This window comes from Oncorhynchus clarkii, chromosome 5 (genome assembly GCF_045791955.1).
Source record: "Oncorhynchus clarkii lewisi isolate Uvic-CL-2024 chromosome 5, UVic_Ocla_1.0, whole genome shotgun sequence".
Lineage (NCBI taxonomy): Eukaryota > Metazoa > Chordata > Actinopteri > Salmoniformes > Salmonidae > Oncorhynchus > Oncorhynchus clarkii.
In genome coordinates, this window is record NC_092151.1 from 32,668,580 (window position 1) to 32,773,579 (window position 105,000).

General features: G+C 42.1%; 2 protein-coding genes and 1 pseudogene across 3 annotated transcripts; 1 reads left to right on the plus strand and 2 right to left on the minus strand.

Annotated features, from left to right (window-relative positions):
* Nucleotides 1–8,042: 8,042 nt before the first annotated feature.
* LOC139409614 (general transcription factor 3C polypeptide 5-like) lies at nucleotides 8,043–15,309 on the minus strand (annotated as a pseudogene).
* Nucleotides 15,310–23,470: 8,161 nt separating this feature from the next.
* Nucleotides 23,471–29,874, minus strand: LOC139409957 (zinc finger protein Gfi-1b-like). Of its 2 annotated transcripts, XM_071155368.1 has the most exons (7): nucleotides 29,681–29,874; nucleotides 28,945–29,051; nucleotides 28,141–28,332; nucleotides 27,725–27,954; nucleotides 27,326–27,463; nucleotides 26,271–26,436; nucleotides 23,471–24,294 (listed from the first exon to the last, which is right to left on the minus strand). In XM_071155368.1, exons 2-7 carry the CDS (start codon nucleotides 29,042–29,044, stop codon nucleotides 24,116–24,118), a joined length of 1,005 nt encoding a protein of 334 aa, XP_071011469.1. In that variant the 5' UTR covers nucleotides 29,045–29,051; nucleotides 29,681–29,874; the 3' UTR covers nucleotides 23,471–24,115. The 2 variants fall into 2 exon arrangements, with proteins under 2 accessions (XP_071011469.1, XP_071011470.1); XM_071155369.1 differs by lacking the exon at nucleotides 26,271–26,436 and having other exon boundaries at nucleotides 23,896–24,294; nucleotides 29,681–29,855.
* Nucleotides 29,875–51,214: 21,340 nt separating this feature from the next.
* LOC139408659 (hamartin-like) lies at nucleotides 51,215–82,354 on the plus strand. Its single transcript, XM_071152834.1, has 22 exons — nucleotides 51,215–51,290; nucleotides 65,378–65,624; nucleotides 65,782–65,885; nucleotides 66,050–66,202; nucleotides 66,389–66,533; nucleotides 67,960–68,114; nucleotides 68,284–68,357; nucleotides 68,509–68,687; nucleotides 68,992–69,110; nucleotides 70,237–70,402; nucleotides 71,798–71,913; nucleotides 72,029–72,122; nucleotides 72,274–72,381; nucleotides 72,566–73,193; nucleotides 73,882–73,925; nucleotides 77,457–77,623; nucleotides 77,971–78,153; nucleotides 78,280–78,390; nucleotides 78,593–78,715; nucleotides 79,763–79,950; nucleotides 80,169–80,342; nucleotides 80,697–82,354. The coding sequence occupies exons 2-22, from the start codon at nucleotides 65,516–65,518 to the stop codon at nucleotides 81,370–81,372; spliced, it is 3,816 nt and encodes a 1,271-aa protein (XP_071008935.1). The 5' UTR covers nucleotides 51,215–51,290; nucleotides 65,378–65,515; the 3' UTR covers nucleotides 81,373–82,354.
* The last annotated feature ends 22,646 nt before the right edge of the window (nucleotides 82,355–105,000 follow it).

Sequence of the window (105,000 nt, forward strand, 5' to 3'; positions counted from 1 at the left end):
AACAAATCAAAAACTGAAAAATGGGGCGTGCAAAATTATTCAGCCCCTTTACTTTCAGTGCAGCAAACTCTCTCCAGAAGTTCAGTGAGGATCTCTGAATGATCCAATGTTGACCTAAATGACTAATGATGATAAATACAATCCACCTGTGTGTAATCAAGTCTCCGTATAAATGCACCTGCACTGTGATAGTCTCAGAGGTCCGTTAAAAGCGCAGAGAGCATCATGAAGAACAAGGAACACACCAGGCAGGTCCGAGATACTGTTGTGAAGAAGTGTAAAGCCGGATTTGGATACAAAAATATTTCCCAAGCTTTAAACATCCCAAGGAGCACTGTGCAAGCGATAATATTGAAATGGAAGGAGTATCAGACCACTGCAAATCTACCAAGACCTGGCCGTCCCTCTAAACTTTCAGCTCATACAAGGAGAAGACTGATCAGAGATGCAGCCAAGAGGCCCATGATCACTCTGGATGAACTGCAGAGATCTACAGCTGAGGTGGGAGACTCTGTCCATAGGACAACAATCAGTCGTATATTGCACAAATCTGGCCTTTATGGAAGAGTGGCAAGAAGAAAGCCATTTCTTAAAGATATCCATAAAAAGTGTCGGTTAAAGTTTGCCACAAGCCACCTGGGAGACACACCAAACATGTGGAAGAAGGTGCTCTGGTCAGATGAAACCAAAATTGAACTTTTTGGCAACAATGCAAAACGTTTTGTTTGGCGTAAAAGCAACACAGCTGAACACACCATCCCCACCGTCAAACATGGTGGTGGCAGCATCATGGTTTGGGCCTGCTTTTCTTCAGCAGGGACAGGGAAGATGGTTCAAATTGATGGGAAGATGGATGGAGCCAAATACAGGACCATTCTGGAAGAAAACCGGATGGAGTCTGCAAAAGACCTGAGACTGGGACGGAGATTTGTCTTCCAACAAGACAATGATACAAAACATAAAGCAAAATCTACAATGGAATGGTTCAAAAATAAACATATCCAGGTGTTAGAATGGCCAAGTCAAAGTCCAGACCTGAATCCAATCGAGAATCTGTGGAAAGAACTGAAAACTGCTGTTCACAAATGCTCTCCATCCAACCTCACTGAGCTCGAGCTGTTTTGCAAGGAGGAATGGGAAAAAATGTCAGTCTCTCGATGTGCAAAACTGATAGAGACATACCCCAAGCGACTTGCAGCTGTAATCGCAGCAAAAGGTGGCGCTACAAAGTATTAACTTAAGGGGGCTGAATAATTTTGCACGCCCAATTTTTCAGTTTTTGATTTGTTAAAAAAGTTTGAAATATCCAATAAATGTCGTTCCACTTCATGATTGTGTCCCACTTGTTGTTGATTCTTCACAAAAAAATACAGTTTTATATCTTTATGTTTGAAGCCTGAAATGTGGAAAAAGGTCGCAAAGTTCAAGGGGGCCGAATACTTTCGCAAGGCACTGTATCTATCTATCTATCTATCTATCTATCTATCTAGACAGACAGACACATAAACACAGCAAAAAAAGAAACATCCCTTTCTCAAGACCCTGTCTTTCAAAGATAATTAGTAAAAATCCAAATAACTTCAGATCTTCATTGTAAAGTGTTTAAACACTGTTTCCCATGCTTGTTCAATGAACCATAAGCAATGCATGAATATGCACCTGTGGAACGGTCGTTAAGACACTAACAGCTTACAGACGGGAGGCAATTAAGGTCTCAGTTATGAAAACTTAGGACACTAGAAGCCTTTCTACGGACTCTGAAAAACACCAAAAGAAAGATACCCAGGGTCCCTGCTCATCTGCATGAATGTGCCTTAGGCATGCTGCAAGGAGGCATGAGTACTGCAGATGTGGTCAGGGCAATAAATTGCAATGTCCGTACAGGCAGGTCCTCACCGGCAACAACGTCGCCTATGGGCACAAACCCACCGTCGCTGGACCAGACAGGACTGGCAAAAAGTGCTCTTCACTGACGAGTCAGGGTTTTGTCTCACCAGGGGTGATGGTTGGATTCGCGTTTATCGTCGAAGGAATGAGCATTACACCAAGGCCTGTACTCTGGAGCGGGATCGATTTGGAGGTGGAGGGTCCGTCATGGTCTGGGGCGATGTGGCACAGCATCATCGGACTGAGCTTGTTGTCATTGCAGGCAATCTCAACGCTGTGCGTTACAGGGAAGACATCCTCCTCCCTCATGTGGTACCCTTCCTTCAGGCTCATTCTGACATGACCCTCCAGTATGACAATGCCACCAGCCATACAGCTCGTTCTGTGTGTGATTTCCTGCAAGACAGGAATGTCAGTGTTCTGCCATGGCCAGCGAAAAGCCTGGATCTCAATCCCATTGAGCATGTCTGGGACCTGTTGGATCGGATGGTGAGGGCTAGGGCCATCCCCCCTTCCTGCAGGCTATTTCTGACACGACCCTCCAGCATGACAATGTCCGGGAACTTGCAGGTGCCTTGGTGGAAGAGTGGGGTAACATCTCACAGCAAGAACTGGCAAATCTGATGCAGTCCACGAGGAGATGCACTGCCGTACTTAATGTAGCTGGTGGCCACACCAGATACTGATTGTTACCTTTGATTTTGACCCCCCCTTTATTCAGGGCCACATTATTCCATTTCTGTTAGTCACATGTCTGTGGAACTTGTTCAGTTTATGTCTCAGTTGTTGAATCTTATGTTCATACAAATATTTATACATGTTAAGTTTGCTGAAAATAGTTTATGTAACGGTTTTAAAATCACCATCATATATCCGGCAACACAGTTCTGAAAGACGTGCATCTTTGTAGTGACTTTGTGTGTTGATACACTACCCAAAGCCTAATTAACAGCAAATGATATTCAGTGTCAGTTTTTACCAATCAGTGCCATTCTTTGTGAGGCATTGGAAAACTTCCTTGGTCTTTGTGGTTGAATCTCTATTTGAAATTCCCTACACGACTGAGGAACCGTACAGATAATTGTATGTGTGGGGTACAGAGATGAGGTAGTCATTCATAAAAATCATGTTAACCCCTATTATTGCACACACAGTGAGTCCATGCAACTTATTATGTGATTTGTTAAGCAAATGTTTACTCCTGAACTTATTTAGGCTTGCCATAAATTGGGTTGAATACTTGACACAAGACATTTCAACTTTTCATTTTTTATTAATTTGTCTAAAAACAAAATTCCACTTTGACATTATGGTGTTTTAGGTGTCAATTAATGATACAATCTCAATGTAATAACTTTTATATTCAGGCTGTCAGAAAACAAAAATGTGGGTGGGAATACTTTTTGAAGGCAATGTATGTGACCTTGTGCATGGACTGAAATATCCATGGTGACCGAGTTAGATAAGATTTTTGGAGCTGTGTTTCGTGTAGCTTTTCCATTGGTTATGGTTATGTGCACAGCCAGATAAGCTACCAAACTGATAGTTTATTGATAACTGATACACTTCTCCTCAATTGATCTTTCCATTGTGGACAATAAAGGGAAAGATCACTGCTCAACGTAAACGGGAAACTTCCCAATTTTTCAACTTCATATTCATCTCCAGCACCACCCCAACATCATGTGAAAACAGCCCATTTCTATGGTAAAAAAATGAGAAAGATAAGTGTTTCCAATGACAACCAATTAGTAGGCAATGCCTACTCACAATTGGTCAAAAATCACATGATGCACACCGCTGATGTCATTGGAAACACAGTTGAAGTCAGAAGTTTACATACACCTTAGCCAAATACATTTAAACTCAGTTTTTCAAATCCCTGTCTTAGGTCAGTTAGGACTTGTTTTACTGTGGATATAGATACTTTTGTGCCTGTTTCCTCTAGCATCTTCACAAGGTTCTTTGCTGTTGTTCTGGGATTGATTTGCACTTTTCGCACCAAAGTACGTTCATCTCTAGGAGACAGAACGCGTCTCCTTCCTGAGCGGTATGACGGCTGCGTGGTCCCATGGTGTTAATACTTGCGTATTATTGTTTGTAAAGATGAACGTGGTACCTGCAGGCATTTGGAAATTGCTCCCAAGGATGAACCAGACTTGTGGAGGTCTACAATGTTTTTTTCTGAGGTCTTGGCTGATTTCTTTTGATTTTCCCATGATGAGTTTGAAGGTAGGCCTGAAATACATACACAGGTACAACTCCAATTGACTCAAATTATGTCAATTAGCCTATCAGAAGCTTCTAAAGCCATGACATCATTATCTGGAATTTTCTAAGCTGTTTAAAGGCACAGTCAACTTAGTGTATGTAAACTTCTGACCCACTGGAATTATGATACAGTGAATTACAAGTGAAATAATCTGTCTGTAAACAATTGTTGGAAAAATTATGATAACTCTATAGGCTTTGGAAAATTGGTTGTATAATTCGAACTTTGATTAATACGATATATATGCGCAGACGCATTACTGGGGAGCTAGGTAGAAGCCGCTGTGTTCCATGATGCACTCCTGTTTACACGTGAATGAAGTTGTATTTATCATGCATGAGGGTTTAAGTTAACCCCCGATGCCTCCACCACATCGTGCTTTAATACCCAACTGTTGAACTTTTGGGGACAGTTTTTCCAGCGGACCAGCACCCATTTTCTACCCCTTTCTCTCTTTTGATCTAGAATTACCTCCATGTGAAAGACTGTCTTTACCCAACTGTACCTTCTGTAATTCCTTCTCATAAAAAGATCCCTCTATAAGCTCCCCGTCATAACAGAAATTCACTTGTAGACAGGGGGTATGCGCGGTAGACATTCGGTAATTGTGAGCACCTCATCGCTGTAACCTTGCTCATATTTTTTGTTGAAAACACCCCTCAACTTGGATATACAGTGCCTTGCGAAAGTATTCGGCCCCCTTGAACTTTGCGACCTTTTGCCACATTTCAGGCTTCAAACATAAAGATATAAAACTGTATTTTTTTGTGAAGAATCAACAACAGGTGGGACACAATCATGAAGTGGAACGACATTTATTGGATATTTCAAACTTTTTTAACAAATCAAACACTGAATAATTGGGCGTGCAAAATTATTCAGCCCCCTTAAGTTAATACTTTGTAGCGCCACCTTTTGCTGCGATTACAGCTGTAAGTCGCTTGGGTATGTCTCTATCAGTTTTGCACATCGAGAGACTGACATTTTTTCCCATTCCTCCTTGTAAAACAGCTCGAGCTCAGTGAGGTTGGATGGAGAGCATTTGTGAACAGCAGTTTTCAGTTCTTTCCACAGATTCTCGATTGGATTCAGGTCTGGACTTTGACTTGGCCATTCTAACACCTGGATATGTTTATTTTTGAACCATTCCATTGTAGATTTTGCTTTATGTTTTGGATCATTGTCTTGTTGGAAGACAAATCTCCGTCCCAGTCTCAGGTCTTTTGCAGACTCCATCAGGTTTTCTTCCAGAATGGTCCTGTATTTGGCTCCATCCATCTTCCCATCAATTTGAACCATCTTCCCTGTCCCTGCTGAAGAAAAGCAGGCCCAAACCATGATGCTGCCACCACCATGTTTGACAGTGGGGATGGTGTGTTCAGGGTGATGAGCTGTGTTGCTTTTACGCCAAACAAAACGTTTTGCATTGTTGCCAAAAAGTTCAATTTTGGTTTCATCTGACCAGAGCACCTTCTTTCACATGTTTGGTGTGTCTCCCAGGTGGCTTGTGGCAAACTTTAACCGACACTTTTTATGGATATCTTTAAGAAATGGCTTTCTTCTTGCCACTCTTCCATAAAGGCCAGATTTGTGCAATATACAACTGATTGTTGTCCTATGGACAGAGTCTCCCACCTCAGCTGTAGATCTCTGCAGTTCATCCAGAGTGATCATGGGCCTCTTGGCTGCATCTCTGATCAGTCTTCTCCTTGTATGAGCTGAAAGTTTAGAGGGACGGCCAGGTCTTGGTAGATTTGCAGTGGTCTGATACTCCTTCCATGTCAATATTATCGCTTGCACAGTGCTCCTTGGGATATTTAAAGCTTGGGAAATCTGTTTGTATCCAAATCCGGCTTTAAACTTCTTCACAACAGTATCTCGGACCTGCCTGGTGTGTTCCTTGTTCTTCATGATGCTCTCTGCGCTTTTGACTGACCTCTGAGACTATCACAGTGCAGGTGCATTTATACGGAGACTTGATTACACACAGGTGGATTGTATTTATCATCATTAGTCATTTAGGTCAACATTGGATCATTCAGAGATCCTCACTGAACTTCTGGAGAGAGTTTGCTGCACTGAAAGTAAAGGGGCTGAATAATTTTGCACGCCCAATTTTTCAGTTTTTGATTTGTTAAAAAAGTTTGAAATATCCAATAAATGTCGTTCCACTTCATGATTGTGTCCCACTTGTTGTTGATTCTTCACAAAAAAATACAGTTTTATATCTTTATGTTTGAAGCCTGAAATGTGGCAAAAGGTCGCAAAGTTCAAGGGGGCCGAATACTTTCGCAAGGCACTGTAAGTCAACTGTAACGAGGCCACTCAAGAACATTCAATGTCGTATTGGTAAGCAAGTCCAGTGTATATTTGTCCTTATTATTGTTCTGCTGAAAGGTGAATTTGTCACTTTGTATTGAGGACATGAAGTTTGTTTCTTAGTCACATTTTTTGCAGTTTTACTTTAGTCCCTTATTGAAAGCAGGATGCACGTTTTGGAATATTTTTTTATTCTGTTTAGGTGTCCTTTTTTTCACTCGGTCAATTAGGTTAGTATTTGAGTAACTACAATGTTGTTGATCCATCCAGTTCTCTCCCATCGCAGCCTTTAAACTCAAACTGTTTTAAAGTCACCACTGGCCTCATGGTGAAATCCCTGAGCAGTTTCCTTTCTCTCCGGCAACTGAGTTAGGAAGGACGCCTGTATCTTTGTAGTGACTGGGTGTATTGATACACCATCCAAAGAGTAATGAATAACTTGCTCAAAGGGATATTCAATGTCTGCTTTAAAAAAAGACTTGAATCAACTGAGGGACCTTACAGATGATTGTATGTGTGGGGTACAGAGATGAGGTAGTCATTCAAAAATGTTAAGCACTATTAATCCACACAGAGTGAGTCCATGCAACTTATGTGAGACTTGTTAAGCACATTTTTACTCCTGAACTTATTTAGGCTTGCCATAACAAAGGGGTTGAATACTTATTGACTCAAGACATTTTAGCTTTCCATTTGTAAATTAATTTCACTTTGACATTATGGGGTAGTGTGTGTATGGCTGTGGTGGTCACAAAATTGTCAGCTGGTGATTGTCAAGCAAATAACTGTTGGTCTCAAGGTAATTGACCGTTAATTAACAAAAAACACATTTAGCATCTCCTGGCTTCCTACAAGCCACTGATGCAGACCTTTGGAAGATCTACATTTAAAAAAGTATAATAAATCAATGTAATATAGCATACATCTTCACAATAAATCCATTATTTATTTTAGACAGATCTAAAGAAGCATGATATGAAGAAAATGTAGTCTATTTCAGAAGAAAATAATAGCATACTCTGAGTCACCCTTATGTTAGGTCCTTTTGTTAAGCTATGCCAAATGGTGGTGGGCTACATTAGTTCATTTAGCAGACAAGATTAGCTTAGAATTCTGAGGCATTACTTTATAGTATGAAGAATATAATTGAACAAAAATATAAAAATATCAATATTTTGTCCAAACTATGAGGGAGAGCCCACATGCGGCTATTCTGTGTGAAGTGGTTAACAAAGAAATAGGTACTCGAATATGCTTAATTTAGAGTTATTAATAGAACTTTAGTTCTTCAAATGTTGGGCTATATGTTTTGATTTTTAATACATTGTAAAACTGCATGATGAGACTAATGATGATTTGAAAAAAAAGTCACTTGAAAAGGCATGAGCTCTGCTTTGTTTTTGCACAGGCTGTATACATTCCAATAGTCTCTCATTCACAATTTGACAAGCACTTGATAATGCCTCAAATTTCACGGCAGCATTTATGGCCTGGAGTGCTGCGTTGTGCCCTTCTCCCTGAGTGCTGCATAATGCGAAGCGCCTCTCACTCACATGGCTCTCCGTCACATGATCGGGTCTTTCTCACAGGCTACAAGTGAAGACAGACACATCGGGGACGCATCCTTATCCAATTCCGAGGTACATATTGAAGATACTACAAAAACTGTCCAAATGTACTTTTCATCAGCCAACAAGATGAGTAGGCCTAACGAACTGCAAAAACACTAGCCTATGTCAATCTACTATTGTGCAATAAATAAATATTCCAAACATAGTTGTGGGGTGCAATAAATGGAAAATTAATACAACCACAAGCATAAAAATAAAATATTTAAGCAATGACTGAAGCAACAGATCAGAATGTTTAGCTTAAAATGTTCATAAACTATTAGGCTATTTCTTCACATTATAAGCGCAGCAATGTGCACATGGCAGTAGGCTATAAGCGCGAATATTCCATTCGCGGGAAAACACGCTTATCAAAAGGGACCGCAAATGCGATTATGCTTTTATTATAAAAGGTGCATTTTTATGGTGATAATTATCTTCCCCAAACTTGAAAGTCACACGCTGCTTATGTATGCAAGTTAGGCTCTAAGCCTTTGTAAAGCTGATTAATGTACTTAATTTTAAGAAGTTATTTGGCCACTTTAGTTGTGATACAAACCTTATCAAAACATATAGGCCTATGGGTTAGGCTACATGAGTGTGACTATGATTCGAAAAAGTCGCAAAAAAACGTAGTTTCTTATGCTGGGCATCATTCACAAGTGATAGGATAATATTGTCTCCCATCAGAGTATTCTTGAATAAATCTCGTCTTTACATATACTAAATAATATATGTGTGTAACGTGTTTTGATTTAGAATGGTATCATTCACCGGTCTCGAAACAGGGGCAGCGGAAAAAAATAAATGTAATCTATGCACTTAAATAGCGAATGGAGGATGCTTTTCCTGTGGTTCATTTTCATGCCAGCCAGGTAGGCTATACTCTTGTTGTAACGATAAACAATGTGCTTAATATTAGGAAAGTTGAAAAATATGTATATATTATATATTATATATATATACATATACAGATTTTTCAATTTGCATTGATGTCTGGGTGATTAGAGGGACAATAGAGTGCTGAGTACCAGGCAGTTAGCAAGTTTGTTAGGCTACTAATGACCATCAGCAGCAGCAGAGTTTGGAGAAGACTAAACGGTCACGTGGAATTTGACTGCTTTACATGACTCGTGACCGCCAGTGTGGCGGTAATACGGTCACCGCAACAGCACTAATTGTGTGCAGGCCAGTGACAAACAATCTACATTTCATCAATTCGAAATTCATGCTGTAACACACAACAAAATGTGGAAAAAGTCAAGGGGTATGAATACTTTCTGAAGGCACTGTATATTTTTAATACAGATGAACGCAAAAATAAGTGACATTTGACAAATTATCATAATTTGCTGGTAAAAAAGTGGAGGTTCAAAAACATACGTTTGCAGACCCGATTTATATTGCCTGAGTAGAGGACGAACTGTGCAGGTGTTTCTGATTAATAAACAATGACATTCTGGTGGGTGGTAATATTAAAATAAAACCAGCCCTGAAAAGAAACGCAGGGAGAAAACTATTAGCACCTCATAGCATAGGGAAAACGCACAGCACTGGCAATGAATATATCAGAAGTTAACACTTCAACACCAGATACAGTGCATTTGGAAAGTATTCCGACCCCTTGACTTTTTCCACATTTTGCTACAGTACAGCCTTGTTCTAAAATTGATTAAATAAAAAAATCCTCAATCTACACACAATACCCCATAATGACAAAGCGAAAACAGGTTGTTAGTAACAGTTTTATCCCAGTCTATGAAATTCTCCTGCACTTCAACCCACACTCAAAAACACCTGTTTTAAATAACTATTCCCCATGGACTGGTTTCTGACCAACTCCCTGGTTTATTCCAGGCCAGGTTGGCCATAGGAGTGCTACGTCGGTGTTACAGAGAGAGGTCTTACCTGGCCTCTTAGCGCGGATGACCTGTTTGATCATGGAGGACATGATATCTCGGAGGTCATCAGAGGTGTGGGACAGACACCAGCCGTCCCTCTCGTCACACTCCTCCTCCTGGCCATCGTTCCTAAAAACCATGTTTCTTATGCTGAGCCAGGAACAAGGAGCCAGGAGCATTAGACACAAACAGACAACAAAATGCAGAGATCTTTTCCACTTCTACTCTATGGGCAATTCCAAACAAGAAAGGCCCAAAGATATTTCTTATGTTTTGGATCTTTCCATAGAAAGGTTATTTGGGGGAAGGATGTTAGGCATATCTTTGAAGTCTGTATCCACAATTAATATTGAGAAATAATTGACCAAAGTTGGGAAATGCATGACATTTTGGCCTTACCCATGAAGAAAAATATAAACGCAACATGTAAAGTGTTGGTCCCATGTTCATGAGCTGAAATAAAAGATCCCAGAAATGTTCCATACCCACAAAAAGCTTATTTCTCTCAAATTGTGGCCACTAATGTGTTTACATCCCTGTTAGTGAGTATTTCTCCTTTGCCAAGATAATCCATCCAGCTGAGAGGTGTGGCATACAAGAAGCCGATTAAACAGCCTGATCATTACACAGGTGCACCTTGTGCTGGGGACAATAAAAGGCCACTAAAATGTGCAGTTGTCACAACACAATGCCTCAAGTTTGAGTGAGCTTACAATTTTCACACTGACTGCAGGAATGTCCACCAGAGCTGTTGCCAGAGAATTTAATTTTCAGAATTTGGCAGTATGTCCAACCGGCCTCAAAACCGCAGACCACGTGTAACCATGCCAGCCCAGGTTTCTTCAGCTGCGGAATCGTCCGAGACCAGCTACCCGGACAGCTGATGAAACTGAGGAGTATTTCTGGCTGTAATAAAGCCCTTATGTGGGGAAAAACACATTCTGAGTGGCTGGGCCTATGCCTTCCCAGGCCCACTCATGGCTGTATCTCTGCCCAGTCATGTGAAATCCATAGATTAGAGCCTATTGAATTTATTTAAATTGACTGATATCCTTATATGAACTGTACCTCAGTAAAACCATTGAAATTGTTGCATGTTGCATTTATATTTTTGTTCACTAGACATAGCCATTATTGGTGTCATTTGAAACATTTTCTTAACATCAAAAATGTTAAGGTGTCTTAAGATGAATGCACTAACTGTAAGTCGCTCTGGATAAGAGCTGCTAAATTACTAAAATGTAAATAAATTTCTTATGGAATCGCCCTTATTCCATGTTGGATCCTACCTCTGCACGTCCAAATCACAGAGATGATAGAACATCTGCCTGTGGGGGGGCAGGGTCCCATCTCGAAATAAGTACGACGACTCCTGGACAAACAGGAGACAGGGTAGACGGCAGTTAGCATGTGAGGTTTTATTACTGTGTCATTATTCTTACAAGTACAGTGTAACATGTAGAGCGTGTGAGTAAGTTGTGGGGAAGGCTTTGGTCCAATACCTTGAGCTGGTACCTGGTTATATTAGCGTTATGTCCCCCGGAAGGGCCCTCGGGTGGCTTAATCTGTAACATTAGCAGCCTGGGGAACTGTACAACAAAGAGGGACATTAGCGAGACAATCATCACTAAGACACACACAGTCTCACACACACACACACACACACTTGCTTTGTTGAGTGTGATTGGCAGGGTATAGTTGAACGTGCTCCTCTTGGCCTTCACTGGCATGTCATTTATAGTATATACTAAAGACAGTCACAAGGGGGAAACAGACAGGGTCTCATAAAACAAAGCATGAGAACTGTATTAACAAAGACTGTGGGATTAAATTATATAGAGTCCCTTACGATTAGTTTGAACCAAACCTCCACCCTGCCCCCACTCCTCACCGTGCTTGGTACTGCAGCGGATCCTGAAGTCCAGCACCTGGTGTTTCTTGGCCTCTGTTGTCTTGCGAGGGTCGTAGCCAAACCTCACCCAGAGGCTCCTCCAGGGGCCTGTCACCTTAGGGGAAACACACATGTCAGGTTTGGATGGAATTTGAGTTTATTATGAGGAATTTGCTTTCATTTCATATCCTATTGACTAAATAAGTCACTTTTTGTTTCTCTTCACTTTTTCCTTCTCCCCGTCAACCACTTCACAAGAGCTTCAATTTAAGTGAATTCTGGAATTGAACAGGACATGGCATGTAAATTGAGAGATGTCGGGGACCCAATTTGTTTTGGCCAGAATTTATGCCGGCACCGCCCCGAATCTCATGACACAACCTTAAGTCAAAATCAGTATGTTTCAATTTTAACATCAACAAATAACCTTCAATTCATTCAAATTTAATTTATTTCATCAAAAGTGAGGGAAGTAATAAATACCTTTACTCAAATTGTCTTTTTCAAATGATCTAAAAAAAAGTTTGTATAGTCCCATACTCTTAATTATTATCCAACTTGTTGTTTACAAGGTGACACCATTGCAATTCCCAATAACCCGACTTTGAATACCACTGGCGGTCTACATCTCCTCACCATGTAGTAGGCCACGATAGGGAGCAGCAGCTTCAGTTTATCAGGGTGGATGTCCAGGTTGGCCTTGACCGAGTTCCGGGACCAGATGGGCCGGCTCTCAAACATCTACACACAGTGTGGTTTGGGAAAAGATAACACAGAGGGGACATCAAAGCAATGTACGCAACATTATTAAATAACACTTTATATGTGTACATTTTCCATGGGCATATACTGTAGGAACATCATCTGTATATGGAGATGTAAAGAGTATAGGCTAAATCATAGAGATAAAATACAAACTAGCCTATGGGCTCAAGTAAAGGCCTCGGTCTTGAAATAGCATTAGGAGAAAAAAGAAAGGCTCAAACTGAAAACAAAGTTATGTTCCTTTGCATCTGTGATTAAAGCATCAGTGTTAAACCTTTTAAGGATCGTACCCTTTTTGTCAATTTTCCCCTAAAATGACATACACAAATCTAACTGCCTGTAGCTCAGGACCTGAAGCAAGGATATGCATATTCTTGATATAATTTGAAAAGGAAACACTTTGAAGTTTGTGGAAATGTGAACTTAATGTAGGAGAATATGACACATTAGATCTGGTAAAAGAAAATACAAAACATGTGTTTTCTATTTTTTGGGGTTTGTTCCATTATCTTTGAAATGCAAGAGAAAGGCCATACTTTCAGATTGGAATCTATGTGTAATTTAGATTTTGGCCACCAGATAGCAGCAGAGTGTGTGAAAAGTTTCAGACTGATCCAGGGAAAAATTATATTACCGCACAATATTTTGTATAAAGTCTGCCAGGAGTTTGCCCAAATGTGCTGAATTGGTCAATTAATACATTTTGAAGTACATAACTATAGAGAACATACAGAAATGCTATGATGATTTAAAAAAAAGTAGGTTTACACACTCCCAGGAATGTCACACATGATCGATCGATCATTAGCTTATACACTAACTGTCATAGATGGCCGGGAGGGGTGGGTATGGAGCCATAGACAGCAGAGGAGTCAAACTGTAGAGCCCAGTTCCTACATTTGAACATAGAAATTTACTTGATCAAACAAACCTACACTAGAATTTATCTCTGGGACCCTCAGGATGACAATTCAGAGCAAGATTACTGAATGTAAGTACATTATTTACCTTCAGAGGTGAATGTATGCAGACTTCACATCGGCTTGTAAAAAAAGTAACAGAGTAACAACCTCAGAAGCCGAATGCAAAGTATATTGACCTTATTAATTTGTTCCTTTGCCTTTATGTTACTGGGGTGAACACACACCCTCTTCCAGTTGAACTTGGCAGCCTCCAGGGGCTCCGTGGGACATTCTTGTCGTCAAAGTTGGGGAAGATGGCGTTGTGAGGCCGACGGGCTCGACTCAAACCAATCAGATTATTCCTGGATACTGTCGGGGGACAATAGCCTTCTCTGCACGGGAGACAAGTTCACAATGATTTAGCTAAAATTCATCAATACAGACAGATATTTGCATGGCACCCCTATGGGTTGACCAATGGCCATATCTATGAGCACATGCATCTTTATAACAGGCTTCCTGTCTTGCTCCTGTTGTTGAACACGTCGTTGTGTAACGTTATTGGGGGGGAATTCTAATGCATTACTGCTGACACACTACATAACATGTTGATGTCCTTTGGCATATTTATATTTATACTTAACACACTACCTGTGATGAGGGTGAAACTGTGTGTAGTGTTGCTCACACACCTGCCCCAGTGCCCCTGCTTACTTGTGTTGGATTTCAGGTTGGTAACTGTAGTCCACAGCACTGTCCAGGCGAGAGAAGATGGGTGGAGGAATGAAGAGGGGCACAGGCTGCTCAAAGAACTCATTATTCTCTGGTTTACGCAAGAGTATCTTATTGTAGAGGGATGTATGCGAGCCGTCCTTTGCTGAATGCACCGCAAGATACTGGAAGTCAGCCATCCCTGCAACAATAAACAATGTACAACATACATCAACAAATACACAATGAAGAGTTATAACAGCACAGATCAAAGTAGGGAGGCAATGGAAAGGAATCATACAGTGATATAATGGGGTCAAGTGTTTGTGTTTAGGAAGTTGAACCTTGGAATTTGTAAGTTGTCCCAATGACATCCAGGATGTCCATGTTGATTGGAGATTCCTTGGGGTTTTGCCTTTGCGCAAAATCATTTTCACGTGCAGCAGCAGGTTGGTGGATGGGAAACGATTTCCAAAGGCAGGGTGGCAGAACGGGTCCTTGGAACGAAAGCGAAAGCGCAGCTCCAACCGCCTGCTGGGGTCAGCATAGGTCTGTAGAGAAACATTTCATTTTTAGTTCATCATAGTCAGCAGAACAATACAAATGGTGGTGGTGAGAATGGGAACAACAATATATAATGTGAGCAGGTTTGCATAGCTGCACTAGCACCTCAGTTAGTACAGTAAACGAATACGGTGTGAATTATAACATAGCCAATCAGGACTAGCTAGCTATACATCCATAAACATTGCAAGCTGAGTAACAGCTATCAAGTGATTGACTAGTCGCGCATGCGTTGATAGACGTGTGTAGGTTGCTCACCTTGGACACCCCTTGTATACCCCCAATAGTTTCCAACATATTGTCCACATTGGAGATAATCCCTGGATATTCCACACAAACTAGTCTATTGTCCTCTGATAGGGAAAGAGTCGCCGAGCTCCCAGGCACCCCACCCACAGTGGTAAGCTTCATCGCCTGCGCTGCCGGAGCGCGTGCCGGTTATCGCTTTCATTGTAAAATTCAAATCGTCCAGCCCGGATGCTGCCATCTCACTTTTGGAGAAATAAGTTTCACCTTTTGAGCTGAGTATGTTATTTGAATGCCCTCATGCTGGCTAATTAGCAACACAATTCACAGATAGAATTGTGGTTTTCTGGTTTGTATACAATTCAAACATTTCTACCAATTAACTCCTACGGGTGGAAACAATTGGACGTGTTTAAAGTTCCAACCAAATATTGAGAATTGTTAGACAATTGGAGCTGTAGGCCTATCAGTATGATTGATGTCAGACCATAGTTTATTTTGTTAAAATACAACCCCAGGGGTAATCGAAAAATTGTGTTAAATTTTGTGCTAGAACTCAACTCAACCTCGACTAGACCTAAAGTGTGTAAAGCAATTTTAAGCCAAAAGGGGCCAGTAGAGAGCCAGACTAGCTTCACGGATAAACCACATTGAACAATGAGCCCGATATGTAACCGGATGTATAAATGTTAAGCATACGGTTGGCGTTTCCACTCACTGTCAAATATGGTGACGAGAGGAAATCCAGTTGCCGGGAGTGGGAATAGATGAACCATATGGATTTTTGCCGACATTCTGCTAATTCTCTAATCTTTGAAACATTTTATCTCCGTGGACTTTTTTGTTACCAAAACTAGAATCAGTTAAAAAACAGAGTGCACTGCGTTTGGTAGACTTTACACTTTGCCATAAAAAAAAAATTGTGCATTGTTTAGAAAGAGTGCAAGGGTAAATTAAATTATTGCACATAGTGTATGAATTGTAATACATAATTTATCATACGAATTACAATTTGTAACATATCATACAAAGTGGATGAAGGATTAATACATACTATACAAAATGTAGTGTCTCGGATTTACGTACAGAATAATACGAAATGCTCTGAGACCACGTTGTCTGTGACATCCAAGGTTCTAAAATGGTATAGTCCTCAGATTTCCCTTTGATTTATTAGTTTTTAAAAAACAGACTAGGGGAGTATTGGTGTAGTGGTGCCTGGAGAAGTGGGTATACTATAATTCTGTCCAGAATTTCCCAATCAACCTGCCCGGTGAAGGAAAGGCGCCCTGTTTGAAAGATTTTGTGAGAAACATTGACATACACTCTGGATTACCTAAAATTATAAATCCAATAAGTGGTCTTTCACAGTCAAGCCAATCCAAGCTGTACTGTGCAAGTAGGCTAACAGCAGGCCTACTATTGAAACAGAGGCTGTCAACAGAGTCAGAAAATCACAGGTTTCAGATTTTTTCAAAATGTTCAGGTTTTTGCTCTCAAAGTCACACTTTTTTATATAAAACAACCAAATTGGATGTTCTAAGTCCATAACAATGCTTAAAACGCATTACGAGCTCTGTGAAAAATCTAAGAAATTTAGATTTTTAAATGCAGTTCAAATCAAAATGTATTTGTTGCATGCTTTGTGAACAACATGTGTAGACTAACAGTGAAATGCTTACTTACAGGCCCTTCCCAAAAATACAGAGAGAGAAAAAAATGTATAATAGGAAAATAATAACCCAAGGAATAAATGCACAATGAGTAACGATAACTTCGCTGTACAGGGTACCAGTACCGAGTCGATGTGCAGGGGTACGAGGTAATTGAGGTAGATATGTACATATAGTCGGGATAAAGTGACTAGGCAACAGGATAGATAATAAACAGTAACAGCAGCATACAGTGCCTTCAGTAAGTATTCAGACCCCTTGACTGTTTCAAAATGTTGTTACTTTACAGCCTTAATCTAAAATGGATTAAATGTAATGTTTTTCCTCATCAATCTACACACAATACCCCATAATGACAAAGCGAAAACAGGTATTAGAATTTTTCCCAAATTTACTAAAAATAAAAAACAGAAATACCTTTATTAACATAAGTATTCAGACCCTTTGATATGAGACTCGAAATTGAGCTCTTGTTTCCATTGATCATCCTTAAGATGTTTCTATAACTTGATTGGAGTCCACCTGTGGTAAATTCAATTGATTGGACATGATTTGGAAAGGCACACACCTGTCTATATAAGGTCCCACAGTTGACAGTACATGTCAGAGCATAAACTAAGCCATAAGGTCGAAGGAATTGTCCGTAGAGCTCCGACACAGGATTGTGTCAAGGCACAGATCTGGGGAAGGGTACCAAAACATTTCTGCGGCATTGAAGGTCCCCAAGAACACAGTGGCCTCCATTCTTAAATGGAAGAAGTTTGGAACCACCAAGACTCTTCCTAGAGCTGGGTGCATGCCCAAACTTAGCAATCGGGGGAGAAGGGCCTTGGTCAGAGAGGTGACCAAGAACCCAATGGTCACTCTGACAGAGCTCCAGAGTTCCTCTGTGGAGATGGTTGTCCTTCTAGAAGGTTCTCCCATCTCTGCAGCACTCCACCAATCAGGCCTTTATGGTAGAGTGGCCAGACGGAAGCCACTCCTCAGTAAAAGGTACATGACAGCCCGCTTGGAGTTTGCCAAAAGGCACCTAATGGACTCTGACCATGAGAAACAAGATTCTCTGGTCTGATGAAACCAAGATTGAACTCTTTGGCCTGAATGCCAAGCGTCATGTCTGGAGAACCTGGCACCATCCCTACTGTAAATCATGGTGGTGGCTGCATCATGCTGTGGGGATGTTTTTCAGTGGCAGGGACTTGGAGACTAGTCGGGATCGAGGGAAAGATGAACTGAGCAAAGTACAGAGGGAGATCCTTGCTGAAAACCTGCTCCAGAGTACTCAGGACTTCAGACTGGGGTGAAGGTTCACCTTCCAACAGGACAACAACCCTAAGCACACAGCCAAGACAACACAGGAGTGGCTTTGGGACAAGTCCTTGAGTGGCCCAGCCTGAGCTCGGACTTGTACCCGATCTAACATCTCTGGAGAGACCTGAAAATAGCTGTGCAGCAAAGCTCTCCATCCATCCTGACAGAGCTTGAGAGGATCTGCAGAGAAGAATGGGAGAAACTCCAAATATAGGTGTGCCAAGCTTGTAGCGTTATACCCAAGAAGACTCAATGCTGTAATCGCTACCAAAGCTTTAACCTTTATTTATCTAGGCAAGCCAGTTAAGAACAAATTCTTATTTTACAATGACGGCCTACCCCAGCCAAACCCTCCCCTAGCCCGGACGACGCTGGGTCAATTGTGCTTCGGCCTATGGGACTGAGCAAATGTGTTATTTCAGTTGTTTATTTTTAATACATTTGATACAACAAAAAAATCCCAAACTATTTTTGCTTTGTCATTATACGGTATTGTGTGTAGATTGATGAAGGGAAAAAACAATTGAATACATTTTATAATAAATCCTTAACATAACAAAATGTGGAAAAAGTCAAGGGGTCTGACTACTTTCCGAATGCACTGTATAGTGTACATAGCTGGGCCAGAAAGTTTACAAATAGGCCGATAATTATTTAGGTCACAAGGGTCACCACCTTTGTGGAGTGGATACCTTCCAAACGTTGGGGATAGTACCAGATATAATCATCAGGTTAAAATATGGGTTAAAGATTCAGCAATCGGGGGCAGAGAGCTGCAGCAAAAACGGATCAAGCATATCAGCCACAGTGTATTATTCTACATCTATTTCACACCCATCTTAATTAAGGCGTCTAGCACATCAGAGATAGTGAACTGAGAGAAATGAAAATAAAGTTTCACTAGAAGTTGATGGGTTAACCGTTGAGTCCGCTAGAGGCTGGCAGAGGGAAGAGCTGTCGATTGACTGACCAGGGTCAACTACACCACCGTTTCTCTCAAATAAAAAGACTTGCAGAGATAAAATTATTATTAAAAGTGTCACTTATCCCATTCTTGTGATGCCAGAGTCAGACAGGACTTGCTTAGGCAGGGAAGAAGCAGAATTTAGTGATAGACATTTCTGTTTACTTTTTAAATTCCCACTTCTGTGCCTTTAGGGCATTATATAAGCTAATATGGTGTGACTCAAGATAAACAGTATATGTTTTTCATCGGCTTCTTGTTTTTTTCTTCTTGTTTTTTTTTGTAGTCTTGATGATGGCTGGTGTCCCTCAGATAGGCAGTCTTTTCTTTTGACCTCCTGTTTCAGTTCAACCACTTTATATTCATTCCAACTCAGTCAAAGTGTATGTTACAAATAACTACATTTCCCACCATCCCTGAAATGGAGAGGATATTGGTGTGACAGCTGTTTGAATAAGAATCCTAGTGCCATGCTTTTCTAAAGGAGAGTCAGATAAGACGTTTGTGCTTCCTGCGTCAGGCCATATTATGAAGTTCTGTGCTTTGTGGGAGATGATGAGGCAGCGGAATAGGGTATGCTGGGAGTGACAATCTGTCGTGTGGTGTGGTGGAGCTGGGGTGTCACACACAGTGAGATCTAGAAACTCTCTGTCTCTGGGTGCGTGCTGCCGAGCCCTGTGTCTCACAGATTATGCCTGTGTTGGGTGCTATCTCTGTCAAGGGACAGTTCACTCCTCCCTGTCTTGCCTCTGGCGTGTTCCGACTGTTACAGTGTGGGGCAGCCATGATAGTCTTATCACACACCCACCACACCCGGCTTGCCCTTCAATGCCTGCTGCATGGCCCCAGATTTCACCCTCTCTCTTTCCACCTCTTTCTCGTTCTCTTTTTAATTTTCACTCTCTTTCTTGTTGATCCGGCTCAGTCATTCTCCCTCCCTTTTCATATTGTCTCCCTTCTCTCTCTCCCTCTCTCCTTGTCTCTCTTTCAATGCATCATGTACAGTCAGAAACCCATGTCTTGCAGCTGATTGTGTGGCGGTTGGAGAGACAACGCCATATTTGGATGACAAAGTGCCTACGTGCTGTGGCTATGATGGCTGTTGTCACTATTTTCATTCTGATCCACCACACTCTTCCCCCTGCTAACTGTCAATCAACTGGTATCACCACCCTGTCACTCTTATACATGATCAGAGACCTACTTCCTGTGTCCAGGCAAAATTAAGAAAGCTGCTGACAGCTGTCAGTTTCACTTCTCCTTTAGTTCACTGGTCTAATAGCATTGAGATTCAAGGCAAAACATGTAAAGGCCAAACTAAAGGAAGATATGAATGTAATATTAGTAAAGTAGACAACATCCAGCTTCAATGTTTTTCCACTTCAGCCTTCCTAGCTGGGTCTTGGAGAAGAGCATGGCTTTACCTCCAATTGGATGCTTTACACAAACAAATAATCCACTCCCTGGATTTAAATACTGATTGTCCTTTATCTTGTCTTCTTCGGTAATCTGTGTGTGTTAGGCTCGGCCTGGTCACACCACTCCCTCTCTATGTCTCCAGCTCTATTTCCTACCATCCAGCTCCTGCCTCTGATGACGTAAACATGGATGAAAGGCACTTTACTTTAGCTGATTGAGAGTGGGGAAGTTCATATTGTTTGTTTTTTAAATGATGGCGTCAATTCATACTTTCTATGGGCTTGTTTATGTCAAGCATTGCTAACTGTATATGATATTAAGATATGGCTGCACATGGATGTAATGGCTTCCATTGATTGAGACCTAGTAAATACTCAGTGTCTGCTAACTTAAGTGTCCTCAGTGGAGGGTTCCCATGAAATAGACCAGCCCATGGGAGACCTCCGCTCTTCAGTATGTCTCCCCTAACATTTAGCCTCAGGTTGAAACACACTTTACCAGAGCACAGACCAGGGATATTTTGCATACTCATTTGCAAGTCAAATTCAACTCTGTGCCCCATCTTCTGGCCTCTCTATCTACGTGTGTGTGTGTGCGCGTGTGTGTGAGCTTGAGTTTGGTGTGGTTAGGTTTGACACTGTGTGCAGATGATTGTTTTCCTGTATTACATGTTCTTGGCTGGGTAGAACAGATTTAGAGTTTTTTTTTCTTTATTTCTGTTAATGTGTTGAGTCGGTTTCTGTTATCTGATTCCTCCATAAGCTCGCTGGCAAGGCAGCGGACATGGGCCTTTAGACTAAATAGTGCTGCACGATTGCTTTGTTGATTTCACCTTTTGTTTCATTATCTGATAGTTTTAACATACATTTGACTTTTTATTAGCCTTTTTTATTTTCTGTGGATGCATCAAGTTCAAATGAGGGATAAAATAATTTGTCTTGATTTAGTTTAAGATTTTTGTTGAGCTGGAAGTGTTTATACATTTTCAGATTTTAGCTTAACTTTGAGTGGACAGTTTAACATTAAAGTTCAAGAGAAACTTATAGTTTAGTACTTTGCAGGATTACCACGGTGCCTTAGGTCACAGGAGATGCAAATAAAGAGGGGGAGGCAACAGACAGAGAGAGAGAGAGAATCCCAGCCGAAGGTACCTGAGAAAGAAAAGGAGATAATAGAACCATCAAATACTGAATATATAATTACTATTGAGAAGTTACTATATTGTGTTGTTTTAAAACCCTGCATTTTGTTGTACTGAATGATAAAAAGCACACATTCACACGCCTGTATGTGAATGTTAAAAAGGGAAGTGCATCTCAGGTGCGTGTGTGGACCTAGTCCCCAAATATCCCCCTTTTTTACCCCCAGGCTACGGTCTGGGTCACGCCCCTCCTCTGCAGGACACATGTCCTGTTTGTTTAGGCCCGCCTATCCTGCTCCTATCTCTGCCATTGGCTACCTGTGGAGGATTTTGATTTGCTCTGTATCCTCACACCAGGATGCAGCCCTAACTGTTCCTCCTGAGCACAACGGACCCCGTTGCCTAGGTAATATAAATACTAATTTGCATGGCACCACAGATTTGTTTACCAACTGTACCAGACAGTGGACAGGCTGCCTGTTTCATTCCTCACCAAGACACTGATTTCTGTGACAACTCATCAACATAAACTCATACTGCTGTTGTGACCATGTCCATGTGTATGTGTGTTGTATTTCTTACCTTCAGTAAGTATTCTTCATCACCTGAAATATCTTTCTTGGTCATTCTTCTGTGTATGGTTGCGTGGTTGTTAAACTCAGGTTTAAATTTGTTTTTGAGGCATAGCGACAGTGGGACTTGAATACATATTAGTAATACTTGGTCAGCTACTTCTATAGTATAAGACATATTTAACTAAGCAATGATCTGATTTGCCTGTAACAGCTTAAATGGCCTAACTGGATCTGTTGTTTGAGGAAGGTGGTGTCCTCATGAGAAGTGCAATGTGTTTGTCAAAGCAAACCCGTCAGAATGGATGGGTGTGGTAAGGTATGGGTAGAGGGTGTTTGAGTACTCTATCCTCTGTCTGTCTGTTGTTATACAGTATATCCCAAATCACAACACAGAGGGAATACACTTCTTCGCACTTGAAGACCAACCGTGTGACTGACTAGAGATTAAAATGAATGTGCAGACCTTTGCTTATGGGTGTGAAGAACATGCATCATACATGAGGAAGGCCTACACAGTTTGTACATTAGTGACTGAGATTTTGGAAGAATTGGGGGGGGTTGATCAATAATGAGGAAAAACAAATTAATTTTCTCCCTCGCCTCTCTTTAGTGAGCATGGTGGCATGCATGGGAAGTCCATTACTTTGGCTGTGTGACATTTGAGAACCTGGTGGACTTGAGATTTGCATGTTGTTCCAGGTATAGATTTGAATGAAGCCTTACTCTATCTCTCACTGGTCATACTAGAGATTTCTGCCCCAGGCAACATGAGCTCAGCCTTGCAAAGGACTGCTACAGAGCCAGTTGGAAGACTGTCTACATGCAACCTGCCCTATGGCAAAACGGTTACGCATAAAGACTAGGTTTACAGATGTAGGATCTTCATTTGATCCAGTTTGCTATACATCAGGAAACTAATTCTGCAGCATCAGGAAATGTTATTTAATCTGTCTATTATAATAAATGGCAATTTTTTGTAGAGGCTGATACATTTTTCATTAGGGCAAATCAACTGACACTTATAAGTGGAAATTACAAACTTTAGAATCTTTTTTAAACCCTGAATACACTACAGGTTATAATTTCTTGCTATGCAGGGAAATTCTCAGCAACAAAAGAGTGATCAAATTAAGATCCTACATCTGTACCATGAGCCATCTCATCTTACTAAGCTAACACAATGCGTGTTTTTTACCGTTTGCCAGTTTTTTTCTTCTTCAGAATGTTTGTCTATTTGTCACATGAGATTGAATGTATGATTATTAACTCACGCTCCGCCCATATTTTTCTTTTCTCCACAGCTCACAATGATGACACGGTTTATAATAACATCTCACAGTTTATTTGGAGAGCATTTGTTCATTCATACATACCATTGCTTCATTTTATTTGACATAAGATTAATATATAAATATGAATGGCACACACACTGTTTGTGAACATATAATGCTTTTTCTTAAATACATTCTGCAACAAAATCATGAGACCTGTCTCTCTTCACAACTGACTTCAAAGGCCTCTGTGATGAGTCTACAACCTCATAATGCACCCAAAGGATGCATATCAGTTGAATTCCATTTTTATTCCAAAGGACTGTTCCTCTAGTCTGGCTGACACCAGCTTTCAAAGTCCTTTTCCTCGTTGTGTAGTCACATGGGTCGTGTCAGTCAGGCTACTGTTTCTCCTTAAGTGATAGCAAATACTTAAGTACCTTCATAATTTGCGTTGTCTTATTTCTACTGGTTAGCTGCCAGATCTCATTTACTTAAAAATGCATTTTCACAAGAAGGATAATATTCAATACTATACAATTCTTGTGTCCGTAGGGGCCATTTTTGTGTCATGATGCCCACCACGAAGGGACATCGTTTGGTCTTTCTTTTTCTTTCTTTTCTATATTGCTTTGCTAAGGGCATAAGGCACGTTTTCCTCCTCCTCTTCTCCATCCATTGTTTTCAACCGCTTCACTTCAGGCCATGTTGGCTCTCATGGTGTCTGCGGAGGTCCACCTTGCGTTGGAAGCCCTTGGCACAGATCTCACAGCCGAAGGGCTTGAAGCCTGTGTGTTTACGACTGTGTGTGATGAGGTTAGAGCTCTGGCTGAACGCCTTGCCACACACCTGGCATTTGTGGGGCTTCTCACCTAAATAGGCACATACAAAAACATGTTTAAACTGTGGCATCAAATCAATCATAATCAAATATCACAGTTTCATTTTGTATTGATGCCCCTACATGTGAGCGATATTTTGCATTCCCCATCTAGTATTAAAACAGATAACATGTAACGCATGAGGTACAGTATATAAACTCAGCAAAAAAATGTCCCTTTTTTAGGACCCTTTCAAAGATAATTTGTAAAAATCCAAATGACTTCACAGATCTTCATTGTAAAGGGTTTAAACACTGTTTCCCATGTTTGTTCAATGAACCATAAACAATTAATGAATATGCACCTGTGGAACGGTCATTAAGACACTAACAGCTTACAGACGGTATGCAGTTACGGTCACAGTTATGAGAACTTAGAACACTAAAGAAGCCTTTCTACTGACTCTGAAAAACACCAAAAGAAAGATGCCCAGGGTTCCTGCTCATCTGCGTGAACGTGCCTTAGGCATGCTGCAATGAGCCATGAGGACTGCAGATGTGGCCAGGGCAATAAATTGCGATGTCCGTACTGTGAGACGCCTACGACAGCGCTACAGGGAGACAGGACGGACAGCTGATTGTCCTCGCAGTGGCAGCAGACCACGTGTAACAACACATGCACGGGATCGGTACATCCGAACATCACACCTGTGGGACAGGTACACGATGGCAACAACAACTGCCCGAGTTACACCAGGAACGCAAATCCCTTCATCAGTGCTCAGACTGTCCACAATAGGCTGAGAGAGGCTGGACTGAGGGCTTGTAGGCCTGTTGTAAAGGCAGGTCCTCACCAGACATCACCGGCAACAACGTCGCCTATGGGCACAAACCTACTGTTGCTGGACCAGACAGGACTGGCAAAAAGTGCTCTTCACTGACGAGTCAGGGTTTTGTCTCACCAGGGGTGATGGTCGGATTCACATTTATCGTCGAAGGAATGAGCGTTACACCGATGCCTGTACTCTGGAGCGGGATCGATTTGGAGGTGGAGGGTCCGTCATGGTCTGGGGCGGTATGTCACAGCATCATCGGACTGAGCTTGTTGTCATTGCAGGCAATCTCAACGCTGTGCGTTACAGGGAAGACATCCTCTTCCCTCATGTGTTACCCTTCTTGCAGGCTCATCTTGACATGACCCTCCAGCATGACAATACCACCAGCCATACTGCTCGTTCTGTGTGTGATTTCCTGCAAGACAGGAATGTCAGTGTTCTGCCACGGCAAGCGAAGAGCCTGGATCTCAATCCCATTGAGCACGTCTGGGACCTGCTAGATCAGATGGTGAGGGCTAGGGCCATTCCCTCCAGAAATGTCCAGGAACTTGCAGGTGCCTTGGTGGAAGAGTGGGTAAGGAGGAGGAATTGCACTGCAGTACTTAATGCAGCTGTTGGCCACACCAGGTACTGACTGTTACTTTTGATTTTGACCCCCCCTTTGTTCAGGGACACATTATTCCATTTCTGTTAGTCACATGTCTGTGGAACTTGTTCAGTTTATGTCTGTTGTTGAATCTTGTTATGTTCATACAAATATTTACACATGTTAAGTTTGCTGAAAACAAACGCAGTTGACAGTGAGAGGACGTTTCTTTTTTTGCTGAGTGTTTGTGCTGTAGAGCTGAAGTCAGTATCAATGACTGGGAGGAAAGAATCGTGCCATTGTTCAGATTTGTCGAACATTCATTTGAGACATATTCTGCCTGCACAGAGTTCCTTTCACAGAGGCCTCGGCAAAGTAGGATAACCAGATATGCAAATCAGATGGACATTTGTTTAAGTTTCTTTTTTTGATTTATCAGTAGTTATTACTCTTGGAAACAATTCATGTTACAGCACCTAGAAAGCAGAGAACTATAGAGTGAGCCAATTGCTAAAGTTGTATTTTAGTTTTCTGAGAAATTACAATACACTCATAAGTAATTGGATCCCTAACTTTGGTGCTATGTGGATGCTCTTCTCTCCTCACCTGTGTGGATGTAGGTGTGTTTCTTCATGTCTGACTTCTGGTGGAATCTCTTTCCACAGTACTGACAGGGGTAGGGCCTGGTGTCTGAGTGGATGAGTAGATGGGTGGAGAGTGTGGAGGAGCGCTTGAATGTCTTTCCACACATCTTGCATTCAAAACTTCTTTCCTTTGTTTAAAGAAACAGGTACAGATGTAGGATCTTAATTTGAGCCAGTTTGTTACAGCAGGAAAATAATCCTGCAGCAACAGGAAATTAGAATTATTATGTGGATCATTTTTAATGGATATTTGTTGTAGGGGTTGATACATTTTCATTATTGCAAATCAAGTCAGTTTTTAAGTGGAAATTACAGACTTTAGATACCTTTTTTAACCCATTTTCCTCCCCAATTTCATGATATCCAATTGGCAGTTAGTCTTGTCCCATCGCTGCAACTCCCCTACGGACTTGGGAGAGGCGAAGGTCGAGAGCCATGCGTGCTTCAAAACATGACCCTGCCAAGCCGCACTGCTCGCTTAATCCGGAACCCAGCGGCACCAGTGTGTAGCAGGAAACACCGTACAATGGGCGACCGTGTTAGCGCTCATGCGCCCGGCCCGCCACAGGAGTCGCTAGAGCGCGATTGGACAAGGACATCCCAGCCAGCCAAACCCTCCCCTAACCCAGAAGACGCTGGGCTAATTGTGCGCCGCCTCATATGTCTCCCGGGCGCGGGCCGCTGCAACACAGCCTGCTGCAATACAGCCTTGAATCGAACCTGGGTCTGTAGTGACGCCTCAAGCACGGCGATTCAGTGCCTTAGACTGCTGCACCACTCGGGAGGCTAGATGCCTTTTTAAACCTTGAATACACTACAAGTTTGCATTTCCTGCTGTGCAACAAGAGTGATTTTATCATCACATTTCAAATATTATAATTTTCATGAAAGTACCTTGGGCTACTTTTCCATGGAAGTACACAAAGAACTTAGGCAATTTGGGCACTGTGCCAGATTCCACATATCTGTTTGTCCGTCTTGTTTCCTTAACCATCTCCAACAGTGCATTGTGTGTACCTGTGAGTGGACGTTCATGTGTTGCTCCAGACTGACGCCATGGCCAAAGGTTTTCCTGCAGATGTTGCAGCCAAATGGTCTGGTTCCGCTGTGGGAGCGTCTGACATGAACCTCGAGACCATGAGGGGTTGAGAACACCTGCCGTGGCAGAGGAGGACAGGGGAGTTATCAACCTGCTAGTCACAATGTTGATGTCAATTTAAAGACTGATGAATTTAAAAGACTACATGTGATGTTTTGAATAGGGATATGTGACCACATGCACAACTTTCCCTCTGGTGGCTTTGTGAAATCTCTGTATGCTGTGTGTTGTGGCAGTTTAATTTTGTATAGGCCCATTAGCTATTGTCAGTCTCACAGCGTAAAGATAAAGCTGTGACTCCACTCCTGCATACGTACCTTGTCACAGGTGATGCAGTGATAAGTGTCAGAGGTGAGGGAGTAGTGTGTGCTGCAGTCTAGAGGTTGCTGTGGCTCAGGGCTGTGGTTGACTTGAGCCCCGTACAGGCTGCTGGCGTGCTGCAGGAGGTAGGGGGGGGAGCCCATCTGACGGAGGTCATAGGGTGCAGGTAAAGAGTCCCAGGCATAGGAGGGTTTGTAGAAGGGAGGGAACTCTGCCATGTGAGCCTCTGAGGTTAAACGGAGTAAGATGATTGAGTCAATGAACACTTCCTCTGAAAAACCTTCTAAATCATATGTTGTCCCATTTAGGACCAATATGGTTCTACTCTTTTCTATTCTATTCCCAATAATTTTTGGGGTGGACATCATGTCATCCCTTCACAACATCCCAGCCCAGTTGGAGGGTCTCCCACCTGATAAGTAGTATGGTCGTGGAGCAGGGGCAACCGGCTGTCCTGTTGGCTTAAGGTAAGAGGGGACTGGGCGTTCAGGCTCCTGCTCATGTTTGATATAAGAATAGGGGTCTGGTTCAGGAAGGGATGGCTGACCCACTGACTGAGGCCTGACTGGAGACTCTGGACTCTGTGGTTCTGAAGAGATCACACCTGTCAAGTCACAATTGCAAATAGGATTAATTGAGTGTCAACATAAAGTCCAAATATTTTGTCTGTAAATAAGTACAGAAATGTACAGTGTAGATTGAAGGCTTAGAATCCTTCAGAATAATGTCTTTTTTGTATATCCGTGAAACCCGCCCTAACCACTTAATTTCAATAACTCCATGAATGCACTGACAAATCCAAGCATCAATAACAGTCCAAGCATATTGCTTTTGAGATACAACACCTAGTGGACTAGAAAAAGTATCTGTCCTCAAATGTAATGAATTTTCTATGATGTTTAACGTAACATTATAAAAGTCCCACTGTATGCTGCAACGCATCATTATGGATTAACTTTTCTCAAGTCAAATATTTATACATTATTATTTATTTTTAGCAATAGCTTTCATTTAATCAGATAATAAAAAAAATACTAGTCTATGGTGGTCAGGGAAGTGAAAAAATAACCAGGAAATCTAAACATGGCATTGTCACTGTGTCAATTGATTAATTATAAACTACAATTGATGAAATAACTGGCAAATCATTATACACGTTTCGTTATACAATTGTGAAAGTCTTCATGTGTCGCCATGATAATCTTGACATTCTTACTTGTAAATTCAGGTTCCCTCGGTTCGACTTCGACATCATGAGAGCGGTGCACATTGTAAGATGCGCACCTCTTGTTTTTCACCAAAAAGGATCGTGGCATGACAACGCTGTTGAAAAAAAATATTATGATAAATGCTTATAGACAACTTAAAATGTTTTAGGCTAGGCCTAACATTTTATAATATACAGTTTATTAGTCTGTGAACTTTCAAGATTTTTTAATTTGGCTGGTATAACATATTTGATGGAGCGTTTCTGAGCGAGGGAAACAAAAATGTAATTACCATTACATAATTCTTAGACACATTGTGTCATATGTGTTAATTCAGTTAAGGTAGGTTGTTTAACTGTATGTTAACACTCATGTTTTAAATGTAAATATTTGAAACATAAAATAGCCAAATACTTTCACACTTGTCCAGTCATTCATTTCCATAATATGCTGTGAAGTCCAATGATCTATCAGTAGGTCTTTTTCAGTTTTCGTTTTAACTATGTATGTATCTTGAAATATAATGCTGTAAAATACAGAACTTTAAAAAGTTTCGTTCCAAAAGCATATGATAGGCTAATTACGTTTGAAGATTCACTGACTTGGATAAGCTAATTGTAAAATGTATTAATTCCATTATGGCCTACATGAATCCATTTTCATTCTTCGAATTATCAATATTTCTAATAATTGGCTACAGGGAATATTCGTTATAATATTATGCACCTGCTGTAGCCTACTTACCGTTTGTTTTTAAGAAGTAGTGAGGATAGTGCTCTTATTAAATAAGCTAGGTAAATTATTTCCCCAGTCTTAAAACATCCAATCTGTCGAAGAATAAATATTTCCTAAAAATCCTTTCGCAAAAGTCCGAATCCAAACCACTGTAAGACATCACACTTGCTGCTCTCTTCCTTTTGCTCCCCTCCCTGATTTTCAATCAGATAATGTTGTGCAGGAATCTGACTGTGGTTTCAACCAATGAGAGAGCCAACTCGCAGGTGGAAATTTGCGTAGAAAAACATTGGCTCTGGACACAGTCCCTCGAACTGTTACAAACGATTTCAAGTTTCAAACAGTTCACAAATAAATTGAAATAATGTTAGAACATCATGTCTTCCTCATGATTGTATTTTGTTTGGCCACATATAGGGCTAATGGTTTTCAAATTGGAATGACATTTTTTAATTTGACCAATTAGTGACAGAATATTTTACAAACTTTAACATGGATTAGAGAAACAAAAATAAACAAAATCCAAATGTTTCACTCCTTAGCCTACAATTTGCAATATTTGATTTACGGGATTTACAGTAGTAGTTTCATTCTCACTGTTGTGTAAATGAAATTGCCAATACATATTGGGTGGCTAAGATTTAAATAAGCAAAACTGGGCCCCAGCACCTCCATAGATACACACACCAAACCAGTCTCCTGCGATGATTCATGTTTACACAGTCTTGTTTGCACTGTACTGTATTTTGTGTATAGCTGTTCATCAGTTAGCCTACCGACATAGATTTGTTTCTATCCAAACTCTGTCATAACTTTTGTCAGTTGGTCTACTCTATCCAAACTGTCATAAAGAAGGCTATTTCTCTTGAGGGCAGGGATACTCTTAACGAAAATACTATTTTGAAAAAGATATATAATACAATGAAGTATAGATATATAAATATATATACAATAACCGTATGTATAAAGCAATTAACGTCACTTTTGTAAGCTACACTAATTATATCTTGCCAAGACAAGAATTCATTTTCAGTGCATGAACTCACGATGTCATGAAGTGCAGAGGCATACTTGCGACATCATGTGGCTGTTTTACGTCAATATATTATTCTCATACGGGCGTCTCGACTACTGTAGAGCAGGGGTATTCAACCTGGGGCCTGCGGAGATACTGCAAGGGGTCCCCTAAAATATTAATATTTTTTAAATATATTGTATAAAAGTAGAAAATATATTTTCAAAGTTTTTCTGAATATCGATAGCAACAACAGAATAAATGCATTTTGAATTAGATACATGCTGTATAACATGAGAATATCTTCTCTCTAATGATGTCAGCTTTATTTCTCAACTCCTAATATTGAGCAAATTAAACTCATTGCAGCCAATTACACTCATTGTAGTATCTGCTTTCTTAACTTGGACATAGGTTAGCCATGTGTTGGCAAAAATATTTGTTTAACCAGCTTAACAGCTGCTATTAGCGAAAAATGTTTGGAGTTACCTTTCTAGCTAATAGGATATGTTAGAGTTTATACTTCCTATTCCAATTATGTTGGGAGCAGGGGGCGTAGCGCGAAATTCAGTGGTGGGTGGGCCTGCAGATATGTGGGTGCCCCCCCCTTTGCCGTGGGGCAAAGTGACAAATGTACAGTTGTATATCTCATCTCATGCTATTTGTTACAGGGAACGCAACACCGTGCTACAACTCAACTCCCCATGGAGTGAAAGAGGTATGGGATTGTAGGTGCGAGTAAGGATGACAAAAGGCAGAGGATTTACCGTTTATTCCTTCACACGGTAAATTTGGGGAAAAGGGTCTGGACGGAACCAAAGCAAAGAAAGTAAATGTCAAAGCCCCCTCTCCTACCTCACCTGCCTACCCACTACTTACCTAACCTACCCTCTCCTACCTCACCTGCCTACCCACTACTTATCTAACCTACCCTCTCCTACCTCACCTGCCTACCCACTACTTACCTAACCTACCCTCTCCTACATCACCTGCCTACCCACTACTTACCTAACCTACCCTCTCCTACATCACCTGCCTACCCACTACTTACCTAACCTACCCTCTCCTACCTCACCTGCCTACCCACTACTTACCTAACCTACCCTCTCCTACCTCACCTGCCTACCCACTACTTACCTAACCTACCCTCTCCTACCTCACCTGCCTACCCACTACTTACCTAACCTACCCTCTCCTACCTCACCTGCCTACCCACTACTTACCTAACTTTTAGCACCACCTGGTGCGCTAACCAAAATACAGGGGGTAGTCCTCCCAGGTCTTACCTAGTGTGCATAAACAGACTCAATACTACGGCTTATGTATGCCCGCAGGCTTCTTGACTAAGTACTCCCTAGGTGCCCTGCCCTTCCCCCCTGGGAACAAATGAAACGGAATAATACAAACTGTCAATAATCCCCCACAAAATGCATCCTATTGACACACAGGACATACTAATCAGCTCTATCTCAGCAACATACGACATACCAAATCCCCTCTCTATCTGAGAAACACCCACCACAGGATATAACCCCCCTGCTCTATCTGCTCTCTCCTAACAAAGGAACACTGGCTTTTCTAGCTTCTGAAGGAGTCTGTAATTACAGACAGCTGTATACTTTGACGAGAGGGCGGGGTCAGCTCCAATTAGCAATGGGGCCGACCAATCAGCTGCTTGGGGGAATTTCAGGAAGCCATCCTGAAACACACACATACAAACAAAACCACAACACAGAAACTGGGAACGTAACACGCCCACCACAAAACATGCAAACATACAGTTTGCAATAAGAAAACCTAACACATCCCCAGTTACTAAACCCGTGATAGAGCGTCGGCAAACACATTCGCTGAGCCCTTAACTTACTTTATCTGTACATTGTATCCTTGTACAATCAGAGCCCACAGCATAAGGCGGCGGTTCTGATTGTGCATTTGCTTCAAAAACACCAAAGGATTATGGTCTGTGAAGACCAGTATGTATAGGCAAGGCACTGGAGCCCACATATACGTCAAAGAACTGTAAGGCTAGCAATAAAGCCAGCGTCTCTTGTTCATTGGTGGAGTACCTTGACTGACACGAGTTGAATTTACAGGAGAAGAAACTGACGGGCCGATCCACTCCCTCTTCATCTTCCTGCAAGAGAACCGCACCCACCCCCACTATGCTAGCTAGCGTCTACCTCCAATTTAAAAGGTTTGTCAAAGTTGGGGGCGGCAAGCACTGGGGCACTACAAAGTAGCGCTTTAGCGGACTCAAAAGCACAGTTACAGTCCTGGGACCACTTAAATGGTACCTTGGGACTAAGCAGAGACGTAAGGGGAACTACTACCGTCAAGAAGTTCTTACCGAATGTACGATAGTACCCTACCGTCCCCAGGAATCTGTGCAACTGGCGGAGAGTCGTGGGAGCTGGAAAAGCAACAATTGCTTCCATTTGCCAGTTACTGGGTGCACTTGACCTCGTCCCACTTGTTTCCCTAAGTAAGTCACTGTAGCCTTCCCAAACTCACACGTAGCCACACTTTTCAAAGTGGCGAGATGATCAGACCAAGTAGACGAATGAATTATCACATCGTCAAGGTAAGCAGTACAATTTGGCACATTCAAGAACACAATGTTAACTCGGCGCTGAAAAGTAGCAGGTGCATTACACATTCCAAAGGGCATCACAGTGGATTGTAAGAAGTTATCAGGCGTAACGAAAGCCGAGATGTCAGAAGCTCGAGAGGTCAGAGACACCTGCCAATAACTTTTAGCAAATCTAACTTACTAACGTAAGCAGCAGAGTCAATTATATCAGTGCAGTCATCCAAGCGAGGTAGAGGAAAATAATCAGACTAACTGTATTTACACGACGATAGTCCGTACATAAGCGGGACGTACCGTCTGGCATAGGAACGAGAATACACGGGGAACTCCAGGAGCTGTTACTGGGTTTTGCCATGTAATTCTATAATAAATAAGCTACCTCACTTTTCATTACCTCCCTTTTCTTAGTGTTAGCCCGCTACGGATGCTGGCGTATAGGAGCAGCGTTCCCCACATCCACGTCATGTTCCAAGATGGCCTTGCGACTTGGAACGTCCTGAAACACATTGAGAACTATTTATCAATAGGATAAGATCATTAGTTTGATCGTTATCCAAATGATCCATTTGAGAGGTTAACTTTTTCAGCATCTCCGAATTACATAAGCGTTCACACTGCTGTAGCGTATGGCGTAACTCCAACCTGTCCTACTTATCATCCTCCTCTAGGTCCCATCCAGGCTTCAGCACCACCGCAGCTACACTGGAGATGGCGGGCTGGGCCAGCTTACCTGAGCAGCTGTCTGGAGTATCACGCACATATGCTTTCAGCATGTTAACATGACACACATGGAAAGAACACCTATGATCGGGGGTCTTTATCACATAATTGGTGTCACCGAGTTTCTTTTCCACAAGATATGGCCCATAAAAACGTGCCGACAGAGATGAGCCAGGGATTGGCAACAAAACTAAAACTTGATCCCCTGGTGCAAAAGAACAGCCAACAGCTTTTTTGTCATAATGCAACTTCATACGTGTTTGAGACGAGGAGAGAGACTTTTGTGCTAACTCACATGCGGCGTGCAGTCTCTCCCGCATCTTACTGACATAATCCAACACATTTATAGGGGCGCTACTGGGTGTAGGAGATAGGATATGCTCCTTCAAAACTTTTAATGGACCCCGTGGGGTGTGTCCAAACACAAGGTCAGCAGGGCTGAATCCTAAGGACTCTTGTATAGTTTCCCTGATAGCAAATAGGACAAAAAAAAGTACAACAGAACTGATATTGCAGGTGAAATCCTGAGAAAAATCCAATCAGGAAGTGACTCTTATTTTGAAACCCCTGTCTTTCCATGCATCCCTATTGCCCATTGAAAGGGATATCAACCAGATTCCTTTTTCTGTGGCTTCCCTAAGGTGTCTTCAGCCTTTAGACATAGTTTCAGGCCTTTATTTTGAAGAATGAGTGTAAACGTCCACATTGCGTAAGTGGTCAGTTGTTGGCTCTCAACAACGCTAAACGCTAAACAGAGAGGTAGCCATTTTTCCTCCCGGTCCTAGTGAAAAGCCAACTGTCCAGGTTGATATATTATCGAATAGATATTTGAAAAACACCTTGAGGATTGATTATAAAAAACGTTTGCCATGTTTCTGTCGATATTATGGATATAATTTGGAATTTTTGTCTGCCTTGTCGTGACCGCTATTTCCGGTGGATTCCTAGGCATAATGCATCAAACTAACGGAAGTATTTGGATATAAAAAATATTTATCGCTGCTTTATCCGGGGTTACAGCACCCTGGCCTCCCTGTCTGCACTCACCTCGAAAACACCTAGTGTGTTTTAGTACACCACTGCACCTATCCTGGTTCATCCTGTGTTTTACTTGCTATATTGTATTTACTTCGCCAGCATGGCCTTTTTTTGCCTTTACCCCCCTTATCTCACCTCACTTGCTCACATTGTATTTAGACTTATTTTTCTACTGTGTTATTGACTGTATGTTTGTTTTACTCCATGTGTAACTGTGTTGTTGTGTGTCGAACTGCTTTGCTTTATCATGGCCAGGTCGCAATTGTAGATGAGAACTTGTTCTCAACTTGCCTACCTGGTTTAAATAAAAAAAATCCTGACCCTTCCCATCAGTTTGTGGTGGAGGCCGATGCTTCGGATGTCGGAGTGGGGGCTGTTCTGTCCCAACGTTCTGCCCAGGAATGGAGGGACTGGCTAGGAGGGGCGGAACATCCGTTCATTGTGTGGACCAATCACAAAAACCTGGAGTATCTCCGCTCCACCAAGCGCCTCAACTCCAGGCAAGCGAGATGGGCCCTGCTGTTTACCCAGTTCAACTTTTCCGTCTCCTTCCGGCCGGGGTCCAAGAACGTCAAGCCGGATGCCCTGTCTTGCCGCTATAACCCCACGGTTACCACCCCGGAGCCTGAGACCATCCTTCCCACCTCGTGCCTGGCGACTGCACTCAGCTGGGGTATAGGGAAACGCGTCCGGGAGGCACAGCGGTCCCAGCCAAACCCTGGGGGGTCCGAGATAACCAGATGTTTGTACCTGACGCTGTCGGCACCGCGGTCCTGGAGTGGGCCATTCGTCCCTGGTCCCATATATCCCTGGATTTCGTCATGGGTCTCCCCCGTGTAAGGGTAACACTGCCATCCTGACTGTGGTCGACTGGTTTTCCAAAGCCGCCCACTTCATTCCTCTCCCCAAACTACCCTCGGCCACGGAGATGGCCCAGCTCATGGTGCAGCAGGTCCTCCGGATCCACAGACTCCCGGCGGACATGGTCTCCGACTGGGGTCCACAGTTCTCATCCCAGTTCTGGAAGGCATGCTGCACGCTCATTGGGTCATTGGCTAGCCTGTCCTCCAGATTCCACCTCCAGGCCAGCGGCCAGTCGGAGAAAGCCAACCAGGACTTAAGAGACGACTCTTCGCTGCCTAGTCTCCGCCAACCCTACCACCTGGAGTCATTAACTGGTATGGGTTGAGTACGCTTGAAACACCCACACGGGTCTCTCGCCCTCTGAGTGTTCCTTAGGATTTCAGCCTCTGCTCTTCCCCGAGCAAGAGGAGCAGGTCAGCAATCCCTCTGCCCAGATGTTCATCCCCGCTGTTGTTGTAAGTGGAAGAGAGCCCGTTCTGTTGATGACCACTTCCAGGTATTGGCGACAAGCGGTTCACCACCAGACCCCTGAGCCACGCTATCGGCTCGGGCAGAGGGTATGGCTCTCCACCTGGGACCTGCCCCTCCAGGTGGAGTCCCGGAAATGTTTCCCCCGTTTCATAGGCCCGTTCCCCATCTCTGGACTTATTAGCCCCGCTGCTGTTCGTCTTTTGTTACCCCGTAACAATAGAGATCCTACTTTCTATGTGTCTAGGATTACGCGTGTGTCTCACAGCCCTTTGTCTTCTGTTTCCAGTCCCACCCCTCCTCCCTGTGTCATCGATGGCCATCCGGCATACACGGTGAGATGCCTCCTGAGTGTTCGACCATGGGGCAGGGCTTTCCAGTACCTGGTTGACTGGGAGGGTTATGGCCCGGAAGAGAGGTGCTGGGTCTCCGCTATAGACATCCTGGACCCAGCCCTCTTCACCAAATTCCACCGCCAGCACCCTGGTCAACCAGGTATGCGCCCAGGTAGAACGCCAGGCGTACCTGGGGGGGTGGTAATTTCACACCCTGATCTGTTTCAGCTGTCTTTGATTGTCTCCACCCCGCTCCAAGTGACGCCCATCTTCCACATTATCCCCTATGTATTTATGCCTGTGTTCTCTGTTTGTTGCCAGTTCATCTTGTTTGTCAAGTCAACCAGCGTTTTTGTGTCTCAGCTCCTGCTTTTCCCAGTCTTTCTTTTTCTCGCCCTTCTGGTTTTGACCCTTGCCTGTTCTGAGCCTGAATGCCTGACAACTCTGCCTGAACATGAGCCTGCCTGCCGACCTATACCTTTGCCCCACCTCTGGATTATTAACCTGTGCCTACCCTGAACCTGAGCCTGCCTGCGCTCCAGTACCTTTGCCCCATGTCTGGTTTACTCACCCCTGTCTGCCTTGATCTGTCTATTGTCTGCTCCTGTTGGATTATTAAACCATTGTTAATTCGACATTGTCTGCATCTGGGTCTTACCTTCTTACCTGATAGATTTGTGTGTATTGTTGTGAATTGTTAGATACTACTGCACTGTTGGAGCTAGGAACACAAGCATTTCGCTACACCTGCAATAACATATGTTAAATATGTGTATGTGACCAATAACATTTTATTTGGATTTAATATAGATGTTACCATTTTAGTAATCAACTTTGCTAGCTAGCAAAAGTAACTTTTTGTTTTGTCTTTCTGATGGGTGGACCGGAAAGCCAGTGACAGCACTTGGGTCTGCAGCTGCCATTTTCCGGTGGTTAAGAGAAATGGCCTTGTACTTACCAGAAACAGTACAGTAGCTCATCCACCATGGCAGAAGAGGAAGATCCAGAACGTTGATTGGGAAACAAGAACAAACAATGAGGCATGAGGATTGGGTGTTGAGGGACCACTTGTCACATTGTCCAAGGTGGGTTTGTGTTATGATAAACAATGCATTTTCTGTGCAGGTAAAGATGTAGATATGGCATTGAAAAAGACCCATCACTGACAAAATGTCTCTTTGTTTTCAAGTCCAACAGGAGTGCATCCCTCAGGCTATCCGGTGCAGGAACATCCTTTGCCAGTGGGATCCGAGGGTGATCGTCCAGTTGTGGAGACTACAGCACATCGAGCCTGTGGATGGACAGGTCAATAACTCATCAAATATGATACAATATTGTGTAAAACATTGAATTTGTAGATGCATCGAAATTTTGACTTTTTGTCTGATGTTTATTCATTGTTCACTTGTTTTTCAACAATGTCAGGTACATGCAGGGATGACTGGGGCCTTCAGCAAGTAAGACACGGGGTAAGAAATCATTTGTGACTCGTTTCAGGAAGCTAGACTCAAAAAGAGAACACAGAAGGGTGTTGTATAAAACACCTGTCTCCGGATACCGGATACAAACTAAGGGCAACCATGGCATCCGTGATAGAGGGTGAGAAGCGTTCATTCATGTACAGTTACTTGCGAAAATATTCACCCCCCTTGGCATTTTTCCTATTTTGTTGCCTTAAAACCTGGAATTAAAATAGATTTTGGGGGGGTTTGTATCATTTGATTTACACAACATGCCAACCACTTTGAAGATGCAAAATATTTTTATTGTGAAACATACAAAAAGTAAGACAAAAAAATGGTAAGATTCCTTGCACCGTAGGGACACTTTACCTTCACTGCTGTGGTGCTGCTCCAGTGAGGCACCCAGGATCCCAGACCCTATGACCCAAAGCCCTGACTCCTGCACATACTTCCCTGTAGCCATTTTGAATACCTTGATGCCCTCCTCTTCGTTATCTGTGCCCCACTTTACAGACAACACCTAATCCAACGACTGTGATCTGAGGAGCCTTTTAAGCAGTGAACGAGTAGCGCGCTTGCCCCTAACCACTCCTCCATAATTGGTGCCGTCAACCTCCCTCTCCTCATGGTGTGCCAGTTGGGTTTGGTACGCTGTCCAACTTTTTCCTACCCTATAGCCTCCTGCTGCTCCACTGACAGCGCCATGCCAGCCAGGATGCCTGTATGCCCCAGGTGCCCTTGTTTTTTTAACAATGTCCGATACCCTCCCTGTCATTCCTGTCTGTATCGGTTGTTCTGGCTCAGGTTCAAGGAGACCTGCCATTCCACTGAACCTGCCAGTGACACATCTTTCAATTCATGACTTTGAACACCTTGAAATGCATTTGTTGAAAGGAATGTGCTATATTGATGACTGACATTACTGCTATAGAGGACATGTGCAGTTTTTCAATAAACTCAATTGATAACTTGGGATTTTATCACTTGACATATCAATCATATAGTGGGAAGGATCCTATAAATCAAAGCTGTGTGAATGGATTTACCAGTCCAAATAAATAAATACTGTGCTTTTGAAGATTTCACTCTGGTCATTTAACTACAATACAGACTAGATGTCTAAACAAAGTCAATTCTGAATGTCATTAGATTTTTAGATTCATTCTCATCAATGACAACATTCTAGAACTGTTATCACTCAAGTCTGGTATCCGGGGTAATCTGGTTATTGATTATATAATTGATCTCTTGTAGAATGTTGACAGCTGTATAGAACGCTTTGTATTGCTAAGATGCTCAAACTTAACTTAATAGCTACACTCACCGACACAGAATAAACGTTATCTCTCACGATGGCCCTGATCAAACTGGTAAATTGCCACTAAACTATAGCTGTACTTATCCAGAATCCAAGACTTATAGTGGTCTTCTCCCCTTTTAAACCTCTTATGCTCATCCTTAAAAAAAATCTGGAAGGTCTGAAATAGACACCAAAGTCGACATACTTTACAAACAATTACTAGGTTAAGTAATCCCAAATTATTTTTTGATCTGCTGCTCTGCTAACTAGCTAGCTATAGTGTAGTTAGTGACTATCTAAGCCAGAGAAAGGAGATGGAAGATGTTCAACACTTTATTCACTTCATTTCAATGCAGCACATGGATTCATTATGTATTCGGCACAGCTCTCTGATCGCACTGGTGAACGGTAGCTGACAGTGCTGGCTAGAGATGACATGCAGGAGCATCCTGCAGAAATGTGTGGTCTTGCAGAGGTCTTCTCTGTTGCTAATTAGCATTTAACATTTAGTGTAAATTGGGGCTAATATATTAATAAAACTCACCTTGTCTGAGAGAGAATAACACGGTTATCATGACATCACACCAAGGTAAGCCTACACCAAACACATACTTAATTTGAAGTGTCGTAAAATTCACTATGTGGAAAAATGAATGGTGGAAAGATGATTGGAACGATTTCCGTGTTTGACCGCTAGGTTTTATGGGTATTATGACATGTTCACTGTGGAGCTCTTATAGAGCTGTTCTGATCTCTGAACGTCTTCTAAACAGATTTAGTGTCACCAGTGAATTGCGCGATGATGATGTGATATGTTTATTTATATACAGTAACTTCACTCAAATTTAGGCAAATTGTAAATTATTTTATTCACACTTTTTAGTTTTGGTTTGGGTAGCAACACGCATCACATGCGGAAGCACATGCCTCCCAGGCAGTAGTTTGGTTAGACCCGATTCAGTGATTAAGATTCCACATAACTATGATTGCATTTAGATCTCATGATATATGTTAGAAATACAGTCTAGAAGCAAAGAAACATCTAAGCACTTTATAAAGGCACAGATCTGATTAAAAGCAGAATCTGATTAATAAAGCCATGATTGGACTTTTGTTATTATCATGACCTATTGTCAAATATGATCATGTATAAGATCTGATTGGTCTAGATTTTAATTGAAGAGCTGATTCAAATAGATTGCCAATACAAGTAATTACTTGATTAGTTTAGTCTTAATATACAGTATATATCCCATATTGTAGACTCAATTAAAGTTTAACATACTGTTTCAAATATGTACCATTATTGAACATACACATACGTATGTAATAATTAAGCAATAAGGCCCGAGGGGCTGTGGTATATGGCCAATACATCACGGCTGAGGACTGTTCTTAGGCATGACGGGGCTCAAAGTGCCTGGATACTGCCCTTAGCCGTGGCGTTTTGACCATACACTGAATCACAAACCCCCAGGGGTGCCTTCTTGCTATTATAAACGGGTTACCAACATGTACTGAACAAAAATATAAATGCAACAATTTCAAAGATTTGACTGAGTTACAGTTCATACAGTATACGGAAATCAGTCAATTTAAATAACTTAATTAGGCCCTAAATCTATGGATTTCACAAGGCTGGGAATACAGATATGCATCTGTTGGTCACAGATACCTTAACGAATTTGCCCTATGCTGCGCAACACATCTCCTTCGCAAAGAATTGATCAGGCTGTTGATTGTGGCCTGTGTAATGTTGTCCCCACTCATCTTCAGTGGCTGGATATTGGTGGGAACTGAAACACGCTGTCTTTCACGTTGCTCCAGAGCATTCCAAAAATACTTAATGGGTGACATTTCTGTTGAGGATGCAGACCATGAAAGAACTGAGACATTTTCAGCTTCCAGGAATTGTGTACAGATCCTTGTGACATGGGACCGTGCATCATCATGCTGAAATATGAGGTGATGGCAGCAGATAAATGGCACAACAATGGGCCTCGGGATCTTGTCACGTTATCTCTGTGCATTCAAATTGCCATAGAATATTTTTTAATTGTGTTTTCTAGCTTATTCCTGCTCATACCATAACCCAAATGCCAGCATGGGGCACTCTGTTCACAACGTTGACATGAGCAAACCATTCGCCTACACGATGCCATACACTTGGTCTGCGGTTGTGAGGCCGGTTGGAAGTACTGCCAAATTCACTGAAACGGCGTGGCTTATAGTAGAGAAATGAACATTCACTTATCTGGCAACAGCTCTGGTGGACCTTCCTACAGTCTACATGCCAATTGCACACTCCGTCAAAACTTGAGACATCTGAGGCAGTGTGTTGTGTGACAAAAACGTAACATTTTATAGTAACCTTTAATTGTCCCCAGCACAAGGTGCATGTGTGTAATGATGCTGCTGTTTAATCAGCTCCTTGATATGCCACACCTGTCAGGTGGATGGATTATCTTGGCAAATGATAAATGCTCACGAACAGGGATGTAAACAAATCTGTACACAACATTTTGAAGAAATAAAGCTTTTTGTGCATATGGAACATTTTATTTTATTTATTTAAGCTCATGAAACACTTTGCATGTTGTGTTTTTATATTTTTGTTCAGTGTAAATAGAACAGTAAACAACTATTTTTGTGTCATACCCAAGGTATATTGTCTGACATACCACTGCTTTCAGCCAATCATCATCCAGGACCCAAACTACATTGTTTATAATCGCATTTATCCCATGTTGGAGACTCAATTAAAACAGTTTCAAATATGTAGTCGGAAAATTGATTAATAGTAGTTGTTCTCTATGATTAATAGAGAACAACTACTCATTTATCTATGTTATGGACTAGAAGTATTTTTACTGTACCATTTAGAAAGTAAGTACTGACAGCTACCTTTGGACTGCTTGGATGTGTGAACTGTTAACACACCAACCACCTATCATCATTACCCATACTGTGAATCATTACCTGACTCCTGATCAATGGCTTCAATGTTCTGAGTATCCTACTGCCACTGGAAGGAAGGATGTTTCTAGGTCCTTGACAGTTATTTGTTTTATGTTCACAATGCTGGTCTGGCAGGATTATTATTTGTATTGTTAAATTAATACAAATTTAAAAAAATGTTTGGACGGACTGATGAACCTTAATGATACGTTGACATCCTTCTGCCACACACACACACACAAACTCAAGCACATTCCCTGGTCATTACACTGCAGGACAACTTGCATCTCATGATAGGGCTCTGAATGGTGGTTTAGCTTACCTGGTACACAGATGTTTGCAGTTTTGTAATAGTGTAAAATGATTTTCAAATATTTTTCTGAGGTACTTATGTCACTCAAATTTAGCAATGTTTTTATCATTGGGATAAGTCTGTTGCAATACTTGTCATAAAAGTGTACTAATACTTTCTTTCTTGTGTTATAGAAACTCTTTAGAAAACAAACTTCTCCTCAGGGAAAACAAAGTTCAGCTCATCTCATCTTTTCATGAATAGTGCCTTCGGAAAGTATTCAGACCCTTTGACTTTTTCCACATTTTGTTACTTTACAGCCTTTTTCTAAAATGGGTTAAATAAAATCCTCAACAATCTACACACAATACCCCCTAATGACAAAGCAAAAACAGATTTTTTTAACATTTTAATACTGTTCTGAATACTTATGTAAATGTGATATTTCAGTTTTTTATTTTAATAAATTAGCAACAATTAAAAAAAAAAAAAAACTGTTTTTGATTTGTCATTATGGGGTATTGTGTGTAGATTGATGGTTGTTGTCAGTTCTTCTGGTGAAGGTATAGAATAGCAAGGATTTAATCTCTGATTTATCTCAACAATCACTACATGAAATCACGTGATAAGAACAAGCTTCAATAAAACAGCATAATATTTGAAACTGACTTTGAATTGTGTCTTGAGTCTTTGAACTTTTGAATAATCGATTGAGTTTGCTGAGTACATATTTGTAACGGCACTTTAATTTAGCATTTACACTGAACAAAAATATAAACGCAACCTGTAAAGTGTTGGTCCCATGTTTCATGAGCTTCAATGAGTCGGACGGGAGGGATATAATACAAACTCCCGACCAGGCCCAGATCCCCGTTAGGCGATGAGCTGAAATAAAAAATCCCCAAAATGTTCTATAGACACAGAAAGCTTATTTCTCCCAAATGTTGTGCACAAATTTGTTTACATCACTATTAGGGATATTTGTCCTTTGACAAGATAATCCATCCTCTTTATAGGTGTAGCATATCAAGAAGCTGATTAAACAGCATGATGATTGGGCTCCTGATTGGCACAGGGGTTATAAGGCACTGTATCTCAGTGCTAGAGGTGTTACTATAGACACCCTGGTTCGAATCCAGGCTGTATCCCAACTGGCCATGATTGGGAGTCCCATAGGGCGGTGCACAATTGGGTTTGGTCGGGGTAGGCCATCATTGTAAATAAGAATTAGTTCTTAACTGAATAAATAAATAATAATATTACACAGGTGTGCCTTGTACTGGGGACAATAAAATGCCACTTTAAAATATGTAGTTTTGTCACACAACACAATACCACATATGTCTAAAAATGCTTCTAGTCCATAACATAGAGAGTAGAGTAGTTGTTCTACATGAATCCATTGAGTTTGCTGTCAAAGTATTAGAAAGGGCCCTTTAATTGTGTCTCCAATATAGGATAAATGCCATTATCGCATATGCAATGTAAATAGGTTTGGAGGGGTGCATTTCCAAAATGTTAAAGTAAAAATGCTTCTAGTGCATAACATAGATAGTGGAGTACTTGGAACCCTGACTTGTTCACCGGATCTGCAGTTTTGACCCTCTCTCTCGCTCTCTTTCTCTCACTCTCTGTTTTTCAGCTGTCTCAGCTTCTGAATGCTTGGCTATGAAAAGCCAACTTACATTTGCACCCTCTTTAACCACTGTGATTATTATTTGACTCTGCAGGTCATCTATGAATGTTTGAACATCTTGAAGAACGATCTGGCCTTAATGACCATGTACTCTTATAATTTCCTCCTGGCACAGTCAGAAGAGGACTGGCCACCCCTCAGAGCCTGGTTCCTCTCTAGGTTTCTTCTTAGGTTCCTTAGGTTCCTTATTTTCTAGGGAGTTTTTCCTAGCCACTCCTAGCCACTGCTTCTACATCTGCATTGCTTGCTCTTTGGAGTTTTAGGCTGGGTATGGTTATAAGCACTTAGTGACAACTGCTGATGTAAAAAGGGCTTTATAAAATAAATGTGATTAATTGAGTTGTTGCTGACTAAGTATTTGAAAATGTCCTTTAATTAAGTCTCCATTATGAGATAAACTCCATTATTACCTATGTGATGTATGTGTATTTTCAAAATAGTACATATTTGAAAAAGTATGCTAAACGTTCATAGAGTTTTCAATATGTGATACATACGAGATTAAACTAACCCAGTAATTACTTATATTGGTATATTTGAATATTGAACTCTTCAATTAAAATCATAACCATTCAAATAGTATACAGTATCATATTTGACAATAGTTTATAATCACTATAACAATCTAATCATGGCTTTATTAATCAGAATATGATTTGTATCAGATCTGTGCCTTTATAAAGTGCTTAGATATTTATTTGTTGCTAGACTGTTTTTCTGACCTATTTCATGATTTCCAAATGCAGTCATAGTTATGTGCAATCTCAATCACTAAATAGGGACTATCCGAACTACCTCCTGGGAGGCATGTGCTTCCTACCGTTTGGGAGGCATGCAGACTCAGAACGATTCAATTGGATGGGCCTTTGATTTCCATAGGCGGGCTCATTTTTCCACGCGACCTCCTATGTGTGCACGTGTTTTTGAAATGGATATAATAGTACTGTCACGCCCTGACCTTAGTTATCTCTGTTTTCGTTATTATTTTGGTTAGGTCAGGGTGTGACGAGGGTGGGTATGCTTGTTTTGTATGTCTAGGGTTTTTAGGGGTTTTGTAAGTCTAGGTAATTGTATGTCTATGGTGGCCTGAATTGGTTCCCAATCAGAGGCAGCTGTTTATCGTTGTCTCTGATTGGGGATCCTATTTAGGTTGCCATTTTTCCTTTTGGTTTTATGGGTTCTTGTCTATGTGTAGTTGCCTGTCAGCACTCGTTTAGATAGTGTCACGTGTCGTTTGGTTTTGTTTGTCCTGTGTTCATTCGTTAAATAAATAGAATGTACGCTTACCACGCTGCGCCTTGGTCTCCTCCATACAATGACCGTGACAAGTACAAGACAATAGGCAGCTCATGAGTTTCAAGTTTGGGGATTTGATTTATCCTACCATTTCTACCATGCATGCTAGGTATGATTATTTTTATATGCACATTTTTGTGGAACAGTTGCATTTCAATAATAGGGCCTAACATTTTTGTTTCTCAAAATCATTGTCACGTGGTTAATCTTACAGATCTGAAGTCAAATCTAAAGTAAAAATGCAACTATGGTGAGAGCACTAGACCCTGCCATATGGATGCATTAATCCTCTGTGATCCATTGGCGGCTAAAGAAATGAGAGCATAGAACCCAGAGAGCCTATAGGCCAATGCAGCAGTAGGCTCGTAACTTCCATCAACGAACTAAAATGCATAGGTCTAAAGCTGACAAATAAAAACAGTAGAAAATATCCTGATGAAAGAACCAGAATTTTCAATCACATGCATCTTCTCCGCCTCCCTTTCTATCTGTCTTGACTTGAGCTATTGCTAGTGAAGTTCAACATTGCATCAAATCATCACAGGGTCCATCCAGCCAGAAGCTGTTGCTAATGAACTTGCAACATTGTATCAACTAGCCTATTCAGGGCTCTCAAAGTTTCCTGCACCAGTGAGCTTGGGACGGAAAGCTTTTTTTTGTTTCCAATGAGTGGTGAACGTGGTGAGTTAAGACTATCAGAAATGAGACTGCCAAATGGGCATCTTCCGTCATATACATTCTGGAGAGAGATGCACCATATATTTGCCCCCCCCCCCACACACCTTCTTCTTGATGCAACATTTTAAATTATACTCAAGCCACATGATCTTGACACATTTTAGATGTTTTTCACTGACAGACGCAACTCAATACTACCCAATTTGCGGGCTTCCCAAACATTTGATACAATCCACAGCTATTTTTTGGGGTGAAATAGGCTAATGAACCTCTGTGGCTAAGTCATGCTCCCTGGTGAACTATTTTGAATGATTTTATTTAGACAGGAGTAATCATATAATTTTGGTGAAACAATTTACTTTAGGGCATTCCAGCATCCTAACAGGGCACACTGTGCACCCGGCAACTTTCCTTTCTAATTCGCAAGAGGCTGAAACCAGAGATTTTTGTATATAATGAAGAGACGCTCATGTCTCGTTGTCCCAAAGGTGGGAAGGCAGGCGACCTGCTTAAGTCTCCATATTAGTCCTATAAAAATGCATTGGGCTTATACTGGACAGATTTTAGCGAGAGCCTCTTTGTCTCTTCCTCTCTGCTGAAACTATATCACCGGAGAAAGCATCCCAGCGACCGAAACAGCGCCCCTCTATATGTAGCCCATTTATCTGATGCTGTCTGGTCAGAAATGGTATGACATGCCATGATATTTTGGTCCAGACTATAAGATACAAGGTCTACACATACTGAGACAGGGGCACTTTCGCTTGTTCGGATGATTGAACTGAGATTGATGAGTCTTTGTCTGCGCACGTCTTGGTCAAATAAATTATCAACATTTTATTTGGATGGGCAAGGAGGTACGGTAGGGCGGGCCAGGCACCCTAAAGCCCACTCTTAACTCCGACACTGGAGGCATGTGCTTCCAGGGATGATGCATGATACTACCAAACTGAAACCAAAAGAGTTTGAATTAAGTCAATACAATTTGCCTCACTTTTTGAATGAAGTTACTGAGTATAAACATCACATCATCATCCCACAATTCACTGCTGTCAATTATAAATGACTCCTGTCAAGCTTATTCCCCGTGATACCATAATGTGCAGTGCATGCGCACACTAATTCTACAGTGCGGATGGCTTGATCGATCATTTTCGTTTGCAGGATTGGTTGACCGCTGTTGGCTATTGAGTGTAAAAAAATATATATATTTGCTTGCAAACATTTGAGTCTGCTTTATTGCTCTGTGTATAGACTATTGAATTGGTTACAGAGCAGTAGGCCTATAAAGTGAACTCATAGGTTTAAGAGGCTTGATGACTAGTAGCCTACAATTCTGAGTTAGTTGCAGGATGGTTTGACTGACACAATGTCTGAAGAATGTTGGAAGGAAGGATTGTGAGATTAGGCCTTCATCAAGAGATATAGGCCCAGCCTACATGATGTCTTATGTGCCTTCTATTTCTATTCCCCAGTTAGGACATGCCGTGAGAGCACCAATTATCCTGGGTGGTTGATTGTAAAGGTGACCAAGTCCCAAGGGGAAGTGTACGCTATCACAGTATATTACTGCTTAATGTAGGGTTCTACTTAATTGAAGCATAGGGTAATTGTGGATGTGTAACCTTATTTTTTAAATTAAGATTCCATGCTTAAACCAGAATTATTGATTGGTTAATAATGGTATGGTCCTATTGATTGAGTGTTCCAGCTATGCTATTAACCCCAGGTCATTCCCTTTCTGATGAGACAGGGGTAACGTTGCCACACTCAGGGTATGTTTCAGGCATGATTGAAGCCTGTTTGATTTATTGACTGGTGAACTTGTTTTTTAGTTTATCTTGAGTGTACTTTCATAGTCCTGTTTGTTATTTTTGTTTTAAGTGTGTAGTTTGTCGCCTTTAATTCTTCACTAATAAAAGCCTTCACATTGGGCATTTCACTGGATCCATCCATTTGTATGCCTCCACTGAAACCTCCACCGCCTAGAGCGCCTCTGTCACAGAGTCAATGTTTTTATTGACAATATCTTGATCATCTCGGGATATTTTCTGGTCCCAGAAGATGGCAGTGCAAGCATATTGAATGGTTTGATTTGGTTTATCAAGGGGCATTTTGGGGCAGTAGCGCCTTATGTGCAAGCCAATAATGTACTATTGGGTTTTGGTATCTTCTGTATTATTTGAAGCTTCTTTTTAAATATACAAATTCATAAACAATATTAACAACATTATGCTGCCATTGTTTGTTCACTAATACATGTAGCCCTTGCCTACTGTGCACTTTTCAAGACAACATTTAGTTAATCAAATGTAATGTCCATAGAAAGCTACTAATAGGCTAGAAAGAAGGGAGGCATTGTTTTATAGGGAGGCAACATCTGATGGAACAGTTCAACAATGCCTCCCATAAAACCATATCTCCCCTCCAGCAAAACCTGGGCTCTCCTACATTGGATTTATGTTCACAAATCTGTATCTAAACTAATAGCTGTGGTCAAGGAAATCATATTGATAAACTGCTTTGAGTGGTAAATAAGTTAAGAGATGCTTAGTTTGTATAATGTAGTAACACCATCAGCTAACATTTAGAAAATATTTCTGTGTTGCACATTTCAATTTGTGAGCACAAGAATCGGCTATGATTCATTGATTGGATATGGATATGTTTTAAAAAGAAAGTTTGCCCTGCCTACTATTATGATTATGGTCTTTCCGGTATCCTTGGGATAGCACCATACCCTAACCATAACTTTAACCATTTTACATTTCTACTTCAATGGGAGTCGGAACTAGGAAACTCGTACATTTCCGACTTGCTAACTGCTTGTAATTATACACGTGTGGCGTTCAATCAGTTATCAAGTCTGGAATTTCCGAGTTTCGACTAGCTCGTGAACCCGGCATTACTGAGGGGATTATTTTAATCTAGCCCGGGAGTGTTTTGCAACGGGTGAACGTTGATTGTATTTATTTTGAAACCGGGCTGCCTCCCGGGCGTGAACCAGGTGCCCCGTTCAAATCCCATGGCGAAATTGACTCAAACAAATATGGCGTAGTTAAGAACCTGGAATAGCCTAATTAGTAGGATTCTGTGTTTTCACATGCATGTGATTGCTTTTTATAAAAACGCGTTATCTGCCTTCCTAACGAAAATTAAGTTGAAAATTCAAAGATGTATTTTATGGAAAAGAGATGTTTCAGGACGATGCGGCATGCTCCCCTTTTGACGGAGATATGCAGATTAGGCTACTGTTAGATTTGAGATCGGTGCTCCTCCTTCACCGCTTTGCCTGTACACGTCACCGGCCATTGAACGGGGCCACGAAGGATTGGGTTTTGATGTTGTATATGGAATAATGGGGACATATTGTATACAAATACTTCTTCGTTTTTAGAATATTGGTTCCGAAATAATATCCTATTGGTGAGCCAACTTGTAAATGCAGAGGGTCTTTTACTTCATTATAAGGCATTCTTATCACTTTACAAGATCCTTGCAACACCTAATGATGTTGCAATTGTTTTAGATACCATTCCCTCCTGTTGACTCATCAGTAGGAAAAATGTGTTTTTCTTTAAGTCCATTCAACAACAATAGAGCTATACGAGCCTTGTTTCAACAGGGTGTTGTATCTATCTATACCATATGCTATGCCTTATTGGAATGGTTTTATTGATAATATATGTTGGGGAAAAGTGTGGATGTTGCCACACACATACCTACTTTTTTAAACAACTGAAGGAGGTTTCCTTTAAAATTATTCATAAATATTATCCTGCCAACCACTAAAAACACATAAATTGAAATTGTACCTTTTGTAATGACCACACAGAAATAGTTGCATCTTTTTTTTAACATTGTATTATTGTAAGGAATCTGTGGCATGACATCAGTAGATTTATAATTTAATACATTTATGAAGATTTTACACTATTATGGAGAGATGTACTGATTGTTTCAATTTATTTCTATCATAAGTAGGCGGCAGAGTAGCCTAGTGGTTAGAGCGTTAGACTAGTAACCGGAAGGTTGCAAGTTCACACCCTTGAGCTGACAAGCTACAAATATGTCGTTTTGCCCCTGAACAGGCAGTTAACCCACTGTTCCTAGGCCGTCATTGAAAATAAGAATTTGTACTTAACTGACTTGCCTAGTTAAATAAAAAGGTAAAATAAATAGTCAAGAATCTTATGTAATTAATTTCATTATTCTTTTGGCCAAATTTCATATTCACTAGAAACTAAACACCACATTTTGTTATCTTGCAAAAATAAATTGAACTATATTTTAAGACAATTAAATACTCTGCCAACAAAAATCTGTTAGAATTATAAATGTGTGTATGTCCCTTAAGGTCCTTGTGTATTGGGATATTGTACCCCCTAGCAGATGTCCTTTGCCTATTCTTTATACATACGTGTGTTCCCCATGTACGTTTTGTATTGATTTGTTGTTAATAAAAAAAAAAAAGGATTGGGATCTATTTCAAAATGGGAAGATTTTTAAATGACACTGTGTTTTAGCATAATCGAATCCGGCCATTGTTAGAAAGTTGCCATTATATTCAGCGCATGCGCTCACTACCTGACTCATGCCCGTCACGCGAAAACCGCAGTACAGATAAATTCATCCCTCCACCTATGAGAAAAACAATGCCAAGTTTCTTGTGGATTGAGGACATGAGTGCGGTGCACTGAAATATGACTGAAGCAGAATGGAAGTATTTAAATGAGCCTAGCTGTAGCATTATTTAGGTAAATAGACTAGTCAGTGTCAGATTCTGAATGGCTCGCTAATAAGGGATTACTTTGCGTGCGAGTCAGCGGAGGTTGATTAAAGAGGGATGGGCTGTGATGTGTTCAAGATGGCGGCGCCCTGTGGAGTGTAGAGACTCTAACAGGTAAACAGGTCCATTTTATTGATATATAGAAATATATACTGGTGAATTTCAAACGGGAAAAAAATCGTTCGTGTAAGGTGTGTGCATTATTAGGAATTTCTGATGCGCTTTCATGACTGTCAAATATCTATTTTTTTTCTCTAGGTAGTTGTCGGTAATGACTTGTTTTTCTGAATGACAGCTACCGTTAGCTATATGACGTATTTTATTTCTACAGACACTGACAATAATGGTTTGAGTCATCGCTACTTTCACGAACATGCATATGTTGAAATCGTTTTCAGCTTACCAATAATAATTCCTGTAAAACAATCGGCTAAAACAACAAAAACCCTGGCCATTGTTCCCCTGAGTTGTTTACGACAGTCAGTGGTCACTCCAGATAGCTGGCGACACAGCCAGCTAGCTAGCATTTGACAGTCATAGTGAGCTTAGTTATAGTGAATGATGTTACTAACCATTTTGTATTCAGCTGCAACTTCTTGAAATGTTGCAGCTGCTTTCTGCGTCACCTCCTGAGCAAATATTGAGGCGTAACGTAGCTACATCTCATGTCAAGCTAGCTAGCTAGGCTAAAGCTAACCCATTCATAGACGCTAGCTAACTACCTTCAGCGCCCATTGAAGATAACTTCTCCGGCCAGAAGATACTTTAAGAGCCGGATGTTCGTTCTGAACGTCAAAACGCATTGAATTGGTACAGTTTTGGAAACATAAGGAACCTATTTTTCATCATCAGCTATACTTTTTTATCTCGTAACTGTGCTAATTGGCTATCTGCGTCTTCGAACACCTGTGTGTTAACGAGGACGGATGCCGACTTGTCCCTGAAAAATACTGTGTTAAAACGGCACAGTGGTTTGCTGAGGGGACGATTGCTCATATTAGTGGCTGGAATGGAATTGTATCAACCAAATGGAAACCATGTTAATGTATTGGATACCGTTCCATTATTCCGGTCATTACTATGAGCCCGTATTCACCAATTAAGGTGTCGCCAACCGTGGCTGTACAATAAGTGTATATTTTGTATTTGTGAAATTATTTTTATGTGATATGGTAGTAGAGTGCTTTGTTTTTAGGACAGTACCGCAATTGACAGTCGATTCACGTTTAGATGGAGTATTAGCCTGTTTTGGCTGTCAGCCAATTCACCTCTAAACAGAACATGCAAGGTCCTTGGACTATAAAGAGTAATGTTAGGCTCCTTTAGTCCATTATTAGGCTAAAGCTACTGCAATCCTAATTTTACTAAGCATCTTCTGTTACCATACCAAAATTCTGACTTCGATACCAGGTTTAGCACTAGGATACTTGATACCACAGCAAAAAAAGAAGGCATATTAGCCGAAGTCACACAATATTAGTTCAATATCATTACATTCTAATTTTTTTATGTCAACATTTCAGAGGCATGTATGCGTTAATGAATCAATTCAACAACCAATTTGACTTTGTTTTTACTAATCTAACTACAGAACACCCAATGGTAATTTATTTGAATGGTAAATCTTGTTTTGGCTTATTTCATGGGGCTACAGATGACAATCTGTTTCCCTTCCTTTTGGGTCTTTTATTGTACTGATCAACAACCTTTGCATAGATTTATATAAAAGTGTATGCTGTCTCTTTAACCAGTAATGATGTCATTCACGAGGTAAGAAGGGGTGGCCCATCTGAGACCTATTCTCTTTTCACTCTCTCTCTCACACACACAGTCTTGTACAGCTAAACTTGTGGGGACACACAATTCCGTCTCATTTAAAATCCTATTTTCCTTAACCATAAACCTAACCCGTACTCTTACTCTAGCTCCTAACCCTAAAACCAACCCTAGCTCCTAACCCCAAAACCTAACCCTAATTGTAACCTTAACCCTTTAGAAATAGCATTTGACCTTGTGGGGACAAACAAAATGTCCCCAGTTGATACAATTTCAGTTTGTTTACTTTTCTTGTGAGGACTTCTGGTCCCCACAAGAATAGTTAAACACGTCCACACGCAGCAATCATATTGCATACTCTTCTCTTCTCGCCTCCTTAAAACCCATTGGAGGTGGTCAGAGGAGAGGGACCTCTGACTTTCTCAAACAATGGGTTTTGAGGAGGGGAGAGGAGTTGAATGCAATTGAGATTCTCTGTCAGTTCGCTGAGACAATAGATCATCTTTGGAAGAGACGTGAGCGAGCAACTGCAAATTAATATGGTTTTGGTGGCATTTTGCGTTATGGTATCCCAAAGTACTAGGATAGTGAATAGTTTTTTTTAGCTTCAGCTGTGAGCTAGCAAGGAAAGTTACCAGTAGCTTCCAGCTTTGTAGGCTGGATTCTTGCATTGTAAAGTAACATTCTAGTACCAAACAGTTTTTTATGTTCTAGTATTGAAAAAGTACTGAAATGTCAGCATACTGTGCAATACTAACTACAGTAGATGACCATAGCTAATTAATTCATTGCATTCAACTATAAATAAAAAAGGCTTAGCTAGCTACCATAACATAATCATTATTTATTTTATTTGTGTATTTGGGATTGACAGTGCCTTCAGAAAGTATTCATAACCCTTGACTTATTCCACATTTTGTTGTTACAGCCTCAATTTCAAAATTGATAAGTACATTTTTTTTTCACCCATCTACTCACAAAATACCCTATAATGAAAAAATGAAAACATTTTTATAGAAATTCTAGTGAATTTATGGAAAAATCTAATTTACAGATCTAAATTACATATGTATTAACACTACTGAGTCAATACTTTGTAGAAGCACCTTTGGTGCCTGGATTGTGCAATATTTTCCCATTATTCTTGAGAGAATTCTTGTAACTCTGTCAAATCAATTGTTGATCATTGCTAGACAACCATTTTCAGGGCTTGCCATAGATTTAAGTAGATTTAAGTCAAAACTGTAACTCGACCACTCAGGAACATTCACTGCCTTTTTGGTAAGCAACTCCGGTGTAGATTTGACCTTGTTTTAAGTTATTGTTCTGCTGTAAGAGGAATTAATCTCCCAGTGTCTGGTGCAAAGCAGGCTGAACCATTGTTTTTGCTTGTGCTTAGCACCATTACGTGTCTATTTTTTTATCCTGAAAAACTCCTCTGTCCTTAATGATTACAAGCATACCCATAACATGATGCAGCCACTGCTGTGCTTGAAAATATGGAGAGTGGTACGGTAATGTGTGTCATTGGATTTGCCCCAAACATAATACTTTGTATTCAGGACAAAAAGGGAATTGCTTTGCCAGATTTCTTTTTTACAGTATTACTTTAGTGCCTTGTTGCAAACAGGATGCATGTTTTGGAATCATTTTATTCTATGTAGGCTTTCTTTTCACTCTGTCAATTAGGTTAGTATTGTGGAGTAACTACAATGTTGATTCATCCTCAGTTTTCTCCAAATTTGTTATTTGTCACATGTGCCAAATACAATGCCAGCTGATGAACAGTGACTCACAGTGCTGGATTTTATTTGTTTATTTTTTTCCCATTTGTTTATCAGTTGACATCACTGACATCACTGTACTCATGCCTTATGCCACCACCGCTTCCCTTTGACACAGACACACGCCGTCTCACGACGGTCTAAACTGATGGTCTAAACCCAGCTCACGTTCCCTATTAGTGGGTGAACCATCCAACGCTTGGTGAATTCTGCTTCACAATGATAGGAAAAGCCGACATCGAAGGATCAAAAACAGACCTTACAGTGAAATGCTTACAAGCCCTTAACCAACAATGCAGTTTTACAAAAAAAATTAAGTAAAAAAAATAACAGTAGCAAATAATTAAAGAGCAGCAGTAAATAACAATAGCGAGGCTATATACAGGGGGTACCGGTACAGTGTCAATGTGCGGGGGCACTGGTTAGTTGAGGGAGGATGAGGCAATGCAAATAGTCTGGGTAGCCATTTGATTAGATGTTCAAGAGTCTTATGGCTTGGGGGTAGAAACTGTCTAGAAGCCTCTTGGACCTAGACTTGGTGCTCCGGTACCGTTTGCCATGCGGTAGATGGAGAGAACAGTCTATGACTAGGGTGGCTGGAGTGCTAGCGCTAGCGTCCCACCTGGCCAAAAGCCAGTGAAAATGCAGAGCGCCAAATTCAAATAAATTACTATAAAAATCAAACTTTCTTGAAATCACACATGCAAGATACCAAATTAAAGCTACACTTGTTGTGAATCCAGCCAACATGTCAGATTGCAAATAGGCTTTTCGGCGAAAGGAAACAATGCTATTATCTGAGGATAGCACCATAGTAAACAAAGAAGCATATTTAAACTCTGCAGGCGCGACACAAAACGCAGAAATAAAAATATAATTCTTGCCTTACCTTTGACGAGCTTCTTTTGTTGGCACTCCAATATGTCCCATAGACATCACAAATGGTCCTTTTTGTTTGATTAATTCCGTCAATATATCCAAAATGTCCATTTATTTGGCGCGTTTAATCCAGAAAAACAGTTTCCAACTAGCGCAACGTGACTACAAAATATCTCAAGTTACCTGTTACTTTGCCAAAACATTTCAAACTACTTTTGTAACACAACTTTAGGTATTTTTTAACGTAAATAATCGATCAAATTGAAGACGGGATGATCTGTGTTAAATATAGGAGGAAAACAAACTGTAGCTAGCTTTCTGTTCACGTGCCTCTAACAGTACACTTCAAGTTACCCTCGTTCTGGATGGCCGTACTTCTTCATTACACAAAGGAAAAACCTCAACCAATTTCTAAAGACTGTTGACATCCAGTCGAAGCGGTAGGAACTGCAAGAAGGTCCCTTAGAAATCTGGATTCCCAATGAAAACCCGTTTGAAAAGTAACAGGTATCTGTAGCAATGGTTTGTCCTCGGGGTTTCGCCTGCTAAGTAAGTTCTGTTATTCTCAGACATGATTCAAAACAGTTATAGAAACTAAAGAGTGTTTTCTATCCAAATCTACTAATAATATGCCTATCTGCTGGGGATGAGTAGCAGGCAGTTTAATTTGGGCATGCTTTTCACCCAAAATTCAGAATGCTGCCCCCTACCCTAGAGAAGTTAACGAAAGCATGAAGATGCTATTATTAGTTACATTGTTTAAGTTTGAACGTGCAGACTGGCACTAAGAGCGGGAACGTTTCCTTATTCAGCGCCATTATCAGTGCAATGCCCCTTAAAGTGTTGCCAGTGTGGCGGGGTGGGGGTCGACCAAGTACATTTAAACTCAGTTTTTCACAATTCCTGACATTTAATCCTAGTAAAAATTCCCTGTTTTAGGTCAGTTACGACCACTTATTTTAAGAATGTGAAATGTCAGAATAATAGTAGAGTGATTTATTTCAGCTTTAATTTTTTTCAACATATTTCCAGCGGGTCAGAAGTTTACATACACTCAACTAGTATTTGGTAGCATTGCCTTTAAATTTAAATTAAATTTTAAATTAAACTTGGGTTAAAAGTTTCGGGTAGCCTTCCACAAGCTTCCCACAATAAGTTGGGTGAATGTTGGCCCATTCCTCGAGACAGAGTTGGTGTAACTGAGTCAGATTTGTATGCCTCCTTGCTCGCACACGGTTTTTCAGTTCTGCCAACACATTTTCTATGGGCTTGAGGTCAGGGCTTTGTGATGGCCGCTCCAATAGCTTGACTTGTCCTTAAGCCATTTTGCCACAACTTAGGAAGTACGCTTAGGGTCATTGTCCATTTGGAAGACCCATTTGCGACCAAGCTTTAACTTCCTGACTGATGTCTTGATGTTGCTTCAATGTATCCACCTAATTTTTCTTTCTCACGATGCTGTCTATTTTGTGAAGTGCACCAGTCCCTCCTGCAGCAAAGCACTCCCACAACATGATGCTGCCACCCCCATGCTTCACGGTTGGGATGGTGTTCTTCGGCTTGCACGCCTCCCCCTTTTTCCTCCAAGCATAACGATGGTCATTATGGCCAAACAGTTCTATTTTTGTTTCATCAGACCAGAGGACATTTCTCCAAAAAGTACGGTGTTATGGTGGTTTTGGAGCAGTTTCTTCTTCCTTGCTGAGCGGCCTTCCAGTTTGTCTATCGGACTTGTTTTACTGTGGATATAGATACTTTTGCACCTGTTTCCTCCAGCATCTTCACAAGGTCCTTTGCTGTTGTTCTGGGATTGATTTGCACTTTTTGCAGTTTGGTGTGAAACAGCAAAAACCGCTTAGAACGCGCCCTTGTAGGGCCCCAGTGTGGAGGATCAGCGGGGTGGAGATATTTCCTACTTTCAGGACCCAGTTGCACAGGGCAGGGTCGAGACCCAGGGTCTTGAGCTTAATGACGTGTTTGGAGGATACTATGGTGTTAAATGCTGAGCTGTAGTCAATTAACTGCATTCTTACATGGGTATTCCTCTTGTCCAGATGGGATAGGGCAGTGTGATGGCAATTGTGTCGTCTGTGGACCTATTGTAGTGGGTCTAGGGTATCAGATAGGGTGGAGGTCATATGATCTTTGACTAGTCTCTCAAAGCACTTCATGATGACAGAAGTGAGTGCTACGGGATGATGGCACAGCAGATAGGGATTGATTGAATATGTCCGTAAACACACCAGCCAGCTGGTCTGCGCATGCTCTGATGACGTGGCTAGGGATGCCGCCTGGGCCAGCAGCCTTGCGAGGGTTTTACTCACGTTGGCCACGGAGGAGGTTTGAGCCGCTGAATTGTGACTCTACTTTGTGACACTGCTTGTTTGATTGCCTTACGGAGGGAATAGCTACACTGTTTGTATTCGGTCATGTTTCCAGTCGCCTTGCCATGATTAAAAGCGGTGGTTCGCGTTTTGCGTGAATACTGCCATCAATCTACGGTTTCTGGTTAGGGCAGGTTTTAATAGTCACAGTTGGTACAACACCGATGCACTTGCTAATAAACTCCCTTACCGAGTCAGCGTATACGTCAATGTTATTGTCTGAGGCTACCCAGAACATATCCCAGTCCACGTGATCGAAGCAATCTTGAAGCGTGGAATCCGATTGGTCAGTCCAGCGTTGGATAGACCTGAGCACGGGTGTTTCCTGTTTTAGTTTCTGTCTATAGGCTGGTAGCAACAAAATGTAGTTATGGTCAGATTTGCCGAAGCGAGGGCTTTGTGTGCATCGCGGAATTTCGAGTAGCAATGGTCCGCAATTCTACCAGCTCATGTCACGCATTTGATATGCTGATAGAATTTAGGAAGCCTTGTTCTCAGATTAGCTTTGTTAAAATCCCCAGCTACAATAAATGCAGCCTCAGGATATATGGTTGGGGGGGGGGGGATATACATGGCTGTGACGAATCGAAGAGAATTCTCTTGGTAGATAATGCGGTCGGCATTTGATTGTAAGGAATTCTAGGTCAGGTGAACAAAAGGACTTGAGTTCCTGTATGTTATTATTACACCATGAGTCGTTAATCACAAGACATTCACCCCCACCCTTCCTTTTACCAGAGAGATGATTCTTTCTGTTGGCGCAATGCATGAAGAAACCGGGTGGCTATACTGACTCTGACAACATATCCCTAGTGAGCCATGTTTCTGTGAAACAGAGAATGTTACAATCTCTGTCTCTCTGGAAGGCAACTTGTGCCCTAATTTCGTCCACCTTGTTGTCTAGGGATTGGATATTGGCGAGTAATATGTTCGGAAACGGTGGATGGTGTGCTCGCCTTCTAAGTCTGACCAGTAGGCCGCTCCGTCTGCCTCTCCTGCGGCGACCGCGCTGTTTTGGGTCGGCCTCAGGGATAAGGTCCCATGTCCAGGGTGGAGGTCCGAACAAAGGATCTGCTTCGGGGAAAATCGTATTCCTGGTCGTAATGTTGGTAAATTGATGTCGCTTTTATATCCAATGGTTCTTCCCGGCCGTATGTAATAGCACTTGAGATTTTCTGGGCTAACAATGTAAGAAATAATACATAAGAAACTATGCATTCATTTGTTTTTTTAAGGACCTGAAGCGAGGTGACCATCACATATATTTTTTTATGTAGCTATTTTGTATTGTCAATTATTTATTTGTTTACTCTATTTAAATGCCACTTTAAATGTGTACATGATACTGCAACATTTCCCCACGGTGACAGTGAAGTACTTAGTGCTACAGAGTTCAGACGCTAGCTTAGTAGCTAGCTCAAGCTGGCAAATGTTAGCCACTAGCCATGCTAGCATGTAATTGCATTTCAGACCAAGTGTTTGTGGTGAGTTACAATCCACCAATCACGAGGAAGTGTGATGTGTCCCATCTGCTCCTTGTGTACGTGCGGCCATGCAGCATGCTCTTCACAGACCTTATGGTTGTGTTGTCTATGCCATGGGCTCACAACGGAGAAAATCATACCTGCTTGCTTTAAATGTGTAGTACCTAGTCGGTTCTCCTTTTTTGTTTTGTCTGCTTTTTGACATGTTCTCTGTGAAGTAGGCTATGGGAGTTTTGTAACTTTTTCCACCATGGACATCTGGAATCTATCTATTTTGGATTTCCCTTACTCTTTCAGCCCGGTGGGGTGCCCACCCCCCTGCAGCGGTAGCTAAATCAACCTGCGCTCCTTTAACCTCTCTGGGATATATGGGACGGTAACGTCCCACCTCGCCAACAGCCAGTGAAAGTGAAGGGCGCCAAATTCAAAACAACAAATATCTCATAATTAAAATTCCTCAAGCATACAAGTATTTTACACCATTTTGTTAGGTTGTTAGGTCACCACCAAGTCACAGAAAAACACAGACATTTTTCCAGCCAAAGAGAGGAGTCAAAATAAAGCACAAATAGAGAAAATGAATCACTAACCTTTGATCTTCATCAGATGACACTCGTAGGACTTCATGTTACACAATACATGCATGTTTTGTTCGCTAAAGTGCATATTTATATCAAATCTCATTTTACATTGGCGCATTACGTTCAGTAGTTATAAAACATGCGGTGACTGTGCAGAGACACATCAATTTACAGAAATACTCATAAATGTTGATGAAAATACTAGTGTTATACATGGAATTAGAGATACTTCTCCTTAATGCAACCACTGTCAGATTTCACGTTAAGGAAAAAGCAAACCATGCAATCTGAGTACAGCGTTCAGACTACAAAGCAGCCAAAAAGATATCTGCCATATTGTGTAGTCAACATTAGTCAGAAATAGCATTATAAATATTCACTTACCTTTGATCTTCATCAGAATGCACTCACAGGAATCCCAGTTCCACAAATGTTTGATCTGTTCGATAAAGTTAATTGTTTATGTCCAAATAGCTTCTTTTGTTAGGGCGTTTGTTAAACAAATCCAAATGCGCGTTCAGGTCCAGCCGAACGTAGGACAAAAAGTTATTACAGGTCGTAGAAACTTGTCAAACTAAGTATAGAATCAATCTTTAGAATGTTTATATCATAAATCTTCAATAATGTTCCAACCGGAGAATTCCATTGTCTGTAGAAAAGCAATGGAACGAGAGCTAACTCTCTCGTGACCACGCCTCACGAGCCTGTGGCACTCTGCCAGACACCTGGCTCATTCCCCTCTCATTCGCCCCCACTTCATAGTAGAAGCCTGAAACAAAGTTCTTAAGACTGTTGACATCTAGTGGAAGCCTTAGGAAGTGCAATATGACCCCATTTACACTGTATATTGGAATGGCAAAGAGTTGAGAAACTAAACCTCAGATTTCCCACTTCCTGGTTGGATTTTTCTCAGGTTTTACCTGCCATATGAGTTCTGTTATACTCACAGACATCATTCAAACAGTTTTAGAAACTTCAGTGTTTTCTATCCAATACTACTAATAATATGCATGTATTCGCATCTGGGACAGAGTAGCAGGCAGTTTACTCTGGGCACCTTATTCATCCAAGTTACTCAATACTGTCCCCCTGTCACCAAGAAGTTAAACGTTTTGCCATGGGATAGGCCCCAGCCATTAATCTGTAAGTCTCTGTTCTCTCTTTGCTTTTAATCTGCGGTTATGTTTTTGTTGTGTTCTAGCTGGTCTCCTGTAGTTAGGCTCTAGATTGCTGACCATAACTGTGGTGGTTGGCTAGGCTAAGATGCTGGCTAAGATAACTGCATATAGATAACACTCTTTGATAACTGGTATGATGGAGTTATGCATTTCCAAAACATTGGTTTACTTTAATGTAGCTGTAAGCTAGGGGTTGATAGCAACTGTCTGACTCATGCACTGCTAACATATCGTTAGTAGGCTAGTTGGCTAGCGACTTTGCAAGTTGTAACAATAAATTCATAATTTAATTTATTGAAACCAGTAGTCATGAGTGAAGTTACATATTTGAAGTTATTTCTATTGGAGTTTATATTATAGGGAATAAGCTTCTGACATTTTCCGACATGACTTTGGCGTTCAGATCAGTTTTATGTAGTAACTTGAAAAATAGAGAACTTGAAAAATCCAAATGTTACATGTGGTTGTTTGTGCTACCTACCCTTTAACAGCTTGTACACAGCCAAATGTAATTTCCGGTGTTTATATGGAAGTTCATGGGGCTGCAAAAAGGCTCTTCCTGAGTTTCCCGGAGCCACTGCTGCTGCTTGAGGTCACTGAGGGTTGTTCCTGTTTGTGCCACTGATTGTGGCCCTGGTCCTGCAAGACGTTAAACATTGAAAACACTCAAATTTAATTCAACACACCCAGCCCAACACTAAGACTAAGGAGCTAATTGACCCCTTGGAGACTAGTGGGGGAGTGCCCCAGAACAGTGATGTCTAACAGTTGTGGCTGCCTGTCAACCTTCTCAGCAGGTGCACACACTGACTCACAGTAAAGAATCAAACAGGAGAGTAGCCTAGTTACAGGATGGAGGGTAAGACATAGGCTTAATGTTATAATGTCACTGGAGTGGGAATACGAGTTAATAATAATGCTTGCCGTTTTGTCCAAAATATTGAGACCAGGGGTGTGGCCCGATTTGAGAATAAAGCTTCAATGAACGTATTATGCACTACTGATTTTTAGGTTCTTTCTGCTCCTGTTGGTTGTGTTGTGGCTTGCCTTCATTACTGTGTAGGCTAAATGTTGAGGGGTGAGCGGTGTTAAGACCTCCCCTGGTGATAATGACCTGTCTATTATGATTATTTATGGCCTCTTTTCCTTTGAAAGGTTGAGTCACTGGGAGGAGAAGTTCTGTGAAAACACTCACAGAATATTATGGCAAACCGTTGTGGTAGATGGTGGGTGCAGATATCATAGAGATCATTAATATTATGTTTTTGTCTGTTCCAGTGGGCCAAATGTGGTCAGAGTGATGAATTTCTTAGAATTTGTCACTGCTTTAGAACTAGTGTGGTAGATTTCACATGGCGTTATCAAAACTACCATTGGTACCTACCGGTTTCCTTATTTATACCCTTTGCACATAGGAACTGCATTGTAACAAGCCTAATAATACCAATATGTATGTAGCTAGTCTAAAGGCCATTTAGAACATTGCTCATGTCCTACATTTTGTCAGTACACTATGACTTTTTAGATTAGGCTATGTGAGGGTCATAATCATGTGGTATTGGGCTGCAATTGATGCTTTTCTAGAATGTTTTATCTAATAGCCTACATGCACTACATGGCCAAGAGGATGTGGACAACCCTTCAAATAAGTGGATTTGGCTATTTCAGCCATACCCGTTGCTGACAGGTGTATAAAATTGAGCACACAGCCATGCAATCTCCATAGTTAGACATTGGCAGTACAATGGCCTTACTGAAGAGCTCAGTGACTTTCAACGCAGCACTGTCATAGGATGCCACCCAACAAGTCAGTCACATTTCTGCCCCGCTAGAGCTGCCCCAGTCAACTGTAAGTGCTGTTATTATGAAATTAAAATGTCTACGAGCAACAGTGGCTCAGCCGCGAATTGTAGGCCACACAAGCTCACAGAACGGGACGCTGAAGCGCGTATCGATGTAAAAATCTTCAGTCCTCGGTTGCAACACATACTAATGAGTTCCATACTGCCTCTGGAAGCAACGTCGGCACAAGGACTGTTCGTTGGATGCTACATGAAATGGGTTTCCATGGCTGAGCAGCCGCACACAAACTTAAGATCTCCATGTGCAATGCCAAGTGTCGGCTGGAGTGGTGTAAAGCTCGCCGCTATTGGAAATGCATTCTCTGGAGTGATGAATCACACTTCACCAACTGGCAGTCCAACAGACAAATCTGGGTTTGGTGGATGCCAGGAGAACGCTACCTGCCAGAATTCATAGTGCCAATTAAAGTTTGGTGGAGGTGGAATAATGGTCTGGGGCTATTTTTCATAGTACGGTCTAGGCCCCTTAGTTCCAGTGAAGGTACTAGAGGTTGACCGTTTCTGATTTTTCAACGCCGATACTGATTATTGGAGATTTAAATAAATAAAAATTATTTGTAATACTGACAATTACAACAATACTGACTGAACACTTAACTTAATGTAATACATCAAGAAAATAAATTTAGCCTCAAATAAATAATGAAACATGTTCAATTTGGTTTAAATAATGCAAAAACAAAGTGTTGGAGAAGAAAGTAAAAGTGCAATATGTGCCATGTAAGAAAGCTAATGTTTCAGTTCCTTGCTCAGAACATGAGAACATATGAAAGCTGGTGGTTCCTTTTAATATTCCCAGGTAAGTAGTTTTAGGTTGTAGTTATTATAGGACTATTTCCCTCTATACCATTTTGTATTTCATTAACCTTTGACTATTGGATGTTCTTATAGGCACTTCAGTATTGCTAGTGTAACAGTATAGCTTCCATCCCTCTTCTCGCTCCTACCTGGGCTCGAACCAGGAACACACCGACAACAGCCACTCTCGAAGCAGCGTTACCCATGCAGAGCAAGGGAAACAACCACTCCAAGGCTCAGAGCGAGTGAAGTTTGAAACGCTATTAGCGCACGCTAACTAGCTAGCCATTTTACTTCGATGACACCAGCCTCATCTCGGGAGTTGATAGGCTTGAAATCAAAAACAGCGCAATGCTTGACGAACAACGAAGAGCTGATGGTAAAACGCAAAGAAAGTGCTGTTTGAATGAATGTTTACGCGCCTGCTTCTGCCTACCACCACTCAGTCAGATGCTTGTATGCTCAGTCAGATTATATACAACACAGGACACGCTAGATAATATCTAGTAATCTCATCAACCATGTGTAGTTAACTAGTGATTATGATTGATTGATTTTATAAGTTTAATGCTAGCTAGCAACTTACCTTGGCTTACTGCAATTGCGTAACAGGCAGTCTCCTTGTGGAGTGCAACGAGAGGCAGGTCGTTATAGCGTTGGACTAGTTAACTGTAAGATTGCAAGATTGGATCCCCCGAACTGACAAGGTGAAAATCTGTCGTTCTGCCTCTAAACGAGGCAGTTAACCCACCGTTCCTAGGCCCTCATTGAAAATAAGAATGTGTTCTTAATTGACTTGCCTAGTTAAATGAAGATTAAATAAAGATGTAAAAATATATAATTTTTAAATCAGTGCCCTAAAATACTGATTTCCGATAGGTATGAAAACTTGAAACTTTTAATCGGCCATTCCGATTAATCGGTCGTCCTCTAGAAGGGACATCTTAACGCTACAGCATACAATGACGTGCTAGAAAATTCTGTGCTTCTAACTTTGTGGCAACAGTTTGGGGAAGGCCCTTTCCTCTTTCAGCATGACAATGCCCCTGTGCACAAAGCGAGGTCCATACAGAAATGGTTTGTCGAGATCGGTGTGAAAGAACTTGACTTGCCTGCACAAAGCCTTGACCTTAACCCCATCAAACACCTTTGGGATGAGTTGGAACATCGACTACGAGTCAGGCCTAATCGCTCAACATCAGTGCCGATCTTGCTAATGTGCTTGTGGCTGAATAGAAGCAAGTCCTCGCAGCAATGTTCCAACATCTAGTGGAAAGCCTTCCCAGAAGAGTGGAGGCTGTTTTAGCAGCAAAGAGGGGGACCAACTCCATAGTAATGCCCATGATTTTGGAATGAGATGTTCGACTAGCAGCTGTCCACATACACTACATGACCAAAAGTATCACTGAAGTTCTCTGACTTGTGCTGAGTCAGGTTTGACCCTTTACTGTCTTGTTGCTTGCCCTGTCCTGTAGTGGTGCCTGGAGACTGTATTGGCCGGAGGCCCAGGGAGCCCTCCAGGCAGGACGCTGTGAGAGAGACGACTGGGACACCCCCTGCCCTCCAGGCCTTGACGGAGACTGTCTGCCACCACCTCACCCTCCGCTGTCAACATGGCCAGAGAGCAGCCCAACGTTGGGGACCTCCTCCCTCTCCTGGAGTCCTCTGACATACGCCAACTGGAGGAGATCAAAGGCCTTATCAATGAGCACCTCAGCACTGGTGAGAACTCTGCTTTTAATATGGTGTTTTTGGACTTGAACAGTCATCCTTTTAACCTGTACTCTGTAATATAGGGCTATGGCAAATGCTATTTTGTAGCCATATTGTGGGCCTTAATGTGGATGTTGGAACTATGTTAATTCTCCTCTCTGTGCAGAGCGAGGGTCAATGCTGCTGAATGGACTGGTGGACTACTTCTTGGAGACTAACTCGGCCCAGGCCATGCATATCCTCTCGTCAGTCAGAGAGCCACATGATAAGGTGAGACCTGCCTTACACCCCCATCCCCTTAATGTACTCCCATTTTTCATCCGTTGTTAATTAAATAACTTTAACTCTCCATAATTGATCAAAATAAAACATTAAGTAACAATGAATAGAATTAGTCTTAAAGCCCAATTATGTTTCTAATTTGCCCACCACAGCACCTGCTGGACAAGATGAACGAGTGTATGACCAAACAGGCCTGCCGGCTGCCCACCCTCACTCTGCTTGGCCACGTAGTCCGCAAGCAGCCGTCCTGGATCCATAAGATCGCCCGCTACCCGCTGCTGCTCTCGCTGCTCAAATGCCTCAAGGTATAAAAAAAAAGAAAAATACTGAATGTTTTATTCTAGGTAGGAGGGAAAGATAGCCACAGAGGTCTCTTTTAATATATGTTTTTTGTTCTAGGAATACAAAGAAGCACAGGCGTATTATATCAAGTGTCTTGGACCTCTTTTAATTTGTATCATGTTAAATGTTTCTCTTTCCTTGGTGTCCAGACGGATTCAGACGTTGTGGTCCTCATAACTGGAGTCCTGGTGTTGATCACTCTGCTACCCATGATCCCCCAGGCTGGCAAACAACACCTGTATGAGTTCTTTGACATCTTTGGACGCCTGGCTTCCTGGAACCTGAAGAACCCAGGTAATAAAAAAAGACTGAGGAGCTGTTTTATGAAGTCTTAGCCAGGGGCAGTACTAAGCTATATGGAATTGTTTTAAGAAGATCATACCAAGGATAATTTTGCTATTTGATTTTAAAGTTATTTGATAAATAGTTTTTGACCTTACTGCTATTGGACCATACAAACTCATTGAATAACAGATTCACTATATGGAACAACAGTCCCCCCCCCCCCCCCCAAAAAAAAAGATCTAAAGGAAGTTTGTTCTGAATTGTCTATCCTATATCTGAGCGATATAAGACAGATCGGGGAACATTTTTTGTATTTAACCCCTTATATTTTTCACTAAACGGTCACCATATATACTGTACTTCCATAAATGTTTTCAACTGGTTCCGGGGGACCTTCAGACAAGTCATATTTCCATAAAGGGGTCATAATAGTTTGTAGGTCAAACTGTTCGGAGGCTACCGACGATTTTGTGAGAAGACTGATTTTCGGGATGTCTCAGAGCAGTGTATGTCAGACTATCTCTGACACCTTTCACCGCAGATGCAGAAATGTTACATTGACAGATGTAGTGGTTTGAGACGCCTCCAATGCCAAAAAAACAACACCTCTAGCTTAAAGCGCCAGATTTTTGTATTATGTGAATTAATTCTCTCATAAGAGAATTTTTCTCACTATGAGAATATTGGAAATGGTAGAGTGTTAGGGTTTCATTCCTTACGTCCGTCCTTGTCAATCATTGGTGAAATTAGCATTATGACATTATCTTTAATTAAATCGTTCAAAACCTTAATTAATGCAATTGCAGACAGAAGTTGACAAACAGGAACATAGCACAAATGTTTCCGAGTAAGTTCTGCATCCAACAAAAGGTCTCCAGTGGTTTTATTAAACCCTGAGTCACACCCTGGTGATGTCACTGCCTATATCATCATCCTCTACTCCTGGGACCAAAACCATGCCTAGAAAGCTGTATAAACAGGGCCTTTACTGTTAGCTAAACACTTAGCAGTAAATGTCCCCTTGCCCCAAAGTTAATTTATTGTGGCATGTTTACCTAGTCTTATCTCCTTCACTCCCCTGCAGAGTTCTGTCTAAGTGCCTCTTTATAATGAGGCAGAAAAAGAAAGAGAGAACTAAAATACAAATGTAGAACAATACTAAACTTCTACAATGAATATATCTATTATTAATCAGTAGTCTAAAACCCTATAAATGTAAGGAGGGAGGGGTCTTTTAACCCCTCCCCTTCTATTAATAAAACATAAGCATAATAATATTTTTTTCTAATACATCAAACATTTTGGTACAACCCTTTTCATGACCCCTAGGTGAACCCGACAAGAGCCAGGTGTGGTTTTGGATGGACTGTTTTTGTTCACGTTGCTGCCCCTGACCTGACATCATGTTCTCTCCTGTTCTTCTTGCCTACACCAGGCCACGTCTCCGAGGTATACCTCATCCACCTGCACGCCAGCGTCTACTCGCTCTTCCACCGCCTCTACGGCATGTACCCCTGCAACTTTGTGTCCTACCTGCGCTCCCACTACAGCATGAAGGAGAACATGGACACCTTTGAGGAAGTGGTGAAGGTGACAGATCACAGCTGTTTCAATTGATCACAGCTGTTTCAATTGATCAATCTTCAATTTATTATGTTGATTTGTCTTCAGGAAGAGATTCTACCCATAGAAATATAATATGAATGTGTATCTAAATGGTTCTGTAATTATTTTTTGTTCTTTCCCATTTTCTTTGCAGCCAATGCTGGAACACGTCCGTATACACCCGGAACTAGTGACTGGAACTAAGGACCATGAGCTTGATCCCACCAGGTCAGTCAATCACAGCTCTCAATCTTCACTCTTGTTTATATACCTTTTTTTTGTTGTCAACCAAATCAAGAGATTATCTGCTGTATGAACAAATGAGAAATTATTATTACATTGTTTTCTCAATTGGATTGACGGTTCTGTCCCTCTGCAGATGGAAGAGATTTGAGATCCATGACATCGTCATTGAATGCGCCAAAGTGTCTCTGGACCCCAAGGAAGCGTCGTGTGAGGAGGGCTATGCGACCATGCCCGAGAACCTCTACCCCCAGATGCAGCTTTGTCCACAAGACTCAGCCTCTAGCCCCTACACAGACTTCCACAGCAGCTTTGGTGAGATCACCCGCCCCCCCACCTCTCACCTCCCTTTGGTGGATAGGAATGACATATATTTGTTTGGTGTTCTCACTGAGTATTGTTGATGTTCAGAATTTGTTTCAATTTTTTTTCACTTAGTCGTGTGAATTCTAACTAGCAGTCATCTGAAAAAATGTGTTTCTAGCATTGTTTGGCTGCCGGATGGCATAGTTGGTTTGTAATGAGGAGATTATGGTTTTGTTGATAAGTGGAGAATGAATGGAGATTTATTTAACACATCAATGTAAGAGTGAGTCAGACTGTTCCTCTTCTCCCACAGGAAGCTCCTCTTTGACCCCCTTATCTGCCCCACGCCAGCCCCAACCACCACCCCTGTCCCTGCCCCCTCTGTCAGGGACTCAGTCCTCCTATCGCAGCCCCCAGACCTCCAGACGTCAGGTAACACAGACATACACAGCATTTCTGTTGCACATATTTTCACGGCACTGACCCATAGCAAATGTGTCCAGATTAGTTCCTAGATAGAACGTGTTTGTTGGAGGCCAGTGTCAGCCAGAGTGAGCAGCCGCTGATTGCTGCTGCTGTTGCTTCTTCTCTATGCATTTCTTGTTGTTTTGCAGAGGGTGTTAACACTTGATATATTGGCTGTGTCAGATGTTCTTAGTCAATCGCTTGTCCCTGAACCCACTGGCCTCCCCCTCTCCCCTCCGAGCCTATGAATCGCCCCCTTGTTTTTGGAGAGGGAGTGCTTTAGCAAGGAGAGCTGAGGGAGGAGCGGCTTTGAGTCATCAGAGTGGGCAAGACTGGCGGGCGGTGGTGTCAGGCCTTAGAAAACAGAAAACATGCCCTTACGCCCCCGTCCTGCCATCCCAATATGGTCTGTCACATGGGCTGGTTGCCCTGGCGACGCTGTCTGTCCCTCTCTATTTGTGTGCGGCCCACGCAGGGGGTCCTGGTGTTGTTCAGCACTCTGAGTCTGTCTGTCTGGCTGAGGATTTGTCTGTAGAAACCTGAAATCCGGTAAAAAATAATGTAGCCAAATTTCCAGTTACAATTAATAGTATACCACATCATCAACAATTTGTGGAATTAATTCTTAAAGCCCTGTGCAGTCAAAAACATGATTTTCTTGCGTTTTTGAGGTTGGAATAATACTGTGAAATTAAATTTTGATAATGCCATTTTAGTGTAAGAACTGTTTGAAAAGACCACCTGAAATGTCAGCCTGTTTTGGTGGGATGGAGTTTTGGCCTGCCTGGTGGCGTCACCAAATTAGTTAACAGACCAATAGAAAGAGTTCCAAACCTCTATGCCAATAACAGCTAGTTTTCAGTTTTCACTCAGACCACTTTGACAGTCCTAGTAAAATTCTTGCATGAGAAAATGCTCTTTGCCAAGAAGCTATTGGGATTGTTATTTTTTTAAGCTATTGTTATTTTTGACAATTTTAATTGAAAGCAATCCCAGTAAGGTGCTTAATTGTTACCCAGACATGATTTGATATTGGGATAAAAATGGCTGCATTGGAACTTTAACTGGTAACATTGTGAATGTCTTCCTTCAGAACTCTAGCTGTGAACTCAACTCGGCCTGTGGGGGAAAAGAACTGTGGAGCCCCTCCTCCCAGTGTGGAATGGCCACACCCCCTTCCTCCAGGGGCATGTCACCTAACCCAGAGCTCTCCCATAGTGCCTCTTACCTCTCAGGCCACCGCGTCCACAGCACATCAGGTGAAAAGGGATAATTAATCTATACAACATACTGAACAAAAATATAAACGCAACATGCAATAATTTCAACTATTTTAGAGTTACAGTTCATATAAGGAATTCGGTCAATTGAAATAAATTCATTAGGCTCTAATCTAATGGGTTTTTGACTGGGCAAGGGCACAGCCATGGGTGGGCTTGGGAGGGAATAGGCCCAGCCAATAAAAATGAGTTTTTCCCCACAAAAGGGTTTTATTACAGACAGAAATACTCAGTTTCATCTGCTGTCCGAGTGACTGGTCTGACGATCCCGCAGGTGAAGAAGCCGGTTGTGGATGTCCTGAGCTGGCGTGGTTACATGTGGTCTGCGGTTGTGGGGCTTGTCTAAAATTACGTTGGAGGCAGCTTATGGTAGAGAAATGAACCTTAAATTCTCTGGCAACAGCTCTGGTGTACATTCCTACAGTCAGCATGCCAATTGGACATCTGTGGCATTGTCTTGTGACACAACTTCACATTTTAAAGTAGCCTTTTATTGCCCCCAGCACAAGGTGCACCTGTGTAATGATCATACTGTTTAATCAGCTTCTTGATATGCCACACCTTTCAGGTGGATGGATTACCTTGGCAAAGGAGAAATCCTCACTAGCAAGAATGTAACCACATTTGTGCACAACATTTGAGAGAAATAAGCTTTTTGTGCATATGGAACATTTCTGGGGTCTTTAATTTCAGCTCATGAAACATGGGACCAACATGTTACGTTTTTGTTCAGTATAGATTTCATAAACAATATTGACTTTTATGATATAACCAACATGCTTTTAGAAACCTTTAAAATATGTTAAGCACTATTTGTCTTCAACATCAGATTTTAAATATAACTTTTTGCACTCCTTACATAGCTTCATGTGCCTGCACCATAGAAATAGAATGGTGTCGGAAAGCCATTGTCTTTACACTATACCACTCAGAGGGGTTATGTGGTGTAGAAGTGTGTCCCCCAAACTACGTCCAGATGTGGCTTGGGGAAGTCAGATTGGAAACCAGATCTTTACACTGTAAAAATATGGCGGTGTTTAACTGTGGGTTGTCTGTGTAATCTTTTTTTAACAAATTGGTCTTTTGACAAATCAGATCAGCTCTTTTGCCAATAATTGGGCATAAGTCACAGTTGGACTGCCTGTGTATATGTAGCATATGTGTCATGAAACCGGTTTCAAACCGGTGTAGTGTAAAAAGGCCTATTACAATATCTTGTGTTTTTAATATGGATTTGATAAACAATATTTATTCATATAACGATCATGCTTTAGAAACTGATCCCTGCATGTATATGTGAGGTTTTGCCATGTGATTAATCCTACAAGACATTTCCGTTGGTATTTGTTCCTAATTGCTGTTTTCTGTAAGCAGGAGGGAAAGGAACACCTGCCTCAAGTACTCCTGCCACCACCTCCCCGCCCCCCACCCTCTCTGATGAGTTCCCCACCATCCCCCTGACATCCAACACCGCTAGTCCACCACGGAAGGTAGAGTATGACATCCATGCCCACGATGAGCATTATTGGCCTTTGTAGTGTAGTAAGAAGAGAACTTGGTTAAATAAAGGTTTAATACAAATTACAATAAACTGTTCACTTTCAGCATGGCTGCCCTGTAGAAGCATCCAAACCTAGCCTGGTGAGGCAAGAACCAATCCGAGATCCTGAGAAAGATGAAGAGGTCATCAACAACAGAGGTCAGTCATCATCAAAAAATGTGGAGTTGGATATTACATTTGTATGCTTTTTATCAAGTCGTTGGTTCTTAACCGTTGTCGGTCCATGTTCTCTGGTGGAAGATTGTTTTATGTAAAACTGTATGTTTATTGGCTGTCTTCTGTTTACTAGATGCAAGTGGTGGTGGGACCATTTCCATGACGCTGACAGAACTTTCAGTCTTTATGCAGGAGCAGGAGCTGGAGCTTCAGCTGAGGACAGAGAAGGAGAGGGAAGAAGGTGAGTACACTGTCTGAGAATAGGAGTGTGCTGGTCTAAATGAGACTGACATAAAATGTCAGTTGAATGAGAGGGAACCATATACATTTCATAGCAATAGTCTTAATGCACCAATGACTCCAAAAGCCTGTTTCACTACAAGCGTCCTTATGTCCCCTGTTTTACCTCTCCAAAAACACACCAGCTGCCATCACAGAGGAGCTCCTGGAGATCACAGAGGACAAGCGAGACTTGGCTGCCCTGAGGGGCTTTGACTCCCCGTTCTACCGCACCACTGAGACCCTGACAGGTACCCAGGAGAAGGCCCTGCCCAACCACCCACTGGGTGGCCTCATGCTGCCCCGGGACCCCCACCATGCGGTGTCCACCCCAGACAAGGCACTGGAGAATGCCCAGGGCGCTAATGGTGGTGGGGACAATAGTAGGGGCTCGGCCCTAGAGCAGTCCTGGTCTTTCCAACCCATGTGTCCCTTCAGCCCCATCGAACACCCACTCCACCGGAGCCCCTCTGCCCCGGAGTATGAGATGGCCAAGTTCGGTGGCCTGTTCTCCCCCAGCCCCTCCATCAAGAACCACTCCCTGCCCTATGAGGCCCTGTTTGATCTGGCTCTGCCCCGGGCTGCGTCCCTCTTCGTGGGGAGGAGGACATCAGAGGCCCTGGGCAGGGCTGCTCTCGAGAGGCTGTGCCAGCGGCAGGAGGTGCTGGAGGACAGGGAGGAGGAGGGTCAGGGGAGGGTGTCGGCTTCCCCCCTGGAGGTGCTGGATCGTCTCGTTCAGCAGGGAAGCGACGCACACGACAAGGTGCTCAACAGGTGAGGGGTCCAGCTTTTAGTATCTGTGTGAAATCACAACTGTCTGACCAACTTTATGCTTAGCAGTCTCCATCAAAACCATCTGATTATGGGTCGTCTTAGTACCTAGTCCAAGAACATGGCTGTCAGTGAGCTGTAAGTGTTGAAGGCAAAGGAAAGCCAGAGTATGTGATGTGAGCTCACTGTAGAACTGGGCTGGGTCCTTTCCACTCCATTGCCCTGGCCCACGGGTAAAACTCAGTTGAACAACTACAGGCACTGTCTGACCCCCCCCCCCCCCCACACACACACACACACACACACACACACACACACACACACACACACACACTGTCCTCGCTCCTAAGCCAATAATACAACAACAGAAGGGACCAGTGTCAGCAGAGTTGGAGCTCTGCACAGAACAATCTGGCTCTGCTCATTTCATCCCCCGCCGCCCCCACCTCTTTAGTATCTTCCCCAAAGCTCAATAGCAGGCCATACCCTGCTTGAGGGATATAATTGACTGGGACAGAGGCCCCGTACACAGAAAGGTGTGTCTCCAAGCCCAGATAGGTCCAGAAGACTGGGATCAACCATTCAGATTTTTCTATGGTGGTGTCTGAGTCTGATATACTGTCCCAATGCTGACTCTGTTGAACTGACCCAGTTTTTTAAATAGTCATGACTCTCCCTCTCTCTCTTACAGATTACCTTTGCCAAGCAAGTCAGCTGACTGGACGCATTTTGGAGGTAAACAACCACCACCAGAGTACAGCAGCAGCACTGTACTTTCAGCTAGTGCAACAGTGGAACACTGATAAAACTTTCAGGACATTTAGGCCTCATGATGTGTTTACCCTACATCAGGCATAAACTGAGGCTATTTGACAGTGTTCTCCCACTCATAAGTGCCTTTGGAGGTAGAATTAGTGATGCACCGATATGACATTTTTGGTCGATACTGATCTAATATTTTCCTAACCCCCAAAAAAACGATACTGATATTTTACATTTTAGCAGCATTTTAAGCATTCTAGTACAGTTAAATAGTTAACACACATGGACGCAGCGGTCTAAGGCACTGCATCTCAGTGTAAGAGGCGTCACTACAGTCCCTGGTTCGAATCCAGGTTGTATCACATCGGGCCGTGATTGGGAGTCCCATAGGGTGGTGCACAATTGGCCCAGCGTCGTCGGGGCTAGGCGGGTCATTGTAAATAAAATTAAATTCTTAACTGACTTGCCTAGTTAAATTAAAGGTTACACACCACACTGACCAAAAAGTTATTTTGTTGGCATTTACGTATTACCAGTAAAACATAATCAAAACCTTTTTCTTTCACTTACTTGCTGTGCTGTTTCGTTGTTCTGTCGTTTCATTCTCAACCAGGATTTCTCTTACTATGGAACGCCGTTTGGGTCTTGAGTGTCAATAACACTATTTGACGTGTCAAATAAGCTGTTGACCAATCAGGACCTGAATATGACTGCACGTCACATAATTTAACTCGTTCATTCATTTGATGTAGTTATTACACATTGATTACACCATCACTCGTATGTCACAACGATTCATCAATACGTATGCTGTGATGCTGGTAAAGTTGTCTCGCGAACCTACAGTGCTGGTCATAAAAAAAAGAAAGCTAGCTAGCTCATGGATGCAAACAATGTTCTTCCCCAAAAACATGGCAAAAAGACCATATTTCAGTAGCTATAGTTAGCTAGCTAACTATATAGCTCAGTGTCATCTAAAATAAACCCTAATTTATAAGACAGTTCTTATTTGATTAATGGTGGGCGAACTCATCTATGTGACGCTAGCCACAATAGTGGACTTTGCAGTTAGCCTTCAAAATAAAAATGTGACAGTGATGCAAATTAATACAAATAGTAGAATTATGCTATAATTGAATAGATAATGCTAAACGAGGTTGGAAGACAAAAGACAATTTGTTAATTTTACATCTGTTGAAATCATACTTAAGTATGCCCCCAATGCAATTCTAATTTCACTGTACAGCCTTACCTATGGATTATGGATCAATAACATTGGGTATCAGTCTACTCAGTGACACCCATAGAACATTAGCGTTGTAGGTCTTATTGCGGGACTCTGAAACAATTGTGAATTGAGCCACATTTATTGTCAACCAATGTGTGCTGAACACTGATAACTCTGAGGAGGACATTGGGAAAAAATATCTTGGGTGTTGAGTTGACTGATACCCCATTTGATCCCAATCCTTAGGTAAAGCTGTACAGTGCAATATGAATGTCACTACACACAATAGGCTGACTGGGGAGGTGATTTCACAGTCACAGTCCCGCGATAAGAGCTACAACGCTAATATCTGCGTACATTTTTCACAGTTGTGTTCTGTGGGTGTCACGAGTAGACTTATACCCATTTCATTGCTACACATTCCAATCTTGGTTAACATTACCTAGTCTAAATATGGCATGTTTCCACCAATTGTAACCTTCTGCAGCACTTTCAAAGAGGTACTTTTATTTTGAAGGCAAACCCCAAATTCCCCTAGTGCCTAATCCATATTGTGGCTAGCTGCACAACACAACTTGGTCTGGTCGAGCCTCACTAGCCAGATGAAGCTAGCTGGCTGCTTATAACGTTAGCTTTGGGCAACAGGGTTAAGTAGCTGGCTAGCTATTTTCATGAACTGAAGTTCAATTTCAATAGGCGAACCGCAAGTGACAACCTAGCTAACACTTACTCACAAGGATTCCTAAATCGTTGCTCATAATCAAAATGACTGCAGTTTCTACTGGGCATTGTTTTCACGCAGGTTGTATTGGTGCTAGCTTGGTACCAAGCTAAAGATAGCTACCCCAGAAGTTGCGGTCAAACAAATAATGCTTTATTACCAACACTGTATTGTAAACACATAGTTTGTGGCCGGTGTTTGCAGACTTTTTGTACAGCTTTGACAGTGCTACTTATAGTAGTGGTGGCACCTGGCTTGCACGTGCAAATTCAGCCCACACAACATTCTATGATAAAACTGTAATTTGACATGTCAAATTAAAAGCTTATTTAATGCCTCAAATAGTGTTATTTGACCAAAGACCCAAACGGCGTTCCATAGTGTGTATGTCGTGAAGCTAATAGCAGTGACGCTATTACTGTATAACTCCAGTAGGGCAACGTGTACTGGTGCCCATCCAGTCGGCGAAAGCCAACATCACCCACGACAGAGAACGGTTGATTGTCAAGGGCCATGAATTCCTTTAACTTGGCTTTAATGGATTTTGCCCTTTGAGTTGTCTGAATGAAATGTTCTTACTCTTTCAAATGACTGCTCGACTTGTTGACTGCTCAATCCAAACAGCAGACATTGTGGGCTAGGTTAGGAATGCTGTGTTGCACATGTAGCTTTGACATCGGCTTTGCACATCGGTGTTAAACTAGACATCGGGCCGATACCAATGTTGGCATTTTTAGCTAATATGGTCTGATTCCGATATCATGTATTCCTAGGTAGAATAGTATTAAAACGGTACAGAAGCAGTTGAGAGAATCCTAGCTGCTATGTGACGTCTTCCCTGGATGGGAACAAAAGTCTCTGTCTTAACCATCTCCAGCTGCTGATCACTGTATGCCTTGTGTATGGGCCAAACCTCCCTCTCTCCCTGCCAAGTTAGAGCATTGGAATTGAATAAGTTTATATAAGTCATGTATTTTTGATTGTGTGTGTGTGTGAAACCAACTCCACAAAGAGCTTGTGGTTAACTTATGTAAGTTCCCTCATGACTCTGAGGCCTTTGTGTAAAGTTCTCAGATTTTATCTGCCGGTTTTATTTTATATACACCTACTCAGTTCCCTTTTTTCTGTGTTAGTGTGACTACATACAGTGAACTAGTCATACCACTTTCATACATAACTAAAGGATTATGAATAATCAATGTTCAAGATATTACTTTATGTAGGTGTTATGTACTGTGTATGTGGGCCTGATGAAATTAGTGCTAATGAACCATAGAAGCAAAGCTATATCTACATATTGAACAGTACTACTGTTTGAGCCCAGAATAGCATTAGGAGAGGGTTAGAAATACAATCAATCCATCATAAACTTCACATCTACCCAGTGAAAAAACCCACAACTTGTACAATGTGGAGTTAACAGTTAACTCCTGCAAACAATGTGCTCAAAGTTCCTTGTTGACATTGCATGAGAAGAACCAAATTAATTCAGTATTATCATTTTATGACTGTCATCATTTTCCTGGTTGTTGCTTTGTGCCTGTCCCCCCCCCAGGCACGGCGCCGCTGGACGAGCTGCACACGTTGCGTAGCCAGCTGCTCCTGCTGCACAGCCAGCTGCTGTACGAACGCTACAAGCGAGAGCAGCACGCCGTCCGCAACCGACGCCTACTGCGACGCGTCATCAACGCCACCGCACTGGAGGAACAGAACAACGCCATGGTAATAAATGCACCAGATCCTCCCCTCCTGGATTTGTCCTGTAGCTTCTCAGAACTAGTGTGAATTGGTTGGGAGGTAGTGGTGTTGGAATCGTGGCTTTCTAAGACGGTTATCTTTGAAAGTATCACGGAGTAGATGTTTTGATAAGTATCACAAAACAGGAGCCTGCTCTTGATCCATTTCACTCACCGACTTTGTTGCTTGTAGTGGCTCAGTAGAGTAGGTTTTCCTCTGTTGCATATGGTGAAAAAAGGTTCCCAAATGAGCTGTTTTATTAAATCCTATGCCGTTGTAGATTTCATCAAACGGTGAGCGGTCTGTCATCCTCTCACTGTATCTGCCTGCAGAAGGACCAGCTGAACCTCCAGAGTGTGGACATCGTGTCTCTGAAGGAGAGTCTGCAGGTGGAGCAGCAGCGCTGCAGACAGCTGTGGGATGACCGAGAGACCGTGGTCACCAGACTACACAGCCAGGTCCGCCAGCTACAACAGGGCCGGGACGACTACTACACCAAGAACCAGGAACTACAGGTAGACAGACGCATGACTACATTTACACATATGCATGCACGCATGCGCGCACACACAAACGCATAGAATTATGTATATCAAATCTTCCATACACTGTATTGTACCCTCTCTGATAATCCTTTCCAGAGTCAGTTGAATGAGTATCAGAAGAAGATGAACGAGCTGGAGGCAGATCTGCAGAGGTCCAACAACAAGGTGTGTCACACGGGGCACCTTCTCAACCAGATGACTACCAAGGTGAGGCACCTCATCTAGTTCTACTTGCTCTGCTGCTGTAAAATCAATCAACATGGATAAACTGCTTGCCACTTGTAGTAAATCAGATGCTGTATGTGCAAAGATAAAAGGACTAAGAACATAGTGTATCCATAAATAAACCAAACCGAGGGCTTTGTTGGGTTTGTCTCCATTCTGATTGGTTGTCCCATGTGTCCTACAGCTGAGCACCAGTGAGCGCACCCAGCAGCAGATGAGCTTCCTGAACAAGCAGCTGCTGCTCCTGGGGGAGGCCCACAAGCTGGCTGAACAGCGGCAGCAGCACACAGGCTCAGACAATGCCATGGTAAGGGACCAAGGGCCACTGAGAACATATAGGAGGAACTTAGGGTGAAAAAAGGAACAGAATCAGTACTACTGCATGGGTAAAAGCTGTATTAATCAAAGTTGCTATCGATGTCTCCGCCATGACAGAACACCTGTCTTCCATATTGTGTTCCATTGCATTCTGGTAAAAGTTGTCAGGGACGTATGTATTTGGAGAGGAACAACAACCTATAGAGAGAGGCCCACAGTGGATGTGTCATAGTATGTGTGGTAATAAAACCTAGCAGTCAAACAGGGAAATGGTTCCAATAGTTTTTCCACCTTTAATTTTTCCGTTGGATTTTTGATAACCGTGTAAATCTCAAGACAAGATGGCTGTAAAAAAAATAAATATATATATATATATATATATATATTTATTTATTTATTTATTTATTCTCTCGGGTTTGAAAATGCTCATTAGCATCAAAGTAGACATCATGCAAGACTACAAATCCCTACAAGCTCCTGCATGTCATCTTTAGCTGACACCTTTGCTAAACAGGTATTGTGTAATTTTAAAACCTACCCAAGACAGTTCACAGAATTGTACATTTTATAGAAGTTGCCAATTTATTCATTACTAAATTTAGTTAACATTAGATAGTTAACCCAGAGATTCTTACCTTTGCTTCGATTTGGCAGTCTCATCCAGACATGGCATTTGTAGTTCTGTATGATGGCCACATTAGCAGCTAATTAGCATTAAAACATTTTTGGGGGGTGTAAATGCAGGCAAATATATTGACACAAGTCACCTTGTCGGAGAGAGATTTACACGGTTATCAAAACGCCACGCCAGGGAAAGCCTACACGAAACACAGCCCTTATTTTAAGTGTTTATAAAATCCGCTACGGAAAAATGAATGGTGGACAATTGGAACTATTTCCCTGTTTGACCGCTAGGTTTTATGGGTACTATGACTCTATGCATACCAGATGATACCTCTCATGGAGGCCACTGGCCAAACCCTGGCCAGACTAGTTTAACAGTTCCCACACCAACACCCTCTCTTTCTCACTGTAGGAGGCCCAGATGGTACAGGTGTCCTGGGGGAAGGAGGTGGAGAGGCTGAGGCAGAGCCTGCTGCAGCAGGGCCAGAAGCTGGAGGCAGCGCAGCAGAGGGTGGGCGAGCTGGAGACACAGCTCACCAAGAAGGAACACCTCATCGTGGAGCAGAAGAAATTTCTGGAGGACGTCAAGGGCCGGGCCAAGTATGAGAATTCTGGGTTTAGAGGTGGAAAAGGCCTCTAGACTTATTTAGAAGCTCCTTTAGAATGGTGATTTAGGTTCATTGTGTTTTAAGGTGTCGACCTTTGGATCAACGCAGTTGGTTTGTGGGTTTTTATGCACAACTGTGTGTTCGCACAGCAGCTAGCTCTGTTTTTGTCTCAAGTGTGTAATATGATCATGTCCAACTGTCTCTGTGCAGGGGTGAGCTGCAGGCGTCAGACAGCAGGTACCAGGCCCAGAGGAGAGTGACCCAGCTCCTGCAGACGGAGCTGCTGCAGCTCTACAGTAGACTGGAAATGGAGGGTCATGCCACCCTGACCACACCCTCCGCAGGGGGCAGCAGTACTGATCCTGGCCCTCCTATAGACTCTAGGTGAGATGGCAGTCGAACTGTTGACGTTTATGGAATGCACATGCAGAATGGTGTATGTGCCATTAGAAGCTAAATGTATATTTAAGCAATAGGCCCAAGGAGGTGTGGTATGTGGCCAATATACCACGACTAAGGGCTGTTTTGCATGCCGCAAGTGCCTGGATACAGCCCTTAGCCTTGGTATATTGGTCATATACCTCAAACCCTGAGGTGCCTTATTGCTATTATAAACTGGTTACCAATGTAATTAGAGCTTCTGATATGCCACCAGTATTCAGGGCTTGAACCACCCAGTTTATAATTGAAAGTAATCCCCTTCCATATTTTCCTCCCTTGTCTCCATGGTAATGGCAGTATCATGGAGCCAGATGGACCCGTCACATCAGGAACCAATGAGTGGTCAGATAACGGCAGACCACCTCAGTCCCCACGACGCAACGGCAGCACTTTATCTCCAGGGCAACCTATGGTGAACAACCCCCCTAAGAAGCTCCCTGTCAACTCGGTCAACGGCACCCAGGAAGTCCCCAAGCCTCTCCTTGTGGAGCCTTCCTGTACCCATGCCCCCCCACTGCCCCCCGACGCCACCCCCCTCACTGTTGGCTCCTACCCCAGCGCCAAGAGCTTCCTGGGCATGCGGGCGCGAGAGCTGTTCCGGAACAAGAGCGAGAGCCAGTGTGACGAGGAGCCGCCACCCCCCCGCCTGGCTGGCCTTTCACAGGGCCTGAAGACTGAGCTGTGTGTGGAGCCCTCATTTCCCCCACTGGGGAATTCTCTGACGTGTCCTGTCTCTAACCCTGTCCTTAACCTTACCTTTTCCCCTGCCCTTGCCTCTATACTGGGTGCCCCTCTCACTGTGCCCGTGAAGGAGCACCTGCCTGAAACCAAGCAGAGAGCTACCAAGCAGGAGAGTGCCAGACGGAAGATGGGAGGAGCAAGGGGAGGGGGAGTGGTGGCGGCCAGTTCAGCACGACCTAGACAGCAACTAAGGATCATGGACTACAACGAAACGCATCACAAGCACAGTTAAAATACAAGAACTGAGAGAGGATGGAGAGGAGAGTAGAACAAGTGCTTGGCCGGAGCAAGAGGTTTGAGACGAAGCTCTTTTTTAAATTCAGTGTTATTTATCCCATTCCCTCAAGTGGACAACAGGATTTGAACCAATGATTTGATTTACTCCCTTATCAAATGCAAAGTTGGGAAGGAAGGTTTAAATAAGGACGTAATGTTACAATATACCAGCAGAGACCACTATCTTCATCTGCTTCGATTTCACTTATACATTTGGGAGTTTTTCAAACTATTTCATATAGAGACACCATATTTCCAAATCCGTTACTTGACGTTATAAAAAACCACATCAAAACAAATTAGTCTTGTAGGGTGTGTCAGAAAGGATGTTTCTGAAAGCCTGGTTTTGGTTAACTAATGTCCCTCTTGAGCACCTGTACTGATGTTGTGTGAGGAGGGGGGTGGGGTGATCCTCAAGGCTTGGAGAGTAGATGTACCAAGCATGGGATTGTTGTCTGTAATTCCAACTCCTCTGCTGTTCTTGGGGAGGAATCAGGGATTTTGACTGTTGCTACAGTATAGTTTATATACAATGCAAGAGGATTGCTTTTCCATGCTAATTTCATTAGGCCTGCATTCCTGACAGAAATGTCCTTTAGTGTGTGGGTCGTTCCACCAATTCGGTGTAACCATGCCAAAAAAACTTTGAATTTCACCTAATTTTAACATTATGTCATAAAGAGCACATGTTAAATTAAAGAGATAAAATAATTACTATAGTAAGTGCCAAATAAAGTAACAGGGTTGACTATTTCATCTTAAATCAGCCATAAATCCCCTTGTGACAGGAGGAATGGAAGCTTGTTGTGTGCAACAGAGTAGTAATTGAATACAAGCTTCACATTTGTACTTTTTGTTAAAACATTTCTAGCCTGTCTATCTAAGGGTGACAGGGTTGATGTGTTATGCTTGACCCACTCAATTTTCCACCACAAAAACTGAAAATGACAAAAGAGTAGAACCAATTCAACTGCTTTTACACTGTATTGACTTAAATGTTCAATGTTTCTATTGAAAAAAAAAAGGAAAGTTTCATATTAAAACGAGAGTTCAGTTCACGTAACAGGGCTGACCTTAAAATGCGGGACAGATGTAAATTAATCACCAATCACATTAAATACACTGCTCAAAAAAATAAAGGGAACACTAACATAACACATCCTAGATCTGAATGAATTCAATATTCTTTACATAGTTGAAAGTGCTGACAACAAAATCACACAAAAATTATCAATGGAAATTAAATTTATCAACCCATGGAGGTCTGGATTTGGAGTCTTACTCAAAATTAAAGTGGAAAACCACACTACAGGCTGATCCAGCTTTGATGTAATGTCCTTAAAACAAGTCAAAATGAGGCTCAGTAGTGTGTGTGTGTGTGTGTGTGTGTGTGTGGCCTCCACGTGCCTGTATGACCTCCCTACAACGCCTGGGCATGCTCCTGATGAGGTGGCGGATGGTCTCCTGAGGGATCTCCTCCCAGACCTGGACTAAAGCATCCGCCAACTCCTGGACAGTCTGTGGCATTGGTGGATGGAGCGAGACATGATGTCCCAGATGTGCTCAATTGGATTCAGGTCTGGGGAACGGGCGGGCCAGTCCATAGCATCAATGCCTTCCTCTTGCTGGAACTGCTGACACACTCCAGCCACATGAGGTCTAGCATTGTCTTGCATTAGGAGGAACCCAGGGCCAGCATATGGTCTCACACGGGGTCTGAGGATCTCATCTCGGTACCTAATGGCAGTCAGGCTACCTCTGGCGAGCACATGGAGGGCTGTGCGGTCCCCCAAAGAAATGCCACCCCACACCATGACTGTACCACCGCCAAACCTGTCATGCTGGAGGATGTTGCAGGCAGCAGAATGTTCTCCACGGCGTCTCCAGACTGTCACGTCTGTCACACGTGCTCAGTGTGAACCTGCTTTCATCTGTGAAGAGCACAGGGCGCCGGCAAATGAAAAACGTCCTGCACGGTGTTGGGCTGTAAGCACAACCCCCACCTGTGGACATCAGGCCCTCATACCACCCTCATGGAGTCTGTTTCTGACCGTTTGAGCAGACACATGCACATTTGTGGCCTGCTGGAGGTCATTTTGCAGGGCTCTGGCAGTGCTCCTCCTGCTCCTCCTTGCACAAAGGCGGAGGTAGCGGTCCTGCTGCTGGGTTGTTGCCCTCCTACGGCCTCCTCCACGTCTCCTGATGTACTGGCCTGTCTCCTGGTAGCGCCTCCATGCTCTGGACACTACGCTGACAGACACAGCAAACCTTCTTGCCACAGCTCGCATTGATGTGCCATCCTGGATGAGCTGCACTACCTGAGCCACTTGTGTGGGTTGTAGACTCCGTCTCATGCTACCACTAGAGTGAAAGCACCGCCAGCATTCAAAAGTGACCAAAACATCAGCCAGGAAGCATAGGAACTGAGAAGTGGTCTGTGGTCACCACCTGCAGAACCGCTCCTTTATTGGGGGTGTCTTGCTAATTGCCTATAATTTCCACCTGTTGTTTATTCCATTTGCACAATAGCATGTGAAATGTATTGTCAATCAGTGTTGCTTCCTAAGTGGACAGATTGATTTCACAGAAGTGTGATTGACTTGGAGTTACATTGTGTTGTTTAAGTGTTCCCTTTATTTTTTTTGAGCAGTGTAAATGATCTTCAGAAATGACTTTGTCAAAGCAACAAAATAACTAGGGCTTTACAATGATGATGAAAATTTGGAGAAATGTTGGGATTTAGTGGATTAAAATCTTCCTAGAAGTCACAAGGTGCACGGAGGGACATGTCAAAATGCTGAAAAGTATTTATTCATATAAAAAATGGGATTTATTGAATTCTCCATTTGGTCTATAATAAAGGGCACTTCATTTAATATAACAGGCTTTTGAAATTCAATATCGGTGCAAAAGAATGTCTACTTAAAATATCAAAGGGCACCCTTTGCAGAACAGCCCATGTGTTGAAGACAGACAGACTGAGTTTGTTTGTTTGCCGAGTTTGTATGTATGCAAGTGTATGCTGTTTAAGTCCAGTTGCAATAAGAAAAATGTGCAACATTTAGAAATGCTTTTTTATAAGTATTTTTTTTTTTAAACAATTTATTTCATGATCACTCCCATCCCCAAGTTGTCCTAGCCTTGCAAGGGGCTTTGCTACCTGTAAGGAGAAGGATTTTGGGGATATATTCCATTTACATTCCTGTTAGTGTTGATGAACGTTACTGAAACTTTCAAACATTTATTATCAAGCTGGAATATTGATACTACAACAGCATTTTGTTAAGAGTTCAAAAATACCTTCAAGGTTCTGCAACTTATGTTGCTCACGATATCCACATCTTGAAATTAGGTCACACTCATGCTATGTTCGTTTCAGCAAATTATTTGCAAAACATCTCACTGTATAAAGCAGTGTATTCTGTTCAAGTTCACTTACAGAAAGATACTTTGAACGTGCCAAACATTATAATCAGATACTAAATACAACCATTTCAGAATGACACGTTCACCTCAAGTGTTTCTATTATGTATCTGGGCAGGGCTGGGTAGGTTCCTTTCTAAATGTAAGACGTTACTCGTCACTTGTTCAAAATTGTAATCAGTAATGTAATTTTTGGATAACCCAAACTCCGTAACGTAATCTGATTACTTTCCCCATAAGAGGCATAAGAAGAATACAAAAATGATCCATTGAACGCATTTGTGTCATAGTGGTCTCTGACTTGTGGTCAGATTTGCTCCAGAGGAACAAACTTTAAATTGGGCCTTTTTTTCAATGCTGAATTGAAACAGAAAGATGTTAATGTTTTACACAACATCCTTTTTAAAGTAATAAAGTTTTATTTTTTTAGGTATCTGTAATCTGATTACAACATTTTTGCCAGTAACGTAACTGATTACAGTTCATTTTAAAAAGTCACTCCCCAACCCTGTGTCTCGGTATCCCTCGAATGCTGCATAAAAGGTTTACATGTGTCATCTGTTTTCTGAGAACAGAACAAAAACAGAACAAAAACAGAAGTCTCTGCCAATTGATTCTTATTGGTCCTACTGACCTTTGGCAGTCAGATTTGCCTCTATTATTTTTATATAGATATATATACTTTTTTTTTTTTTTCCAGTAGAAAGTGGAAGAATTTTACTTTGTGGACATTGAAAGTTGGGTCCTTCCATGTGTTGAAATGGTCATAAATCCTGTTGTCCACTGAACTTCAGCTGTCATTCCCTCTGCCTTGCTATCTAAAGCATGTTCAACAATCCACAATGCCAACAGTACAGTATAGTAGTAGGAACTACAACAAACCAAGATGGATCAAGCGTGAACTGAATGGAAAGCTTGAGTTGGGACTCCTTTTGGAGTTGGAGATTTTGAAAAAAGGCAAAAAACAAAGTTATTTAAAGCAGTTGCTTGTGTTTTAACTGTGAATAATAAAATAAAATCATCTTCAATGTTTTGCACTACAGATCCTCTTAATGTTTTTATTTTTCATTAAATGTTCTATAATCATAAAACTAAGGGACAGATTGCAATTTACTGGGGGAGGGTAGTTAAAAAAAACTAAATGTATTGGGCACAGGGGAGGGTAGTTTGTTTTTTTTCCTCCCCCTTGTTTACATTCGCTCTTTTGCAGGGTTTACCATATTTCTCCCATCCTAGCCACATTTTTGAATCTGCTTACATGCGCCTCCCCTATATCAAGGTGCTTTGGTACTTCCCTTATGCACTATGCTTTACCATGTGCTAACTTGTTTTACTACAGTAAAGGTCAATAGAGTCTAATAGTCCATCCTGCCCTCTTTACACCATTCATAGTGGCAATTGTGGTTGGTGGATTGTTTGTCCATATCTGCAATAGGCTGCCTAGCAGTCATACTACACAACATTCAAAGCTGCATAATTTTTTTATATTAATCGACAAGAACCAATAGGAATAACTGATAGGCAGCGGAGAGGCCAAGTGCACCATTGCGCATGAAAGAACAGTGAAGACATGAGACGCACAGCTCAAAAATCTAGACTAGCCTACAATACCACAATGCAATGAAGAATTGCATTATTGCTTTCAAGTGAGTACAACATTCAATCCTACTCTAGGCTCCAGTGAAAATGTCATTTGAATAACGGCGCAAAGGCCCTGTGATTTGAATATTTCATTCAATTTGGAACAGTCGTTGGTCTACTCACAACATTTTTATAAGGACTAGAAAGGCACAGTAGCAGGCCAGTGACTATTTTTACTTCTGATACCGAATGTTCTGTCTTGCAGATCATTCTCCCAAGTCGTCCAAAAATAATGTGGCCACATATGCTCCCGGCAGGCCCAGTTATTCAGGAAAGCTTAACACCTGCTCTGCCTCCTCTCCAATCAAAGCGGCTATTCGTAACGCTTCATTATAGCCTACATATTTAACATTTCACTTTAATGTATTACCTTTTTTATATGTGGCAAAAACTCAACCAGTCACAATGTTTGAATCTGATAAGGCTACTTCAAATGTCTCCTGTAGCCATGAACCTGTTCATCCAAAATGTCATTCCGGCGTCCTCAAAATGGCTTGACATTAACCAGGTTTCAATCAAACCTTTATGTAACCTACATGTCTGATAAATGTCACATCTTGGGAAAGCATGCAGTTTATTAGGCTACAGATTAAATAAGTTATGAACGTCACAGGGTGGCGAAAGTGCGCAGTGATAATGTTGATTCTCCTTTCAATAAATAGCAAGGGTCTTATTCTGGTGACATGATGAACAATGCTTGGCTGCCAATTGACAATCTCGCACTTTTGTCTCATTTTGTTATTAATTTAATGTAGTAGGCTATACATGTACTACAGTGCATTCCGAAAGTATTCAGACCCTTTGACTTTATAGCATACGTTACATACTTATTCTAAAATGTATTAAATAGTATTTCTCAATCTACACACACTAACCCATAATGGCAAGGCAAAAAAGTTGTAGACATTTTGGCAAATGTATAATTTTAAAAAATTACATTTACATAAGTATTCAGACCCTTTACTCAGTGCTTTGTTGAAGCACATTTTGGCAGCGATAACAGCCTCAAGTCTTGGGGATACCGCTACAAGCTTGGCACACCTGTATTTGGGGAGTTTCTCCCATTCTCCGCAGATCCTCTTAAACTCTGTAAGGTTGGATGGGGAGCGTCGCTGCACAGCTATTTTCAGGTCTCTCCAGAGATGTTCGATCGGATTCAAGTCCGGGCTCTGGCTGGGCCGTTTCAAGGACATTCAAAGACTTGTCCCGAAGCCACTCCTGCATTGTCTTGGTTGTGTGCTTAGGGTCTTTGTCCTGTTGGAAGGTGAACCTTCACCCCAGAGGTCCTGAGCGCTCTGGAGCAGGTTTTCATCAAGAATATCTCCTGTACTCCGTTCACCTCTACCTCAATCCTGACTAGTCTCCCAGTCCCTGCTGCTGAAAAAACATCCCCACAGCATGATGCTGCCACCACCATGCTTCACCATAGGGATGGTGCCAGATTTCCTCCAGACGTGATGCTTGGCATTCAGGCCAAAGAGTTCGATCTTTATTTCATCAGACCAGAGAATCTTGTTTCTCATGGTCAGAGTCTTTAGGTGCCTGTTGGCAAACTCCAAGCGGGCTGTCATGTGCCTTTTACTGAGGAGTGGCTAACTTCTGGCCACTACCATAAAGGCCTGATTGATGGAGTGCTGCAGAGATGGTTGTCCGTCTTGAAGGTTCTCCCATCTCCACAGAGGAGCTCTAGAGCTCTTTCAGAGTGACCATCGGGTTCTTAGTCACCTCCCTGACCAAGGCCCCTCTCCCCCGACTGCTCTGTTTGGGCCGGCGGCCAGCTCTAGGAAGAGCCTTGGCGGTTCCACACTTCTTCCATTTAAGAATGATATAGGCCACTGTGTTCTTGGGGACCTTCAATGCTGCAGACATTTTTGGCACCCTTCCCCAGATCTGTGCCTTGACACAATCCTGTCTCGGACCTCTACGGACAATTTCTTGGCTTGATTTTTGCTCTGACATGCACTGTCAACTGTGGGACCTTTTATATAGACAGATGTGTGCCTTTTTTAAATCATGTCCAATAAATTGAATTTACCACAAGTTTTAGAAGCATCTCACCTGTTTTTGCTTTGTCATTATGGGGTATTGTGTGTTTGCTAAGGATGATTTAAAAAACGTATCATTTTAGAATAAGGCTGTAACGTAATAAAGTGGAGAAAGTCAAGGGGTCTGAATACTTTCTGAAGGCACTATCTTTAAAAAAATATTTATCATACAGTGGACAGCTAAGCCTATAGGCCTATGCATGCAATGCCCTGATACATTTAGAGCTCAAATCTCTGACAGCTGAACCGGACACCTCTGTTTTAGGAACGTAGCCTAAAAACAATTAAAAAAATGTCTGGTCAATTTTAGATCTTCCCAGACATGTTGTCCGGCACTAAATGTTCCTGAAGGAAACCCTGAAATGTGCATATTGTTTTAATGCAGATTTTAGAATATTCGCATTAAAATCTTTTGCCCATTGGTAGGAAACCTATAGACACCCTAAAGATTCTGGCAAGTGTGCTAGTCCAGTGTCACTTTGATTATGCCTGCACATCATTGTTCACCAGCAGCCCCAAACATCTAAAGAATAAGCTACAGACTAGGGTTGAATATTTTCCTGGTATTTTACAAATGTTCCATCCTGAGAATAATCACTTTTCTCCCGGGTATCCCGGTATTTCCTACCTGACCAACAAACCTACTTTTGTTTTTGCCTTCAGTAACCATCTGTTTTATGTAACTTTACCAAACGTAACATATCATACTAATTGGAGTGTCTCGGATTTACGAAATGCTCTGAGACCAGGTTGGGCTACCGCACATTATTCATGACAGAAAAACATAATAGCCCATAGATTTAGCTCTGATAAAAAAGGTGAAAGCCAGATGGAGATGTGGAAATTAGATGCATTCAGTCCTGGAAATGGAAATACTTTTGTATATTTACTGTATGTGGACACCCCTTCAAATTAATGGATTCGGATATTTCAGCCACAGCCATTGCTGACAGGTGTATAAAATCGAGCACACAGCCATGCAATCTCCATAGACAAACATTGGCAGTAGAATTGCCTTACTGAAGAGTAGAGTGACTTTCGATGTGGCACCGTAATAGAATGCCACCTTTCCAACAAGCTAGTAAGTCACATTTCTGCCCTGCAAGAGCTGCCCCCAGTCAACTGTATGTTCTGTTATTGCCAAGTGGAAACATCTAGGAGCAACAACAGCTCAGCTGCAAAGTGGTAGGCCACATAAGCTCACAGAACGGGACCGCCAAGTGCTGATGCGCATAAAAATTGTCTGTCCTTGGTTGCAAGACTCACTACCTAGTTCCCAATGTCAGCACAAGAACTGTTCATCGGGAGCTTCATGAAATGTGTTTCCATGGCCGAGTAGCCACACACAAGCCTAAGATCTCCATGCACAATGCGAAGCGTCAGCTGGAGTGGTGTAAAGCTTGCCACCATTGGACTCTGGAGCAGTGGAAATGCATTTTCTGGAGTGATAAATCACACTTCACTATCTGGCAGTCCGATGGACGAATCTGGGTTGGCGGATGCCAAGAGAATGCCTGCCCAGATGCATAGTGCCAACTGTAAATTTTGCTGGAGGAGGAATAATGGTCTGGGGCTGTTTTTCATGGTTTGGGCTAGGCCCCTTAGTTCCAGTGAAGGGAAATCTTAACACTACAGCATACAATTACATTCTAGACTATTCTGTGCTTCCAACTTTGTTGCAACAGTTTGGGGAAGGCCCTTTCCTGTTTCAGCATGACAATGCCCCTGTGCACAAAGTGAGGTCCATACAGAAATGTTTTTTTTAGATCAGTGTGGAAAAATGTGACTGGCCTGCACAGAGCCCTGACCTCAACCTCATCGAACGTCTTTGGGATGAATTGGAACGCCGACATTGAGCCGGAACCTAGTCGTCCAACATCAGTGGCCGACCTCACTAATGCTCTTGTGGCTAAATGGAAGCAAGTCCCCGCAGCAATGTTCCAACATCTAATGGAAAGCCTTCCCAGAAGATTTGAGGATGTTATAGCAGTAAAGGGGGGACCAACACCATATTAATAACCATGATTTTGGAATGAGATGTTCGACCAGCACGTGTCCACATACTTTTGGTCATGTAGTGTAAGTCTCTGACTTTATTGTGCAATCCCAGTTATTTCTGTATGTATTTATTTTTACTGACAAATACAATGAATAATTCCAGACTTTGCAGAAGCATTTTGATGAATGGAAAGAGACATCTGTTACAAAACATCAAAAGTTCAATGACATCCTGAGATTTCAAGACAAGCCTTCAATACTGAGTAGGGAGGGAGGGATGTGTTTTCTGTTTGTCAAGATGAACTTATTTTGGTGTTGAAAACGCAAACCATGTCGGTATGTTTTGTTTATTGGTGGTGTGATGCATTTGCACAGAAACCTGTTGGTGGAAAATGTGTTGTATATATTTTATATAATTATAAATATAGCATCAAAATGTTGAAAATCAGATTTCCCCTTAGCTGATCATTGTTTGCATCCGGCTATAATCATCAATTAATGAAACAGGCAGGGAGAGTGAGCTCCTCTGTGGTGGCTGGCAACCCTCAACCGTCTGGCCCGTACCCCTACGTGGCATCAACTGTTCCACAAAAGCAAAGTGGATATCCATGTTTATGAACACAGGATCGCTATAGTTGTTATTTGTGGTCGTAAACATTATTTGGAGTTAAGTCTATGAGTGGGGAGAGTGTTCAATTTATTTTACAGTACAAGGGGAGGGTCATGTGAAAATATTTATGTTGGACCAGCCCCCCACCCCCAGTAAATATAGATATGTCCCTAACGTCAACCAAGGGTAAAAGTGACCACTAAACATAATTCTCTATCTTATTCCCCACTAGAGAGCACTGTTGTTCCAAACACTTAGCCTTTTTCCTGCAGTGGTTCAATCAACAGGTAAGCCAGGCTGGTAGATGGGATGTATAGTTGATGATTGGAGCTAACAAGTCCTTAGACAATTATTGCCAAGTTCAAAATACTGTCAGTGGTAGCTACAGGATATATTTAAAATGTTCAATTCTGTTATTTAGCTGTTGCATTATTCCTGGTCTAATCTATGGTGATGGTTAGTGGTACAAAAATACAGCAAATAATGTAATAGCCATGTTTTAAACTAGCTCAATTGTATAACACTTCAACCTAAATAGTTTAATGGCTGCCTATGTTCAGCCTATTACCTATTTCTACATTTCTCTCCTTCCTATTACCCAAAACGTGTTTTTTATTTTGTAAATTTCTAGTCCATATTTTAACATATTGGGCAAAGAGATTAACTGAATAGTGACAGTTGTTGTGTGCAGATATTCAGTGTGTGTGTGTGTGTCGTCGACAAAGCTCAGTTTTATGGGTTAATGCTACGGTCCTATGTGTATATCGTTTCGGGAAAGGAAAGGAATCATTGTGGGTATAACTGAGCAAGTACAATTCGTTTATCAAACGTGTGCCTATGTATTTCATGAGTGAATATAAAAACAAATGGTATGATTAATTTACCAGTACTCGGCGGGGTCAGGCAAATTGATGCAGGATAATTGGGCACAGAGGGAATCCTTGGCAATTTGTGATTTCAGACTGTACTCAAGAAATTAGATGTCAGTGCAAATGTGAAATTGCTCCTCAATGTTCTCAAAGATTTCATGAAAATTTAAATATAAATCTTAAGTATTTCCAGCAAAGGGATTTTTCTCTTTTTGCCAACTTGAAATGAGCCCTGTACAAATGATCTGAATGAGGAAAAGGGGTGCAGAGAAATAAACAGCAGGCTATGCAAAGTAAAGATTGGGCTCCAAGGAGAATGTCTATCTCTTGGCAACAGTAAAGTCCTGTGGTTTCATTCCTTTTAAGAGATTTATTTGGAAATTATTTCATATTTTCAGACATATACACCTGTAATGCAGTGTACTGTATTTCTGAGACTTTGCTACATTTCCTATAACACACAGTTGATTTTCAAACCTTAATTTTACACAAAATTGCAGATCTTTCTTAAAAGGTTCAAACACAGGTGCTTGAGCAACAGAAAACATTGATGTATAAAATTGCAGGCAGACAATGAATCTTTAAATACGGGACGACATCTCTCTTTTTACAGCAACTATCTCATGCATTATATCCAAATTTTCAAACTGGTGAGTCTATTAGATTCATGTGGCCAGTGAAGTTTACAACTTAGCAATACTTAAATTCCTCCTTTTCCTAATGATATCATAATGGGATATTTAATGACCAGGAAAGATGATTTGAAGCAGTCCAGAAGAAGGGTTTCCTCAAGTAAGACTGTTTGAAAAGTCTATAGGCACTTGACAAAGTCCTATCTTATTATAGTAATGAGTTTGAGATGGTTCATTCCCTCAATTGCACTGGCCATCAAACTCAGTTGTACTAATTTGAGCTTTTTTTCTTAAATGATTTAAATAATCTACATTCATAGAATGTCATTGAAAGACAGAACATACAGTAAGTATCATGATTAGAGCCGGATCAGAATTTCTAGGGACATTTTGAAGATAAGGAATTTATGCAGGATCAAGTTAAAATCATGAATGTTTTAAGTCTCCCTCCAAAAGTCTAGTTATATTTGAATGTTTGTGTTTATTCCACATGGACACACACGGGAAGAAAAATGCTAAACAAGAACATTTTTGGTAAGCATACTACATTCTGACACTGTGGAAAACGGCTTCATTTGTCCTCATTCAAAGCTTAAAAGGCCATGAATAAATCATCTTTAAAGAGGATAATTTTTCATTTTTTTTAAGCGAGGCCTTATGCAAAACACACTACAATAGACTAAATAAATATGCACTATAAAGACTTTTTTTTTATTACACATGCCTTTCCTCCACTATCACATTTAGACAGCTGACATGCACCTCTGCATCAGACTCTACATTGGTTGCTGTTTTTGGTGGAAAAAAATTGGACCTCTGAGAGGAGAGTTCATGCAATTAAATGAGGGTGGTGAGGCTCTTCCACTTTCTCTCTCTCTCGAATCAGTAAGCAAAGCAGATTCAACACTTAAAAAAGGAGAGAAGAAAAGAGAAGAGGAGCATGCACAGGCCAATCCCTATGGTTTAATTATTTTAATTATCTTTCTTCTTTCAGCTTTCCTAAAAAAAAAAAGAGGCCATTAAAGGATGCCCGTTTGGGTTAATGTGATTAAAAAAACAAGATGGAGGGGAAGATGAAAGGCTGCAGATGTCAGAGCTAATCAGGGGAGTTAAAACTGCTATTTGTGAACTGGGACGGTTGTTAAAGTGGGTAGAAAGTGTTTTTTTCCTTCACTTCAAAACACCTATTTCCTCATTCTCTGTTAAAACTTCAGTCAAACAGAGAAGCTCTCTTCACTCTCCCCACAGCACACTGCCAGTGTATTGACTGACACAGTGCTTGATATTCCAGTGTGCTCTAGAACACTGAGTCTTGGCAGGAGGGAAGATTGCTGAAAGATTGAGTTTTTCCCATAATGATACTGAGTTTTCATTTAAAAAAGCAATTATATGGGCAAGTGAGTAATATTAGCTTAGCAATTAGCATCACTGAAATATATTACGTTTATGACAGCAGCATTATCAAATGGAGTGTACACCCCTTCATTCAAGTTCTCTCCAACTAATGAGTAAGTTTTCCAGGCTGTAATGTTGCCTCTGCAGCCAAGTTACATGTTTGGTTCAAGCCCACTACCAAGTTTTGTAGACATACTGTTCATCTAGTAATCAGAACATAAACATCTAGTCAAATGAACTATTTGCTGTTATGCTGCATAATATTAGGTCTTACTAAAGATATTCTGTTTTGAGAGCTTGACATTTGTTATTGCCAGAGTGAACACAAAACCAGCACAGGTGTTGAGCCACAGCACGGAGAGGAAAAAAACCCAAAGATCTACTTTCAAACTAAATCAAGCATAAGGAATGTCCTGTGTGTGTGTAGAGAGATGGATGGGAGCCCATGTAATATTAAAACGCTGTGTCTGGCAATGCCAACAGTGCCACTCCTTTCCACGGCTCCCGCCCTCCCTGCTTCCCGGCCATGGGCTCTTCCCTCAAGGTGACACTTCAAAGCAGGCACACAGACGTGGCAGGCCTTGCTGCCGGCATGGAGCCAGCCCCCACCCTTCGCCTTACTCCCTCCTGCCCCCCTCTATCCCCTCCTCTCCTCAAAGACGCAGCGCGTACCCCCGCTGGGCCAGGTCAGCGCCAAGATCCACACCGATTGCCACTCGGGAGCCGCTGTCAAAAACTACCCACAACCTTAATTAATAACAGTCCATTCCTATTGCAAACACTTGGAATCTAGCTGCATTTTATGGGGGATGATTTGTGGGATGGAGACAAACCATAATAATTTTGATGATTGGATTCTATAGATTATGCATTATTCTCAGTGTTTCCATGGCCTACAGTATTTTACATGTCTGTGCCTTTAGTTGTTCTCTTTGGGGTGTCCTCTGGATGATTGGAACATATTGGGTAGCAGCATCTAAGATTGAATAAAAGAATAAGGACTGCCCTCCTAGGCTTCTCTTTCTGACACAAGGAACTTCAGATTGTCATTGCACGCACACACACACACACACATACGCACGCACACACACACTCACTCACCACTTTCTGCATCAGCTGGGCTTGGGCCTATAATCACCTCTCAAACCTGGAGGGAGAATTTTATGGAGCACACCATGATCGATATTTGACGATCCGTCCTCCCACATCAACCCCAAATAAAAGGAGAGAGCAGGAGACAAGGCAGTGGAGGGAGGTCGCGGGGAGGTCTGCCGCGGCCTGTTTGATGTTTGTGGAAGTGCTCATCAGTGTGTAGAGTGGGCCTCACCTCTGCTGTGAAGGAAACAGCAGGTCACTCCTGTCTCACCCCGCGCAGTGCACGGCTGATTGTCTCACTGTTGGGGCGTGTGGATTGGTTTTTCCACGACGAGAAGACATGCATCCTTACGGCAAGCTGGGCTCCAGTTTTAATAGGGCCTGGGCTCCAGCACCTTGGTTCTTGCTCAGACCTGCAGGTTGATGAGGGGGAACTCGTACAGTTTTGGCTGCCTCCCTCCTCGTTGCCTGGAATCTGTATTTTCATTCACTGCATGTGGCGCAGCTACCTAGAAATTCTTATTTCATTTTGCCTTTTTTAGGCTCCATTGAAAGGCTCAATGGAAATGGCGCTCATGTGAATCAATAGTCATAGTTAATAGTGTCATGACCTATAGAGGCTACCTTTTCACATGACAACCAAAACGTTGGCCATGAGAACATTTACGGTAGTTAGGGCAGGATGTTGGACATTTAGACACCTTATGTTTAATTAGGTTGTAATACGTGTGGCAATATCAGCTCAGCTAATGGAGAACCTCCACCTGATAAGGACTCGATGTCCCAATTCCACAGCCATTCAGCCTATCAGGCTGCATTCTCAGCTCGTCCACTAGCTAGTGCACTGCAAACAAACTGGGGAGACTGTAGTAGGCCCAAATCATTGCAATTAGTACACTTACTGCACAGCTAGGGCTGGCATGACAGAGACAGATGCACCCCTGCACTGCAGTGTCTTTTATACTAGGTCCATTTTAGCCAGCATGAACACTAAGGAAACTATTGACTTAATTAGCTTTTGGCATGGTCTGTTTGGAATGTATGCTGTGTTATGATAAATAGTGTAATAGTATTTACAGTATCATTTCACACATGTTCTCTGTCATTATCTCACGTTAGGCGGCCTAACAAATCAGCCATGGCTTTTTAATAAACAGAGCTTTACCCACAGACATCCATCCGTCATTGGCACCCATGTTGAAGAAGAGACCTAAAGCACAGCCATTGATTCATTGGGCTCAGCCCATATCCGAGGGAATGAGGGGAGGCCATAGACTTATGATCAAGTGTGGTGACAAAGGGAGGAAGAGAGCATGCATATGTTAATCCTCTGGCTGAACGTTGATCAAAGGCTGGAACAAGCCTGGCCCTGCTGATTGCCTCGGGGCAAATGATGCTCCTCTCCTGCACTGGGATGGAGTGGAGACAGACGAGGAGTAAACAGAATCAATACATGACGTTTGGGGCCGCAGCACGGGTGAAGGTCAAAGGGGGAGGACGGCGGAGGCATGTGGCGAGGGCTGGAGACCCAGGGTAAGTTGACGGCCAATTTAAGGGAAGCTTCAACTTATGGAAGAGTTGGAGCTTTATTGGTCAGTTCATTGAGAAAAAATATATACAGTACCAGTAAAAAGTTTGGACAAACCTACTCATTCAAGGGTTTTTCTATTTATTATTTTCTACATGGTAGAATAATAGTGAAGACATCAAAACTATGAAATAACACATATGGAATGATGTAGTAACCATAAGTGTTAAACAAAATCAAAATGATTTTTCAAAGTAGCCACCCTTTGTCTTGATGACAGCTTTGCACACTCTTGGCATTCTCTCAACCAGCTTCACCTGGAATGCTTTTCCAACAGTCTTGAAGGAATTCCCACATGTGCTGAGCACTTGCTGGCTGATTTTCCTTCACTCTGCGGTCCAGCTCATCCCAAACCATCTAAACTGGGTTGAGGTCGGGTGATGGTGGAGGCCAGGTGATCTAATGCAGCACTCCATCACTCTCCTTCTTGGTCAAATAGCCCTTTCACAGCCTGAAGGTGTGTTTTGGGTCATTGTACTGTTGAAAAACAAATGATAGTCCCACTAAGTGCAAACCAGATATGATGACGTATTGCTGCAGAATGCTGTGGTAGCCATGCTGGTTAAGTCTGCCTTGAATTATAAATAAATCACAGACAATGTCACCAGCAAAGCACCCCCACACCTCCTCCTCCATGCTTCACAGTGGGAACCACACATGCGGAGATCATCCATTCACCTACTCTGCGTCTCACAAAGACATGTCGGTTGGAACCAAAAATCTAAAATTTGGACTCATCAGACCAAAGGACAGATTTCCACTGGTCTAATGTCCATTGGTCCTGTTTCTTGGCCCAAGCAAACCTCTTCTTATTGGTGTCCTTTAGTAGTGGCTTCTTTTCAGCAATTCGACCACAAAGGCCTGATTCATGCAGTCTCCTCTGAATAGTTGATGTTGAGATGTGTCTGTTACTTGAACTCTGAAGCACTTGGGCAGCAATTTCTGAGGCTAACTCTAACAAACTTATCCTCTGCATCAGAGGTAACTCTGGGTCTTCTTTTCCTGTGGCGGTCCTCATGAGAGCCAGTGTCATCATATCGCTTGGTAGTTTTTGTGACTGCACTTTCAAAAAAACATAAAGTTCTTGAAATTTACCGTATTGACTGACCATGTCTTAAAGTAATGATGGACTGTCATTTGTCTTTGCCTTTTTGAGCCTTTTTCTTGCCATATTATGGACTTGGTCTTTTACCAAGTAGGGCTATATTCTGTATACCACCCCTACCTGGTCACAACACAACTGATTGGCTCAAATGCAATAAGAAGGAAAGAAATTCCACAAATTAACTTAACAAGGCACGCCTAAATTGAAATGCATTCCAGGTGACTACCTCATGAAGCTGGTTGAGAGAATTCCAAGAGTGTGCAAAGCTGTCATCAAGGCACGAGGTGGCTACTTTGAAGAATCTCAAATGTATTTTGATTTGTTTGACACTTTTTAGGTTACTGCATGATTCCATATGTGATATTTCATAGTTTTGATGTCTTCACTATTATTCGACAATGTAGTAAATAGTAAAAATATAGAAAAACCCTTGAATGAGTAGGTGTGTCCAAACTTTTGACTGGTACTATAGCTATAACGACACAGGATGAGACCCAGATGCAGACATGAGGCAGATGGTTCGAGTCTCAGAGATGTATTATATACAAGGGGTAGACAAATGGCAGGTCCAGGACAGGGAGAGATCAGTAATCCTAATAAGAGTCAGGCAGGCGTAGAATGGCAGGCAGGCTCGGGGTCAGGGCAGGCAAAAACAGGTTGGAACCGGGAAGACTAGAACACAAACTAGAGAGAAGGAAAACCACGCTGCGATGACTTGACAAGACAAGAGACAAAGGGCTGTGAGAGAGGTTTAATTTTTGACACATGAAAAGTGGGATGTATATGCAGGGTGCAGGGAAACAAAAGGCAAATAGCAGTGTGGCTAAGGATTTAGAGATAGGGAACAGGGCTGATAAAGCGGGGGGACAGTTTATGGGGCTCCACCCTGATGGGCAGATCCCGAGTGGAGAGCCATATCCTCTGCCTGAGAAAATCGCGGGTAGCCAGGATCCGGTGGCGGTCCGCCTGTCACCGATACCTGTAGGTGGTCTTAAGAAGAGCGGACCGGGCTCTCTTCCACCTACACCGACAGCAGCGGACGAACTTCTGGGACATATTCTGACATATTCATCTTGCTCGGGGAAGAGCGGAGGCTGGTAACTCAAGGAACACTTGAAGGGCGAGAGACCAGTGGCCGAGCAGGGAAGGGTGTTGCGGGCATACTTCACCTACACGAGTTGCTGGCTCCAGGTGGTGGGGTTGGCAGAGACGAGGCAATGACGAGTCGTCTCCAGGTTTTGATTGGCTCACTCCGACTAGACTTTAGATTGGGGATGAAACCCAGAGGACAGACTGGCCAATGACCTAATCAGGGTGCAGAATGCCTTCCAGAACCTGAACGAGAACTGAGGACCACGATCGGAGACCATGTCAATCGGAATATCATGGATCCGGAAGACATGCTGCACCATAAACTGGGCCATCTCCTTGGCTGAGGGCAAATTGGGAAGGGGAATGAAATGTGCGGCTTTGGAAAACCTATCCTTAACCGTAAGGATGGTGGTGTTGCCGTCTGATGTGGGGAGACAGTGACAAAGTCCAGGGATATATGGGACTGGGGCGGTGAGAAGCAGGGAGTGGTTGAGGCCAGCTGGCCGCTGAGTCTTATTCTGTGTGCACACACTGCAGGTGGCGACAAATTCAGAGACATCAGGAACCATGGTGGGCCACCAAAAGCGTTGTCGGATGAAAGTCAGGGTAGGATGGGAGCTGGGATGACAGGTAAGTTTAGTGGACTGATCCCATTGATCCTTATGGTCAGGGTTATGAGGGGGTTGAGGTCCATAGGTAACTCCCAAGCTGCGAGCTCGCCTTTAATTTCCTCTGATAATCCATGAAGGAAGGTGTCTATCAGGAACTCCATGTTCCAGGCACACGTGCGAAAGTCTACCACGTAGCCTGCCACACTATGGAATTCTTGACATAGTTGAAGTAGCCTCTCCCGGACACCGGAGAATCAAACACCTTTCTCACCTCCGCTACGAAATCCTCCAGATGAAGGCAAATGGTGGATTGTTGCTCCCACTTCACCGTAGCCCAAGCAAGAGCCCTTCCAGACATCAAATCAAATGTATTTATATAGCCCTTCGTACATCAGCTGATATCTCAAAGTGCTGTACAGAAACCCAGCCTAAAACCCCAAACAGCAAGCAATGCAGGTGTAGAAGCACGGTGGCTAGGAAAAACTCCCTACAAAGGCCAAAACCTAGGAAGAAACCTGGAGAGGAGCCAGGCTATGTGGGGTGGCCAGTCCTCTTCTGGCTGTGCCGGGTGGAGATTATAACAGAACATGGCCAAGATGTTCAAATGTTCATAAATGACCAGCATGGTCAAATAATAATAATCACAGGCAGATCAGTTGAAACTGGAGCAGCAGCACGGCCAGGTGGACTGGGGAAAGCAAGGAGTCATCATGTCAGGTAGTCCTGAGGCATGGTCCTAGGGCTCAGGTCCTCCAAGAGAGAGAAAGAAAGAGAGAATTAGAGAGAGCATACTTAAATTCACACAGGACACCGGATAGGACAGGACAAGTACTCCAGATATAACAAACTGACCCTAGCCCCCTGACACATAAACTACTGCAGCATAAATACTGGAGGCTGAGACAAGAGGGGTCAGGAGACACTGTGGCCCCATCCAATGACACCCCCGGACAGGGCCAAACAGAACATCATCGTTATGAGATAAGCTGTCTCCGAACGATCTGAAGGAAACGGAGAGGGCTGCAGCTCAAAGATGAGGGAGAACTGGGAGAGAAACGCCAAGGCAGGTTCCAGGATCCCCAACGTAGTGCTTTGGAGAAGGTAAGCTGGGTTCTTGCGAAGCTGGGGAAAAGCACCGCTGGTTGCGGGGTTACTGAGCATCCGGGAGGTTTCCGTTGTGGCTTGCTGCCCGATAGATAGTCTGCGGAACTGCTCCAGTAATAAGTTGAAACCCTGGTCATGGCATTCCACCAGGGTATAGAGTCCTTCCATCAGGTTCTGAAGTAGCGCTTTGTGTCTTCCAATGGTGGCTCCTTGCAGGCAGACTGCATTGCGGAGATGGTCCTAGTCTGATGGTCCAGTTGGTACTATAAAGACACAGGATGAGACCCAGATGCAGATGGTTTGAGTCTCAGAGATGTATTATATACAAGGGGCAGGCAATTGACAGGTCCAGGACAGGGAGAGAACAGTGATCTTTAAAAAAGTCAGGCAGGCTCGGGGTCAGGGCAGGCAAAAACAGGTCGGAACCGGAAAGACTAGAACACAAACTAGAGAGAAGGAAAAACACGCTGGGACGACTTGACAAGACAAACTGGCAACAGACAGATATAAATACACAGGTATAATGGGGAAATAGGAGACACCTGGTGGTGGGTGGAGACAAGCACAAGACAGGTGACAGATCAAGTTGTGACAATAACCTCATTATTGTTATTTTATTGTTGCTCTTAAATTTGATTTACTTTACTTTATTTTTCTTAAAACTGCACTGTTGGTTAAGGGCTTGTAAGTAAGCATTTCACTGTTGTATTCAGCGCATATGACAAATAACATTTGATTTGGCAAACACTGTATGGGGCCCATTTATTCATTGTCTGTTTTTTGTTGCATTCTTCTGTGGACTGACCTTAAGTATTCCCTCCAAACTACTACCTCTGGTCTCTTCAATGGCAGACTGCTCAGGGAGTAAGGAAGGTTTTGTAGTCCACCCCCCAATGTTGTACCTGAAACCACAGTAAAGGCATGATGGATATAAGGTCTGTCAGTAGGTCTGTCAAGAATAATCATCATCCGTCTGGTGTCTAACTCTCTCTGTTTAGAGAATTAGCTGTCATTTAATTTTACCCATGTTGCTTTTTGTGGTTACATAATGAAATCAGGGCATCGTTCTCACAGAGTTAAATAATTAAGACAAAGACGATTTACCCCTAAGCTTGGCATCTTTTGACTTTTTCTACTTTTGAAGAAGATTGCTTTGTTTTTACTTATTTTGTTTAGTCTGGTAATGATGCTATCGCCTCAGGATATGAACTTGATAGGAGGTATCCTTTTATTTAATTTTAAATTGTTTATCTACATAACGACATGGAGCTCCCGCAGAATGATTCTCTGATGTCTCTTTGTACCTGGCAATCACAACAGGCAACTCTCAGCGCAATGGCTACATCTTCCCTGTTCTCACCCTATCAGAGCAGAGGTCAGTCTGTCAGACCCCACCTCTCCTCCCTTTCTTATCACACACCGAGGGAGAGACACATTGAAGGAGAGATGGACACACCATTGATTGTCTAGCTTTTTGTCATTATCACATTAAATCAACCTTACAGTACTTACGGAATCTAAGAGATGTTCAGCTCAGAGAATTGACTGATTGAGTAAAGGCATGAAACTTCAGACAGACATGAGTAGTGAGGAGAATTTACAATAGCCTAATGTAACTGACTAGCCCTCCTTTCTGACAAGCAGCCTAGTCATTAGTTAATCCCCAAGATGTTGTCAGAAACCTGCTATTTATTGTGGCGCTGCTTGCCGCTAGCCCCTACAGCTGGCCTCTGGTTATTTCATGTACATTTTTCCAAATGAAGTGAATGGGAAAAAGAAACAGCCTCTGACTAATTGTGACTGATAAAAAATGCATGGGGTGATGGATTGACTTGCTTTGCGCTTGCTACCTCCGTGGTGCGAAAGTTATCTCTCATTACCCACACTGTGATAATGTGCCATAGCCCCTTCCCCAGCTACTATATACTGTATGCTGCTGTATCTAATAAAGGTTGCTGCCCACAATACACATACACTGGCACTTGTGCACCATTTGTGCTGGTTTGTTATTGAGGAGAAAGAAAGTAAGGGACTAATTCTCTCTCTCTCTCTGGGGTTTGATGCTTGTCTTGATAGTTAAGAATCACTGCATATGAAGTCTGAATGTTTTATTCATGGTTCATGGTGAAATGTAATATATATACAAATGTGTACGCATATAGCCTCCTACTGTATGTCAAGCTTTCCTAATTATACCACCTCTGAAACAATGTTTTTTGACAGACAACCACCATGCTTTCCACCATGACTTTACTAATGAGCATTGTGCTCTGTCCTCTTGTTGGTATGTTACCTCATCTGTGCAAATGCTAGACCTCTGTCCTCCTCCTATCCCTCTCCTCTGTGTCAGAAGAACAAGCCCTTATTTATTCTGTCATGGAAAACAGCTGTTCGGAGTCAGGGCTCCATTGTGTGGCAAAATAAATGGTAATGAGGACAACACAACGGCTGTCTCTGCGTGCACCGCGGAGAGCCACAACTCCACCAGACAAGTACCAAAAACAAAACGTACGGAAACAGGCGAGGAGGATGAAGGACGGTGTTGTGGCATAGTTGAATGTGCTATGTAATTTCATCCAGCTCTCTGCTGCAGTAGGAGTCTGTGGAGGAGCGATGGAGGGATGGAGGGAAGAGAAGGGAAGGGGGGATATTTGGCTGGTCTCTCTGGCTCGGACCTTTGGGGAAAGGTCAGTCAAGCAGGTTTGCCCTTCATGCCCATTGAGCAGCCTGACCAGGCCTTCCCAAACTTTCAGGATTAGATACAGTAGCCTACTTTCCTCTGTAAACAAGTGAGTTCAGAGCCTAAGCACTTCCATCATGAGTCCAGAAATGGTAGCCACAAAATATAAACTGAATCACGTAGCATGATTTAGTTCGCATTTAGGCTACAAAAGTGGTGTACATGTTGGGAACTCTGTAGAAGAAACAAAACCTCACTCCAGACCAGTCTTGTGGTTATTTTTGAGCAGCTTTGGGTAGGTTACTTTCTAAATGTGATTGGTTACAGTTACTAGTTACCTGTCCACAATTGTAATCAGTAACGTAATTTTTGGTATCCCAAACTCATTCATGTAATTTGATTACTTTCCGTTACTTTTGGATTACTTTCCCCTTAAGAAGACGACAAAAAGGATCCATCAATCTCATTTGTTTTTTTATCATAGTGGTCTCTGACTCATGGTCAGACTCGCTCTGGTAGAGTAAACTTAGACTTGTCCCTTTTTTTTAATGCTGAATTGAATGTCATTGAGAAAACAGAAATGTATGTGTGTCATAATGTATTTTTTACTGCAAACATCCTTTCTGAATTTAAAATTAATCCAATAAGTGATCATCTAGTTTTTCAAAAGTATCTGTAATCTGACTACAATATTTTTGCTGATAACATAATTGATTATCAGTTACTCCCAACCATGCTGTTGAGAATAATACCCCCCTACGAGGGGTCGGCTCCTGCTCATCCCAGTAAGAGCTTTTCTCTGTCCTGGCCCCCAAATGGTGAAACAAGTTTCCCCCTAATGTCCGACAGCGACTTTATTGAGAAAAATGTTTTACTTAGGTGAGAGTGGGGAAAGTCGTACCGAAGGGTTAGTTGAGCCACCCCTTGTTTCTAGGAAACCATACTTTTTTTTCTAAGAAATCATGAGCTCCCAAGTGGCACAGCAGTCTAAGGCACTGTATCTCAGTGCTAGAGGTGTCACTACAGACCCTGGTTTGATTCCAGGCTGTATCACAACCAGCTGTGATTGGGAGTCCCACAGGGCGGCGCTCAATTGGCCCATTGTCGTCCGGGTTAGGGTTTGACCAGGGTAACCCTTCATTGTAAATAAGAATTTGTTCTTAACTGACTTGCCTAGTTAAATAAAATAAAATAAATATCATAGGAAGAGGTAGTCATTTCATGGAGTCTGTGAAGCAAGAAACCACATGGAAAAAGTGGTAAGCAATTTAGGTCCAAAAAACTGATTTTCACAAAGTCAAATGAATTCATAGCATAGGTTTCATGATACTTGTATCTAAAACAAAGCAGAAAGTTTTAAGACATCAGTTGTGGTCTCTATAAGCTACAATATGAGGTCCTGAACCTAGCTTGAAAGTGCATCCTTGTAGCTGTGTTGGCTAATAAATTCAAAATGGTTGCTTTTGGGTAAATTGTGCAATTTGTCCAGGGGCAAGTTGAGCCAAGGGCTCAACATGCCCCATACAAATGATGATACATTTTGTCAGTTTTATGCATATTATGCATAGTATTTTTGTAATTTGTCAAGCATTTGAACTCAAGATTGTGCATTTTTATTATTACAGAGCAGACATCATCATGCCCTGTGTATAAAAATGGAAGCAGGGGTCTAGACCACCTTGAGGTTCTTGACAG

Excerpts from the sequence above, each read along its gene's own strand:
- LOC139409957 (XM_071155368.1), bottom strand. The coding sequence starts at position 29,044 with ATGCCACGATCCTTTTTGGTGAAAAACAAGAGGTGCGCATCTTACAAT. Across the intron at positions 28,333-28,944 it reads GAGGGAACCTGAATTTACAA|GTGTGATCTCTTCAGAACCA; the intron begins GTAAGAATGTCA and ends GTGACTTGACAG. Across the intron at positions 27,464-27,724 it reads ACTGCATCACCTGTGACAAG|GTGTTCTCAACCCCTCATGG; the intron begins GTACGTATGCAG and ends CTGCCACGGCAG.
- LOC139408659 (XM_071152834.1), top strand. The coding sequence starts at position 65,516 with ATGGCCAGAGAGCAGCCCAACGTTGGGGACCTCCTCCCTCTCCTGGAG. Across the intron at positions 66,534-67,959 it reads CTGGAACCTGAAGAACCCAG|GCCACGTCTCCGAGGTATAC; the intron begins GTAATAAAAAAA and ends TGCCTACACCAG. Across the intron at positions 69,111-70,236 it reads CCCAGACCTCCAGACGTCAG|AACTCTAGCTGTGAACTCAA; the intron begins GTAACACAGACA and ends GTCTTCCTTCAG.